This window comes from Hippopotamus amphibius, chromosome 1, assembly GCF_030028045.1.
Source record: "Hippopotamus amphibius kiboko isolate mHipAmp2 chromosome 1, mHipAmp2.hap2, whole genome shotgun sequence".
NCBI classification, from domain to species: Eukaryota; Metazoa; Chordata; class Mammalia; order Artiodactyla; family Hippopotamidae; genus Hippopotamus; species Hippopotamus amphibius.
Genome location: NC_080186.1, coordinates 128,619,716 through 128,763,894, shown reverse-complemented (window position 1 = coordinate 128,763,894; position 144,179 = coordinate 128,619,716). Strand labels below are relative to the sequence as shown.

The 144,179-nt window shown below is 40.2% G+C and overlaps 2 protein-coding genes and 1 pseudogene across 9 annotated transcripts; 2 read left to right on the top strand and 1 right to left on the bottom strand.

Moving 5' to 3' along the window:
* Positions 1-36,052: 36,052 nt before the first annotated feature.
* On the top strand, positions 36,053-126,753 carry SIMC1 (SUMO interacting motifs containing 1). Of its 6 annotated transcripts, none has more exons than XM_057728678.1 (10): positions 36,053-36,280; positions 84,460-86,181; positions 90,854-91,086; positions 91,846-91,915; positions 96,590-96,744; positions 101,522-101,674; positions 103,515-103,643; positions 117,554-117,710; positions 117,853-117,937; positions 125,934-126,753. In XM_057728678.1, exons 1-10 carry the CDS (start codon positions 36,152-36,154, stop codon positions 126,194-126,196), a joined length of 3,096 nt encoding a protein of 1,031 aa, XP_057584661.1. In that variant the 5' UTR covers positions 36,053-36,151; the 3' UTR covers positions 126,197-126,753. The 6 variants fall into 6 exon arrangements, with proteins under 6 accessions (XP_057584661.1, XP_057584668.1, XP_057584678.1 ...); XM_057728685.1 differs by lacking the exon at positions 125,934-126,753 and adding an exon at positions 120,149-120,248; XM_057728695.1 differs by lacking the exons at positions 117,554-117,710; positions 117,853-117,937; positions 125,934-126,753 and adding an exon at positions 116,515-117,526.
* On the top strand, positions 70,069-71,172 carry LOC130849658 (PRELI domain containing protein 3B-like; annotated as a pseudogene).
* A 558-nt stretch (positions 126,754-127,311) lies between the features above and the next one.
* On the bottom strand, positions 127,312-140,657 carry KIAA1191 (KIAA1191 ortholog). 3 transcript variants are annotated; one of them, XM_057728644.1, is made up of 9 exons: positions 140,455-140,657; positions 139,301-139,413; positions 138,986-139,072; positions 136,428-136,606; positions 133,388-133,514; positions 131,153-131,277; positions 129,231-129,337; positions 128,895-129,037; positions 127,312-128,786 (listed from the first exon to the last, which is right to left on the bottom strand). In XM_057728644.1, the coding sequence occupies exons 3-9, from the start codon at positions 139,011-139,013 to the stop codon at positions 128,578-128,580; spliced, it is 918 nt and encodes a 305-aa protein (XP_057584627.1). In that variant the 5' UTR covers positions 139,014-139,072; positions 139,301-139,413; positions 140,455-140,657; the 3' UTR covers positions 127,312-128,577. The 3 variants fall into 3 exon arrangements, with proteins under 3 accessions (XP_057584627.1, XP_057584647.1, XP_057584638.1); XM_057728664.1 differs by lacking the exon at positions 138,986-139,072; XM_057728655.1 differs by lacking the exons at positions 138,986-139,072; positions 139,301-139,413; positions 140,455-140,657 and adding an exon at positions 137,135-138,515.
* Between the last annotated feature and the right edge of the window lie 3,522 nt (positions 140,658-144,179).

Here is a 144,179-nt window from a genome sequence, read left to right as displayed (position 1 = left end):
AGAGAGAGAGAGAGAGAAGAAAGAAATTACGAAATTCAGCCATAAAAAGGATTACAGTACTAATACATGCGAACATGGATGAACATTGAAAACACTACGCTAACCAAAGGAAGCCAGACACAAAAGGTCACATACTGTATGATTCCACCTACATGAAATATCCAGAATAGAAAAAAATCTGTATAGAGAGGAAATATATTAGTGGTTGCCAGGCACTGGGGGAGAGATGGAAATGGGGAATGACCACTAATAGGTTTGGGGTTTCTTTTGGGGGTGATGAAAATGTTCTGAAATTAGATAGTGGTGATGGCTGCACTACTCCATGAATATACCAAAGAATGCGGAATTGTATGCTTCAAAAGGGTGAATTTTATAGTCTTTGAATTATATTTCAACTTTTAAAAAGGATGTTAAAACAATGGGCAAAATTTGAATATGAATTGTATACTAGATGACAATATTGTATCAATGTTAATTTTCCTGAGTTTGATCGTTATAATGTGACTACATAAGAGAATGTTATTTTTAGGGCAAACACACTGAAATGTCTAAAGGTAAAGAGTCAAATGTCTATGACTAATTATCAAATGCTTCAACAAAAATAATAAAAATGAAATGAGGCAATAAGGCAATTAATATTGTGCAAAGGTGAAAGCTCACTGTTCTATTCTTGCAAGTTATTGCACTATTCTTAGAAGTTTAAAAGTTTTTCAAAGTAAAAAAGCATTTTTAATGAAAAAGATATAGGAAATTCAGAAAGGATTAGGCAATATTCTGATCTTATATAGAAGGCACATGGTAATACAATGTCAGGGTAGCATTCCATCCGTATTTGTCAATACTTTTTCTTTTTTTCCCCTAAGTTTTATTTATTTATTTATTTAATTTGTTTAATTTATTGGCTGCGTTGGGTCTTCGTTGCTGCACACAGGCTTTCTATAGTTGCAGAAAGTGGGGGCTACTCTTCTTTGCAGTGTGTGGGCTTCTAACTGAGGTGGCTTCTCTTGCTGCAGAGCACAGGCTCCAGGTGGGCAGGCTTCAGTAGCTGTGGTGCGTGGGCTCAGTAGTTGTGGCTAACAGGCTCTAGAGCTCAGGCTCAGTAGTTGTGGCACACGGACTTAGGTGCTCTGCGGCATGTGTGATCTTCCCGGACCAGAGCTGGAACCGGTGTCCCCTGCATTAGCAGGCAGATTCTTAACCACTGCGCCACCAGGGAAGCCCAATACTTTTTCATTTGCAAGTCACAGAAGCCCATTTCCAACTGGTTTAACGGAAAAGGGCGTTTATTAGCTCACAGAATTGTAAAGTCCAGGAATGCGACCAGTCATGCACGGCTGGATCCACATACTCAAATGATACTCTCAGGGAATCGTCTTGCTCTTTTATCTCTGTTTTCTGCTTTCCTCCATATTCTTCTCATTATCAAGCAGTTTTGCCATTCCTGGTGGAATGGTGGCTGTCGACAAGCCCAGGCTTCTATCCTCTTCTCTCCTCTCAGCAACTCCGATAAAAAAAAAAAATTAAAGCATGCTTGTTTAACAGCTCCAACAAAAGTTTCATTGACTCTGATTGGCCTAACTTATAGATTATCTATAAACCTGTCATTGAAGCAAAGTAGATGCAAATTTTCTTGCCTTTTTTAATAGGCAAAATAAATTAAAGTAAAACAAAAACATGTACCGTAAAAGTAGTCTCCCTTCCTCTACTGTTGCCCAGTTCATCAGTTTTCCCCAGAGAAAGCACTGCCACCAGTTCTTTGGCAACGTTCCAGAGAAATTCTTTGACTATACAGGCACATGTGGAGTGTGCGTGCACTCTCTCTCTCTCACACACACACTCACACGCTGATGGTAGCATAGTGCACATATTATTCTACACCTTACTTTTTTCACATAATAAATCCTGGAAGTTGCTCCATGTCATTACATACAGATCTACTTCATGTTTTTAACGGATGGATAGTATCACAAAACATGATCATACCATAAAAATCTTTCTCCTCTTCTTCAATAAACTCTCATAACAGATACCTAGAAATTCAACTTCTTATAAGTAGACTTTGGATGATTTTTCTCTAACCATGAAATTGCCCTGTTTTTCTGCCCTCCAATAATCTTGTAAGCTATTCCTGCAAAGTATCTTTATATGATTTGAGATAATCCCATCCAGAAAAACCTCTGAAAAATTCTACAAGTGAATGGGTAGCTGTACAGATTTCACTACCCATTCACTTGTACAAATCATTTCTGAATATGTTCAATGTTCACAGACTTGACTGAAGATGCATAGTTGATCCGTTTCTCTATGCTGTTTTCCAATTTACTCCTATTCTCACTTCATAAAGGAGGCAGTTACTTTATGTTTGAATTAGAATGACACACATTTGAAATAGTGCCATAGTGACAATATTAATAAAATCTCATTACATACAGAAAACAGAAGTAATGCAATCCCTGCCCAACCACCAATTTGAAAACTCTGTCAAGAATTTTGTGGACTTCCTAGGTGACACAGTGGTAAAGAATCCGCCTGCCAATGCAGGGGACATGGGTTCAAGTCCTGCCCTGGGAAGATTCCACATGCCACAGAGCAACTAAGCCCATGTGCCACAACTACTGAGCCCATGTGTTGCAACTATGGAAGCCCACGTGCCTAGGGCCCGTGTTCCACAACAAGAGAAGCCATTACAATGAGGAGCCTGCACACCACAGTGAAGAGTAGCCCCCACTTGCAGCAACTAAAGAAAGCCCGTGTGCAGCAACAAAGACCCAACGCAGCCAATAAATAAATAAAATAAATAAATAAAGTAAAAAAAAAAAGAATTTCATAACTTCAAGGACTTCCCTGGTGGCTCAGTGGTTAAGAATCTACCTGCCAATGCAGGGGACACATGTTCGATCCCTGGTGTGGGAAGATCCCACATGCCATGGAACAACTAAGTTGACATGCCACAACTATTGAGTCCACACGCCGCAACTACTGAAGCCCGCCCAAATTGGGTCTGTGTGACACAACTACTGAACCCATGTGCTACAACTACTGAAGCCCATGCACCTAGAGCCTGTGCACCTAGAGTCCATGCTTTGCAACAAGAGAAGCCACTGCACTGGGAAGCCTGCATACCACAGCAGCCCCCACTCACCACAACTAGAGAAAGCCCACGCACAGCAACAAAGATCCAATGCAGCCAAAAATAAATAAATAAATAAATAATAAATCTTTCAAAAACAAGAATTTCACAACTTCAAAATTAGCAGACCAGGTGAATTATGTACTGTGCTTATATATTTGTCAAAAAGCCATTTTTCAGCTGGTAAAAAAAAAAAAAAACTATTGTTTTTATGTGCTTTCAAAAATTCACTAAGGTAAATTTTCACCTGTCTGCTTTATGTTCACTGTCATTATAATCTAATAGCATCTACATGTTCCATAACAGTGTACTTTAAACACTTCTTAAGGTGATGGTTCTGATTCCAGAGCTTTTAGAGATGCCCACCAAATGTGAGAGATGGCAAAACCTTATGAGGAAGGCCAACCATCATGATACACCATGCTTACAGTTTGAAAGAGTACACTCTGCTAAAGAATAGAGATCATGCTGAGAAATTTTTAGAAATTGCCATTAAAACAAATATAAGTAACACCGGTTATTAACCTAGAAATGGATGAGTTTTGAATTACATGAAAGTTATAGATCCATGTTCCCCTCATAAAGATAACTGCCCTTGAAGGTCCTTCAAAGTTCCCATTTCTGCTCTGGAGCTTACTAGCTGTGAGACATCTTGGCAAGCAACTTAATCTCTCAAAGCCTCAGTTTCCTCATTGGAAAATGAGGATGATAATAGGATTTGACTCACAGAGATCTTATGAGGCTTAAATGAGATAATGCATGTGAAGTGCTTCTCCAAGTGACTGGCACAGAACAATCACGAAAGGCTCACAGTGACATAGTGATCGTTTTGGTTGTGGCTTACTTCAGAGCATTAGTTGGTGGATTATTGCTCCCCCAGACTGACATAGCTGCCTTATTTGGGAGATAAGACTGCCAGTTTTGATAAAAATCAGAATAGTGGTTGTGTGTTTGGGGAAGGAGGGTTGAGGGCTGACTGTAATAGGGCATGAGGGAATTTTCTGGGGTGATGGAAATCTTCAATATCTTTATTGGGATGTGGGTTTACAAGAGGGTATACAGAGGGGAAAAAAGATGGCAGCAAAGTAGAAGGATGTGGAATGCATCCCTCTCCACAGATGCATCAGGAATACACCAAAAGATGCAATAATTCCCACAGAGAACCAGCTGAACACCAACAAATGACCTTGGACACCAGAAAGGACTGCAAAGATCCTGACATAACTGGGGAGGACAGAGGGGGAAAAAAGGAGAAAGAGGAGGAGAAGAAAGGAAAGGGACAGGTCCCACACCCTAGGGCAGGGGGATCTGAAACAGAGGGGAGATTGCCAAATTCGGGGAAACCCCTTCTCCAACAGGGAATTTCCCTGGGTCAGAAGGGAGGCATTTAGGACTGTTCAAAGAGGGTGAAGCGGCTAAGCTGTGGCAGACGGGAAAGAGTGAGAAACACACGGAGGGTCTGCGCCACGGCTCAACGTGTCCGGACTGAGACATCAGTTCACAGCTGAACAGGGGGTCTGGGAGCTGGAACATGGGAACCGGAGAACTGGTTCAGGGTGAGAAACATTGTTGGCAATGGGGAGACGGACTGAGAGGACAGGAGGGAAGAAATCCACAGAGGAGAGTGCCTACCATGGAAAGCTGCACAGCCATAGTGGCTGGCTGACTCACAAGCAGGCGGGCAGAGCTGCGGATGTAGCCTCTTTCTCAGCCCCTGCGACAGACAAAGGAAGGACCTTTGTGGGCCTAGCTAACCCGCTGAGGGATAGCAAAGGCCCCTGGGCGGGGCTGGCCTAGAGTGCTTGCAGCCAAGAGCCAAAAGCCCGCAGAGTGGCCCAGCTCTGGAGACATTCTATTTACACCTGAGCTGCTGGTGTCCCTCTGCAACAGGCACCGCCACAGCCAACTGAGCCGCCGTGACCCAGGCTGGGCACCGGGAGCAGTCATATCAGGGGGGAGGAGCTGCAGGTGGAGTCGCTCTCTTGGCCTGAGCTGCCCGAGCCACCAAAGCCGCTATGCCCCAGGCAGGGCGCCACTGCTCATTCACTCCCAGGGGAAGGAGCCACTATTGTACCCTCTTTCTCCCCACACACCAGCACTTACAGACAAACAATAAAGGAAGCTCTGCTGGTCACAGAATAATACAAAAAGCCCAAGGTGGGTAGAAAGACACTTAGAGCTGAGACCCCAAGGAAACAGAAATATTAGTATTAATTCTATTGATCTGCTCCATTCTGGGGTCAGTTCTAGTTTTTTGTTTGTTTGTTTTGTTTTTTGGTTTGTTTGTGTTATTAGGTTTTGTCTCTATCTTAGTTCTAAGTATAATTGTCTGATTTCATTCTAAGAATCTTCAGTCTGTCTGGTGGTACTCTTGTTGTTTATTATATTTGATCCTAGCTTTCAAAATCTCCCTGGATTTGTGTTTGTGTGTTTGGTGTTTTTTTGTTTGCTTGTTTTTGTTTCTGTTTTTGTTTTGTTCTGTTTTGGTTTTGAATTTCTGTTGGTTTTCTCTTTGATTGTCTGATAGCATACTGGGGTTCTTCTGTCAGGTCTTTCTAGAGCCTTATGTTCTATTGGATTCAGTATTTGTGTGTCTTATACATGTATGTGTTTCCTTGACTTAGCATTTGTTTGACTCAACACTCTGCCATTAGTCTGGGGCTTGGACAGTCTTCTTCAAACCCCTTTATTGCCAGGACAAGCAACCTCTGAAATTTGGACTACTATGAGAAAACAAAGAGGGAGAGGAATCAAGATGGCAGAGTAGGAGGATGTGCACTCACTCCCTGTTGCAAGAGCAACGGAATTACAACAAACTGATGAACAATCGTTGACAGAAAGACACTGGAACTAACCAAAAAAAAAAACCCACATCCAGAGACAAAGGAGAAGCAGCAATCAGACAGTAGGAGGGGTGCAATCACATTAAAATCATCTCCCATAAATGCTGAGTGGGTGACTCACAAGCAGGAGAACAGTTATACTGCAGCAGTCCACCCACTAAAGTGAGGGTTCTGAGCCCCACATCAGGCTTCCTAACCTGGGGGTCCAGCAATGGGAGGAGGAATCCCCAGAGAATCAGACTTTGAAAGCCAGTGGGATTTGATTGCAGGACCTCCACAGGACTGGGGGAAATGGAGACTCCACTCTTGGAGGGCACACAAAAAAGTGTGCTCACCAGGACCCAGGGGGAAGGAGCAGTGACCCCATAGGAGACTGAACCAGACCTACCTGCTGGTGTTGGAGGGTTGCCTGCAGAGGTGGGGGGAAGCTGTGGCTCACTGAGGAGACAGGGGAACTGGCAGCAAGGGTTCTGGGAAGTGCTCATTGGTGTGAACCCTCCCAGAGTCCACCATTAGCTCCACCAAAGAGCCTGTAAGCTCCAGTGCTAGGCAGCCTCAGGCCAAACATCAAACAAGGTGGGAACACAGCCCCGCCCATTGGAAGACAAGCAGATTAAAATGTCACTGAGCTCTGCCCACCAAATCAGATTAAAGTCTTACTGAGCTCTGCCCACCCAGCCCAACCCCCCATCAGTGCCTCCCATCAGAAATCACCCACAAGCCTCCTAGATAGCTTCTCCACAAGAGGGCAGACAGCAGAATCAAGCAGTATCAGCAGTATTTCATCTTGTGGAACTGAAAACCACAGCCACAGAAAGAGAAAATGAAAAGGCAAAAGACTTTGTACCAGATGAAGGGAGAAGATAAAATGCCAGAAAAACAACTAAATGAAGAGGAGATAGGCACCCTTCCAGAAAAAGCTCAGAATATTGGTGGTGAAGATGATCCAGGACTTTGAAAAAAGACTGGATGCAAAGATCAAAAAGTTGCAAGAAAAGTTTACCAAAGACCTAGAAGAATTAAAGACAAACAAACAGAGATATGCAACACAGCAAGTGAAATGAAAAATACACTAGGAGGAACCAATAGCAGATTAACTGAGGCAGAAGGGCGAATAAGGGACCTGGAATACAGAATGGTGATTATCACTGATGTGGAAAAAGATAAAGAAAAAAGAATGAAAAGAACTGAAGACAGCTGAAGAGACCTCTGGGACAACGTTAAATGCACCAACATTCACATTATAGGGGTCCCAGAAGGAGAAGAGAGAGAGAAAGGACCTGAGAAAATATTGGAAGAGATTATAGTTGAAAACTTCCTTAACATGGGAAAGGAAATAGCTACCCAAGTCCAGGAAGTGCAGAGAGTCCCAGGCAGTATAAACCCAACGAGAAACATGTCAAGACATATAGCAGTCAAATTGACAAAAATTAAAGACAGAGAAAAGTTATTAAAAGCAGCAAGGGAAAAGCGACAAATAACATACAAGGGAACTCCCATCAGGGTAACAGCTGGTTTCTCAGCAGAAACTCTGCAAGCCAGAAAGGAGTGGCACGATATATTTAAAATGATGAAAGGGAAGAACCTACAACCAAGAATACTCTACCAGCAAGGATCGCATTCATATTTGACGGAGAAATCAAAAGCTTTACAGACAAGCAACAGCTAAGAGAATTCAGCACCACCAAACCAGCCTTACAACAAATGCTAAAGGAACTTCTGTAAGCCAGAAATGTAAGAGAAGAAAAGGACCTACAAAAACAAAAACAAAACAATTAAGAAAATGGTAATAGGAACATACATATCGATAATTACCTTGAATGTAAATGGACTAAAGGCACCAACCAAAAGACACAGACTGGCTGAACGGATACAAAAACAAGACCCATATATATCTACAGATATTCAATGTCTACAAGAGACTCACTTCAGACCTAGGGACACATACAGACTGAAAGTGGGGAGATGGAAAAAGATATTCCATGCAAATGGAAGTCAAAAGAAAGCTGGAGAAGCAATACTCATATCAGATAAAATAGACTTTAAAATAAAAAATGTTAAAAGAGACAAGAAAGGAAACTACATAAAGATTGAGGGATCAATCCAAGAAGAAGAGATAACAATTATAAATATACATGCACCCAATATAGGAGCACCTCAATATGTAAAGCCAATGCTAACAACTGTTAAAGAGGAAATCAACAGGAACACAATCATAGTGGGGGACTTTAACACCCCACTTACACCAATGGACAGATCATCCACACAGAAAATTAATAAGGAAACACAAGCTTTAAATGACACAATAAATCAGCTTGATTTAATAGATGTCTATAGGACATTACATCCAAAAACAGCAGATTACATGATCTTCTCAAGTGCACATGGAACATTCTCCAGGATAGATCACATTTTGGGTCATAAATCAAGCCTTGGTAAATTCAAGAAAATTGAAATCGTATCAAGCATCTTTTCTGACCACAATGCTATGAGATTAGAAATCAATTACTGGGAAAAAAAGACTGTAAAAAACACAAACACATGGAGGCTAAACAATATGCTACTAAATAGCCAAAAGATTACTGAAGAAATCAAAGTGGAAATCAAAAAACACCTAGAGATAAATGACAATGAAAACACAACGATCCAAAACCTATGAGATGCAGCAAAGGCAGTTCTAAGAGGGAAGTTTATAGCGACACAATCCTACCTCAAGAAACAAGAAAAATCCCATATAAACAATCTAAACTTACACCTAAAGAAACTAGAGAAAGAGCAAACAAAACCCAAAGTTAGTAGACGGAGAGAAATCATAAAGATCAGAGCAGAAATAAATGAAATACAAACAAAGAAAACAATAGCAAAAATCAATACAGCTAAAAACTGGTTCTTTGAGAAGATAAATAAAATCGATAAACCTCTAGCAAGACTCATCAAGAAAAAGGGGGAGAGGACTCAAATCAAGAAAATTAGAAATGAAACAGGAGAAGTTACAATGGACACCACAGAAATAAAAAGCACCACAAGAGACTACTACAAGCAACTATATGCCAATAAAATGGACAACCTGGATGAAATGGACAGATTCTTAGAAAGGTATAACCTTCCAAGACTGAATCAGGAAGAAATAGAAAATATGAATGGACCAAACACAAGTAATGAAATTGAAACTGTGATTAAAAATCTCCCAACAGGGGCTTCCTAGATGGTGCAGTGGTTGAGAATCTGCCTGCCAGTGCAATGGGACACAGGTTCAATCCCTGCTCCAGGAAGATCCCACATGCCATGGAGCAACTAAGCCCATGCGCCACAACTATTGAGCCTGCGCTTTAGAGCCTGTGAGCCACAACTATCGAGCCCATGTGCTGCAACTACTGAAGCCCACGCACCTAGAGCCCATGCTCTGCAACAAGAGAAGCCACATCAATGAGGATCCCACGCACCACAACAAAGAGGAGCCCCCACTCACTGCAACTAAAGAAAGCCTGCACACAGCAAAAAAAGACCCAACACAGACAATAAAATAAATAAATAAATAAATAAATAAATAAATAAATAAATAAAAGAGCTAACACCCATCCTTCTCAAACTCTTCCAAAACATTGCAGAGGAAGGAACACTCCCAAATTCATTTTATGAGGCCACCATCACCCTGATACCAAAACCAGACAAAGATACTACAAAAAAAGAAAATTACAGACCAATATCACTGATGAATTTAGATGCAAAAATCCTCAACAAAATACTAGCCAACAGAATCCAACAACACATTAAAAGGATCATACACCATGATCAAGTAGGGTTTATCCCTGGAATGCAAGGATTCTTCAGTATACGCAAATCAATCAATGTGATACACCATATTAACAAATTGAAGGATAAAAACCACATGATCATCTCAATAGATGCAGAAAAAGCTTTTGACAAAATTCAACATCCATTGATGATAAAAACTCTCCAGAAGGTGGGCATAGAGGGAACCTACCTGAACATAATAAAGGCCATATATGACAAACCCACAGCAAACATCATTCTCAATGGTGAAAAACTGAAAGCTTTCCGTCTAAGATCAGGAACAAGACAAGGATGTCCACTCTCGCCACTACTATTCAACATAGTTTTGGAATTCCTTGCCACAGCAATCAGAGAAGAAAAAGAAACAAATGGAATCCAAATTGGAAAAGAAGAAGTAAAACTCTCACTGTTTGCAGATGACATGATACTATACACAGAATATCCTAAAGATGCCACCAGAAAACTACTTGAGCTAATCAATGAATTTGCTAAAGTTACAGGATACAAAATTAACACACAGAAATTTCTTGCATTTCTATACACTAACAATGAAAGATCAGAAAGAGAAATTAAGGAAACAAACCCATTCACCACTGCAACAAAAAGAATAAAATAGCTAGAACAAACGTAAACAAGGAGGTAAAAGACCTGTACTCAGAAAACTATAAGACACTAATGAAAGAAATCAAAGATGACACAAACAGATGGAGAGACATACCATGTTCTTGCATTGGAAGAATCAACATTGTGAAAATGACTATACTACTGAAAGCAATTTACAGATTCAATGCAATCCCGATCAATTACCAGTGGCATTTTTCACAGAACTAGAACAAGAAATTTTACAATTTGTATGGAAACACAAAAGACCCCGAATAGCCAAAGCAATCTTGAGAAGGAAAGACAGAGTTGGGGGAATCAGGCTTCCTGACTTCAGGCTATACTACAAGGCTACAGTGATCAAGACAGTATGGTACTGGCACAAAAACAGAAATATAGATCAATGGAACAGGATAGAAAGCCCAGAGATAAACTACAGTCAACTAATCTATGACAAAGGAGGCAAGGATATACAATGGAGAAAAGGCAGCCTCCTCAATAAGTGGTGCTGGGAAAGTTGGACAGCAACATGTAAAAGAATGAAATTAGAATACTTCCTTACACCATACACAAAAATAAACTCAAAATGGATTCAAGACCTAAATGTAAGGCCAGACACTATAAAACTCCTAGAGGAAAACATAGGAAGAACACTCTATGACATACATCAAAGCAAGATCCTTTTTGACCCACCTCCTAAAATAATGGAAATAAAATCAAGAATAAACAAATAGGACCTAATGAAACTTAAAAGCCTTTGTACAGCAAAAGAAACCATAAACAAGACAAGAAGGCAACCCTCAGAATGGGAGAAGATACTTGCCAACAAAGCAACGAACAAAGGATTAATCTCCAAAATATACAAGCAGCTCATGCAGCTTAATACCAAAAAAGCAAATAACCCAATCCACAAATGGGGGGTAGACCTAAATAGACATTTCTCCAAAGAAGACATACAGATGGCCAACAAACACATGAAAAGATGCTCAACATCACTCATCATCAGAGAAATGCAAGTCAAAGCCACAATGAGGTATCACCTCACACTGGTCAGAATGGCCATCATCAAAAAATCTAGGAACAACAAATGTTGGAGAGGGTGTAGAGAAAAGGGAACTCTCCTGCACTGTTGGTGGGACTGTAAGTTGGTACAGCCACTATGGAAAACAGTTTGGAGGTTCCTTAAAAAGCTAAAAATAGAACTACCATATGATCCAATAATCCCACTACTGGGCATATACCCAGAGAAAACCATAATCCAAAAAGAAATATGTACTCTAATGTTTATTGCAGCACTATTTACAATAGCCAGGACATGGAAGCAACCTAAATGCCCATCAGCAGATGAATGGATAAAGAAGATGTGGCATATATATACAATGGAATATTACTCAGCCATAAAAAAGAATGAAATAGAGCTATACGTAATGAGGTGGATAGACCTAGAGTCTGTCATACAGAGTGAAGTAAGCCAGAAAGAGAAAAACAAATATTGTATGCTAACTCACATATACAGAATCTAAAAAAAAAAAGAAAAAAAATGGTACTAATGGACTCAGTGACAGGACAAGAATAAGGATGCAGATGCAGAGAATGGACTGGAGGACACAGGGTTGGGGGGGCAGGGGGCGAAGGGGAAGCTGGGACGAAGTGAGAGAGTAGCATAGACATATATATACTACCAACTGTAAAATAGATAGCTAGTGGGAAGTTGCTCCGTAACAAAAAGAGACCAGCTCGATGATGGGTGATGCCTTAGAGGGCTGGGACGGGGAAGGTGGGGGAGTCGCAGGAGGGAGGGGATATGGGGATATGTGTATAAATACAGCTGATTCTCATAAGCTGGTACAAGAGTGTAAAGCAATTATATTCCAATAGAGCTTAAAATAAAAAAATATATAAATATGCAATAAACCTAATTGAAGGAAAATTTTTAAAAAAAGGAGGGTATACATTCATCAAAATTCACAAGACCTACACATATCATTGCATGTAAACTTTAAATTCAGTTTTTTCAATTAGTGTCTTAAGCTAATAACTATCCTACTCCAGGAACAAGACACTACTTCTTAGTGTTTGGCGGGTAAGAGACAGAAATTATTTTTGAGGCTATGCAAAGAGGGAAAACTAGTTTTTCTTTCTGCCCTAAGACTACAAAGTCCCACAGATGGGAGAGAGGTAGAAGACAAAGAAAATTAGAAGCAGTGTAGTAGCTTCAAGCTCCACAACAGTTCCCCCATATCTCACATATGGCAGAGGGAGAAGGCAATGAGATGCCAATTGAAATTTGGGGGACTCAAGAACAAGACTTGTGTACCATCTCCTGCCTGCACTTTGAGAGTCGTACCCCCATATATGTTCCTTGTACCACTGAACAAGGGCATGCTAAAGAGGACAGCATGCTACGCTACACTAGGCAAGCCTCTCTGGAGACTCTGCAGCACAGTTTCTGCATGTTCCAGATTAGTCAAGGAAAAAATTACAACAATGGTAACGATATGTTTGAAGGCTTACTATATTCCAAGTACTTTTGTAAAGTGCTTTATATGTATTTTCTGTTAATCCTTTTAGAAATCCTATGTAAATAGATACTATTATCATTCCCTTTTTATCGATCAAGATACCAGGAAGGCTAAGAAATTTGATCAAGGATATATAGCTAATAAGTGGTGGGACTAGGCAGTGTGTAGGAAGAACCCTTTATCCTCCAACTTTTTGTTTTTCAAAATTACTTTTGCCATTCTGAATTATTTATTTTTATTTGCTATTTATTTCATATTTGCTATTTTAAACTATTTCTTTTTGTAAATGATTATTTATTATTTTGCTACTCTAATTAATTTATTAGAATCAGCTTGTCATTCTACAAAGAAAGCCTGCTGGGATTAGGACTGCATTGACTGTATAAATCAATTTGAAGAGAATGACATTGTAACAATATTGAACCTTCAAATTCATGAATATTTCTCCATTTATTTAGGTCTTCTTTAATTTCACTCTCAGAGGCATTTTTCAGTTTTCACTGTACATATCTTGCACATATTTTGTTAAATTTATCTCAGCATCTGTTAATGCTATTGTAAATGATATTTTTAAACATTTTCAATTTTAGTTGCTTATTGCTATTATATATAAATACAACTAATGCTTTTCATTGTGATATAATTCACATAAATTCACCCTTTTAAAGTATATAGTTTAGTGGCTTTTAGTATATTCATAAGGTTGTACAAATATCACCACTGTCTAATTCCATAACATCTTCATCCCCAAAAGAAATCCAATATCCATTAGTAGTCTCACTCCACATTTCCCCCTCCCCCAGCCACTGGCAACCACTAATCTACTTCTATCTCTGTGGATTTGCCTATAGAATTAATTTTTACATATTGGCCTTGTATCATGAGACCTTGCTAAACTCACTAATTATTTCTAGAGCTTTTTTGTACATTCCTCTAGATTTCCTACATATATGTCTGAGAGTCTGAATAGATAAATAGACAATAGCCAGACCATATATGGCAATAGAACTCTGGTCCACAACCTCTGCAGCAACCAGTCTAGGAAGCCAAACCACACTGCTCTGAAGCAATCTACCTAGAATGGTCAGAATTTGGTCAATGACTGCCAGCTTCCTTATTTTTTGATCCTGTTTCTAACTCAAGACCAGCCAGAAAAAGACAAATATGGTCCTCAAAACATCACACAAGATGCTCACTCCTAGTTAACCCATCTCTAGCTTCCCCATGCCAATAGCCTCCAATCAGTGCATACTTGAAGCCTTCTCTCTCTCTGTCTCTCTCTCTTTTTTTATTATAAAGCTTTCCCATCCCCCTCTCTGACTTTGAGTCTCTGCCAAATGCAAGTGCAAGTCTGCTACAGCAAACTCGAATAAACAATCTCTGTTCTCATTTGAGTGGCCTTCAATTATTTCCACATATCTATAAATAAAGTTTTACTTCTTCCTTTCCAATCTGTGTGTCTTTTATTTCTTTTTCTTGCCTTATTATTCTGGGTAGAACCTCAACTATGATTCTTAATAAAAGTGGTGAAAGTAAACACCTTTACCTTGTTCCTCATCTTAGGATACTAAGGTTTTTTTTTTAAATAAAATTAAATTGTTATGGTATTTAGACTTCTTTGGGTACATTTAAAAGTATGGGATAATAGTTTTATTTTAAAATACCAATACATGAGGTATCCTAGGACATTTTTTGCAACTATTTAAATTTACAATGAAAAAATTTAAATATCAACTAAAATTTGAGCAAGGAGGAACATAGATATTCAACATTCTTTTACAGGGCAATGTGCAAAATTTGAAGCAGGCTCCAGTACAGGCCATCACTGAATCTGGGGAAGCGACAGTGCCCAAGTTTGCCAGCAGAGACCAACCAAGAGGATTAACATCCAACTGGAACAGGCAAGGAACTGCTAGCCATTGTGCAGAATGAAGATACAGAGTCAGAAACTGAAGCGGTATTAAAAACCCTCCTGCACTGTTGGTGGGAATGTAAACTGGTGCAGCCACTATGGAGAATGCTATGGAGGTTCCTTTAAAAACTAAAAATAGAACTACCATATGACCCAGCAATCCCACTCTTAGGCATATATCCGCAGAAAACTATAATTTGAAAAGATACATGCACCCCAATGTTCATACCAGCACTATTTATAATAGCCAAAACATGAAAGCAACCTAAGTGTCCATCAACAGATGACTGGATAAAGAAAATGTGGTGTATATATACACAGAATATTACTCATTCATAAAAAAAAGAATGAAATAATGGCATTTGCAGCAACATGGATGGACCTAGAGATTATTATACTGAGTGAAGTAAGTCAGGCAGAAAGACAAATATCATATGATATTGCTTACGTGGAAAATCTAAAAAAAATTATACAAATGAACTTATTTACAAAACAGAAACAGACTCACAGACATAGAAAACAAACTTATGGTTACCAAAGAGGAAAGGGGGTGGAGAGGAATAAATTAGGAGTTTGGGATTAAAATACACACACTACTATATATGGAGTAGATAACCTAAAAAAGGACCTACTATATAGTAAGTACAAAGAACTATATTCAATATCTTGTAATAACCTATAATGGAAAAGAATCTAAAAAAGAATATATATATGTGTATACACATATATGTGTGTACACATATATAAGTGTGTGTACACACACACACACACACACATATATATATTCTACTGCTGTATACCTGAAACTAACACAACACTGTATATCAACTATATTTCAATAAAATTTTTTAAAAGTAAAAATAAATGTCTTGCAATTTATCTCACACACACACAAAAGAGGTATAATAAAGAAAATTACACTTCATGCACACCTGATATTGTGACAAATTTAAATTCACATTACGATTATAATAATAATTACGATGATTAGAGAGCACAGAGCCTTCTAAGAGAGATGCTATATTTTGAAAACCTGCTGGTGTGAAAAATTATAAATTTCTTTCGTTGGCACAATTCCTTCTTCCCCTGGGCATCACCTTACTAACTAGAACCAAAAAGTCATATTTGCAATGCTAATATGCACCCACAGTTACCCATCTGGCCTACCTCAGAGAGCACAATTTCTAAATTCCCAAACAAAAAGCTGCCCAAGTGTCACAGCAGTTCCTAGTGACCAAAAAGCAAGGGTTCCCCAAAGAAAAGAAAAGCAACAACCACAGACTGGAGTCAAATCTATCCACTAGTTGCAGAATAGAACTCTAAAGGAAATCCATCTGAAATAGTCATAGACAAGGCAGGAAAAGTGTCCCACTCTTATGTTCCCCCAGGAAAATATAACTGACCAAAAGAAGGCACATTCTGCAAACTTGGAGCACTAGGCAGAGCCCTCATCCTCCAGGGAATGCAGTAGGGATTTGGAACAAAATCCAGAAATCCGCAGGTCCCAGGGGAACCAGATTTTGGGACTTCTGAAATATGGAACAGGGCCATAGGGGCTGCTGCTCATTTATAACCACTGAATCTTTCAGTATCTTAGCCCTCCTCTTGGTAGGAGGTATCCTCAGCAGTGTATTTTCAACCCTGATGAAAAGCAGGATAAGAGGAAAAACTGTACCTCCTTACTGACTCTGCACTGACTCCAGGCCAGGCTGAGTAGTCTGCAGAGAACTGGGAGTTCATCACTGACAATAAAAATGGCACTGAAATTTGCCAGAACCAGAGCAGATGGGCTTCCAAGTGAACTAGTAAGCACTAAACAACAAAACAACCCAGTTAAACAAACAAATAGTAGAATATAAATAATTTCAGCAAAGTCATAGGATATAAGATCAATATACAAAAATCAACAGCTCTTCTATTATCTATGAGCAATCCAAAAATGAAATTAAGGGACTTCCCTGGTGGTCCAGTGGTTAAGACTCCGCACTCCCAATGCAGGGGGACTGGGTTCGATCCCAGGTTAGGGAGCTAGATCCCGCATGCCACAACTAAAGATCCTGTTTGCCACAACTAAAGAACCCACATGCCACAACTAAAGACCCTGCATGCTACAACTAAGACCCAGCACAGCCAAATAAATAAATACATCATTTTAAAAAATGAAATTAAGAAAACATTTCCATCCACAACAATATCAAGATAAAATGCTTAGGAGTAAATTTAACCAAAAAAAAAAGCATAAGACCCATATAACGTATTTAAGTCAAATCATTATGGTGTACACCTTAAACTTATACAGTGCTGTATGTCACTTATATTCAATGAAACTCAAAGAAAAGACTACAAAATATTGCTAAGAGAAATTAAAGAAGATTTAAATAAATGGAGAGACATTTCATGTTTATGGATTAGAAGACTCAGACTTTTTAAAATGGTATTTCTCCCCCAAACTGTTCTATAGAGTCAATGCAATCCTGCCAAAATCCCAGCTTTCTTTTTTTGCAGAAATTGACAATCTGATCCTAAAATTCATATAAAAACTCAAAGGACCTAGAATAGAATTGTTTCAAAACAATTTTGAAAAAGAAGAAAAATGAAGGACTTAATAGCTATCAATTTCAAAATGAATTCTAAATCTACAGAAATCGAGACAGTGTACTGGCATAGATATAGATGTATAAATCAATGGAAAGAATTGAGAGTCCAAAAATAAACGCTTACATTTATGGTCAGTTGATATTCAACAAAGTTGCCAGAATAATTCAATGGGGAAAGAATATTATTTTCAACAAATGCTGCTGGAGCAATTGGATATTCACATGCAAAAAGATGAATTTAGGTGCTTACTTCACATCATTCATAAAAAAAACTCAAAATGAATCAAAGATCGAAATGTAAGCACTGAAACTATAAAATTTTTAGAAGAAAACAGGAGAAAATCCTTATGACCTTGGCTTAGACAAAGAGTCCTTAGACAGCACACAAAAAGCACAATCCGTAAGAGAAAAATCTGATAAACTTCATCAACATTAAAACTTTTGTGCTTAAGAAGACACCATTTAAAACAGAAAATAACAAATGTTGGCAAGAACATGGAGAAACTGGAATCCTTGCATACTGTTGGTAGGACTGTAAAATGGTATAGCCACTATGGAAAACAGTATGGTGGGTCCTCAAGAAATTAAAAAATAGTATTATCATGTGATATAGCAGTTCCACTTCTGGGTATATACCCAGAAGAACTAAAAGCAGGGTCCCCAAAAGATACTTGTACACTCACGTTCACAGCAGCATTATTTCACAATAGCTAAAATATGGACACAACTCAAGTGTCCATCAGTGAATGAATGGATAAGTAAAATGCAGCATATAGACACAATGAAATATTATTCAGCCTTTAAAAGAAAGGAAATTATGACACATGCTACAAAATGGATGAACTTGGAGGACATCATGCTAAGCAAAATAAGCCAGTCACAGAAAGAGTCATAAATATTGTATGATTCCACTCACATGAGATACTTAGTTAAAATGAAAGAGACACTATGTAGAATGGTGGGTGCCAGGGGCTGGGGCAGGAGGCAATGGGGAGTTATGTTTTAATGGGTATAAAGATTCAGTTTTACAAGATGAAAAGAGTTACAGAGGGACTTCCCTGGCGGTCTGGTGGTTAGGACTCTGCACTTCCACTGCAGGGGGCCAAGGTTTGATCCCTGGTCAGAGTACTAAGATCCCACAAGCCGTGTGGTGAGGACACACACACACACACACACACACACACACAAAAGAGTTATGGAGATGAATGGTAATGATGGTTGAACAACTTTATGAATGTATTTAATACGATTGAACTGCATTCTTAAAAATGGTTGATAGTAAATTTTATGTTATACATATTTTACCACAATTTTTAATTTAAAAGAAAGGCACCAGACCAGAAAGTTTTACATGCAAGTCCTTTCAAAGTTTTAGGAAACAGTCCACACTTCATTAAATGCCCACCAGGCACTGAGCCATAACGGTGTACACAGTTAGGCACTCCCAGTGCTCTCATGACACAATTTAAGTGGGGGAGTGGACACATATTAATCAAAGGGTCTCACCTCTAGGCCCATTTTTTAAAATTAATTAATTTATTTATTGGCTGTGTTGGGTCTTTGCTGCTGCACAAGGGCTTTCTCTAGTTGCGACGAGCCAGGAGCGGGGGCTACTCTTCATTGTGGTGCACAGGCTCTTCATTGTCGTGGCTTCTCTTGTTGCGGAGCACAGGCTCTAGGCACGTGGGCTTCAGTAGTTGCAGCACACAGGCTCAATAGTTGTGGCTCACGGGCTCTAGAGAGCAGGCTCAATAGTTGTGTCGCACGGGCTTAGTTGCTCCATGGTATGTGGAATCTTCCTGAAGCAGGGCTCGAACCCGGGTCCCCTGCATTGGCAGGTGGATTCTTAACCACTGCGCCACCTAGGAAGTCCTCTAGGCCCAATTATGAACTGAGGTAACGCTCTAGAGAAAAGGGCCCCAATTCTCTCCAGGAGACTGTAAAAAAGAACCTCACATAGACTGGAAGTGTGGGGAGTCTCCCCTGACCCAGGGATGGTAACACTGACTTCTACCATCAATAATAAGGTTGCAGAGAGAGTCTCACAAAGGCCCTGGAACAGGAGGGAACATGGCACATTAGAAGGGCTGAAAGAAGGCCAATACAGCTGAATTTCAGCACGTGGGGAGTGGGGCACAAGAGGATGCAGGGACCAGCAGGTCATATTAAGAATCTGAGGCTTCATTCAAAGAGTGATAGGAAACCACTAAAGCCTTTTAACTACAAAGGAAACATGACCAGATTTGTGTTGTGTTTTTTAAAGTATTTGAAAATATCCCTCAGGCAATAGTGTGGAGAACAGACTGGCGACAAGCCTAGGGTAGACATAAGGAAACAGGTTTGGAGGCTCCTGCAATACTCCTGGTGAGAAGGAATGGCAGCTTGGATGGTAGAGATTTACTAGATATTCAGGAGTTAAAATCAACAGGCTTGGTAAAAGATTAGATAAATGTAGTTAGGGAGAGGGAGGTACATGGACGGCCCAAAGCAACTGGATAGATGGTTGTGGTGGTGCTGTTCTCTGAAACAGAATACACAGAAAGAGAACCAAGTTTTTGTTTTCAGTTTTCAATGATTATTTTTTAATTTTTTTTCCAGTTTCACGGAGATATAATTGACATACAGCACTGTACATTTAAGGTGTACAGCATAATGATTTGACTTACATACATTATGAAATGATTACCACAATAAGTTTAGTGAACATCCATTACCTTATATAGATACAAAATTTTTATATATTTTTTTTATGATGATAACTCAGGATTTACTTTCTTAACATCTTTCATATACAACATACAGCAGTGTTAATTATATTCATGATGTTTACATCCCTAGTACTTATTTATCTTAAAACTGGAAATGTGTATCTTTTGACCACCTTCACCCAATTCCTCCTCCTCCCACTCCTCACTTTTGGTAACCACAAATCTGGTCTCTTTTTCTATTGGTTTGTTTGAAGTATAATTGACCTACAACACTATGTTAGTTCCCGGTTCACAACGTAATGACTCAATATTTCTATATGTTACAAAATAATCACCATGGTCAGTCTAGTCACCATCTGTCACCATACAAAGATATTATTATTGACTATATTCTCCATGCTATACGTTTCATCCCTGTGACTCAAAATTTATTTTGTAACTGGAAGTTTGTACCTCTTAGTCTCCCTCACCTATTTCACTCATCTCCCCATCAAGAGAACCAAGTTTTGAGAGGAAAGATCATTTGCTCTTGGAGTACAGGGACTGAAGTGTTTGGGGATGATCAAGGACAATGCTGAGCAAACAGCCTGATACAGAGGCGAGTATTCCTGGGAAGAGGTCTGCGCTCGATGAAGAAATGGGAATGTCGACTGCATATTTACTGCGAGGCTGAGTGAAAACTCTCCAGGAGAGTGATTAGACTGAAAAAAAGGAGAGCGCCTAGGACTGAACTTTAAGGAGCCCAACATTTAATTGCTTATAGAGGAGAAAGAGCCTGCAAAGGATTCTGAGAAGCAAGGGTCATAGAGGTTGGAGACATTGGTGTCGTGATATCAAAGAGTAGAGTGTTTCAGAGAGGAAGAGGCCAACAATGCCGAATGCTGCTGACACTGACATCAAGCATTCTTTAGATGTAACAGCATGGAAGTTATATTAGCTATCTATTGCTGTGTAACAATACCCTAAACTTGAGCAGCTTACAATAACAAATGTTTATTAACTCATGCAATTTCTGAAAGTAAGGAATCCAGGAGATGCCAGGCTGGGTGGTTCTGACTCAGTCTCCCATAAGGCTATAACCAAGATGTCAGGCAGGCTGTGGTCATCTGAAGAGTTTACAGGGTTGGAAGATCCCCTTCCAAGATGACCCGTTCACAGCTGGATTCCCCAGAGTAAACAACCCAAGAGAGAGAGGTTAAAGCCACACTGTGACCCAGCCTTGGAAGTCATATACCATCATTTCTGGCATATTCTATTCATCAGCAGTAAGTCAGATAGTACAACCCACACTTAAGTGGAGGGGAATTACACTCTACCTTTTAAAGGAGGAATATTAAAGAATTTGTGGCCATATTTTAAAACCGCCACAGAAGTCAGATGATCTGAGTGAGCACAATTTCTGTGGAGTATGGAGGGGTGGAAGCTAGATGGGGGAGGGTTGAGAAGTGAATGTGAGTCCAAGAAATGGAACCTGCTAATGTAGACGACTCTTGGGATGTTTTTGAAGGAAAGAAAAGAAACAGGATGGGAACTAGAGAGGAAAGTGGGGTGAAAAGAAGCTTTGGGTTATGGTTGTTTTTAAGATGGGACAGACTTAATAAGGTCTGGGCAGTTGCACAGGAAGGATCCAGTTGGGAAGGAGCAGTTGGATATGTAGGGAAGGGAAAGAGCAGCTGAGAGTGTAGGGTTTGAGGACAGTGGGAGGGAACTGGACCCAGAACATAGTTATAGAGATTAACCTTAAACATGATGAGAAACAGCATTTCTAATGCAACAGGAGGGCAGGAAGGATGAAGGTGGACTTGGGTGCATTTTAGTTTGGTTTGGGGAAGATGAGGGAGTTCTCATGTGACAGCTTCAATTTTCTTTCTGCAGTAAATGGCAAGGTCTTCTGACAGTGTGAAGGGAGCTGGAATAGTCAGAAGTTTAAGGAGGGCAGAACAGATATGAAATAAATAACTGTAGGGAGCAGGAAATCAAACTGATTTAAAAAGTAGAGAATTACCCAAGGGCTTCCCCCTTGGCGCAGTGGTTAAGAATCCACCTGCCAATGCAGGGGACACGGGTTTGATCCCTGCTCCAGGAAGATCCCACGTTCCATGAAGCAACTAAGCCCATGCGCCACAACTACTGAGCCCACACACCGCAACTACTGAAGCCCACACACCCAGAGCCCGTGCTTCCCAACAAGAGAAGCTACCGCAATGAGAAACCTGTGCACCACAACAAAGAGTAGCCCCCACTCACCACAGCTAGAGAAAGCCCGTGCACAGCAATGAAGACCCAATGCAGCCAAAAATAAAATAAATAAATATATAATAAAATAAATCTTAAAAAAAAGAAAGAGAATTACCCAAAAGTGTTGAGGGCTGATATGATGTCGATAATCACATTAATCTGCTGGAATTATAAGGAAATCTCTGGAAAATGGAAAGCAAATGTTATCAGATTGAAAGAGAACATCACAGCCTACAATGTCCAGAGGCAAAAACTGAAGCAAAGGTGGAGAGCAACTTGAAGGTTCTCCAACCTCAGAGGCAGTGGATACACAGAAACAGGAATAAGACCTGGATGGGGCAACTAATAAAATAGCTTTCCTCACTTTTTGCAAAGCACCTGGCAGTGGAGACCTCTGCCTCCTGGTAAGAGCAGTGAATGTTAGTGTAAGGAGCTGAGCCAGAGAGGCGGGTCACTGCAGTGCCCACGGTAATAATGCAGTTGTCCCTGGTCCCAGCAGATCAGACACTACTATAGACCATCCAGCAACAAAGTCAAACTCTCCTGAAATTCCTGGCAACAAGATGAGGTACTCAGATCTAGTGCTCACACATAGACTAACAGGGAACTTCAAAAATCAAGATGAACACTCAACCCAAGAAGGACAAAACATTTGAGGAAAACCCTAACATCGAAACTGAAAAACACTACACTTCACAAAAGAGAGAGGTAACACTTACGGAAACAGAGCTGATAGAGCAAACAGAACAGGACTTGGATCTTCTCTCCTCTGAATGAGGGGGAAGAAACTTACTCAGAACATCTTGTACCTGAGCCTCAGCTAGGAACTTCACTAGCCAAGAATTTGCCTCTTTTGTACTCTGGTTCCATTGTGATAGACTCCCTTACAGCAAAGAATGACTAAGAGTCTAGTCATCTGAATAGAAAAAGAGTTACATACTGGATGAAAACACATGGTTTTAAATATCAAAATATTTTCCCAGCAAACCAAACAGAAGATTGTGTTGTCTATGTAACAATGTTAATGTAACAAACGGTAGAATTCAAGACAAAAACCACTATAGGGACAAATAGTGATATTTCATATCAATAAATGAACAATTAACAAAGAAGTATGAAATTCTTATTTATCTCACATTAGAGTTTGTAAAAATATACAGCAAAATCTAATATAAATGTCAGACTTCTCAGTTGATGAATTCTCTCTTTCAATAGCTAATGAAACTAGCAATAAGTGGTACACACACAAAAAGATTCCATCAACTTTGGCCAAACAAGATTGGTGGCCAAGAAAAGAACCAGAATTGTCTAGAGCAAGTAGAGAAGTCCAAATTGGCTCAGCTGCTACCTTCAATCTCACCTCCCAGCAGCCTTCCTGGTCAATTAATAAAATCCTGAAAATTCTTGCTAATGCTGTCAAACCCAGAATGATCCAACCTGAATGAGAGTCCTTACCTTTTACCGCTTCTGACTAAGAAGCAGTACATAAGGGTCCTAGAGTAATCAATGGGACTGACTCTCAAATGAAAGGGAAAATTTCAGGACTACCCAGTGAACCAGGAAAATGTCCCAAAGAAGAGGAAATGCAAATGCACAATAAACTTCGAAAAGATTGTTTCAAAGCCCACTGACTAAAGGCCTCCAAGAACATATCCGTAGTGGGAAAAAAAAAAAAAAAAAGTTAGGTTTATTTACCTTGCTACTGCAGGGAGAAAGTTCTCCAGAGGAACTACAGGCCTCAGCAAGAAGATCGGAAGGGGCTTCTCACAGGACTTGGATTTGTGCTGGATTATTCCAGAAAAGTTAAAGAAGTAGAGACCAGACACAGATTAAAGGTTGTCAAGAAATTGGGGCAATTTAGAGGCTGGATATCTTCATAACTTTTATCTAGTAAGCAGGATTAAAGCAAGGCTAAAGTTGTCATTGGTAAAAGAGCAACTGTCACTAAGGCTAGTCAAAAGTGGAGGATGTTTTATTGTTTCTGTGGTTGCAAAGTGGTCTTGTCCCTCTCTTGTTCCACATATGTCAGAGTGGCCTTGTGTACATCTTATTTACATTCTTGAAAGTCTTCTGTAAGTTCATTTGGGAACACCATGACCTGGATGCTAGCTGCCAGGGAGGAAGCTTTATGCTTTCTCAAGATAATCAACCTAACTAATAGTAAAGTATTGATAAATGCAAATTACAGCAACAAATACCTTTTTTCACACATCAATTTTTTTTTAAAAAGTGGTAACACCCAGTGCTAAGGGAAATGTATGGAAACACGTTTTCTCATTCACACTAGATACCAGTGTGAATTATTAAAAAAAAATTTTAAGTATTATTACAGAGAATTCCAAACATATATAAAAGAAGAACATGATATAATAGACTCCCATTATACCAGCTTCAGCAACTGTCAAGTCATGGTCACTCTTATTTCAATCATCCTTTAATCCACTTCTTTCTCTCCAGTACTTTTCTGAAGGAAAGTATTTCATCCATAAATATTTCAGTTTGTATCTCTACCATTATCACATCTTAAAAAATAACAAAAAATCCTTAATTTAACGAAATAGCTAGTCAGTGTTCAAATTTCCAATTGTCTTAAATATGTCATACTTATTTTCATAGTTTGTGTTAATCAAGATCCAAATAATTTCCACACACAGCTTTTTAAAGTAAATAATATGGGGACTTCCCTGGTGGCACAGTGGTTAAGAATCTGCCTGCCAATGCAGGGGACACAGGTTTGGTCCCTGGTCTGGGAAGATCCCACATGTTGCGGAGCAACAAACCCGTGCACCACAACTGCTGAGCCTGAGCTCTAGAGCCTATGAGCCACAACTACTGAAGCCCACGTGCCTAGAGCCCGTGCTCTGCAACAAGAGAAGCCACCGCAATGAGAAACCCACGCAACACAACAAAGAGTAGCCCCTGCTCACAGCAACTAGAGAAAGCCCGCGTGCAGCAACGAAGACCCAATGCAGCCAATAAGTAAATAAGTAAATAAAGATAAATTTATAAAAATAAATAAATAAAATAAAGTAAATAATATGGCCCTATATATCAAAAACAAAAAAAATACATATCCTTTGATCTACTAATCCTAGTCTTAACAATCTAAGCATGAAACTATGAGAATATTTATTGTGGCATTGTTTGTAATGACAAAAAACTTGAAAACAACTTGAATTTGCACTAATAAAGGAAGGATATACATTAATTTATGTATACACGTGTAGTGTGTTTAACTATGTTGCTATTAAAAAATCAAGTTGGGGGACTCCCCTGGTGGTCCAGCGGTTAAGACTCCATGTTCCCAGTGCAGTGGGCCTGGATTCAATCCCTGGTCAGGGAACTAGATCCCACATGCTGCAACTAAGAGCCTGCATGCCACAACTAAAACAAACAAAAAAAAAGGTCCCGCATGCCGCAACTGAAAAAAAGATCCCACGTGTCGCAACAAAGATTCCACATGTCATAGCTAAGACCCGGTGCAGCCAAACAAATAAACAAATATTTTTTTTTTAAAATCAGGTTGGATTTATAGCTCCTGCTCTGGTGGGCTGCCCTGATGAATTGAGCAAGAAAGGATATAACTGAGAAATACATATGGTTTATGAGCTCACTTTTGTAAAAGCAAATGACAAATTCGCAATTTTCTATATATTTTTATGTACTTATTTATATGTGTGTGTACATTATATATACTTGTAGATGTTTACATGGTTATGGAGAAAAATGCGTGGGCTCATATACCTGGGCAAATGACACTGGTTACATGATGGTCGTCAAGAAAGAGTATACAAGGCAAAGGGAAATAAGAATAAAGTCAGATGAAAACATAGAAAAATATTTATGGCATATGCTAAGTGAAATGTAGAAATCAAAACTCTAGTCATAATATCATTGCAAATGAGTGTGTAAAACTGAATGAAGTGGTAACAAGGACAAAGGAAAATTTAAGTCGTAGTTTCATCTCAGATTTTTTTCCTGAAGAAAGTAACATTGGAAAAAAGAAAAATAGATTAATGTTTTATACGTGTGTGTCTATATATATATCTATATATAGAGAGAGAGAGATCCTCATAACAATCAAATAAATTCATATTTGGTCAATAAATGAGAACACATCAATTTTTGTCTGATTTTGTCAAGAATACAAATGCAGAAAACACCTGTTCAGATAATCATGTTATACAAAATGGTATTAATAATTTCATTTCTTTACTAATTTAAGGCAGCCCACCCAAGAAACCCTGGAATGCCTAGTTTCATGCAGTTAAAATTAAAAATCCTGATAATTCCTATAAACCTGAGGCTGGCACTGTGGTCATTAACGCAATTTGGCCTGAATTGGTACCCTAAACCAATTATCACTCAAATCAGAAATGTAAAATTTCTTCACTCTATATTTTCTACTATACTTACTGCTAATGAACAAATCATTAGCTACAAAGACAGGATTTAAGTAATTCATTCTCCCCCAAATAGTTTTCTACATTCTTTTAATTTAATGGATTGCTCCGTGCACAGTTTCTTTGGAACTCTGCTTCCCCAGGAGCCCACCTCACTCAATTCTCCCACTATTTTCCTCCATTCAATTTAAATTCATGAACTACCATAATGCCAAATGTTCCTTCAAACAGTATGTACCAACTCAGACAACTGTAAACAGAAATGTAAAGCCAATATTAAAATTGCATGGCCATAAAATGATTCAGAATATGCTTACAATTTTTAAATACTATTATTCACCTGAAAATTACAAAGTTAGTTTAGTTATTTTCTTTTTTTCTCCATAGAATTTACAGACTCCCAGGAGGTCTGGGCACACAAATAGAGAAGGAGATTTAGGATTTTTAAGAAGCTTACTGATGAAAACAACTAGATGATAACCTCATCAGTCAGTCTAATAGTTCAACTCTAATTCAGAGCTTATTAGCCTTGCAATTAGGAGGAACTATTTAGTTTCTCTTTCTTTTTTTTCTCCCCCGGACCATTCCCCCACCAAACAATGCTATTTTGAAAATTCTGACAAAGAATTTGGCTTTAAATAAGGAATTCCATTTCTCTAAATCTAACTTAAAGAGATATTTGGTCCAGATAAGTATATAAATATAAGAATACTTGAAACTGCAGTATGATATTGTAAACATCCTGTGTTCATTATTAGGTAGTTGAATAAATCATAAAATAATGTAATACTTTGCTCAATAAACATTAGGTATTCATACAAATTCTACTGATAACTATTGAAAAAGATGAACAGCCCGGGAGAAAAAAATAGTGAATGCATATGAACAGTTTCAAGAAAAAAAACTACAAATGGCCAATGAACATTTTTAAAGTATCCCAATTTCATTCATAATAAAGTAACTGCAAATCAGAACAAGATACCAATTTTAATGCATTTGATTGGCAACAACTAAATTTTTTGATAACCAATCCTTATGGAATTTTAGGAAACAGGCACTCAAAAGCTTTTGTTGGCATTTTGTTTGGTGCAACCTTTCTGGATAATAATTTGGTGATTTCTGTCACCATGTAAAACACATATATCCTTTAACCCAGGCCTCAATGCTTAGGATTTTCTCTGTAGATATGCTGGCAAGACTTGTTAAGATAAGTACATAGATATTCCTGTAACGTTGGTAGGAGTAAAATCTAAACTACACAACAAACAAACAAGCAAAACCCTAGGAACAACCAAAATTACCATGATATGGAACTGATTAAATAAATTGTGGCTCATTCTAACAAATGACTTTTCATGCAGCTCAGAAATATATGTATTGGACTTTCTAGGTGGCACAGTGGTAAAGAATCTGCTTGCCAATGCAGGAGACAGGGGTTTGAGCCCTGAGCCAGGAAGATCCCACATGCTGCGGAGCAACTAAGCCCGTGCCCCACAACTACTGAGCCTATGCTCTAGAGCCCATGAGCCACAACTATTGAGCTCATGTGCTGCAACTACTGAAGCCCACGCGCCTAGGGCCCGTGCTCCACAACAAGAGAAGCCACGACAATGAGGAGCCTGTGCACCACAATGAAGAGTAGCCCCCGCTCGCAGCAACTAGAGAAAGCCCGTGTGCAGCAACGGAGATCCAATGCAGCCAATAAATAAATAAAGAAATTTATTTTAAAAAAAAGAAATATATGTATTATATTATATTATTATACCTTGCAGTTAGGGAACTATCCCTATAACATATTGAATGACAAAAGCAAAGTAAATAACTGTGTATGCTATGATCTTTTGTGTTAAACACAAAAAGGAGACAGAAAGATAGAAGTAAGTATCTGTAAATAAAGGCTAAAATTTTAGCCTTGGGAAGATGAACTAGGAAAGGGAGGTAGCTCTCAACATTCACTTTTTATTTTGTAACTTTTTATAGTACGAATTTTCTAATCTCATAGATGTGTTTCTTTTAATTTAACAAACTGTTCCCTGTAGGCTATCAGGGATAGCAGAATGTTTGCTTCTTTGTGCTTTTCTATAAAAAATGATCAAATCTCATACTGTTTTTAAAATATTCTCATGAGTCAAAAAATGGATATTGTAGATCTATATTCACTGACACAGAAAACTGTAAGGACTTTTTTTTTTTAATTTAAAAAAGCCAATTGCAATACAACGTGCATAGTATGATCCCATTTATATAAAATTATGTGTTGGCACCTGTGGGTATTGACATTAAGAAATGTCTGGAAAGATACTATCAAAGTGCAATGCTATTACACATTCTGTTTTGTAACTATGCTAAATTGCCTTAATTTTCTCAAAATGATGCATCATCCTTGAACATAGAGAGGACAAAATTTTAATATAAACTCTGACATTGACTTGGTAGCTTAGCAGACTAGGAGTTGGAATGGGAACAGGGAAAGGGTAAGGAAATGATGTAAATAAAGTTATGCATGGTGTGGGGCTGCCTACTAAAGCAGTCCAGCGTAAAACCTAGGAGTGACTCGAAACTGGGAGTTCATACCTGGTCCAGTAAGGGGAACCGAGTGCTCCCTAGGGCAGGAGAGTAACCTGAGCCAGCCAGATTTAGCATAAACAAAAGTGGGTCTGCAGGCACTGACCCTGCCACAATGAAAAGAAGAAAAAGGAGAAAAAAACAAAAACAAAAAAACCTTTTAATGATGTAAATCCACCAAAAATGTCCCCATTAATAAGCCAGGAAGCCCTGCTGCTTAGCATTTTTACTGCAAATCGTGGTTTCAAATCTCTATACTAAAGCAGACATGCTTTTTTGGATAAAGCTGAAAATACTTGTCATTTTGATAAGTACATATGAATACAGGTAAATAAAAAAATTTAAAAAATTTTTTTTAAAATAAAAGCTCTAGAGGAGTAAACAGAAGCACTGAAGAGGGGAAACTGGAATCAGGTTGGAGGAGGTGGTCAAAGAGAGGCCACCTTGTCTATAATGTTTCAATTTTTTAATAAAAGGAAAGTATTCACATATTTTTCTTGTGGTTAAAATATACATAAAATTTACATTTTAGCCATGTGTTTGATTCAGTGGCATAGTACAGTCACAATATTATGTAACCATCACCACTCCTCACTTTTAGAACTTTTTCATCATCCCAAATAGAAACTCTGTACCCATTAAATAACTACCCATTTCCCTCCCGCCCCAACCCCTGATAACCGCTATCCTATTTTTCTGTCTTTATGAATTTACCTATTCTAGGTAACTCACATAAGTAGAATCATACAACATTTGGTCCCTTCGTTACCGGCTTATTATATTTAGCATGGTTTCCTCAACTTTCATCTATGGTGTAGCATATGTCATAATTTCCATTCTTTTAAGGCAGAATAGAATTCCATTGTGTGGATATACCATTTACCTGCTGATGAACCCTTGGGTGATTTCTACCTTTGGCTATTACGAATAATGCTATGAAGACTGGTGGATGAGTATCTGAGTCTCTGCTTTCAAGGCTTTTAGGAAAATACCTAGGAGTAGAACTGCTGGATAGTGTGGTAATTCTAACTTTTTGAGGAGCTGCCAAACTGTTCTCCACAGCAGCTGCACCACTTTACATCCCTACCAGCAATGCATGAGGCTTCCAATTTCTCCACATCCTTGTCAAAAATTTTATTTCCTTTTTTATTATTATTTAAATAATAAGCCACCCTAATGGGTGTGAAATGGTATCTCATTGTAGTTTTGATTTCCATTTTCACATATTTTTTTCACATACTATAAATGTTTAATTAAAAATTATTTTAAAAGAAGAAAGTAAGGGATCAGGATTTGTTTTCTTCATTCACAAACTAGAGACACCTTCTTCACTGCTAAGCTCTATGAGGATAGAGGCCAGGGCTGTCTTGTTCACTGTTGCCTCCCCAGCCCCTAAGAAGGTGCCTGGCACCTAGTAGGCACTCATTAAATAGGGTATATACTTGAGGAATAAATGAGTGCATTATCATCCCAATTTATATATGAGCTGAGGGGAATAAGTCTATGAAGAAGTGCCACCTTGAAAAACATACACACAAATATTATTCAACCATAAAAAAAGAAGGAAATCCTAGCATTTGTGACCATCTGGATAGACCTTGAGGGCATTATGCTAAGTGAAATAATTCAGACAGAGAAAGACAAATACTCTATGATCTCACTCATATGTGGAATCTAAAAACACCAAACTCATAGAAAATGAGATTAGAATGGTGGTTGCCAGGGTCTTGGGGGTTGGGGGTGAAACGAAGACATGTTGGTCAAAGGGTACAAACTTTTAATTATAAGATGAATAAGTTCCAGGGATCTAATGTACAGCATGATGACTATAGATAATAATACTATATTACATACTTAAAAGTTGCTTTACTATTCTCACCATAACAACAACAAAATTATAATTATGTGAGGTAAAGAATGTGCTGACTAACCTTATTGTGGTAAACATGTTCTAATACATACATATATAAAAACACCACATTGTACACCTAAAACTTATTCAATGTTTATGTCAATTATCTCTCAATAAATCTGGAAAAAATAAGACAAGACACCCAGAGGAAAGAGAAAAATACACATAGACTAAATTCTGAAAAAGACATAATCATAAATTTGGAAGTCTTAGGTAAACAGCATATTTCAAGACAGATCCACGATGGCCAAGAAACCTAAGTGACACTATTTACAGTTTTAAGAAAGGTAACTTCAGGGCCAGTATTCATCCATCTGGACTGCCAGATAAGGACAGGGAACTTTTCAAGTGTACTCATATTACACAACCAGGGACTCTATATTTCTTGTTTCAGGCAGGATGGCTGATGAGATATCCTTCTCATATACAATCAGAACACTGTTGTACCCCTAAAGGCTAGTCACTATTTGTATGCTTGAAAGTCAGTTACTAATATTAATCACTTTATCATAAACTCTGAAACAGAAGCAGATATTTCAATTTTTTTCCAATTAGTTCATATATCCATGAATGAACTTTATTTATTGTAGATGGCAACCATCCATTGCTTCTAGCTAAAGAAGATGGAAACCATTCCTCTTGTTCTCTCATTCCCTTCCCACAAGTTTAAAGTGCAGAAAACTACTCCTCTCTCCACTCCCCAAGCTGAGAACTTGTCTGAAAGTCACTGAACTTTTGCCCTGGACAAGCCCCTGATGTCCCTGGGGGTGAAGGAAGGGAGAAGAGAGTTTCTCTCTTCTCTCATTCTCTTCTCTCATTTTCTATGAGTTCAGTGTTTTTAGATTCCACATAAAAGTGAGATCATAGAGTATTTGTCTTTGTCTTTTCTCAGTTGGTGCTAAGAGAAGGGCACCAAGATGGGAGGTGCCTGCCTCCCTTCCTCCTTGAGTTATGCATGTAAATTCTCCATGGGTGAGTCAACTGGAGAGCACAAAGGGTGGCTGAGGCTTGAGGCCCTTGCTGACACTCCCAGAGAAGCCCCTCCAGACAAGGATTTCCCTACAAATGGCTATATGTTAGACTGCCCCTGGCAGGGACTGGTGGGGCTGTCCTGGAGAAAGGGTTGAGACTGACCCCTCCTACATTAGAGAGTGTGCAGGGGGATGCCCCAGAAAGCAACAATGTGCCCAGTCCAAGTAAAAGAGTTGGCATCTGATACACTGGGAGAACTGTTACTGAAGTAGCAACAAGCAGAAGAGAAAGAACAGACAACTCTTCATGGACAATCCTGCAGAGAACATTTCTTCTTCCGCCTTATCACTACTTAGAAGGAGCAGGAACAAAGCAGAGAGAAAGGGAATGACATTACCACTCCCTCCACTAAGAACTGTTGTAGCCACAAGTCCACCTGCACAAGGAGAACGGGAAGAGCTATGAATTAAATAAGAGATTAAAGAATTTAAATGGGCAGGCCTAAGGCATAATACTTGGCATGGGACTGTATTAGTTACTGAAAATAACTGTACAGTTATGGGACCAGAGTAGAATATTCTTAAGGGAATCCATTAAACAGAGTAAGTGAATTTCTAAAGAGAGTGATTATTGGGGGGAAAAATTAAATCACTTCAAACTGGCTATATAGTGAATACTTATCATAATCTATAATTATTTACTAGTTTATTGTTTGTCTTCCCCATAAACTACAAGCACCATGGGTCAGAGACCATGTCCCTGTTGTTCACTATTGTATCCCTTGAGTACAGTATATGTGCTCAACAATAATTTGATGAATGAAGGTTCCTTATCTTTTAAAGATACAAACCGAAATGTCTGCAGAATAAACAATGTGATGTCTGACATTTACCTTAAAATAATTCAGGAAGGTAGGGGTGAGCGAGTAGGTAGGAACAGAAATAGAAAAAGATTGATAATTCTTGAAGCTGGATGATGGGCACACGGAGTTCATTATAATCTCTCTTTTAATTTTTTAAAATAGCGGTAAAATTATAAAGTTTCTTAATTTTTTTCTCAACGTAATATGAAAACATCTAAATATACATAAAAGGTAAAAGTGAACACCTATATAACTACCATGTATTTGACAATGTTAACGTTTTATTATATTTACTTCATCCATATCTATCCACCTATACATTCATCCATCTTATTTTTGATGCATTTCAAAGTAACTTGCAGACTTCATTACACTTCACTCCTTAACGCTATACCATGTATATCATAAACCGCAAAAATTTTACCATTTTTCTTTTTTTAAGGTAAAATTTACTTACAGTGAAATCATATATTTACTATATGTAAACATATCATCTATTTACTATATAAAATAACATTTATTTACATAATCTATGAAAAAGACATTATTTATATTTGCCCTTATATTTAGAAGTTCATAGCATGTTATGTTTGTGTTCCTCCAAAATTCATATGGTGAAGCTCTAACCCCCAATGTGATGGTATCTGGAAATGGGGCCTTTGGGAGGTAATTAAGGTTAGATTAGATTGGGGCATGAGGGTGGAGCCCTCATGATAGAATTAGTGGTCTTTTAAGAAGAAATCTCTCCCTCACCCTTGCCCTCTCCCTGCATGCACCCACTGGGGAAATGCCATTTGAAGATACACTGAGAACTCTGCCACCCAAGGAAAGAGTCTTCACTAGGAACTGAATTGGCCAACACCTCAATCTTGAATCTGAATTCCCAGCCTCCAGGACTGTGAGAAAATACATTTCTGTTGTTTAAGCCACCAGTCTATGGTATTTTGTTATGGCAGCCTGAGCACACTGAGGCATAGTGTTATTAGCAAGCCACTGAAGGGGCTTGATTACATACTTTCTTAAAGAGCATTTTGGCTGAGTGTGGAAGAAGGAATGAAAGAGGACAAGAATAGATTCAGGAAGATTGGATAGGAGGCTACGGCAGTAGACTAGACCAGAGGTGATCTTAGTTTGCCTAAAATCATAAGAGCAGAAACCAAAAGAAGCACGTGAGTGCAAGAAATAGTTAGGGGTTAAAGAGACAGGATTTGTTGAGCGAATAAATTTCAGATTTCTCACTTAAGCAATTCCTGGCTGGTGGTACCACCAGTCACTGAAGTAGGGAACATAGAGAAGAAGCAAGCTTTATTTTTGGCGGGCAGGGTAGGGGGACAGAGGTTGAGTTCAGTTTTGGAGTTGAACTTGAGATGCCTCAACTTGAGATGCCTCAACTTGAGATGCCTCAACTTGAGATGCCTATGAGGTTCCATAGATATATGGATATATACATCCAGAGCTTTGAGGACAGGACTGGGCTGAAGATAAACATATGGGAGTCACTGGAATAAAAATTATCATTAAAGCATGGGAATGGTTGACATTGTGTAGGGAGAGGTACGCGAAGAAACTCCATCATGAGGAACACCATGATGTAAGGAGTGAGTTAGAGGGGTAGGAGTCAGTAAGGAGAATGAAAAGAAGTGGTAACAGAAGTGCCGAGTCACAGAAGCCTAGAAAAAAGTTAAATAAGCTAAATGTTGAATGGCATTTGTTGAAGACAACTTAATGAATACCTTCACAACAAGGATGATTGCAAACACACCACCAGAACATCTGAAATCTGTTAGCCACTGACCTGTGGTTTTCAGTGCGTGGTCCCCACAGTAGCAGCATCAACATCACTTGGGAACTTGTTAGAAATGAAAGTTGGACGGCCACACCTCATACCTACTAAGTCAGAAACTCTGGGGTGGGGCCCAGCAACCTGTGTTTTAACAAGCCTCCTGGGTGATTCTGATGGTCACTAAAGCTTGAGAATCGCTGCCCTAGACAGCGCTTAGATAGCACCTGATGACCATTCCTTCAGGAACCAATCCCCGTTCGGATAAACACATTTTCCTTTGGATATGTTAGTACATTTTGCCAAATTGCTAGAACCTGAGCGGCAAGATGTGGTCAATACCCCACATTTATTGTAACACAGATCCTATCCTGATTTTAACGCTCCTGCTCTGCGGCCAACCACCTGCCACTTCTCCCTCCACTGGTTGTATCTTTTCTCATCTTTATAACTTGGCTCATTCCTGACATCTAATTATTCATGATGTCTGCTCCTTCATCGCTTCTCTGTGCGTTTTTGTCACTTTCTGATCCTGCTACCAACGGAACAAATCTCTAAAGCTCACAGTGGAAATTCCTGAGTGACACAGACTGTTGGTGAAACCCCAAATTGGTACAATTTAGGAGAGTAACTTGGCCATGGAAACAAAAGGAACATCGCCTTTGACCCCATAATTCCACATCTAGGAATTGATCCTACAGAGAGACCTGTACATGGGCACAAAGAAGTGGGGCCTCTCTCCCCCCACTCAGCGAGAGGACAGCTCACCGGCCCCCAGTCAGTCGCGGGCCCCTCTACCCTCCCCACCCCCCCAGGCCGAGGCCAGGCCCCACCCTCGAGGGACCCTCTCCCGTTTAGTCAGTCGAGGCCTGTTCACACCTCACTTCACACTTGAGTCAGTTGGAAACAGCTGGAGACGCCCTCACAGCCTCGGCGTCCCGCACGCCCTCCCCCAACACCGGCCTGAGCCGGCTGCGACTTGATTCTCTCTCTCTCCCCCTCCCCCCACCCCCGGGAAGGTAGAACGAGTGACACCGCCAAGCACTGTGACCGCGGCCCTGACCCGGCTGCTCACCGCGGGCCGCTAGGGGGCGGGGCTCCAGAGGGGCGGGGCGGACGGGGCTCGGGGCGGGAAGGGGCGGGCCCGGCGGGGGGATGGCCCCGGTTGTCGTCGTCGCCGCCACCGCCTCCGTCACCGCCTCCGTCGCCGCCTCCGCCGCCTCCTCAGCAGCAGGAACCGAAGTCGCCGCCGCCGCCGCAGCCGCCCGGGTCGCCGGCCGCCCGCGCGCTGGCTCGGCCGGGACCCGCAGCCATGGAGGACTTCATCGTGATCTCGGACGACAGCGGCTCCGAGAGCTCCGGGGGGACCCGCTCGGGCCGGGCGCGGAGGCTCCGCCGGGCCCTGTCCCGGACCCCCGGCGCGCTGCCCCGCCGGACCGTGGTGAGTGAGCGAGCCGCCTGTCGCCGAGCCCCGCCGCGGCCGCAGCGCCCCTCTCGGCTCGGCCCGCTGCCTCCCGCGGCCCCCCCGCCCGGCCCTGGGCGGCTCACAGCCGCAGCCGCTTCCCGCCTTACAGCCGTCCCGGCGTGTGCGGCCCCGTGGAGCGCGGCGGGCCCCGGCGGGAGGCCAGGCCTCCGGGGCTCGGCGCTGCAGGCAGAGCGGGCTGAGGCTGGAGAGTGGCGGCCGAGCACATGGACGAGGTCCTGGCGCGCCCGGGGCAGGGGGTGCCGGAGCCCACGGCGGGCGGCGGCCTCAGGCCGGGCGGCGGGCTTCCCCGAGCCTTGGCGGGGGCGGGGGGCACACGGGGGCCGGGGGGCGTCCTGGACCTCGCGGCGAGGACGCGGGAGCGTGTAATTGTTTGGCTTGTGGTGGGTACAGATGTGTGCAGGGAGGTAACAGGAGCCCGGGCGGGGAGGGGGGGAGGGAAGCTGGGGCCTGGGCCAGATGGTGGCCGCGCTCCAGGGCCTGGCAGCCGAGCGAGGGGCCCGATTTTGGAGTTGTGCAGGAGGGCCGTCTGTTTCGCCTAGCAAACATTTACCAAGCTCTAAAAGAATAGGGAGGGAAACATCTTGCACGATTCCTTTTTTCCTCAGGCTCTTTGTCCTTCTTCCTAAAATAGTGAATAAAACATCTGTGGTCCCTGCCTTTCTAGAATCCTCCACAGATATTTATTGAACCCCTACTATGGGCCAGATGTTCTAAGAGCTGGGGATACGGTGGAGAACACAGCATTCGTGGCTTCTACCATAGAAGGTGGTATAATCAACAGGTGGCTACTGAGCACTCAAGGGATGGGAGGTGGGCAGGGCTTTCTCTCTATCAGGAGACTGTCAGCATCAGACTTACAACAAGCTTCCCAGCCTCCGAAAGCCACACCCCAGAAATAACAGAATTCTCACGCTGATGTTATTTGTAAACGCCTTTCTTCGTATGCAAATATTCCATCAAGTCAAATCTAGCGTCTGCTCCTCCAGTCCCCTTCCCAGCGTTTGTAGTCCCTAAGCCTCCCCTGTGAGCCACTTCTGTGTCCCAGTATAATGCTAAATCTAGGAGGTCACTATAGAATGAATGGCAAGCAAAACCAGTTAACTTATAGGGCTATGTTAACCTGGTTCAAGCCAGAGGGGTTCTCAGAAAATTTCAGTAAAGCATTTAGATGAGATGGACAGACAAGTGATTTTCAAGGTAAAAGTGACCCAACTTGGGAAAAGAATGGATGTCCCTAGTGCTGTGACAGGGTGGGGGACATACGAGATCCCCAATAAATATTTGTTGGATGAAAGAATGGTTGATGGAATGGGGGAGGGAGCCGTTTACATGGATGTTTGATGATGAGAGCAAATACAATAGGAGCAGGCTTGGGATGGAGGGAATGCTGCATTCATTTTGGACCTCGGAGACGTGAACTCTGGAGAAAAGTCAGGACTGGAGAGATTTGGTAATCATCTACAGAGAAAGGAGCATGGAAGGTCTAATTGTGACTGAGATAATCAAGGGAAAGAATATAGAAAGAAAAAAGGTGGAAGAAAAACATACTGCAGAATAATTCCCAACTGCCTCTTCTCCGCTTTCCTATTCCTCCTTCTCTCAATCCCCCTTTAACTTTGTCCTTCCTACTAACTTTGTCCTTTCCTCCCAAGTGGTGCTCATCTTCCCTCATCCTGGGCCAGCTTCCTTCTTGAAGTGCCCAGATGTCATCCTTATCCCAGTCTGTCGTGTGTGCTGTGACCCTTCACACACATACATAGGGGCACTCACAAACTGCCTCCTCCCCTGTGACCACCCAACCAAGCATTCTGATTCAGAGCCTTTTTTTTTTTTTTTTTTTCCGGAGCCTTTTGAGTAGAAGAGAAATGAAGGGCAAGCTCCAGAGTAGTACCCAGTGTAAGTCTCGCTTCTCCAAACACTTACTCCAGCTTTCTAAAAACCCCAGGCTGGTTCTCCTTTTATCTTTCTTGCAAGTTAGATAAGGGTGGTAGGATAATCACACAAAAGATCAGAGGCATGAAGAGACTTGCAGGTTATAAAGCCAAAAGCGTCTTTGTCCAGCTTTTCCTAAAGGCCCTGAGGTCCGAGAAACCACTGTTTAAGTCAGGAACTCCCCTGCCCCACCCCCCACCATTAGCCGTGTGAGCTTTGGCAAGTTCTGTCATCTCTCTCAGCTTTTACATTTGAGAACATTAATACTCACCTGGTGGGACCATTAGAAGGTATTTAATGAAGCAATGCAAGGAAAATGCCCAGCATAAATGATAGCTTTTGCTACACTTTGTGCTGATTCTCAAGCTTGGCAAGCAGTGAAATAAAAGAAACAAGTTTTGTAATTATTTTTTTCTTTTTTACAAATATTGACTGAGGGGAAACAACTTGCTTGAATTCAGGAAATCAGAAAGCCATCTCCAATGCTGAAGGATGTTTCTGAACTCCTGGCTCTTAACCTGGGTTTTAGTCGTCAGTAAGTTGATGATATGTTTCAGTGTTTTTTTTAAATAATATTTATTGCTTTTTTTTCCTCGTGCTTATAAAAGCAGAACATATTCAGATAATTTTGGTTGGCCTAATTACAAAAAACTGAGAAATGTATATAGAAGAAAATTTAAATTGCCTTTAATCTCACCATCCAAAGATAACCAGTGTTAACATTTTGAAGTATGCCTGCCTAAACTTCTGTTTGTAAATGCCAGTATGCACTCATGCATACCCGTGTCTCCCCCATATGTTTTTGCAAAAATGGAGTTTTGCAATACTTCATTGTTTTCAGTTTGCCTTTTTCTCTTAATATACTTTTTATCTCTTTCTGCATCAGTAAATGCACATCTTCACCAATATTTTTAATGTATTTCATTGTACAGATTTATAATTACACTTTTCCTATAAATGAAATTTATAGGAAAGTGTAATTATATAATTACACTTCTCTTTTCCTATATATGTAATTTCCTATTCTGCCATTTCTAAATTTTCTGTATTATAAACAACTCAGTGAGAAATTTCCTCATAAATAGTCTCTGTACCTTTGTTCACCTGTTTAGAATAAGTTCCTTTTAGAAGTGAGATTGCTGAGTCTAAAAGTATGCCCTCTTTGGAGGGCTTTTGATATATATTGTCAAATTTCCTACAGAAATCGTGCACCAGTTATATTCTCACCATACCCCTTTCTCCACTACCTCGTCATCCCTATATATTGTCAATTTATTCAGTATGTAAATATTTTTTGAACACGTACTATGTGCCAGGCAACTTTTGTAGTTACTAAGAATACAGCTGTGAAACAAAACCATGTCCCTGTTTTTGTGGTGATTTCATTTTAGTCAGAGGGAGACAAAGAGTAGACAATCACATAAATATTATGTCAGAGTGTTAGGAAGAAAAGTAAGGCATTTTTGCTCTTTTAACATTTGCTGATTTGATAGCCAGATTCTGTCAGCTGTCATGGTTTTAATTTTTTTCTTTGTGGGTTGTGATTCATTCTCATTAAATACTTATTGAGCACACGCTCTGACCCTTGGTACCAAAGGTGAACAAGATGACAATGGACCTAAATTCTAGTGGGGAAATTAGAGCAATAAATAAACTAACAAATAAGTGAACAACATAATAGGGAATAACTTGGGCGGCACTGGGAACGTGAGATTGTGTCTTCAAAGAGGTCCTTTCTGAAGAGTTAATAATTGATAAGAGAACAAAATGACAGATTTATTATGAGAAGATCTTGGGGAATAAAGTAGCAGTGAAGGGTGCAGCAAAAACAAAGGCTTGGCAATGGGAAGGGGCATGACTAATTGGAGGAATCAAAAGGCCAGTGGAACTAGAATTTGAGTGAAGGAGAGTGTTGGAAGAGACAAGAAGTAGGTGGGCTAGGTTATATAGGGCCTTGTAGACCACAATAAGGAACTTGGATTTTATTCTTATGTAATTAGAAATCTCTGAAAGGTTTTAAGCAGGAGAATAACATGATCTGATTTACATTTTTAAAAGGTGACTTTATCTACAGTGAGAAGAAAAGACTGTAAGGCAAGGTGAAGGTATAATTTATCATCCAAACGGGGATCTTTTTGCAAATGAAAGGGATTGCTAACTGGACAGGGTGTCAAACAATAGGTAAAAACTGAAGCTGTCCCAAACAAACCAGTTTCACCTTACTGTAAGGGGACAAAAGTGGAGTCCGAGATCCATCTTGGGGGTTGCAGCAGTAGTCCAGACCAGAGATAATTGTAGCTTTGTAGGTGGTGCAACTGGAAGACTGGAGGGATGTGGAAGGTATTTATGAAGTAAAATCAACTGGTCCCGATCCTTGGATGTGGTTAATGAGGGTAATGGAGGAATCAAGAATGGTGCCCTGGTTTTGACCTGAGCAACTGGATGCAAGCTGGTGTCAGTCATTGAAATGAGGAAGGAGGGGAGGAACAGAGTTGGAGGAAAGATTCAAGAGTTCTCTTTTAAAGGTGTTAAATTTAAGATGCCTGTGGGAGAGCTGACTGGAGATGCCAGGCATGATGTTTGTACTGAGTTTGGAGGCCAGGGGAAAGGTTCTGACTAATTTGGTGTCATAAGCACATAGGTTGTAGTAAAGTCATTGACCTAGATGAATTTATCTAGGCTGACAGTCTACAAGAGGAAGGACATCCAGGATCTAGTCCTAGAGCATGCCACAGTGCCTAGCCCAGAGGAAGGCAAGGGGAGGAGGAGCAGCTAGTGAGGTTGGAGGTCAGTGTGTGTGCTCGGCATGTAGTAGAGCTGGACATGTGCACATGTTTATTGGAGGTAGACATATTGGCAGTCTCTTTCTCTGCATATACACACACACACATACACACATAGTGCGTGTGAGTGAATTGCCTATTCTTGTCCTATTGAGGTGTTGTTTGTTTCTTTCTTTGTTTGTTTACTAATTTGTCAGTTTGACTTACATACCAAAGATTTTTTATAGGTTGGATTGAGTCCTCCAAAAGATAGGTTATATTGAAGTCCCCACCACCACTACACAATGTGACCTTATTTGAAAATGAAGTCATTGCAGTTGTAATCAGTGAAAATGCAATCTTAGAGAGTAGGGTGGGCCCTTAGTCTGATGTGACTAGTGTCCTTATAAGAAGATGTGAAGACAGAGGAAGAACACCATGTGACAATGGGAGTTATGCAGCTGCAAATGAAGGAACACCAAGGATTGCTGGTGATACCAGAAGCTAAGAGAAGGGCACAGAACAGATTTTCCTCTAGAGCCTTCAGGAGAGCATGTTCCTGCAGACTCCTTGATTTTGGACTTCTGAGCCTCCAGAACTGAGAGAGGATAAATTTCAGTTGTTTTAAGCCAGCCAGCTTGTGGTGATTTGTACTAGGAAACTAACAAAGCCCCCTGTGTCTTACGTTACATTTTTTCCCCCACTTTTGATTTCTTTGGTTTTCTTTAAAGAGGTTATAAATTTTTACATAGTCAGTTCTGTCACCCTTTTCCTTTATGATTTCTGTCTTTGTTGTCATACTTAGAAAGACTTTCCTCACTCCTAATATTATAAATATATTTTTTTACATTTAATTCATTAATCCATCTGGAATTAGTTTCAAAAAAAGAATGAAATGGTAATGTAATATTTTTCTCTCTAATGGTTAGATGTCCCAACATCATTCATTGAATTATCTATCCTTTTTACCTGGTGGTTTGAAATATTACCTTTTTCAGCTGATAAGCTTCGTGTCTCATTGTGGACTTTGTATTCTGGCCTCGTTACATGCTATTTTAATAATAAGCAGAAGAAACTTTTCATTGCTCTTCTTTTTTAGAATTTTTCTGACTAATTTTGCATATTTATTCTTTCAGATAACTTTGAAATCATTTAATCAAATTCCAAGTAATTTTTACTTTTAAAATTGGGATTACACTAAATTTAAAAATCTATAGTTTGTGATGTTTTATTTGTGATGTTTTATTTAATGAAGTTTTACATTTTACACATGTATTTGTGCATCTTTTTTTCTTTGTTTTGTGTTTAGAAAGATATTTCTTGTCCTGAGATTATTTTCCTATTATTACCTCATTTTCCTATTATTTCCTTATTATTGTTCATTTACTATCTCATTCTTAACATTTAGTTCTTTGATTCATCTGAAACATTTTATATAGCATGAAGTATGCATACCATTTTCAATATACTGTATTGCCTTATTTCTAAGAAAATGTTGAATCTAAGACTTGCTGTTGATTTATAAACAGCTTTTCAAGAAAAAAGAAACTACCACATGAAATATATACACTATTAGATGCATCCTGATTGCAGATGTATGAGGGAAACATTCTGGATATTAGAATTTGTCTGGGAATCATTTCTTAAATAATTATTTTTATCCATTTATCTGAAACACATTTTTTATACCAGATTATTTTATGCACTTGTATCTATTTCTGGGTTTTCTATTATGTTTCATTGGTCTGTCTGTTTTCAATGCCAGAACTTGACTGTCTTATTTTTGTGGTTTGATAAATTTTCTTTTTCTTTTTTTTTCTTTCTTTGTTTTTTTCTTTGGTAGCTACTAGGGCAAATACCTCTTCTTTTCTTTTCCCAAAAATGTCTTGTCTGCTGTGACCATTTAGTCCTCGAAGCACAAATTTTAGTATCATCTTATCAAGAGTTGCATTAGATCAGGGTTTCTTTGGGCCAAATAATTCTTTGTGGTGGGAGGCTGTCCTGCACACTGTGGAATATTTAGTAGCATCTTTGGTCTCTACCCACTAGATGCCAGCCATCAGTAACACCCCTTTCACTTGTGACTACCAAAAACGTCTCCAGATCTTGCTAAATGTCTGCTGGCGGCGGGGGGGGGGGGGACAAAATTGCCACTGGTTCAGAACCGCTACATTAGGTTTGTAAGTTAATTAAAGAAGATTACTATCTTAATAGTATTGTCTTCCTAATTGGAAGCATAGTTTAATTTTACAGGGTTTCCTTCCTGGCAGTCAGTAAAACTTTAAGACTGTCTTTGTTTGGGTCCTGTGCCTTTCTTATCAAGGAGCTGGTGTTTTGATTCTGAGTGATAGTCGGCTACATAGGGTTGACGATGTTAATCATGGTGAGCATCACATAGTAAGAAAAGCTGGCATTTATGCCAGGCACCACATTAAGTGCTTTGCATGGATTGACTCATGTATTCTTCACTGCAATCCCATGAGGTGTAGGTACTATTATTATCCCTATTTGATAGCTGAGGAAACTGAAGTAGGTTCAACCAGGTGCTAACTGAAAGAGCAGATTTACCACCACTAGTGTCAGTCTTGAAAATCTTAGGGTGAACTTGCAAGCCTTTCACCAGGTTCCCAAAGGAACATCCTCTGGGGATGCTGGTAATTGTTAAGTGGGAAAAAGCAAATTGCGAAGTATAGTTCTATTTTTCAAATGTGTGTTTTTAACAGAATAGACTCACCATTGTTTTTTAATGCCCAAATTATTTTTTAAACCCTATCATGTACTTTAAAAATACTTTTTAAATCACTTTCTCTTGGGACTTCCTAGGTGGCGCGGTGGTTGAGAATCCACCTGCCAATGCAGGACATGGGTTTGATCCCTGCTCCAGGAAGATTCCACATGCTGCAGAGCAGCTAAGCCTGTGCACCACAACTATTGAGCCCATGTGCCGCAACTACTGAAGTCCACGCGCCTAGAGCCTGTGCTCCACAACAAGAGAAGCCACGGCAATGAGGAGCCCGCGCACCGCAATGAACAGTAACCGCCGCTCACCGCAACTAGGCAAAGCCCGTGTGCCACAATGAAGACCCAACACAGCCAATAAATAAATAAATTAATTTAAAAAAAAAAATCACTCTGTCAACCCCTTCTCCCAAATACTGCAAGTTCCCTGCTGGACACAGCCACATACTTAATGCCTCAAACATAGTAGGTGCTCATTAATTACTTATTCAAGGAGAAACAGAATTCTTATTATTGGTTTTCTAAGGAATCCTTTCTCCCTGAGATAAGTTATGTTACAGTATGTCAGAATACCCTTTGTGATGGGAGAGCCAAGGTATAAATGATGGCTCACATCCCAAGCTAATTTTTATAAAGATTTTTGGAACTAAAAGCATGGATATGTTATAGAGTAGAAAGCAAAATTCACCTACATTTTTAATTTAAAACATCAGATGTCAGACTAATTTGGATCTTAAATCAAGGTCAGCTCCCATGTAAGCCTGCAGGTCACTTGCCTGGTTCCCCATTAATAGTGTTGTTAAGACATAATTCCATGCCATACATAAAATTCACCCATAAAATTCTCTGAGTTGTTTAACCACCACTATTTTTTTTGGCGGGGGCGGGGGGGGGTGGCTGTGTTGGGTCTTCGTTGCTGCACGTGTGCAGGCTTTCTCTAGTTGTGGCGAGTGGGGGCTACTCTTCATTGCGGTGCATGGGCTTCTCAGTGTGGTGGCTTCTCTTCTTGTGGAGCACGGGCCCTAGAGTGCGTGGGCTTCACTAGTTGTGTTTGGGCACAGTAGTCGTGGCATGCATGCTCTAGAGTGCAGGCTCAGTAGTTGTGCCACATAGGCTTAGTTGCCCCATGGCATGTGGGATCTTCCTGGACCAGGAATCAACCCCGGGTCCCCTGCTTTGGCAGGCAGATTCTTAACCACAGTGCCACCAGGGAAGTCCCAACCTCTGTTTTAGATTTTAGAACATTTTCTTCACTCCAGAAAGAAACCCTGTACTCTCCAATGGGTTCTCAGGGTTTTGTTTTGTTTTTTAAGGTATACAATTTGTATCATTTGAAAAATAAAATTTCCCCATTTTAAATTATAAAAATTATTTTAAAATTTTAAAGAGGCAAAAAACTCAGGACATCAGAAAGAACCCACCCCCTCCATTCCTGCTTTCCAGAGATAACTAATAGTTTTCTGTGTGTGTACACAAACATACCTAAATGTCTAATTTTTTCCCAGTGGAGTCATACTAATTTTTAAACCACTAAGTACATTTTAGGCATTTGAAAAAGTATTGGTACCTCATTCAGACTATTGTCCTCTTTGTTTACAATGATATTCTCAGTGCATAACCTGGTTCCTGGCACACAGTGAGTATTCATTCAATAAATATTTTATCAGCTGCATGTTATTCTTGTATAAAAAAATGCCATAATTTATTTAACCAGTATTGATTTTAATTTTTTTGCTATTACAGACTATGATGGGATGAATTTTCCTGCATGGTCATAAGAATACGTTTGTAGGACAAGTTCTTTACAGTGGAATTTTGGAGTTAAAGAGTAATAAGTATTTATAATTTTCATGTATACCACTGTTGTGGACATAATGTCATTCTTTGTGGGATCCTAGTATTTGAAACTCAGAACTGTGTTTGTAAAACTCCCACCTTTGGATATACAATCTATTTCCTGCTAAAAAAGCTGAAATGCCAGATACTCACATTCCCAGGTTCCCTTGCACCTAGTGCTTGGACATAGAACCTAGATTATACCAGTCAGATGTACTTACTCCAGACTTTGAATTGGAAGCTGGTGATGGGGAAAAGCAGGGTAAGGTGGACTCCATTTTGACGAGACAGCGGCAATAGTGGCAGTTACATGCAGTGGTAGCGCACAGGGCATAGCTGGCCGTGGAAGCTGTGGTGTTTGTGCCCACTGACAGTGATAATGGTGTATTCAGTTGTCCAGTATAGTTTAGAGCATCAGTTTCGGCTGTGTAGACTCCAAACTTGGTTGTTAGGTTCTCTGCTAGATTCTAGGAGCTACCCATTATTCTTTTTTTTTTTTTAACTTTTTTTTTTTTAATTTATTTATTTGCTGCTTTGGGTCTTTGTTGCTGCACACAGGCTTTCTCTGGTTGCCGTGAGCAGAGGTTACTCTTCATTGTGGTGTGTGGGCTCCTCATCGAGGTGGCTTCTCTTGTTGCAGAGCACAGGCTCTAGGCGCATGGGCTTCAGGACTTGTAGCACACAGGCTCAGTAGTTGTGGCTCACGGGCTCTAGAGCACAAGCTCAATAGTTGTGGCCCACAGACTTAGTTGCTCTGTGGCATGTGGGATCTTCCTGTAGCAGGGATTGAACCCATATCCCCTGCATTGGCAGGTGGATTCTTAGCCACTGCGCCACCTAGGAAGTCTCCCCATTATTCTTAATCAGTTCCCATAGTGCTTAAATTAGTCAGAGTTTATTATTATTTCTTTTTGCTTGCAACTAAGATCACTAGTTGATATATAACCACCAAATTACACTTCAGAAAGGATGTAATATATATTCTTATATGGACAGTGTTTAAGAATACCTGTTTTCTTATACTTTGGCCAACCTAGATATTATCAAACTCATTAGATTTGTGCCAAATATAATGGTCTAACTTTTCAATTGTTTAGAATTTTGCTGAAAGGAAAAACTCTCAAATGACAAGTTAACTCGTTAATACTATTGAATGATCTACCCAATTATGTGAAAAACTACCTGTGTCATAAACTAAGTTTCCAGATAATTTGGGACCTATTTTCTACATATTTTAATTACTGTAGCTCTGTAGTTTGTCTTGATATTTAGTAGTGCAAAGCCTCCTTATTTATCTTTTGTTTTCCCTTTGAGTTATTCTTGAGCCTTTCCTCTTTCAAAGGAATGTTTGAATCATCTTATTCATTCCTTTAAAAAATACTAGTGGAGTTTTGTTTGGAGTTTATTAAATTTATAGGGTAATTTGGGGATGATCAAAACTTTTAAACTTTAAAGTTTTTGTTATAAAAGGTATATGAATAGACTATCTGAATAGACCTATATCTGTTAAAGGAATTGAATCAGTAATTGATAACCTTCCAAATCAGAAAACACCAGGCCCAGATGGGTTCACTGGTATATTCTACTAAACATTTAAGGAAGAAATTATACCAGTTCTCTATAGAAGATAGAAGCAGGGGGAATACTTCCTAACTCATTCTCTGAGGCCAGCATTACCCTAATACCCTAAAACCAGATAAAGACATTACAAGAAAACTACAGACTAGTATATCTCATTAAACATAGATGCAAAAATCCTTAACAAAGTATTAGCAATTGAATCCAACAGTGTATAAAAAGAATTTTACAACATGAGCAAGAGAAATTTATCCCAGGTATGCAAGTCTGGTTCAACATTTGAAAACCAGTTAATGTCACTTCAGCAGGCTAAAGAAGAAATTTTTTCATCATATAATCATATTATCATCTTAGTAGATGCAGAAAAAGTGTTTGACAAAATCCAACACTGATTCATGGCCCCCCCAAATTAATTAATTAACTAATTAAATAAAACAAAAGAAAAACCTCAGCAAACTAGGATTAAAGGGGGAACTTCCTCACCTGATAAAGAACATCTACAAAAATACTCTCATATTTAATGTTAAGAAACTTAAAATTTTCCCACTAAGATCAGGAACAAAGGGAGGACATCCTCTCTCACCAGTGCTTTTCAGCATTGTACTGGAAGTCCTAGCTAATGCTATTAGACAAGAAAAAGTATGCAGATTGGGAAAGAAGAAATAAAATTGTCTTTACTCACAGATGTCATAATCGCCTATGTAGGAAAAAATCCAAAAGAATTAACAATAACAACAACAACAAAAACAAACTAATAAGCCATAATAGCAAGATTGTAGAATGCAAGGTCTATTTACAGAAGTCAGTCACTTTCCTGTATATCAGCAAGTGAACAAGTGGAATTTGAAATTGAAAACATATTACCATTTACATTAAAACCTAAAAAAAGAAACACAAGTATAAATCTCATAAAATATGTACAAGATCTATATGAGGAATACTATCAAACTGATAAAATATATCAAAGAAGAAATAAATAAATGGAGATACTGTATATTCCATGTTCGTGGGAAGCTTCGAAGATTCATTGTTATCAAGATGTCAGTTCTTATGAACCTGATCTACAGATTCAATGCAGTCTCAGTCAAGATGTTAGCAAGTTATTTTGTGGATATCAGTAAATGATTAAAGTTTATATGGAGAAGGAACAGCCAACTGAATACTGAAGGAGAAGAACAAAGTCAGAGGACTGCTACTACCTGACTTCAGGACTTACTACAAACTACAGTAATCAAAACAGTGTGGTATTGGTGAAAGGATAAACAAACAGATCAGTGGAACAGAATAGAAAGCCCAGAAATAGACCCACATTACTATAGTCAACTGATCTTTTGACAAGGAGCTAAAGGAATACGGTGGAGCAAAGATAGTCTTTTCAACAAATGGTGCTGGAACAACTGGAGATTCACATGCACAGAAATGAATCTAGACACAGACCTTACAACTTTCATAAAATTAACTCAAGGGATTCCTAGGTGGCGCAGTGGTTGAGAATCCGCCTGCCGATGCAGGGGACACAGGTTCGATCCCTGCTCCGGGAAGATCCCACATGCTGCAGAGCAACTAAGCCCGTGCGCCACAGCTATTGAGCCTGCGCTTTAGGGCCCGTGAGCCACAACTATTGAGCCCATGTGCTGCAACTACTGAAGCCCGCGCACCTAGAGCCCAAGCTGCGCAACAAGAGAAGCCACGGCAACGAGGAGCCCGCACACTGCAACGAAGAGTAGCCCCCACTCACCGCAACTAAAAAAGAAAGCCCGCGCACAGCAAAAAAAAAAAAGACCCAACACAGACAATAAAATAATAAATAAATTTAAAAAAAATTAACTCAAAGTGGATCATAGACCTAAACATAAGATGCAAAACTGTAAGATTTCCAGAAGATAGTATAGGAGAAAACCTAAATGACTTTGTGTTTGGCAATGATGTTTTAGGTACAATACCAAGGACATGATCCATGGAGGAAATAATTGCTAAGCTGGACTTTACTACTAAAAACTTCTCTGTGAAAGACAAGAGAATAAGATAAGCCACAGAATGGAAGAAAATATTTGCAGAAGGCACATCTGATACAGGACTGTTATTGAAAATATGCAAAGAACTCAAAACTCAACAATAAAAAATGAACAACCTGATTAAAAAATGGGCAAAAGACATAGACACATCATCAAAGAAGGTATACAGATAGGAAAGAAGTGTATGAAAAGATGTTCAACATCATATTCCGTTAAGGAATTGCAAATTAAAACAACAATGACGTGTTACTACATTTGGATTTTAGAATAGCCAAAATCCAAAACACTGACAACACCAAATGCTGGTGAGGATGTGGAATAATGAAATTCTCATTCATTACTGGTGGGAATGCAAAATGGTACAGCAAATTTGGAAGACAGTTTGGCAGTTTTTTATAAAAGTAAATGTATTCTTATCATACAAGCCAGCAATTGTGCTCCTTGGTATTTACCCAAATGAATTGAAACTTATGTCCACACACACAAAAAAAACTGAATACAGATGTTTATATCAGCTTCATTCATAATTGCCTAAACTTGGAAGCAACTAAGATATCCTCCAGTAAGTGAATGGATAAGTCAACTGGTACATTCAGACAGTGGAATATTATTCAGCACTAAAAAGAAATAAGCTGTCAAGCCATGAAAATACTTGAAGGAAACTTAAATGGCTTTTTTTACTTAGTAATATATAATCTGAAAAGACTACATACTGTATGATTCCAACAATATGACCTGAAAAAGTAAAAGCTATGGAGACAGTGAAAAGATTACTGGTTGCCAGCGGTTAGTGGAAAGGGAGAACAGAATAAGCAAAACACAGGATTTTTCAGGCAGTGAAACTATTCTGTGTGATACTGCAATGGTAGATACATGTCATTATACAACATTGGTCAAAACCCACAAAATGTAGAGCAACAAGAGTAAACCCTGATGTAAACTATGGGCTTTGGGTGTTGATAATGTGTCAGTGTAAGTTCATCAATTGTAACTAATATACCACTGTGATGCTGAATGCTGATATATTGGGGGAGGTTGTGCATATGTGAGGAGAAGGGTTATATGGGAACACTCTGTACTTTCTGGTCAATTTTGCTGTGAACCTAAAATTGCTTTTAAAACGTGATTTATTCATTAAAAAAAAAAAGGTCCAAAGAATTCAAATACTAGAGAATGGTATACAATGAAAATTAGGGTAGTGTTAGTCCCCAGCTCATTATTGTCCAGGGTTTTTCTGAGTTTTGTCACATTTCTCTTTTTTTTAAGTTATTTATTTTAAATCTTAGCATTACTGTTGTATAACTGACAAAACTGTAAGATATTTAAAGTGTACATCATAGTGGTTTCATATGCATATGCATTGTGAAAGGATTCTTCCCATCTAGTTAATTAACAAAGTTTTAAATTTTTAATCAAAGTTTCACACATTATAAATGAACTTTAGTGTCATGTCACATTTTCTAAAAATCCTCATCATTTTTTTATTGAGGTATGATTGACATATACCATTATGTTAGTTTCAGGTGTACAACTTAATGAAGTATTTGTATACATGGCAAAATGACCTCCATAATAAGTCTAGTTACCATCATTCACCATACAAAGTTACCAAAAAAAATTTTTTTCTTGTGATGAGAATTTTTTTAAGATTTACTGTCTTAGCAACTTTCAAATATGCACTACAATATTATTGATATATTATTATATATTATAATTATTAATATTGTTATATAATATAAAATATATAACACATTATAAAATATTGATATAATCACTATGCTAAACATTACATCCCCATAACTTATTTATTTTATAAGTGGAAGTTTATACATCTTGACCCCCTTCACCCATTTTGCCCACCCTCCCAACCCTCCTGGCAACCACCATTCAGTTCTCTGTACCTGTGAATTTTGTATTGTGTGTTTGTTTTTGTTTTTAGATTCCACATATAAGTGAAATCATATGGTATTTGTCTTTTTCTGTCTGTCTTTTTCTATTTCATGTAGCATAATACCCTCAAGGTCCATCCATGTTGTCACAAATGGCAAAATTTCATACTTTCTTATGGCTGAGTAGTATTCTATTGTGTGTGTGTGTGTCTGTGTGTGTGTGTGTATACACACTACATATTTATCTATTCACCCATCAGTGGACACTTAGGTTGTTTCCATTTCTTGGCTATTGTAACTAATGCTGCAGTGAACACAGAGGTGCATATATCTTTTCAAATTAGTGTTTTCATTTTCTTCAGATAAATACCCAGAAGCAGAATTGCTGGATGGATTATATGTTAGTTCTATTTTTAATTTTCAGGGGAACTTCTGTACTGTTTTCCATAGCAGCTGTACCAATTTACATTCCCACTAACAGTGCATGAGGGTGCCCTTTTCTCCACATCCCTACCAACGCTTGTTATCTCCTGTCTTTTTGATAAGAGCCACTGTAACAGGCATGAGGAGATATTTCATTGTCATTTTGATTTGCATTTCCCTGATGATTAGTGATACTGAGCATCTTTTCATGTCATGAATAGGCCATCTGTATGTCTTCTTTGGGAAAATGTCTGTTTAGGTCCTCTGTCCATTTCTTAATCAGATTTTTGGTTTTTTATTATTGAGTTGTGTGAGTTCTTTATTTATTTTGGATATTAATCATTTATCAGATACATGATTTGCAAATATTTCCTCTCAGTAGCTTGCCTTTTCGTTTTGTTGATGGTTTCCTTTGCTCTGCAGAAGCTTTTTAGTTTAATATAATCCCACTTGTTTTTGCTTTTGTTCCTTTGCTTTTGGAATCAGATACAAAAATAATCACCAAGATCAATGTCAAGGAGCTTACCGCCTATTTTCTTCTAGGAGTTCTGTGGTTTTGAGTCTTACATTCAAGTCTCTAATCCATTTTGAGTTAATTTTTGTGTATGGTGTAAGATAGTAGTCTAGTTTCATTCTTTTCCATGTGGCTGCCCAGTTTTCCTAGCAGCATTTCTTAAACAGACTGTTCCTTCCCCATTGTATAGTCTTAACTCCTTTGTCATAAATTAATTGACCATATATGCATGGGTTCGTTTCTGGGCTATTTTTTTAATTGAGCCATGTGTCTGACTTTATGCCAAAATCATACTGAGTTTGAAATCAGAGAGTGCAATGCCTTCAGCTTTGTTGTTTTTTCTCAAGACTGCTTTGGCTGTTTGGGGTCTTTTATGGTTCCATACAAATTTTAGGATTATTTGTTCTATTTCTGTGAACTATGCCATTGGGATTTTTTTAATAAAGCTATTTCTTTATTGATGGACATTCAATTTTTCTGCTTTTCAGCCCCTGTGAACCTTGCAGTGAACCTTCATATGCATATGGCCTTGTGTACTAGTTCTTTATTACTGTAAGGTACATTCTGAAGCATGGGGTTGCTGATTACATTATGTGTAACTTTACTTTGTTTGTTAGTTTATTGGCCACACCACGCAGCATGCAGGATCTTAGTTCCCCAACCAGGGATCAAACACATGTGCAGTGGAAGCAAGGATTCTTAACCCTTGGACTGCCAGGGAAGTCCCACCATTGGGATTTTGATGGGGATTGCATTGAGTCTGTAGATTGGGTAATATGGGCATTATAACAATATTCTTCCAAACCATGAGCACAAAACATCTTTCCGTGAGTGTGTTTCTTCAATTTTTTTCATCAATGTCTTCATAGTTTTCAGTGTATAGGTCTTTCACCTCCTTGGTTAAATTTATTCATAGGTATTTTATTCTTTTTGAAACAATTGTAAATGTGATTGTTTTCTAAATTTCTTTTTTGATAGTTCACTGTTAATGTGGAGAAATGCAACAGATTTTTGTATATTTATTTTGTACTCTGCAACTTTACTGAATTTGTTTATTTTTTACAGTTTTTTGATGGAGTCATTAGCACTTTATATATCATCCACAAATAGTGACAGTTTTACTTCTTCCTTTCCAGTTTGGATGCCATTTATTTCTGCTTCTTGCCTAATTGCTCTGGCTAGGACTTCCAATACTATCTTGAATAAAAGTGACAAGAGTGGACATCCTTGTCTTATTCCTGATCTTAGAGGAAAAACTTTTAGCTTTTCACCATTGAGTATGATGTTAGCTGTGGCCTTTATTTATCATACATGGCCTTTATTATGTTGAGGTATGTTTCCATCTCTACCCACTTTGTTGAGTTTTTGTTGTAAATGGATGCTGAATTTTGTCAGATGCTTTTTCTGCAACTATCGATATAATCATATAATCTTTATCCTCCATTTTGTTAATGTTAGTATATCATGCTAATTGATTTGTGGGTGATGAACCATCCTTGCATTCCTGGAATAAATCCCCATATGATCCTTTTAATGTATTGTTGGATTCAGTTTACTAGTATTTTGTTGAGGATTTCTGCATCTATGTTCATCAGTGATATTGGCCTGTAATTTTCTTTTTGTGTGGTACTCTTGTCTGGTTTTGGTATCAAGGCCAAGGTGGCCTTGTAAAGTGAGTTTGGAAGCATTCCTTCCTCTTCAGTTATTTGGAAGAGTTTGAGAAGGATAGGTATTAAATCTTACTTAAAGATTTGGTAGAATTCACAAAGCCATGGTTTTGGACTTTTGTTGCAGGGTCGGGGGGGGGGGCAGTTTTTTATTACTAATTCAATCTCATTATTAGTAATCTGTCTATTCAGATTTTCTGTTTTTTCATGTTTCAGTCTTAGAAGATTGTGTGTTTCTTGGAATTTATCCATTTCTTCTAGGCTGTCCAGTTTGCGGGCATGTAATTAATTGCTCTTAGTAGTTTTTTATGATCATATCAAGCATCTTTTCCAATGACAATAATATGACATGAAAAATTAATGAGAAGAAAACTGGAAAAGTTGCATGTATGTGGAGATTAAACAACATGCTACTGAACAGTCAGTGTATTTCTGTGGTATCAGTTGTAACTTCTCTTTCATTTCTGATTTTATTTATTTGAGTTCTTTCTATTTTTTTCTTGGTGAGTCTAGCTAAAGGTTTGTCAATTTTGTTTATCTTTTCAAAGAATCAGCTCAGTTTCATTGATCTTCTCTGTTGTCTTTTTAGTCTTGATTTCGTTTCTTTCCACTCTGATCTTTGTTATTTCCTTCCTTCTACTGACTTTAGGCTTCCTTTCTTTTCTAGTTCCTTTAAGTATAAAGTTAAATTGTTTCTTTGAGATTTTTCTGGTTTCTTGCTGTAGGCCTGTATCACTGTCAACTTCCCTCTTAAAACTTCTTTTGCTGCATCCCATAGATTTTGGTGAGTTGTATTTCCATTTTCATTTGTCTCAAGGTATTTTTTTATTTCTCTTTTGATTTCTTTGTTTACCCATTGACTGTTCAATAGCATGTTGTTTAATCTCCACATATATGCGATTTTTCCAGTTTTCTACTTGTAGTTAATTTTTCATTTCATATTATTGTCATTGGAAAAGATGCTTGATGTGATTTCAGCCTTCTTAAATTTATTGAGACTTGTTTTTTTCAATATGATCTATCCTGGAGAATGTTCCATGTGCACATGGGAAGAATGCATATTCTGCTGCGTTTGGCTGGAATGTTCTGTATATATCTATTAAGTTAATCTGCTCCAGTGTGTCTTTGAAGGCCAATTTTCCATATTGATTTTCAGTCTGAATGATGTATCCATTGATGTAAGTGTGGTATTAAAGTATATCACAATTTTTTTTATTGCTCTCAGTTTCTCCCATTACATCTGTTATATTTGCTTTATATTTTTAGGTGCTTCTATGCTGGGTACATAAATATCTACAAGTGTTATATCCTCTGGTTGGATTGACCCCTTTATCATTATGTAATGCCCTTCTTTGTCTTTTATTACAGTCTTTGTTTTAAAATTTATTTTGTCTGATACAAGTACAGTTACCCCCAGCTTTCTTTTTGTTTCCATTTGCATGAAACATCTTTTTCCATCCCTTCACTCTTACTCTTGTGTGTGTCCTTACATCTGAAGTAAGTCTTACAGGCAACATATAGGTGGGTCTTGTTTTTTTTAATCCACTTAGCCAGTCTTTGTCTTTTGGTTGGAGAATTTAGCCCATTTACACTTAAAGTAATTATTGATAGGTATGTGCTTATTAGCATTTTGTTAATTGTTTCCTGGCAGTTTTGTAGGTCTTCTCTGTTCTTTCTTCTCTTGCTCTCTCCCATTGTGGTCTGATGACTTTCTTCAGTGTTATGCTGAGATTCCCTTCAGATTGCCTTTTGTGTACATACTATAGGTTTTTACTTTGTAGTTACTGTGAGACTCACATGTAACAGCCTATATATATGACAATCTAAGTTTTCTTAATATAGGTCTTGAAATTTCCCATTAAGTTTATTCCAGAGACTTTTAAATTTTTATTCAAATATGTTTATTGAGAGATAGTTCTCCAACTCTCTGGATACCTACTGGATGTCCTACAATTTAATTCAGTTCTGACACTACCTGGAGTTATCACAGAACTCACAGTTTAAGGGCTCAATCCCACCAGACTGCCCCCCTCTTCAGATGCCAATTGCATGTAGTGCAAGTTACCCACACTTCTTTCCAACTTGTCTACAAATCAAGGATTCTCCCCACCCCCTTCTAAGCTTTGATAATTTGCTATAATGGCTCACAGAACTCAGGGAAACACTTTACTTACTGATACCAGTTTATTATAAAGGATGCAAATGAACAGCCAGATGAGGAAGTAAAGAGGGCAAAATTCAGAAGGGTCTCAAGTGCATGAGCTTCTGTCCCCATGTAATTTAGGGTACACTACCCTCTTGGCACATGGATGTGTTCACCAATCCAGAAGCTCTCCAAACCATGTGGTTTATGATTTTTATGGGGGCTCCATGACAGTAGGTGTGACTGATTAAATCACTAGTCATTGGTGATTACCTAAATCTTGAGCTCTTCTCCTCTCCCTAGAGACTAAGAAAGTGGGGCTGAAAATTCTAAGCCTCTAATCACATGGTTGGGTCCTCTAGCAACTAGCCCCAATCCTGAAACTATCTAGGGGCTTTCAGCCATTAGTCATGTCATTAACAAACTCAGATATGGTTGAAAGGGGCTTATTATGAATAACGAAGATGCTCCTCTTACCTCTATCACTAAGGAAACTACAAGGATTTTAGAATCTCTGTATAAGGAACCAGAGACAAAAACCAAATATGTATTTCTTATTCGATCCCAATGTCACAGAACCATATTGTATGTTATTTTCTTTTGCCTTTCTTTTTTCCTCATTCTTATGCTTATACAATTAAGCAGTGTTATTGCATGTGGCTTTAATTAGCTTTTGTATGGTATTCCCAAACCAGTTACTGCCAACAACCTTCTAATCTGTAGCTTGTTTTACAACTTTCTGGTACTTTGATAAACAGAAGTAATATTCTCAGTGCATCTCATCAGGAGGAACATTAGGTAGTTTGTTTCCTTATTTATGATGCTAACATTGGTCACTCCATTGAGGTAGAATCAGTTAGATTTCTCTACTTTAAAGATACTAACTTTCTCTTGATTAGTAAGAAATTTGTAGGGAGACACTTTGAGACTATTAAGTGTTCTAATCCTCATGAAGTGCTATACTTTAGTTTTAGCATACGTTGATGTTTCATGCATAAATCAATTATTACTATAATGGTTGTAAATAGTGATAATATTTCTTGATTGCCTTGTATTTCCAATTGTATTAGTTGGCATTCTACTATAAAGAAGAATATTTCCTCTCTTTCCCATCAGCTTATCTGTCATTAGTATGAACTAGTAGATTTCTGTTTTATTCAGTCAGTTAAATAATTTCTACTACTATTTATTTTTATTGAGATAATTGTAGATTCATAAGCAGTTATAAGAAATAATACAGAAAGATCCACTGCATACTTTGTGTAGTTTCCTTCAGTGGAGACACTTTGCAAAATTATAGTGTAATGTCACATCCTGGATATTGATATTGATACAATTTGCTTATATTATTCAGATTTCTCCAGATTCACTTATATTGATTTGCATGTTTGTGTGTATTAAGTTCTATATATTTATGACCTTTGTAGATTTTTGTTTTTACTACCACAATCAACATATTAAACAAATCCAATACCACAGAGATCCCTCATATTGCCCTTTATAACCCCATTAACCTTCCCCACCACCACCACCATCACCCCACTGACATCCCTAACCCCTGGCAACCACTAATCTGGCCTTCAAAATTTATCCTTTCTTACAAAATTAACACAGAAATCTCTTGCATTCCTATACACTAACAACAAAAGATCAGAAAGAGAAATTAAGGAAACAATCTCATTCACCATCACAACAAAAAGAATAAAATATCTAGGAATAAACCTAACTAAACAGGTAAAAGACCTGTACTCAGAAAACTATAATACATGTATGAAAGAAATCAAAGATGACACAAACAGATGGAGAGATATACCATGTTCTTGGATTGGAAGAATCAACATTGTGAAAATGACTATGCTACCCAAAGCAATCTACAGATTCAATACAAGACCTATCAAACTACCAATCACATTTTTTACAGAACTAGAACAAAAAATCCTAAAATTTGTGTGGTGACACAAAAGACCCCGAATAGCCAAAACAATCTTGAGGGAAAAAAATGGAGCTGGAGGAATCAGACTCTCTGACTTCAGACTATACTACAAAGCTACAGTAATCAAGACAATATGGTACTGGCACAAAAACAGAAATATAGGTCAATGGAACAGAATAGAAAGCCCAGAGATAAAGTATGGTCAACTAATCTATGACAAAGGAGGCAAGAATATACAATGGAGAAAAGGCAGCCTCTTCAGTAAGTGGTACTGGGAAAACTGGACAGCTGTGTGTAAAAGATTGAAATTAGAACACTCCCTAACACCATGCACAAAAATAAACTCAAAATGGATTAAAGATCTAAATGTAAGGCCAGACACTATAAAATTCTTGGAGGAAAACATAGGAAGAACACTCTTTGACATAAATCATAGCAAGATCTTTTTTGACCTACCTCCTAGAGTAATGGAAATAAAAACAAAAATAAGCAAGTGGGGAGGGAGAAGAGATCAAGATGGCAGAGTAGGAGGACGTGCGCTCACTCCCTCTGTAAGAGCACCAGAATTACAACTAACTGATGAACAATCATTGACAGAAAGACACTGGAACTCACCAAAAAAGACACCCCACATCCAGAGACAAAGGAGAAGCCGCAATGAGATGGTAGGAGGGTTGCAGTCGCGTTAAAAATCAAATCCCATAAGTGCTGGGTGGGTGACTCACAAACTGGAGAACAATTATACTGCAGAAGTCCACCCACTAAAGTGAGGGTTCTGAGCCCCACGTCAGGTTTCCCAACCTGAGAGTCCAGCAACGGGAGGAGGAATCCCCAGAGAATCAGACTTTGAAAGCCAGCAGGATTTGATTGCAGGACCTCCACAGGACTGGGGGAAACAGAGATGCCACTCTTGGAGGGCACACAAAAAAGTGTGCTCACCAGGACCCAGGGGGAAGGAGCAGTGACCCCATAGGAGACTGAACCAGACCTACCTGCTGGTGTTGGAGGGTTGCCTGCAGAGGTGGGGGGAAGCTGTGGCTCACTGAGGAGACAGGGGAACTGGCGGCAGGAGTTCTGAGAAGTGCTCATTGGCGTGAGCCCTCCCAGAGTCTGCCATTAGCCCCATCAAAGAGTCTGTAAGCTCCAGTGCTAGGTAGCCTCAGGCCAAACAACCAACAAGGTGGGAACACAGCCCTGCCCATTGGAAGACAAGCAGATTAAAGTTTTACTGAGCTCCGCCCACCAAATCGGATTAAAGTCTTATGGAGCTCCACACACCCAGCCCTACCACCATCAGTCCCTACCATCAAGAAGCACGCATGAGCCTCCTAGATAGCTTCCTCCACAAGAGGGCAGACAGTAGTATCAAGCAGCATCAGCAGTATTTCATCTTGTGGAACTGAAAACCACAGCCACAGAAAGATAGAGAAAATGAAAAAGCAGAGGACTTTGTACCAGATGAAGGGACAGGATAAAACCCCAGAAGAACAACTAAATGAAGAGGAGATAGGCACCCTTCCAGAAAAAGAATTCAGAATAATGATGGTGAAGATGATCCAGGACTTTGAAAAAAGACTGGATACAAAGATCAAAAAGTTGCAAGAAAAGTTTACCGAAGACCTAGAAGAATTAAAGAACAAACAGAGATATGCAACACAATAACTGAAATGAAAAATACACTAGAAGGAACCAATAGCAGATTAACTGAGGCAGAAGGGCAAATAAGTGACCGGGAATACAGAATGGTGATAATCACTGATGTGGAAAAGAATGAAAAGAACTGAAGACAGCCTAAGAGACCTCTGGGACAATGTTAAATGCACCAACATTCACATTATAGGGGTACCAGAAGGAGAAGAGAGAGAGAAAGGACCTGAGAAAATATTGGAAGAGATTATAGTTGAAAACTTCCTTAACATGGGAAAGGAAATAGCCACCCAAGTCCAGGAAGTGCAGAGAGTCCCAGGCAGGATAAACCCAAGGAGAAACATGCCAAGACATATAGCAGTCAAATTAAAAAAATTAAAGACAGAGAAAAGTTATTAAAAGCAGCAAGGGAAAAGCGACAAATAACATACAAGGGAACTCCCATCAGGGTAACAGCTGATTTCTCAGCAGAAACTCTGCATGCCAGAAGGGAGTGGCACGATATATTTCAAGTGATGAAAGGGAAGAACCTACAACCAAGAATACTCTACCCAGCAAGGATCGCATTCAGATTCGACGGAGAAATCAAAAGCTTTACAGACAAGCAACAGCTAAGAGAATTCAGCACCACCAAACCAGCCCTACAACAACTGCTAAAGGAACTTCTCTAAGTGGGAAACATAAGAGAAGAGAAGGACCTACAAAAACAAAAACAAAAAATTAAGAAAATGGTAATAGGAACATACATATCGATAATTACCTTGAATGTAAATGGACTAAATGCCCCAACCAAAAGACACAGACTGGCTGAATGGATACAAAAACAAGACCCATATATATGCTGTCTACAAGAGACTCACTTCAGACCTAGGGACACATACAGACTGAAAGTGAGGAGATGGAAAAAGATATTCCATGCAAATGAAAATCAAAAGAAAGCTGGAGTAGCAATACTCATATCAGATAAAATAGACTTTAAAATCAAAAATGTTACAAGAGACAAGAAAGGACACTACATAAAGATCAAGGGATCCATCCAAGAAGAGGAGATAACAATTATAAATATATATGCACCCAATATAGGAGCACCTCCATACGTAAGGCAAATGCTAACAACTATTAAAGGGGAAATGGAAGGCAGAAATAGAGACACAGATGTAGAGAACAAACATATGGACACCAAGTGGGGAAAGCGAGGAGGGTTGGGGGGGGATGAATTGGGAGATTGGGATACCAAATTGTACGCTCTAAATATATGCAGTTTAATGTAAAAAATGGGGGAAAAAAAGGAAAAAGAAAAATAAATCAAAGAGAAAAAGAACTACAATGAGATATCACCTCACACGGGTTAGAATGGGAGTCATCAGAAAATCTACAAACAATAAATGCTGGAGAGGCTGTGGAGAAAAGGCATCTCTCTTGCACTGTTGGTGGGAATGTAAATTGATACAGCCACTGTGGAGAAAAGTATGATGGGGGTTCCTTGAAAAACTAAAAATAGAATTACCATGTGACCGAGCAATCCCACTACTTGGACATATACCCAGAGAAAACCATAATTCAAAAAGATACATGCACCCCAATGTTCATTGCAGCACTGTTTACAATAGTCAGGTCATGGAAGCAACCCAAATGTCCATCAACAGATAAATTGGTAAAGAAGATGTTGTATATATATACAATGGAATATTACTCGGCCGTGAAAAGGAATGAAATTGGGACATTTGTAGAGACATGGATGGACCTAGAGAATATCATACAGAGTGAAGTAAGTCAGAAAGAGAAAAACAAATATCGTATATTAACGCATATATGCAGAATCTAGAAAAATGGTGCAAATCAACGTGTTTGCAAGGCAAAATGGAGACACAGATGTAGAGAACAAACCTATGGACACCAAGGGGAGAAGCGGGGTTGTTGGGGTGAGACAAATTGGGAGATTGGGATTGCCAAACATACATTACTAATAAAAAAAATACCAAGTTGTACACTTTTTAAAAAATAAAATAAAATTTATCCTTTCAAAATGTCATTTAAATAGAATAATGTAGTGTGTAACTTTTGGGGATTAGCTTTTTCACTCATCATAATTCTTGGAAGATTCATCCAAATTATTATGTATATCAACAGTTCATTCCTTTTTGTTGAATAACATTCCATTGTATGTATATGCCACAGTGTGTGTAACCAGTCACCTGTTGAAGGATGGCTGGGATAATTGCAGTTTTTAGCTGTTACAAATAAAGCTGCTATGAACATACATGTATGTGTTTTTGTATGAATAATTTTTCATTTTTCTAGTATGAATGTCTAGGAGTGTGATTGCTGGTACAATGGCAGTTTTTTGTTTCATCTTTAAGAAACCAGTCACACAGTTCCATTGGCAATGTTTGAGTGATCCAGTTTCTCTACATCCTCACCAGCATTTGGTGTTTTCACTGTTTTTATTTTAGTCGTTCTGTTATATAGTGATATCTCATTGAGATTTTAATTTGAATTTCCCTAATGTGTAATGATGTTAAACATCTTTCCATGTGCTTATTTGCCATCTGTATGTCTACTTCAGTGAAATGTCTAACCCATTTGATTTTTTTTTTTTTTACTGTTCAGTTGTCAGAGTTCTTTATAGATTCTAATTACTATTTCTTTTGTTGGACAATGATTTGCAAATATCTCCTCCCAGTCTATAGCATGTCTTTTCATCCTCTTCACACAGGCTTTCACAGAGGAAAAGTTTTAAATATTGATTAGGTCTTATTCATTTTTTTCTCTTATAGGTGATGCTTTTGATGCTGTCTAAAAATTTTTTGTCTGCCCTAGAGCCCAAAGTTTTTCTCTTACTTTTTTTCTAAAAATTTTATAGTTTTACATTTTATATTTATGTCTATAATCTGTTTTGAGTTACTTTGGTATAAGGTGTGAGATTTAGGTTGAGGTTCATATTTTTACTTATGGATGTCTAATTGCCCCAGCATCATTTGTTGATGTACTATTTATTTTATGCTCACATTGACCCAGTGTTGGCCAGTGGGAGCCCCTTTATGCTGGTTCCTCTTCAAGGGTAATTTTGAAAAGGCACTATTCTTGTCTTATTGGCCTATTTTGGAATCAAATCCCCAAGAAAGATGCACCTATACTGTACTATCTTAATATTGGGGATGAAGTTGATCATGAGTTGTGTGAGATTTCTCTAACTCTGGTATGTAAAGGGAGGGTCTTCTGCTCTATAATCCTTTGGGCTCTCATGTTCTAATGCAACTTTTAAATTTCCCAGGGTTGAAAACTTTGATCCTACTTATTTAAAAACTAAAAAGTAACTTTCTTAACATGAGAGAAGGGAGTCACTCTTCTCCTTATTCTTAGTGTATTATTATAAAGCCAAGAACTGGATTAAAACTTTCAAAAGATGGTTGGCACTCCACCCAGTAACAGAAGAATATATATTCTTTTCTGTCACACATGGGACATTCACTGAGATGGACCACATCTTAAGACATTAAGCAAACCTTATAGATGTTTTAAAAATTGAAATCATAAAAATTGTGTTCTCTGACCATAATGGAATTAAACTAGAAATCAGTAACACAAAGATAACAGGAAAATATCCAAACACTTGGAAATTAACACATGTCTAACTAATGTATAGGTCAAAGAAGAAATCCTAAGGAAAATTTTTTAATGTATTATACTGATTTAAAATGAAAATACAACATATATGGAAATCTTTGGGACACAGCTAAAGCACTGCTTAGAGGGAAATACGTTGCACTTGGTGCTTATATTGAAAACAAAGGCCTCAAATCAGTCATGTAAGCTCATACCTCAAGAAACTAAACAAAGAAATAAATACAAAATGAATCTAAACAAAGAGAAGGAAGGAAATAATAAATATTAGAGTGGAAATCAATGACATCAATAACAGACAGACAACAGAGAAAATCAAACTAAAAGATTCCTTTTGAAAAGATCAATAAAATTGACAAACCTCTAGCAAGACTGATAAATTAAAAAAGAGAGACGAACCAGACTACCAGTATCAGGAATGAAAGGGGGATATCCCTACAGATCCCACAGATATTAAGAGGATAATAAGGCAAACAACTCTGCTCATAGAATTTAAAACTTTAGTTAACATGGACGTATTCCCCTCCAAAAGAGCAAACTTACAAAACTCACCCAAGGCTAATAGATAATTGAATAGTCCTATAACTGTTACGGAAATTGAATTAGTAATTTAAAACTTTCTGAAAAGAAATCTCCTGACCCAAAAGTGTCACTAGCAAATTCTACCAAATATTTACAGAGGAAATGGCACCAATTCTACACAACTTCCAGAAAACAGAAGAAAAACCAACACTACCCACCTCATTTTATAAGGTGAGCATTACCTTGATATCAGAACCAGACAAAGACAGTAAAGGGAGGGAGGGAAAACTATAGACCAATATTCCTCATGAACATAGATATAAAAATCCTTAGCAAAATATTAGCAAATCAAACCCAGCAATGTATAAAAAGAATAATACACCACAACTAAATGGGATTTATTCTGGGAATTCCAGGCTGGATCAATATTTTAAAGCCAATTAATGTAATCTATCTTATTAACAGTCAAGAGGAAAAGCCACGTGATTATATCAATTGATGCAGAAAACACATTTGACAAAATTCAATGCTTATTCATGATACAAACTCTCAGCACACTAGGAATAGAGGAGAATTTCCCCAGCCTGATAAAGAGCATCTACAAAACCCAAAATAAAACACTAGAACTAACATCATACTTGATGGTGAAAGACTGAATGCTTTCTGGAATAAGGCAAGGATGTTTGCTGTTTACACCCCTATTCAATATGGTACTGGAAGTCTTTAATTGGTACAATAAGGCAAGAAAAGAAAAGAAAAGGCATACAGATTGTAAAGGAAGAAATAGAAGTGCAAGTTTTTCCAGATAATATGACTCTGTACATGGAAAATCATAAGGAATCCACAAGAAAAAATATGTGAGGAGGGGAGGAAGGAAGAAAGATAAACCCTGCTAGGACAAATAAGTGAGATTATAAGTTATCAAGTTCACTGTATACAGGGTCAACACAAATCAATCATATTTCTATATTCTAACAGTAAACATTTGGAAACCTAAATAGAAAATGCAATATTATTTACAATCACATCCACAAAAATGAAATACTTAGGTGTAAATTTAATAAAATATATATAGGATCAGTATGCTGAAAACTACAAAATGCATCTGAAAGAAAGAAGACCTAAATGAATGGAAAGGTATACTGCATTTATGGACTGGAAGACAACATACTAAAGATATCATTTCTCCCAAATTGATGTATAGATTTAACTTAATTCCTATGAAAATCTCAACATAGTTCTTTATAAACATAAAAAAGGGGCTCCTAAAATTTATGTGCAAAGGCAAAGGAAGTAAATTAGCCAGAACAGTTTTGAAAAAGAAGACTATAGTTGGAGGAATCACAACTATCTGATTTTAATATTTACAATGTAGCTATATTTATCATGAGAGTGTGGTATTAGTTAAGGGATTGACACATCAATCAATGGAATAGAATAGAATTTTGAGAAAGACCCACACAAGTATAGCAAACTGATTTTCTTAAGAAGATGCAGAAGCAATTCAATGGAGGAAAGGTATTAATTTCAACAAATGATGCCGGAACTATTGGACATTCAAAGGAAAAAAAAAAAAAAGGAAGAAGAACCTTGACCTTAATGTCATACCTTATATCAAAATTAACCCAAAATGGATCATAGGTCTAAAATGTAAAACTGTAAAGCTTATAGAAGAAAACAGAAGTGAAAATTGTCATGATCTGAGGTTAGATAGCCTTCTTAGAAATGACACCAAAGGCATAATCCAAAAAAGAAAAATAAAATGATAAATTGGGCTTCATCAAAATGAAAAAAATTGGAGGAACTCTGGTCTGAAGGTCTGGGTTCAAGGCCTCTGCATGCAGCACCCTATGAGCAAGTGAAACTAGACTAAGGACAAAGGAAAAGAAAAAGGGCCAAATATTTGCTTTCTGATGACCTTACCACCAGAAAAATGTAACTTCTTTGTTGTAATGGATTGTACCTCTTCTCAACTATAAATGAAGCATTTAGAATAATGATTAGTGCATAATTGTCCACAAAGAGTGATCAAATGAATCAATGACTTTGATATCCATTTTGTCCATCTGGATTACTATTTCTACTTTACCTTTTTTTTTTTTTTTTTTAACTGTATTTCTAATCTAGTTTGCTTGGAGTAGATCTGAAGATCTCAAAACTTGTTAATATAAAAACTCCCTGGAACAGAGACAGGATGGCAGAGTAGAAGGACTTGAACTCACCTCCTCTCATGAAAACACCAAAATCACAATGAACTGCTGAACAACCATCAACAAAAAAGACTGGAACCTGCCAAAAGAGATAGTCTACATCACAATATAATCAAATCCTATACCCACCATTTGTGGGTGACCCACAAACTGGAAAATAATTATATCTCAGAGGGTTCTTCCACCGGAGTGAGAGTTCTGAGCCTCATGTCAGACTCCCCAGCCTGGGGGTTTGGCATCAAAAGAAGGGGCCCCCAGAGCATTTGGCTTTGAAGGCCAGAAGATGTTGTGTGCAAGTGCTCCACAGGACTGGGGGAAACAGAGACTCCACTCTTGGAGGGTGCACCCAAGGTTTCACTTGCACTGGGACCCAAGACAAAGCAGTGACTCCATAGGAGCCTAGGCCAGACCTACCTGCAGGCCTTGTAGGGTCTCCTGAGAAAGCAATGGTCAGCTGTGGCTCACTGCAGGGGCAAGGATACTGGTGGCAGAGACCCCAGGAATATTCATTGGTATGAGCTCTGCCAGAGGTCACCAGTTTGGCACCAAGACCTGGCCTGACCCATCAGCCTGCAGTCTCCAGTGCTGGGAGACCTCAGGCCAAACAACCAACAGGGTGGAAACAGCCCCACCCATCAGCAGAAGGGCTGCCTAAAGTCTTCCTGAGCCCACAACCACCTATAAACACACCCCTTGATATAGCCCTGCCCACCAGCAGGATAAGGCCCAGCTCCACCCACCAGGGGGCAGGCACCAGTACCCCCCCACGAGGAAGCCTGCACAAGCTCCTGGACCAAACTCATCCACCAGAGGGCAGACACCAGGAGCAAGAATTACAGTCCTGCAGCCTCACAACGGAGACCACAGACACAGAAAGTTAGCCAAATGAGACCCCAGAGAAATATGTTCCAGATGAAGGAAGAAGATAAAACCCCAGAAGAACAACTAAGTGAAGTGGAGATAGGCCACCTACCTGAAAAAGAATTCAGAATAATGATACTAAAGATGATACAATATCTCAAAAAAAATAATGGAGGCACAGACCAGGAGGATACAAGAAATGTTTAATAAAGAACTAGAAGCTTTAAAGAGCAAACAAGCAGAGGTGAACAATACAATAACTGGAATGAAAAATACATTAGAAAGAATCAATAGCAGAATAACAAGCAGAGGGATGAATAAGCAATCTGGAAGATAGATTGGTGGAAAAATGCTACAGAACTAAGAAAGAAGAATTAAGAGAAATGAGGACAATCTAAGAGATCTCTAGGACAACATTGAATGCACCAACATTTGCATTATAGGGATCTCAGAAGGAGAAGAGAGAAAGGGCCTGAGAAAATATTTGAAGAGATAATAGCCAAAAAACTTCCTTAACATGGGAAAGGAAATGCTCACTCAAATCCAGGAAGCGCAGAGAGTCCCATACAGGATAAACTCAAGGAAGAACACACCAAGACACACATTAAATTGACAAAATTAAAGAATAAAAGGAAAATATTAAAAGCAACAAGGGAAAAGCAGCAAATAATATACAAGGAAATCCCCATAAGGTTCTCAGCTGATTTTTCAGCAAAAACTCTGCAGGCCAGATATATTTACAGTGATGAAGGGGAAAAACCTACAACCAAGAATACTGTACCCAGCAAGGCTCTCATTCAGATTCGACAGAAAAATCAAAAGCTTTACAGACAAGCAAAAGCTAAGAGAATTCAGCAGCACTAAACCAGCTTTACAGCAAATGCTAAAGGAAATTTTCTAGGTGGAAAAGAAAACCCCACAACTAGAAACAAGAAAATTATGAATAGAAAATCTCACTGGTAAAGGCATACATAGAGTAAAGGTAGGAAGTCATCCATACACAAATGTGATACCAAAACCAGCAACCATGAAAAGGGAAGAGTACAAATGCAGAATATTGGAAATGCATTAGAAATTAAGAGACCAGCAACTTAAAACAGTCTTATATATGTATATATATATAGACTGCTATATCAAAACTTCATGGTAACCACAAACCAAAAATCTACAATACATACACACACAAAAAAGAAAAAGCAATCCAAACACAATACTAAAGATAGCCATCAAATCACAAGAGAAGAGAACAAAAGAGGAAGGGAAGAAAAAAGACCTACAAAAACAAATCCAAAACAATTAACAAAATGGCAGTAAGAACATACATAACGATAATTACTTTAAATGTAAGTGAATTAAATGCTCCAACCAAAAGACATAGACTGGCTAAATGGATACAAAAATGAGACCCATATATATGCTATCTACAAGAGACCCAATTCAGATCTAGGGACACATACAGATTGAAAGTGAGGGGAAGGAAAATGTATTCCTTGCAAATGGAAATCAAAAGAAAGCTGAAGTAGCAGTTCTCATATCAGACAAAATATACTTTAAAATAAAGACATAAGAGACAAAGAAGGACACTACATAATGATCGAGGGATCAATCCAAGAAGAAGATATAACAATTGTAAACATATATGCACCCAACATAGGAGCATTTCAATATATAAGGCAAATAGTAAGAGCCATAAAGGGAGAAATTGACAGTAACACAATAATAGTCAGGACTTTTTAACACCTCACTTTCATCAGTGGACAGATCATCCAGACAGGAAATCAATAAGGAAACACAGGCCTTAAATGACACATTAGACCAGAGGACTTATTTGATATTTATAGAACATTCTATCTGAAAGCAGCAGAATGCACATTCTTCTCAAGTGCACATAAAACATTCTCCAAGATCACATGTTGGGCCACAAAGCAAGCCTTGGTAAATCTAAGAAAATTGAAATCATATCAAGCATCTTCTCCAACTACAATGCTATGATATTAGAAAACAACTACAAGAAAAAAGAAAAAACTAAAAAACACAAATGCAAAACTGTAAAAAACTAAACAATATGTTACTATACAACCAATGGATCACTGAAGAAATCAAAGAGGAAATCAAAAAATACCTAGAGACAAAGGAAAACAAAAACACAATGATCCAAAATCTATGGGATGCAGCAAAAGCATTTCTAAGAGGGAAGTTTCTAACAGTACGATCTTACCTCAGGAAACAAGAAAAATCTTAAATAGACAACCTAACCTTACACATAAAGCAACTAGAGAAAGAAGAACAAATAAAACCCAAAGTTAGTAGAAGGAGAGAAATCATAAAGATCAGAACAGAAATAAATGAAAAAGAGATGAAGAAAACAATAGAAAAGATCAATGAAACTAAAAGCTGGTTCTTTGAAAAGGTAAACAAAATTGATAAACCTTTAGCCAGACTCATCAAGAAAAAAAGGGAGAGGGCCCAAATCAATGAAAATAGAAATGAAAAAGGAAAAGTTACAACTGACACCACAGACATATGAAGGATTATAGAGACTACTACAGGCATCTATATGCCAATAAAATGAACAACCTAAAAGAAATGGACAAATTCTTAGAAAGGTACAATCTTCCCAGACTGAACTAGAAAGAAATGAAGATATGAAGAGACCAATCAGAAGTACGGAAATTGAAACTGTGATTTTAAAACTTTCAGCAAACAAAAGTCCACAATGAGATGACTTCACAGGCAAATTCTATCAGACGTTTAGAGAAGAGTTAACACCTATTCTTCTGAAAGTATTCCAAGAAATTGCAGAGGAAGGAACACTCCCAAACTTATTCTATGAGGCGACCATCACCTTGATACCAAAACCAAAGATACCACAAAAAAGAAAATTACAGGCAAATATCACTGATGAACATAGATGCAGAAATCCTCAACAAAATACTAGCAAACCAAATCCAACAATACATTAAAAGTGTTATACACCATGATCAAGTGGGATTTATCCCAGGAATGCAAGAATTTTTCAATATCTGCAAATCGATCAGTGTGATACACCACATTAAAAAACTGAAAAATAAAACTCTTAGAGGGGGGCTTCCCTGGTGGTGCAGTGGTTAAGAATCTGCCTGCCAATGCAGGGAATGCATGTTCAAGTCCTGGTCAGGGAAGATCCCACATGCCATGGAGCAACTACGCCTCTGCGTCACAACTACTGAGCCTGTGCTCTAGAGCCCATGAGCCACAACTGCTAAGCCCACATGCCACAAATACTGAAACCCGTGTGCTTAGAGCCTGTGCTCTGGAAGAGAAGCCACCGCAATGAGAAGCCCGTGCACCACAACAAAGAGTAGCCCCCACTCGCTGCAACTAGAGAAAGCCCACACGCAGCCACAAAGACCCAACAGAGCCAAAAATAAAATAAATAAATAAATTTATTTTTTAAAAAACTCTTAGAGGAAAACATAGGCAGAACACTCTTTGACATAAATTGCAGCAATATCTTTTTGGATCCACCTCCTAGACTAGTGAAAATAAAAACAAAAATAAACAAATTGGACCTAATTAAAACTTAAAAGCTTTTGCACAGCAAAGGAAACCATGAAATGAAAAGACAACCTACAGAATGGTGGAAAATATTTGCAAACGAAGCAATCAACAAGGGATTAATCTCTAAAATATACAAACCACTTATGTAGCCTAATATGAAAAAAATAACCCAATCAAAAAAATGAGCAGAAGCTCTGAATAGACATTTCTTCAAAGAAGACATACAGATAACCAAAAAGCACATGAAAAGGTGCTCAACATCACTAATTACTAGAGAAGTGCAAATGAAAACTACAATGAGGTATCATCTCACACCAATCAGAATGGCCATCATCGAAAAGCCTATGGTTCTTTCCTTCATTGTGCCCTAGCACTGCCTGGACACCACATGGGCCGCCGACACCATGAAGATCCAGACTTTGGAGCACATCTTTGACCACCCATGGGAAACTGTTACAGCAGCTGCAATGCAGAAATACCCAAACCCTATGAACCCGAGACTGATTGGAGTTGACGTATTAGACAGACACATAGATCCCTCTGGAAAGTTGCAGAGCCATAGACTTCTCAGCACAGAATGGGGACTGCCTTCCATTGTGACATCTCTTATTGGTGCAGTAAGAACCAAAACTTACGTGCAAGAACATTCTGTAGTGGATCCCGTAGAGAACACAGTGGAACTTAAATATTGTAAAATATTTCATTACAAATATGGTTTCAGTAGGTGAGAGACTTACATACAAACCACACCCTCAAGACCCAGAAAAGACTGTTTTGACTCAAGAAGCCATAATTACTGTAAAAGGAGCCAGTCTCAGCAGTTACCTTGAAGGACTGATGATAAGTATGATATCGTCAAATGCTTAATAAAGGCCAAGAAGCAATGGAGTGGGTGATACATAAGTTAAATGCTGAAATTGAGGAACTGACGGCTTTAGCAAGAGGGAGCATAAGGACACCAGTGGTGGCTGCGGCATTTGTGGAGAAATGATAATGAAAGTGGATAAACAACACCCAGTTCCCCAGGTCTCTACAAGCTGGCAGTATATTTATTTGTTACTTAAAAAATACAACCATATTTCAGGTAGATTTTTTTTTTTAATAAGCTGAAGAAAGACTATGTGACTTGATCAAAACAAAGAGGTGCAGGGTTTCTAAATAAAAGGGATTGGCTAAAATTAGTGTTGTCTGAAATGACTGATTTGAGGATTCCAGTATTTATGTGAAAATTTAACAATTTTTGTAAAGTACTTGGAAATTGTTGTTGGCCGATTAAACTTCTTTAAGGTAGAATTTTAAAGCTTTCCAAGCATTGGAACTCTACCTGGCTTTGGACCAACCCCAGAACAAAGCAGAGTCACCTCTTTCACAGGCACAACTGCCTTGCTACAGTAAACTTGGAGAACTTGCATAAGGGAATTCACTTTTAAAGGAGAAATTGTATAGTTTTAAAAAGACATTAGCTGTATAAAATGATTTGCTCTGCTATAAACCGCCATTAAAAATCACAATGTTTTAATTTGATGCTCAACATTTTTGGAGTAAAAATTATCACGAAAGTAATAAATGACTCCAACAAAAATATATTTTATTGTGTTAAAGAGTACTGTATTGATTTGCCAAAGTTTTGTAACTTAGTAGAGGTATTACCTTACTTAGATTCGTACTTTATGACTTAGTATGCTGTATCGTGGGCTGGCTATGTTAACTGAAAAAAATAGTCATTACCAGAATTTTGCAGCACTCAACTTAAACAGAACAACAGTTGTTCACATCTTTTAGCATTTCACATTTGCCTAACTTATAAATTGCCATGTGTCAAAATCATGGTTCTGTAATTGCTAAAGCATATGTCAGGTTATTTGAATATAATTACTTTTCGAAGTAACTGTGGCCACAAAACATCTTTTTTAAGTGAAGAGCTGTACATCATTTGAAATTACTCAAATGGTGTCTTGATCTGAAGCATAAATCCCAGGGACTTAATGTTTTTAATAATACCATGTCACTGTGGGGGATGGGGTCAGTGGAGAATAAAAAAGAATAATAGGGTGGGGAAAAAAGCATTGACCTAAACTAACCAGTGAATTGCTTTGTAGCTTTTATTTATGGGAAATCCTTGCTTTGGATGCCAGAGGGCAGCTGCAACCTGGAAAGCAATCCAGTAAATGTATTTTGTTTTGTATTTTGTAGCAGGCAATTAATTATCAACCACTAAATACGAATATCTTTGATACTTGGAATTGTCACATACAGAGTATTTTTGTTAAAAGGTGATGAGCTCTTGCCTTTATTTCACAGTACTTAATGTGATAAACTTCTAGTCAGGTTTCCTGTAAAAGAAACCAGTTGATATATGTACATAAACCACAAAAATAGTATACCAAACTATTTAAAAATTAGTGTTTCTCTACTTAAAATATTGTTTAGCTTGAGACTTCTTAGGACATTTGTAAAAGCAAATTAAAGCCAATAAGGTTTTTGATTATTTTTTGTAACCGGAGATGGTTTTTACAATTAAAATAGCATTTCAACTACATAAAACATTGCTAAATATTGATATTTAATAAGTTGCCTTGTATAATTTCTGAAAATCATACTTGTCCTGAAAAGTGTAAGAATACCCTAATGATAAAAAGATTTCTAAACAAAATTTTATCCTGATTGATTTCTTTTTTCTCTGATCTAATGAGAAAATTCTGTAAATTTTCATTTCCCAGTGTAGTTACTTTTAGTTAAGTAGCTGGTAGTTAATGGCTTTTACCTGTTAAACTATAAATAACATAGCAAGCATTTGAGAGGACTAAACTGGAGTAAAGTGTTCATGGGTTAGAATTAGAGTCTTGGACTATGGAGCATGTTATCCTATTTAATATTGAGGATGAGTCTTATATGAATTAAGAAAAACCTTCCTGTTAATAAAAACTACCTTTAAACTAAAAAAAAAAATAAAAGTCTAGAAACAATAAATGCTGGAAAGGGTATGGAGAAAAGGGAACATTCCTACACTATTGGTGGGAATGTAAATTGGTATAACCATTATGCAGAAAAATATGGAGGTTCCTTTAAAATACTAAAAATAGAGTTACCATATGATCCAGCAATTCCACTCCTGGGCACATATCTGGAGAAGACTATACTTCAAAAAGATACATGCACCCCAATGTTCACTGCAGCACTATTTACTGGCCAAAACATGGAAGCAGTTAAAATGTCTGTTGACAGAGGAGTGGATAAAGAAGATGTGGTACGTATATGCAGTGGAATATTACTCAGCCATAAAAAAGAATGAAATAATGCCATTTGCAGCAACATGGATGGACCTAGAGATTATCATACGAAGTGAAGTAAGTCAGACAGAGAAAGACAAATATATGGTATCACTTAGATGTGGAATCTTAAAAATGTTACAAATGAAGTTATTTACAAAACAAAAACAGACTCATAGACTTCAAAAACAAACTTATGGTTATCAGAGGGGAAAGGTGGTGGGGAGAGATAACTTAGGAGTTTGGAATTAACATATACACACTACTGTGTATAAAATAGATAATCAACAAGGATCTACTGTATGCTACAGGGAACTCTACTCAATATTCTGTAATAAGCGATATGGGAAAAGAATCTGATAAAGAATGGATATATGTATATGTATAACTGAATCACTTTGCTGTACACTTGAAACTAACACATTATAAGTCAATTATACTCTAATATAAAATAAAAACTAAATTTAAAAAATTAATAAATTAAAAATTTTGCTCTGTGAAAGACCCTGTTAAAAAGAAAAGGCAAACTATACACAAGGAGAAAAGATTTACAATAGCATATATCACAAAAAGACTTGTATCTAGATACATAAAATACACTTTAACCATAATACTAAGAAAACACAGTCCAGTTAGAATATGGACAAAAAATTTGAGCACACACTTTGCCACAGGATATATGGGCAGCAAATAAGTTCATGCAAAGATGTACAACATCATTAGCCATTAAGAAAATGCAGTTAAAACCATAATGAGCTATCACTACACTCCTATCAGAATGGCCAAAATAAGAATGGTGTCAATGCCAAATGCTAGCAAGGATGCAGAGAAACTGAAACACTCATGCAGTAACGTAAAATCATATGGCCACTCTAGAAAACACTTGGCAGTTTCTTATAAAGTCAAACGTGAACTTACCTGATGACCCAGCATATACGCAAGAAAGCTGAGAATAAAACACAAAACACACAAAAACTTGTCTACAAATGTTCATAGTATTATTTATAATGGCCAATAAGTGGAAACAGCCCAAATGTCTATCAACTGATGAATGAGTAAGAAACAGTGCTGTCATACAGAGCCACAGAAAGGAATGAAGCACTAATAACAACATGGATGAATCTTGAAAACATTATGCTAAGTTAAAGAAGCCAGACATAAAAGGCCACATATTTATTATTCCATTTATGTGAAATGTAAATAAATGGGCAAATCCATAGAGACAGAAAAAGGATATACAAGTCAGAAAGATGGAGATTGATATAATATCTATGTTGCTAATAGTGCCCAGTAGGTTCATGGATCTGTAGCCCCATTTGAGCTCCCTAAAACTATAAATTAAACTTAAGGGACGTCCCTGGTGGCCCAGTAGTAAAGAATCCATCTTCCAATGCAGGGTTTGATCCCTGGTCAGGGAACTAAGATCCCACGTGCACGGGGCAACTGAGCCCGTATGCCACAACTACTGAGCTCGCACGCCTCAACTAGAGAGCCTGCGTGTCACAAACTACAGAGTCCACATGCTCTGGAACCTGCATGCCACAACTACAGAGCCCACGTGCCCTGGAGCCTGCGTGCTACAACTAAAGAGAGAAAATCTGCGCACTGCAACTAGAGAGCCCTCAATGAAGAGCCCGCACACGCTGCAATTTAAGATTCTGCATGCCTCAGCGAAGATCCCACATGCTACAACTAACACCCGATGCAGCCAAAAATAAATAAATAATAAATTTCTAAATAAATAAACAAAACTTAATACTCCCTTGCCCTATTCCTACCTAACGAGCATCAAGGTAAGAGTCTGCATGGTAATCTTACCCAAGGAAAAAGCAGATAGTGTCTTTAGGGTAGAGGGCCAAAAACAAAGAAAGAGGGCTTCCTGGTTCAGCCCTTGGTTCTAATTTCACCGAATAATGAAGCCATTCCTTTTTCCTTGTGGAAAAGAGTGATAGGTAGAGAGAAACCTGAAGTACCTCTATTATTTTCAGTCTTATTGAATGGAGGTTCCATATGTCAGGTAAGGAAGATCAGCTTTCCCCCTCAAAATTATTTTTTTTAATTCAGTTGATGTTCCTTGAGCACTTTGCCGTTTTTCAGATGCTGTGCCAGTCACTATGGCACTATACTCAGTCCTAGTGGGAAAGATAAGCAACTAATATTGGGATATTGTAACGAGGCCTAGACCCAGGAATTTCCGCCTTCAGCAGCGTGACTGACGTTAAAGGGCTCTCTGCTAAAACTACAACAATAACAACTAGGTCCTGAATGAAACTAATTTTTCCTGCTTACTGGGCTGGCAGGAATTGACAGAAATCTCCAAGGAGAAAAATGAAACCAGAACCACGAGCTGAACCTGGAGTGGTGAAGAGCAAATCCATTATCAGCACCATAATCAGGAAATAAGCCTTGGACCAGCACCTTACATGTATAGATGAATCTGAGACTTCTGATTGAAGCAAGTCCAGAAACCCAAAAGAAAAGTATTCTGCGTTCTGAGTTTTAGTTTTTAGCTATAAAACGTGAATAATATTCACAGGGTTGTTGTGAGGCATCTAGTTCTGAAAATAGGGTTAATGGGGTGGACAAGGGCTTTATGGGCCTATTGCTGAGTTTTATTCTGCAGATGCAAACTATTGGAGAGCCTTAGTCATCTGCATTTCTGTCTAGTGACATTAAAATTAGAAAGATACGTATGTCAACTGTATCTCAATAGAAGTTCATAAAATGAAATAAAATTCCATGTTAGAGTGATTATTTCTAGCATATGATGAAGCATCTATAGTAAAACCTGAAACCAGCATAAACTTACTTGGATAAAATTAAGAAACAACTTGGGTCCATTTGCATAAACACCGTATAAATATGTGAATAATCTCATATTTATGAACTCACCATTAAGGGACTTTGCTTGTGCAGTGTTGTGACTAGTGCCACACAAGGACTGTGGCACTGTGTTTAGCCTGTGGACTCTGTTGGCTTCAGAGATATCCTTTCAGTTTCCTGCACCTGTAGTTTCTATTTATATGTAACGTAATATCACATGCTCAGGTTTACCAAAGAGGGGAAAAATGGTTTTTCTGTGTAGCTACCTTGTCCATCTTAAATAAAAATACAAGAATCCTGCAAAAAAAAAAATTAGAAAGATAATTTGTTATCAGTGAAAACTTAGAGTACTATGTGATAAAAATGCAAGTTAATTAGGAGTTAGGAGGACTATCAGAGGACAATGAGATGAGAGGATAATTGTTATTAGATTAAATTTATTTGTTTATCATTTGTTGAGTCTAAAATACTATGCATGTACCAAGGATAAAAGGATAAAAAAATAAGTTATTGGGACTTCCCTGGTGGTGCAGTGGTTGAGAATCCTCCTTCCAATGCAGGGGACACAGGTTTGATTCCTGGTCTGGGAAGATCCCACATGCTGTGGAGCAACTAAGCCTGTGTGCCACAACTACTGAGCCCACGTGCTGCAACTACTGAGCCCACGTGCTGCAACTACTGAAGCCTGTGAACCTAGAGCCCGTGCTCCACAACAAGAGGAGCCACTGTGATGAAGAGCAGCCCCCGCTCTCCGCAACTAGAGAAAGCCAATGCGCAGCAACGCAGCCAAAATGTAAATAAATAAATAAATATTTTTAAAAAGTAAGTTGTTGTCTAATGGGGGAGATGATAAGCATGAGCTCTGTGATACGCACGAAAGTGGTATTGTATGTACAGGGTGCTGTGGAGTGAACAAAGAGGAAAGCAGTAAACTCTCTCCAAGGCTGAGCAGTGCAGTTGAGTTGTACTTCCAGTCTGTGAAACTCCTTTACCTGCCAAAATACTCCCTGAGGGCCCAGTGAAAAATCAGGCAGACACTAGAGAGAAATCTACTCCTGAGAGATAGCTGCATGGGGCAATATCTGTGAGTTTGCTGCTCTTTTAACGGACTGCATTCCCCAATCATCTGCCAATTAGGTGACAGAAAGCTGAAATTTTATGGTTTTGAAATATCAGAGGCTAGAGGTCAGGGATGGCAGAGTAGCAAATAATTAGGGAAGCAATCCCTAATCCCCAGAAGCAAAAAAATCACAGGAAGAGTAAACCCGATAATTAGAGTAAAATCTCTGTCCAAATCCTTGGCTTGATAGCCAAATTTAGGCAGGCACAGGAGAGAACCATCCTGCCCCCACCACCAAAAGGCAGCAGCTGGAAACCATAAGAACAAAGATATCGGCACCTACATTGTGCAAGGGAGACAAAGCTTGTAGTTTGAGTTCAGGCAAATTAGCTCTCTACTAGAACAACAACAAGGAAAAGATAGTTTTTGGGAAAAACCAAATCATTATGTGTATTACCTACAATACTCAATTTTCAACCAAAAATTACTAGACATGCAAAGGAACAGAAGTGTGACCCATACTCGGGGGGAAAAGGAGGCAGTCAATAGAAACTGACTCTGAGTGAGCCTAAGTGTTGGATTTAACAAAAAGCTTCAAAATAATTACTATAAATATGTTCATCCAATTAAAGAAAAAATATAGCATCAATGATGGAATAATTAAAAATCTCAACAGAGAAATGGAAACTGTAAAAAGCAGAAATTCAGTTTATAAAAGGGGGAAATTTGGATACAGAGATAAGACACATCCAGAGGGAAGACAATGAAGACACACGTAGGGAGAAGATGGCCATGTGACAGGAGTGATGCATCTACAAGCCAAGGAATGCCAAAGATTGCTAATGACCACCAGAAGCTAGAGAAGCCAAGGAAGGAATCTCCCCTACAGCCATCAAAGAGAGCATGGCCCTGCGGACACCTTGATTTTGGACTTCTAGACTTCAGAACTGTCAGACAATAAGATTATGTTATTTTAAGAAAAAAAAATCAGGAGTTTAAAAATACATAACTAAATTTTTGAAATAACTAGATGGGCTCAACAGCAAATTAGAAAAGAAAGCAGGAGGTGGGGGGAGGGACAGTGATGTTTGAGATAGAATGATGGAAATCACTCAATTTTAAGAATAGATTGGGGGAAAAGTTGGAAAAAAATGAACAGAACCTCAGAGATCTGTAAGGAAAAATCAATTCAAAATATGTGTAATTAGAGTCTTAAAGGAGGGCTGGGTGTAATTGTAAAAAACAATTTTTGGAAGAAATAATGGCTGAAATTTTCTCAAATTTGGTGGGAAATAAAAAATTAGTTACAGATCCTAGAAGCACAGCAGAGTCAAGACAAGATGAAAACAAAGAAAACCACTCCTTGACTGTCCAGAAAAAAAATATGTTATATATAGGAAACACAGTGCAATTAACAGCTGACTTCTTGGGAATTCCCTGATGGTCCAGTGGTTAGGACTCTGCAATTTCACTTCCAAGGGCGCAAGTTAAATCCCTAGTTGGGGAACTAAGATCCCGCAAGCTGCAAGGTGCGGCCAAAAATAAAACCACAACTGACTTCTTATCAGAAACTGTGGAGGCTAAAAGAAATTGGACTGACATGTTCAAATAAGGGAAGAAAGAAACCTTTATCCAAGAATTCTATATATGGCAAAGTTGTCCTTCAAAAATAAGGACAAAATAAAGACATTTTCAGATAAACAGAAAATGAGAGAATTTGTCACTAGCAGACCGGCACTACAAGAAATTTTAGCTGAAGGGAAATGACACCAAATGGACACTTGGATCTACACGAATGAAGAGAACTAGAAATTGTAAATATATGTGTAAAAAGAAAATGTTTTCTTCTGTTAATTTCCTTAAAAGACAAATAACTGAAAGTAAAAAGATACTGTATTCATGAGTTCATAATATATGTAGGTATAATATATGTGACAACAAAAATTAAAAATGGGGGACAAGGCAAGATGAATATTTTGTAAGGTTCCTACATTTTTATCTTAAGTATTTTAATATTTTTTATAAATACACTGGATTAGTTAAATTTGCACACTGTAATCATGAATCACCACTAAAAATATAATTTAAAAATATAGCTAGAAAACCAACAGAGGAATTAAAATGGAATTCCAAAAAATATGTGATTAAGTCAAAGTGGGGTGGGAAAGGAGGCACAGAGGAACAATGAACAGAGAGAACAAATAGGAAATAAATGGCATGATTATAGATATAAAAGCAAATATACCAACAATTAAGTGTACATGAACCAGAAACAAATCAAAAGGCAGAGGCTGACCAGACAAAAAATCAGTAACAACTGTGAGCTATTTATATGAGATGCACTTAATTTTTTTAGTTATCTATCCATTCTTTTTTTCCAGATCTTTATTGAAGTATAATTGCTTTACACTGTTGTGCTAGTTTCTGCTGCTGTACAACAAAGTGAATCAGCTGTGTTTATACATATGTCCCCTTATCGCCTCCCTCTTGAGCCTCCCTCCCACCCCTCTAGGTCATCACCAGTCATCGAGTTGATCTCCCTGTGTTATGCAGTTGCTTTCCACTGGCCATCTGTTTTACATTTGGTAGTGTATATATGTTGATGCTACTCTCTCACTTTGTCCCAGCTTCTCCTTCCCCCCATCCCATGTCCTCAGGTGTGTTCTCTACATCTGTATCTTTATACTTCTCCTGCCACTGAGTTCATCAGTACCTTTTTTTTTTTTTTTTTTTTAGATTCCATATATATGCATTAGCATACAGTATTTGTTTTTCTCTTTCTGGCTTACTCCACTCTGTATAACAGACTCTAGGTCCATCCACCTCACTACAAATAACTCAATTTCATTCATTTTTATGGCTGAGTAATATTCCATTGTATATATGTGCCACCTCTTCTTTATCCATGCATCTGTTGATAGACATTTAAGTTGCTTCCATGTCCTGGCTATTGTAAATAGTGCCGCAATGAACATAAGGGTGCATTTATCTTTTTGAATTATGGCTTTCTCAGGGTATATGCCCAGTAGTAGGATTGCTGGGTCATATGGTAGTTCTATTTTTAGTTTTTTAAGGAACCTCCATACTGTTCTCCATAGTGGCTGTATCAATTTACATTCCCACCAACAGTGCAGGGGGGTTCCCTTTTCTCCACAGCCTCTCCAGCATTTATTGTTGCTAGATTTTTTGATGGTGGCCTTTCTGACTGGTGTGAGATGATACCTCATTGTGCTTTTGATTTGCGTTTCTCTAATGATTAGTGATGCTGAGCATCTTTTCATGTGTTTATTGACCATCTGTATGTCTTCTTTGGAGAAATGTCTATTTAGGTCGTCTGCCCATTTTTGGATGGTTTTTGTTTTTTTTTTTTTTTATTGAGCTGCTTGTATATTTTGGAGATTAATCCTCTGTCACTTGCTTCGTTGGCAAATATTTTCTCCCATTCTGAGGGTTGTCTTTTTGTCTTGTTTATGGTTTCTTTTGCTCTGCAAAAACTTTTAAGTTTCATTAGGTCTCATTTGTTTATTTTTGTTTTTATTTCCGTTACTCTAGGAGGTGGGTCAAAAAGGATCTTGCTGTGGTTTATGTCAAAAAGTGTTCTGCCTGTGTTTTCCTCTAAGAGTTTTGTAGTGTCTGGCCTTACATCTAGGTCTTTGATCCATTTTGAGGTTTTTTTTTGTGTATGGTGTTAGGGAGTGTTCTAATTTCATTCTTTTACATGTAACTGTTCAGTTTTCCCAGCACCACTTATTGAAGAGGTTGTCTTTTCTCCATTGTATATTCTTGCCTCCTTTGTCAAAAATAAGATGACAATATGTATGTGGGTTTATCTCTGGGCTTTCTATCCTGTTCCATTGATCTATATTTGAGATGCACTTTAAATACATAGAGAACAGAAGGATAGAAATATACCATGCAAACAGTATGCATAAGAAAGTTGAAGTGGCTCTGTTTATACCAGAAAAAAATAGACATCAGTACAAGGAGGATTGCTGGAGACTAAGAAGAAAAATGATGATGCTATTAATGATAAATGGGTTAATACATTAAGAAGGTATAGTAATTATAAGTGTATAAACACCTAATAAACAATTTCAAAATACATGAAGCAAAAACTGAACAAAAGGGAGAAATGGTCAAAGCCACAGTCATAGTTGGACACTAATACACTTCTATCAGTAATTGATACCACAACTGCATCCCCTCAAAGGTGAAGAAAATCAGAGATCCAAAAGCTGCTATCAATAACATGACCTAATTGGCATTTATATTCAACAACTGCAGAATGCACATTTTTTTCAAGTATACAAGGAATATTCAGCAAGTAGGCCACGTGTTACGACATAAAATAAGTCTCAACGTATTTCAGAAGATTGAAATCTTACACAGTTTGTTTTCTGGCCATAGCGAAGGTGAGCTTGAACTACGTGATAATAAAATGACCGTGTTTTAAAAATTGTGGAATGAAGCTAAAGTAGTACTTACAGGGAAATTTTTAGCTTTAAATGTTAATGTTAGAAAAGAAAGATTTTGAAAATTAAGTTATCAAAGTTTCCACATTAAGAAGCTAGAGAAAGGACAAATTAAATCCACAGTGAATAGAAGGAAGGAAATAATAATGATAACAATAGAAATAAAGGAAATAGATGAAAAACCTGGTCCTTATACAGAGTATAGAATTAAAATAATAAATGACTGTTGTGAACAACTTTATGCTAGTAAATTTGACAGTTTAGATGAAATAGACAAATTCCACAAGTCACAAAACTAACATAAGAGGTAGAAAATGTAAATAGCCTTGTGTCTACTAAATTCTAACTACAAAGCAAATTTCAGACCCTAATAGCGTCACATTGAAGAAAAATATGGTATCAATCCAATACAACCTAAATAGAGGGGGTGGGAATAGCTCCCAAGTCATTTTATGACTCCAGTTTTATTCTGATAGCAAAACCAATAGAAGAATTACAAGAATAGAAAACTAAAAACTAATATCCCTCATAAATATGCAAAAATTCTTAACAAAATATTGACACATTAAACCAAAAAATATAGAAAAAGAATAATACATCATAACCAAATGGAGTTTTCCCCAGGATTAATTTAACATTAGAAAATCAATGAATATAATTTTTATATTAATAGTACAGTGGAAAAACAAAATATCTCAACATGTGTCAAAAAGTCATTTGACTAAATTTAACAACCATTCCAATTAAAACTCTCAGAAAACAAGAAGAAGGGAACTTTCTCAACGTGATGAGGAGCATCTATGAAAATAACACAGCTAACATTATACTTAATGATGAAAGTCTCATATGTCTACTTTCAGCACTTCTGTTGAGAATTATACTGTATGCCTTAGTCACTGCAGTAGTTAAGAAAAAGAAATAAAAGGCATGCAGGTTGAAAAGGAAGAAGTAAAATTCCTTTATTTGTAGACATGATTTCTTATATGGATAACCCTAAGGAATCTACAAAAAAAATTACTTGAACTAGCAAGTGAATTTAGCAAGGTCAGAGGATACAGAGATAATATATTACATTCACAAATCAATAGTATTTCTATATACTAGCAATGAATAATTAGAAAATGACAAAAATTATTTCCACTTTCAATTTAAAAACATCAGATTATTTGGGATAAAGAAAAAGGTTTGTACAGATGCAATGGGGACATAAGGGAGGAAACAAATAATTTAACTTGGGACAAGTGATCTGGAAGAATTTTCACACACAGTGATATCTGTGCTGAACCTTGAAAGAAAAGAAACTTCCAAACAAAGGAATAATAGTCATTCCAGGCAAAGAAGGAACATAAGCAAACATAAAGATAGAAACACTTAAGAAAGCATGGCACTTTTGGGGATCTGAAGTAGTTCTGTGTGATTTGCTCACATGAGTAGGAAGAGTAATCAGGAAGAGCCTAAATTATGAAGGTCTTTATGAGCCTTACTAAGGCATTTGTCCTTTATTCTGTAGCTCATATGGTGGGGTTTAAGTGAGAGAGACATGGTAATGTTGCATTTGGGGAGTTGGCGATGGAAGAGGAGTTGAATTCAGACCTTTGCAGCTATTTATGTTGAGTTCATCTAGCAGTAGAGATGCAGTGATACTACATGGCTGCTTCTTAGGAATGAGGCATTAGGTTTCACCAAGCAATCCCTGTTCCAAGATGAGATGCATGCCAGCTTCTTACTTGACCCACCTAGAATCCTGTGTCCTGCCTTGGTGCTGTTGACAGTGGTGACCATCACATCTATTAAAAGAAATAGCATGGTAGCTGTGGTAGCAGCAATAGCATTGCTAAGCCCAGCAATTAGTACCTAACATACCAGTGGCAGTGGTACCCAGCCAAGTGAGGAGACACCTGGAAGGTAGAGGAATATTGTTCCTGACTCAGGACACAAAGATTGTTTATGGTACCTCTGGCTGGCATCATCAGGCTTTGTGAACTGCCTAATCATTTTGCCAAGGAATGGGGGGTGAAGATAGGAGGGTTTTTTGTAATTAATGTGAAGCTCAGACTTACACTGGTTAGTTTTATAAAGCCCTGACAGGGAAAGGAGGAAACAGGCCTGGGTTTGAATGTCTGTCTCTGCTACTTGTTATATAATCCATAGGTAAATAACCTAACCCCCCTGAACTCTAGTTTCCCCATCTGTATAATGGGGACGATAGTGCCTTCCTGATAGGGTCATTGTGAAAATTAAAGATGTGTGAGAGCACTCAACATGTTCTTAGCACAAAGTAGATTCTCTTATATTAGCTTTGCTTCTTTAGCTTCTGTTGTAGGTTATCTTGTGTATTTGCTTTTCCAAACAAAGGTTGCTTTTTACTTTGACTCAAGGTTGAAATCTTCCCTACTACTCCCCTGTCCACCTTGGATCATAAAACATTTCCCCCTGTGCCCTCTGTTATGTGCTTGTGGCATTTGGATAATTTAAGAAGGTATGGAAATTGGAGGCTTTGACAGCAAAATTTCGGCCAAGGGAAATAAAGTAATGCTCATGTTATATAAGATATATAAATTGTCAGTGAAGTGAAATGGTAAAATAGGTTTATCCTTAAAAGCTAAGCTTTAAGTATTCTTAGATAAAGCCAAGACCCCTACTTGACCTCTTATCTTTTCACAATCCTTCAACAGGACTTCATTGACTTAACCAGAGAAACCAGACCAAGGGCGAAGGATCGCAGTGGACTCTGTGTGATTGACCTGACAAGATCTGAGGAAGAAAATAGACCTATTGCCACTCTTGACTTGACTCTAGAACCTGTTGCTCCTTCCCGGAAAGAGCCAGCCAGTCTTCAAGCACGTGCCAGCCTCTCCAGCAAAGAGGTGATGGAAGGGCGGGTGGACAGACGCTCTCGGCCTGCAGCACGGAGAATCCTTAACAGTGACCCTGTGGATTTGGACCTTTTGGAAGAAAGTGCATTTGAAGGTCCCCAACCCCCTACATCTATCAGTGGGGACTCTGTTTATCCAGCAGAGCCGAATTGTAGCTCAACCATATTCAAAGGTGAGCTCGGTTTCTTGGCAAGCCTACAGCTATCTTCAGATATTCACTCCCTTCTCCCAGCAAACAATAATGGTAGCAGTAACACTCAGAGGGCACCCTTGCCATGCCCACAGCAAGATGTGCCTTGCCCACCACAAGCCTTGCCATGCCCACTGCGATCCTCACCATGTCCACCACGAGCCTCCTCATGCCCACCGCGAGCCTTGTCATGCCCGTCACAAACCATGCAGTGCCAGCTGCAAACTCTGCCTCACCTGCCTCAAGAAGGGCCATGCCCTCAGCAGAATATGCCAAGTCCTCCTCAAGACTCATCATGGCATCCTCAACACTCACCAAGCCCACCTCAAGACTCACTTTGCCCACCTCAAGATTCGCTGGGCCTACCTCAAGGTGTACCAGGCCCACCTCAAAACATATCATGTCCACAAGATGTGGCACACCTGCAAGACATGCCACAGTCACCAGGAGACATGCCACAGTCACTAAGAGATGTGCTGCAGTCACCAAGGGATGTGCCGCAGTCACCAAGAGACGTGCCACGGTCACGAAGAGATGTGCCACAGTCACCAAGAGATGTGCCACAGTCACCAAGAGACGTGCTGCAGTCACCAAGGGATGTGCCGCCGTCACTAAGAGACATGCCGCAGTCGCTGGATGTGCCGCAGTCACCAAGGGATGCGCCTCAATCACCAAGAGACGTGCTGCAGTCACCAAAGGATGTGCCGCCGTTACTAAGAGACGTGCTGCAGTCACTGGATGTGCCGCAGTCACCAGGGGACGTGCCTCAGTCATCAAGAGACGTGCCGCACTCACCATCCAACCTACCACAGTCACCAAGAGACATGCCGCCATCACCAGGAGATGCACCACAGTCACCAGGAAGTGTACCACATTCACCTGGAAAAGTCCCACACTTATCAGGGGATGTGCTACATTCACCTGGAGACATGTCGTGCTTGCCAGAAGACATGCCACACACACTTGGAGACTTGCCTCATTTACCAAAAATCAGGCCTGACTCTCCCCAAAATGATGTACAGAACCATGATACCCCTATGGATGTCTCAGCTCCATCCTCTCCAAGCTGCTCTCCCAGCCCACAGTCTCCACAGTCTGAAACTTCCTTAGAGAAAGTTCCTTGGGTCTCTGTCACAGAAACTCCAGCCAGAAAAGAGATATCACTGTCAGAGCCTGCCAACCCTGGGCCTGGATCTACCCAGGTACAAGCACGAACACCACAAGGTGGGCTGTACAATAGACCATGCCTGCATAGACTGAAGTACTTCTTACGACCTCCGGTGCATCACCTCTTCTTCCAGACACTAATACCAGATAAAGACACAAGAGAGGTGAGCTAACATGTATTCCCTTGGGGATCAGGTGTCCTTTGTATCGGCCTAACGTGAGGTTAGTGTGCTACAAGGAGTCCGTGCAGGAGAGGACAGACCCAGCTGAGTTTGACATTTTTATCTTTCTCCCACTGTGGAACCATTCAGTGTAGAATCAGGTCTGGGTTCAAATTCAGCCGCACACTTAAAAACTGGCGCTGAAGAAGTCACTTTACCATCTGTAAAATGGAGATAAGAACATACCTCACAGTATCATTAAAGGAGATAATACGTAAAATGCCTGTGTGAGTGTCTGGCTAATCATAGGCCTTCATCAAATACTTCTCTCTGGGGATATATGTATAAATACAGCTGATTCACTTTGGTGTACCACAAAAACTGACACAACAGTGTAAAGCAATTATATTCCAATAAAGAGCTTTAAAAAAGAAAAAAAGAAAAAGAAAAAAAATACTTCTCAATTTCTCTGCCTTTCCTTTCCTGATGCCCACATTACAGCTTCCATATCACAGCGATAATAATATTCATGATACTCTGGTGCCTTGAAAATTGTTACTCTCTAACTTTGGATGAGGAAATTCAATTTAAAGATTTTTTTATTGAAGTATAGTTTATCTACAATATTGTGTTAGTTTCAGGTATACAGCAAAGCGATTCAGTTATATATTTCTTCAGGTTATTTTTCATTATACATCATTACAAGATATTGAATATTGTTCCCTGTGCTAGACAGTAGATCCTTGTTCCTGATCTATTTTATGTATAGTAGTTTGTGCCTGGTGATCCCGTACTTCTAACTTATCCTTCCCCATCTCCCTTTCCCCTTTGGTAATCATAAATTTGTTTTCTATGTCTGTGAGTCTGTTTCTGTTTTGTAGATGGATTTATTTGTATTACTTTTTTAAATTCCACATATAAGTGATGTTATATAATACTTGTCTTTCTTTGTCTGACTTCACTTAGTGTGATATTCTCTAGGTCCATCCATGTTGCTGCTATGGCATTATTTCACTCTTTTTTATGGCTAATATTCCAGTGTGTGTGTGTGTGTACACACCACATCTTCTTAAACCAATCATCTGTTGATGGGCATTTGGGTTGTTTCCAAGTCTTGGCTATTGTTAATAGTGCTACCATGAACACTGGGGTGCCCGTATCTTTTCAAATTAGAGTTTTCGTCTTTTCCAGATATATGCCCAGGAGTGGGATTGCTGGATCATACAGTAGCCCTATTTTTAGTTTTTTGAAAAACCTCCATACTGTTTTCCATAGCAGCTGCACCAGTTTACATTCCTATCAACAGTGTAGGAGAGTTCCCTTTTCTGCATAGCCTCTCCAGTTCAATTTTAAGATTTTAGCAGGAATGCTACTTCCCATTAGCCTTCATTGATCTGTAAGAACTAAACCAGATGTGTAAGAAAAAAACAACTATGGCTTAGTCCCATAACATGTAGCTTTTTCTCATTGTATGTAACCACATTCCCAACATTAAGAAGACTGGCTAGAAGTAGTTCAGGAATTCAGAAGGTGTGTTCTCCTGTTGGAGCAATCAGTGATCCAGCTTAGTGGGTGTCAGGCATTCACACTGATTTGCCCTTGAAGAGTGAATTTTTTCCTCTCATTTTAATTGTTCTATTTTCTGATAGGTTTTGTGTCTCATCCTTCTGAATGACTCTCCCCAACACTAGCTCATTCTCTTTTTTTCCTGCGGGTTTGCCTCCAATTGGTGATACATCATTCTGTTATCAGGAGCACTTGGAGAACTCGAGAAAGTGTGTTTACTGTAGTGCTTTGTAGGTGCTAACAACCAGAGAAGCCGTCCGTAGATGCAGGTCCTCCTTATATGTACACATAGCTCAGATCACAAGGTGGTAATTAGGCTACACAGAGTGGATTCTTCATCTTTATTTCTTACCTTCTCAAAGAACCTCAGCCATCTAGAATATATCTGTAAATCTTTTCTGTCTCTCTTGATTACTTTGGGGCTTTTTATAAGTGCTTCTTCACTAAGTCATTTCCCCCCAGAATTTGTTTTTTAGTGTGATACACTTTATTTTCTTTTCTATTCTAATTCACTGGGGGTTTTGGTCAGTACATTACTTTTTTATTAAAGTATAGTTGATTTAAAGGATTATATCAGTAATGGGCAAAGGATTCAAATAGACATTTCTCCAAAGATTTCAGTATCACTAGTCATTAGGAAAATCAAAATCACAATGGGATACCACTTTGTATCCATAATAATATTTTTCTTGAAATATAGTTGATTTACAATATTATGTTAGTTTCAGGTGTACAGCAAAGTGATTCCTTATTTTTTTTCCAGATTATATTCCATTATAGGTTTTTACAAGATATTGAATATAATTCCCTGCGCTATACAGTAAATTCCCCAAAGGACTTCTTAGCCAGTCTCCATGCTGCCACTTACCAACCATTGGCCTTAACTCCCCTGAGTCTCTTTTTGTTCAGCTCTAAAAAAGTCGTAATGCCCAAATCATGGCATTGTTTGGCTTAAAGGTAAACACATAAAAGCACAAAGCCACCTTTCAGGGTCTGTAGAAATGCTCTATAAATGTTAGTTCCCCTTAAGGATATTTGGCATCAAGACAATTTAGAAACTTCCTCTGTTTGTAGAGGTCCCTGTTTGTAGGCAAGTGATGAATAATACAGGTTCGAGATCATAAAGTGCATCACATATAAAACAGTCACCAAAGCAAGATTTGTTCTTTTCTTCTCCTGCTCTTAATTCTCGTTACATGCTATTTATAGTATTGGTCTCTCATGAGCAAGACCGGGGTTACCCTTAGGTGTTTTGGACATAAGAAAGCCAACTGCCCTCTCCCCAGAAGGGTAATTCCAGCCATCACTGTTTTTCTGTGATACACAAACTGTCAAAACTTTGTTTGGTTTGTGTTTTAAAATTGATACTTACTTTCAGATTTTAAAAATAATGCTTGCTTAAGAAATAACTACCCATGATGCTGTCAGTCAGCATTTATTAATGTTAATAATTGAATGTATTTCCTTCCTGGTGGCCTTTTTATGTATAGGCACTTTAAATTTTTTAATAATTGGGGATTTGGGGACTTCCCTGGTAGCACAATGGTTGGGAATCTGCCTGCCAATGCAGGGGACAGGGGTTCGATCCCTGGTCCAGGAGGACCCCACATGCTGCGGAGCAACTAAGCCCCTGCGCCACAACTACTGAGCCAGTACTCTAGAGCCCATGTGCCACGACTACTGAAGCCCACACGCCTGAAGCCTGTCCTCCTCAACAAGAGAAGCCACTGCAATGAGAAGCCTGTGCACTGCAACGAAAAGTAGCCCCCGCTCGCCACAATTAGAGAAAGCCCTTGCACAGCAATGAAGACCCCAACGCAGCCAATAAATAAATAAATAAATAAATAAATAAATTTTAAAAACAAGTAATTGGGGATTTTAACAAAAATGTATTATTGTTGTTTATAGAGAGTATGAGTTTAGAGGGTAGCTCTGGGGTTATACCTCTGTATGAAACCAGCTTCCACCATCTATTGTGTGACAAATGCTCACTCTCTAAATCTCAGTTTCCTTATCTATAAATAGGTATAAATATCTATAAATAGGAATAATAATAACATGTATTTCTTAGAGTCGTAAGAATTAAGTGATGATAAGTTAAATGATAAAAATTATTATTATAATTATTGTTGCTATTCTATTCCCATATCAGACTTTTTAACATTTGTTTTTCTTCTGATTATGTGTTTATTACAGAAAAATTGAAAAATACAAAAGAACATACGAGGAAAAATCATCCACTTTTCACACATTCTCTCATTCTTTGTATACATACTGCTTGGTGGTAGGGGCAGGCGGTGAAGCAACTTAATATTTACTGTTGATTCAAAAAAATCCACAAAATGTAATTCTTCTTATAACGATAAAACATATTTAAAACATCTTTATTCATCTCTTTGTTTCAGTATCTGATATAGTATCATAACTACCCCTAAATATCTTATCACCCTCACTCCAAAATCAACTTAGGCTAGCTCTTGACTCTTTTGTACTTTCCTTTCTATGCTATATATTTTTTTAATAAATTTATTTGTTTATTTATTGGCTGCATTGGGTCTTCATTCCTGCTCACGGGCTTTCTCATTGCGGCGAGCAGGGGCTACTCTTCGTTGCAGTGCTCGAGCTTCTCATTGCGGTGGCTTCTCTTGTTGCCAAGCACAGGCTCTAGGCTCACAGGCTTCAGTAGTTGTGGCACATGGGCTCAGTAGTTGTGGCTTGTGGGCTCTAGAGTGCAGGCTCAGTGGTTGTGGCGCACGGGCTTTGTTGCTCCGCGGCGTATGGGATCTTCCCGGGTCAGGGATTGAACCTGTGTCCCTTGCATTAGCAGGCGAATTCTTAACCATTATGCCACCAGGGAAGTCCCTAAGCTATATTTCAACACAGATGAAATCATGTTACATGTAGAACTTTGAATTCTTATTTGTTAACTTAATATAAGCATTTTCGCATGTCATTAGAAGTTTTCTAGATAAGGCGTTCCAGTCTCAATTTTTTAAATTATAAATATTTCAAATGCATGGAAAACTTTGCTGTCTTCAACTTGTTCCAGAACCTCTTGCTTTTATGTCTCTAGAAACCCATCCTAATTTATTTCTTCTTATCTCTGCAGAACAAGGGTCAAAAATTAGAACCTATCCCTCATCGAAGACTAAGGATGGTAACAAACACCATTGAAGAAAATTTTCCCCTGGGGACTGTGCAGTTTTTGATGGACTTTGTGTCACCCCAGCATTACCCACCCAGAGAAATTGTGGCTCACATCATCCAGAAAATCCTTCTCAGTGGCTCTGAGACTGTGGATGTTCTAAAGGAGGCCTACATGCTTCTCATGAAAATTCAACAGTATGAACCTTAGCTGTTGGTGAATCTTCCAGGGAACCTGGACTCAGGGCACAACTTTCTGTTGCTTAAGATTTATTCAGCTAACCATTAGAGACGGTGACTTATATTAGTATTATTTGGATTGCAAGTGACAGAAAACTTAATCTAAACTGGCTTTAACAGCTGGTAAAAGAGAATTTAATGACTTGTTACTAGAAACCTAGGAATAAGATGTGACTTAATTCAGTTCGAAAGTGGTTACCAGGATCCATTTTTCAGCTCTACTTTGCTTCTGTTTTTAGGCTTCACGTGGTAGCCTTCTCGGCCTCTAGCTTTTATGACGCTCTTAGTACAAGAGAGAGTCCACTTCCTTTGTAATCACAAGATTTCTGAAATTGAGTCTTGTAGGTTTTAATTGGCATAACATAAGACGTGAGTCCATCTTTGAGCCAGTCATTGTGAACTGAGATATAGAATATCAAGATTAACATGCTTCGCAGGCTTCATCCCAGGGTCCTAGTGGGTAAAGCCAGTGAGTTAAGACTAATAAAGAGTTGATTTCTTCAAGGCAAAAATTAGGCTACTAATGCCTCCCGAAAGAGAAGTGGATACTGGGTAGCCAAAAAAAAAAGAAAAAATGGAGTTCCACTACCCTCAGATGACGTGGTGGGCAATAGCACTGAGGATAAAAGGAGGCTTCTTGCTTCTATCATCTTCCAGATCCTGTCCATTCTTCTGCTCAACTCTCCAGAATTCTAATTGATATCACTGTACTTTCAGGCTACACCCAGCTAATGCCAAGACGGTGGAGTGGGACTGGAAGCTGCTCACTTACGTCATGGAGGAAGAGGTAACATAATTGCAAGCGTATATCTTTTGCCGAGAAAGTTTTAACTAGAGACAAAAGTGACAGTAAATCTGGTAGTAAAGTCTTTGCCATTATTCCTTTCTTTTACTCCCCCCCACCCCATCCTAACCAAAACATTCCTATTGAAATGGTATGTGCTGTCTTCCAGTTCAAGATTGAATACACTCACTTATCCCTCTCCTTCTTCAGATTCCACTTAAAATAACAGTAAATGAATAGAGAAAGTTATAAACCTATGGCACTGAAAATAAGGGAAAAGACAATAAGTTTGAATGAGGATTGGAAGGAAATGTAAGAGTGTTGACTGATGAGACAGCTACAGGCTAGGATACATGAGGAAGCCAAAGAGGGAGGAAATCTGCCCTTTAGAGCAGAGAAGGGGCCAGGGGCGGGGATGGCGTTTAAGTTTTTTTTTTGTGTGGACCATTATTTTTTAAGTCTTTATTGAATTTGTTACAATATTGCTTCTGTTTTTTTATGTTTTGGTTTTTTGGCCACGAGGTATGTGGGATCTTAGCTCCCTGAACAGGGATTGAATGCCCACCCCCTGCAATGGAGGGCAAAATCTTATCCACTGAACTGCCAGGAAAGTCCTGAGAGCAGAGAATTTTTGGACTTAGAAACACAATATATAAAGAGGCTGGAGTAGCATACAAGCTGTAAATTTGTTGAAAGCTTGTAGATAGAACTGATAATCTCTCCATTTTGAGTACAGAAAGTTCAGTTGCCCGGTTACCTACCCTTCAGGCAGAAAATTCAGAGGATTCATTGTCTAAAAGAAATTGAATGAACCATCTGTCATAAATGAAGGCAGCTAGTATAGAGTGGGTACTCCACAAAAAAAGTCTGCATTCTGACCTTTAGGGATCCCTAAACTTAATTGCCAGCTTTCTGTCTGCTCACCCAAAAGCACTTGGATGAAACAAATTGTCAACTTAGAATTCTATAGTCAGCCAAACTATTAGTCAATTGTGAGGGAAGAATAAAGACATTTCCAGACATGTACAAACTTGAAAAAATATCCACACATCCCATTTCATAGGTTACTTGAAGATATGCATACAAAGAATAGGGGAAATGAGAAAAAGGAGAGGCATAGGAGGGAACACTAGCTCTAATCCAGAAGAGTTAGAAAGAGAAGTCCTGAGATTACCGCAAACAGTAGACCTAGAAAGCAGTCACTCCAGACTGGAGTGAAAAAACACAGGGCTTTAAAAAAGGATGGTCTAGGAAACACCACCAAGATTGTAGACAGGGAAGCTCCAGGCCCTTGTTCCCCATTGGAGACACCAAGTTAACAACAATATATAGACCAGGACACCTTTGTGAAAGCTCTAGAGGCCAGTTGAGAAGTTGTAGTACCCAGGCCAATACATAACCAAGAAAGGACTCCATCGAAAGCAGCAGGGAAGTTTGTGGTATTTTGTGTGTCTGTGCCCCTCCCTCTACCCAGCACAGCACAGTGTAACTGGGAGGAAATCTCCCATACCTGGCTCCTCCCTTGGGATGGAAACAAGAGTGGATGTCAAGCCCAGTGTTCTGGCTTGTTAGGGGGATAAGTTTCTGTCTCACCTGACTCAGAGCACTGTTGAGTACAATGTGCTAGTTTTCTGGCTGAAAAGCAAGGTGAGCACGGCAGCATTTTAGAGCTGCAGAGAGTATGCAGTTCCACAAACAGGTACTGGGGGAGCAAGAGATTGTGGCTCTCGAGGAGAAACAGGGGCAAGCCACTTGGGAAATTAAGACAGATAATACCACTCACACAAGCTCAGAGGAGACACATCCCCAGAAAAGGTCTGAGAGGTCTCAGAACTTTTAGCCAGGCTGACTGGTGAAGGTCTTGCCCTGCATGAACTCAGTGGATAAAGACTGGAAAAGCTGTTTTTTCTAATGTTTTTTCAAATCTCAAAAGAAGATCACAAGGCATGCAAAGAAACAGGGAAATGTGGCCCAATCAAAAAGATGAAATAAAGCTCCAGAAACTGACCCCAAAGAAACACAGATCTCTCAACTTCCTGACCAAAAAAAAAAACTTTTTAAACTATCTTTAAATGTTCACCAAGCTAAAAGAAAGAGAAAAAAAAATGCTCACTGAGCTAAAAGGGAACACAGACAACAAAATGAAACAGGAAAATGGTGCATGAACAAAATGAGAATATTAAATTTCTAAAAACTGTAGAAAATAAACATATTCTGGAGCTGAAAAATACAATAACTGAATTGAAAAATTCACTAGAGGAGTTCAACAACAGTCTTGGTCAGGCAGGAGAAGAAAAACCAGTGAACATGAAGAAAGGTCATTTGAAATCATTGAGACAGAAGAGAAAAAGAAAACAGAATGAAGAATATTGGTGAGCACCTAAGGGACTGTGGGACACTGTTAAATGGACCATATTCCTATTGTGGGAGTCCCAGAAAGGGAAGAGAGAAAGGGGCAGAGAGCTTATTTGAAGAAATAATCACCAAAAACTTCCCAAATCTGAGGGAAGAAATGGACATACAAATTGAAGAAGGCCAACTCCAATGAGGATAAACCAGAGACCCCACGCCAAGGCACAGTATAATCAAACTGTCAAAAGCCAAAGACCTTTTCTTGAAAGCAGCAAGAAAAAGGTGAATTATCATATACAAGTAAGTTTGTGTATGATTTTCAGCAAAACCTTGCAGGTCAGAAGGCAATGGGATGATGTATTCAAAGTTCTATAAGAAAAAACTGTCAACCAAGAACACTATATCTGGCAAAACTTCCCTTCAAAAATGAGGGTGAGCAGCAGGAGAGAGGCGACACATCAATCCAGGATCCTCCCTCAATAAGATTATCAGTAGATTTCCCATCAGGAACTGGAGGCCAAAAGGGAATGGGGCGATATATTCAAAGTGCTAAAGAATAAAACTCAACCAAGGTTCCTGTATCTAGCAAAATTGTCCTTCAAAAATGAGACGTTCCCAAAAAAAAAAAAAAAAAAAAGAGACGTTCCTGGATAAACAAAAACTGAGGGAGTTCATTACCACTAGCCCCACTCAGCAAGAGGTGCTAAAGGGAATCCTGCAGGGTAAAATGAAACACTAAACAGTAACTTGAAGCCATATGAAGAAAGAAAGAAAGATGTCAATAAAGATAAAATATATGAGCAATTACAAAAGCTATTGTAACAACGGTTTGTAACTCCACATTGGTTTTCTATAGTGTATTAAGTGCCTAATGCATTTTTAAATTATTAATCTAAAAGCTAGTATTATTGTAACTTTGTAACTCCACATTTTGTTTTCTACATGATTCAAAAGATTAATGCATTTAAAAGAATTATTAGTTTATTTTGGGGCATACAATGTATGAAGATGTAGTTTTGTGACTTCAACAACCAAAAGGGGTGGGAACAGAGCTGTAAAGGAGCAGTTTTTGTGTGTTATTGAAGTTAAGCTGGTATGAATTCAAAATATTATAAATTTAGAATGTTAAATGTAATCCTCATGGTAATCACAAAGACAATAGCTATAGAATGTACACAAAAGGAAATGAGAAAGGAATGTAAACGTTTCACTACCAAAAAATCAACTAAAGACAGAAGACAGGGACTTCCTAGGTGGCGCAGTGGGTAAGAATCCTCCTGCCAATGCAGGGGACATGGGTTCAAGCCCTGCCCCAGGAAGATACCACATGCCGCGGAGCAACTAAGCCCGTGCACCACAACTATTGAGCCTGCGCTCTAGAGCCTGTGAGCCACAACTATTGAGCCCATGTGCCGCAACTAGTGAAGCCCACGCACCTAGAGCCTGTGCTCAGCAACAAAAGAGGCCACTGCAATGAGAAGCCCACGCACCACAAGTGAAGAGTAGCCCCCACTCACCGCAACTAGAGAAAGCCCGTGTGCAGCAATGAAGACCCAACACAGCCAATAAAATAAATTAATTAATTAATTAATTTAAAAAAAAAAAAGACAGAAGACAATAATGCAGGAAATAAGGGACAAGAAAACTGTAAGGCATTTAGAAAACAGATAGCACAAGCCCAGAAGCAAGTCATTCCTTATCAGTAAAGGGAAAACAACAAATTGTGCATGCCTGCCTGCTGTGTGACAGGCACTCACACTGGCTTTGGTAAGGTTAGAGTTATCCCTGCGAGGACACTGGAGACTCAGAGGGGTAAGCTAAATAAGGCATAGAGCTGAGTTTCAAACAAACAAATAAATAAGGCCTGTGCACCACCAAAGCCTTTACCTGCATCAGTTGGGCTCCAACAGAATCATTTCACCTGTAATAGAAAACCCAGCTCAGACTTGCTTTCACAATAAGGATATATATCAACTTATCTTACTAGTTAAGCAGTGGGGTAGACATCGTGGTTGCTTGACCTAGCAGCTTGGCAGAGTCATTTTTTTATCTCTCTGTTCAGATACCCACAGTTTGGGGTTTATCCTGAAACTGACAGGTTCAATGAGGGAAAGAGACTGACTTTTCAAGCTCTAGGACTGCCATATTTGCCCTCTTTTGTAATGACCTAGACTGCTTGCTGTCTCCCAGAAGCCTCTCTTTTAGATACAGACACACTCCTTGACTCATGGGCCTTCCCTTGACTTAGTATTTATGAGAGCCTAGTGCTCAGTATCATCCAGGAGATGGAGAGGAAATACTTACTTCTCATATTTTCTCCCGCAGGGACAAAATCTGCCCGGCCGAGTCCTTTTTCTGCGTTATGTAGTACAGACCCTGGAAGATGATTTCCAGCAGATCCTGAGGAAGCAGCGACAGCACCTGCAGCAGTCTATTGCAAGCACTGTGCTGTCCTGTGACAAGCAACCCCACAATGTCAGGTAACCAGCTATCTGAGCCCTGGGATGACAAGAGAGAGGGGCTGTAGGTGGGCAGCTACTCAAGTTAGGAGAACATCAGGTGGATGAGATTTTCTAGTAACTAGTTAGTGTAACAGGGATAGTTATTACAACTGTAAACAGTCCTAGAAGAAAACTTGCCTGTACCAGCTGTGTGTCATATGCCATAACTTGTATGGTTTTTCTCCCAAGACCATCAGACTTCCTTTAGTCCATTTCAGTATTGTTCAGACAGCCTGGTGAGATCCAGGGGGAAAACTTAACTTGTGTACAACTTTTCACAGTTTTTATAAATCTTAATTTATTTTCACCCCCCTGAGTAACTCAAGATAAATCTCATTTTGTCACTACTACTTTCTGGAAAGTCTGTTATGATAATAGGTCACATGGCTGGCAGTCAGGTACAATGAGGTAGCGAGCATGTGTTCTTTCTTTGTAGAATCAGGGCCAGAAAAGCTTCTGGAAGCTTCAGAGTGGGGAACTACCATATCCCTATACCAAGGGACAGGGGCAGAATGTGCTTTCTAGGGTAGGGATCTCAGGCTAGAATTTTCATCCTGGAATTACAACCCTTGCTTCTTTTGGAAACGGTTCTCACCAGCATTCCTTTTTTCAGAGCATCATTGAGATTTTTTCACTCATATTTACATTCTCATATGTTCTTGAATATTTGTTAAGAAGTTTTCACAGGCCAATATGGGATATTGACTATTATAACTCCTTTAATTAAAAAAAGGAGACGTTTCATTATGTTCTGAGTAACAGCTTTTTCTCCCTTAGTTTACATGCTTATATCCATTTCCCTAGATGTGGCATTTTATGTAAAGTTTAAATGGTAATGATTATAAAGACGTAGAAAATCAGTAAGTAGAGAAACTACAGAGAGTACAGGACAGCATAGTTAGGTTTAAAATTGAAAAATAACAATTTAAATAGTGGGAGCAACTCTCCCGACCATTCTGCTGTGTGAGCTTAGGCATTGGATTGGCAGATGGGAGACATGAACCCAACTCAGTCCAGTGACAAGTCGCTCACTTTCATTTCCACCTTTCATGGTGTGAGCCTCTCACTATAACCAACACTACACTCTTGGATTTAAAGATAGGCATTTGTGACCTCTACATGCAAACAACATACTCTATTTTGTGCTTTATCAATGAAAAAAATCAGTTCCAGCTGGAGCAAAAACCATCTGTGCTTGATTCAATGAGAGATGGCTGTTAGATTGCGTTTGTGGCTCCACGGGCGTGTGCGTGTATCTATCAAGACTCATCAAACAGTACATAACTGTGCTTTCACCTCAAACGGGGGGACAGTTGTCAGAGCTTTCTGAGAGGCTGTTCCCTGGTTATAATCCTCAGCTTGGCTCAAATTAAGTTTTCCGTTTCTTTCTTAAAATAAAATAAAAAAATTCATCAAAAACCAGTGTGCATTAAATATATGCAGTTTATTGTATGAAAATTGTATCTCAATAAAAGTTCTTAAAGAAAAGAAAAAAAAAACCAGTGTGCAATTTATTTTATATAAGTTACCTCAAAGATAAGTTTTTAAAAAGAGAGTGATGGTAAGTCAGTTTCCATATGACCCCTTAAGAGGTTTTCTTTTCTATTTTTAACTGTACTTACAAAGAATAATCTAGTTCTACACGATTTAGGAAATATACTAGTCCCCAGATCCCCTTACCCACATTTTCCTTTCCTATAGGGGTAACTACTTTCAATTCTTTTACTTAAGTGATTCTTTGGATTTTTACCTCTTTATGGCTAAATAACCTGCTTGTGTTGCTAATTCTTGATTTTCATTGTTAGCTATTATCTACTGAGCCCCACACGAAGATGAAGAGTTAGCTCTTTTTCCTCTCTACCTCCTCCTACCCACACACACACACACACACACACACACACACACTTCCCAGCCCCCCATGCCATTAATATAGTTCTATCATAATTTTGTTTAGATCGGTATTCAATGTTTCTATCACTGTAACTGTGTGTGCTGGTCAAAGTGGAGCCACGTACTAAACTATGGCTACTTTTCCTTTCACTCATACCTTTTTGTTTTCCTTAGAGTTAGTAATTGCCTCTTGTTTAGTTTCCTTGTATTCTTTGTGCCTATCAGAAGTCAACCCCAAATTCTCTGCCGTTTGGTTGAAATATCCCATCAAGGTATTTATTCACACTGGGTAGTCACACTGGGTAGTATTACGAAATTCTTCTTCTTGAAGATCTGTGGTGGAATGTTTTGACTTCCTTCAGTCTGGATTGGCTGTCCTCCTTCCCAGTCTTTATCATAAATGTGAAAATTCCCTTCACCTGTTTCCAGTGTTGGACCCCTGTTTCACATATTATCCTTGGTTTGCTCCCACGTTTTGATGGCTGACTGATAAGTGAGTATGGATATTTAGATTAGAAATAATTTTTCTACAGAACATGGAAGGAAATCTTCCATTGTCTTCTAGCTTCCAGAATTGCTGTTAAGAAGCCATAAGCTGCTTTGATTACTGATTCTTCGTACGTGCCTTGATTTTTTTCTCTGGATGTTTACAGAATCCTCTTTTGGCCCAGTCTACTTGTTTTAGGTCTATACTCATCTATTACTCTGGCCATTCAGTGGGCCATTTCATATCCTTCATTCTTGGAAAATAGAGTTTTCATTCCTGTTATGTTTTTAATTTCCAAGAGCTCTTTTACTTTTTCTTTTCTTTTTTTTTTAAATTTAATTTATTTATTTATTATTTTTGGGGGGGTACACCAAGTTCAATCATCTGTTTTTATACACATATCCCCATATTCCCTCCCTCTCTTGACTCCCCCCCCCCACCATCCCTCGAGTCCCCCCCACCCTTCCCGTCCCTCTAAGGCATCTTCCATCCTCGAGTTGAACTTTTTCTTTAAATCTTCCTTTTTAAAATCAATAAGTAGTATTCTGTTCTTGCCTTTTTCTTTCATGGATCCCTATCTTTTCATATCTTTGATGATACTACTGATAGCAAATTCTCTGTGTAATGTATGTTTTCTCCAAGTTGCTTTCTGTTTAAGGGTGATTCAAAAGCTGATGGAAGTTCTGGGTACAGGTGAGGACTTGTCATTTCTGAGTTTCCCTGTAGGTGGAACTGGCTGCCCATTTCTTAGAAAATACCTTGTCAACGTCTTTAGGTCTTTCCTCTTGGGCTGGATGGGTTTCCCAGAGAAGACTTCAACTCTCCTGCATGAAGGATAAAGAGCAAGATGCCAGGTTTTGGGAAGACAGGTGTGGGAAAATGGCAAGTATCTCTGCACTGAGCATGTGTAGGTTCACTTAGTGCCGCTGTTTTTGCTTTGACGCCTTTGCCTCCCGCCTGTGTCTGGTATCCCAGTCTGGAGACCTCTCCACAAAGTTACCTCTCCACAAAGTTAACCCTGAAGTCTTCGGGTTGGTGAAAGAGATCTAGGGGTCTAAAAGTTTCTTAAACAGACTACAACCCATCATAATTATTTTAATTTACCCCCTTTTACCCTAACTTCATGGAAACCTTGTACTGCCATTTGCAGCACTTACTGAAGATTGTTCTTTCCCATTTTTCTGGTAAGTAGAATTAAATAGGATTGCTCTTCTCTACTGCTGGCTTAGGATTCAGCTTTCTCAATTCTGCAAAGTCAGTTAAAATTTATCCCTCTGGTAAAGTCATAGACTTAGATTAAACATCATCTAAACATGACATTTGCTTTATTTACTTAGTTAATTGGTTACTTTGAATATTGTAATCAACATTTCTTTCTTCACCCTGAAATCAAAGACTAGGACCTTGACAATTACCTACATCTAGCCACACATCCATCCCCCCATCACTCACTTTTGCACCTTCTTGCACCCAAAGTAATTGGCATCCTGAATGTTCATCATTTTCCTATCCTTTTTATGCAGTTTTATTGCATCTATATGTGTTCCTGTAAAGTATGTATTTTTGTTTTAGTTCCTTTTAGCTGTATGTAAAGGAGTATCATGCTGCATGTAATCAATTGGTACTTTTATATTTCACTTAATATCATAGAGTACTAAGATTTGTCCGTATCGTTACCTACCCACTGTAGCTTATTCATTTCCACTACTATATAATATTCTATTTTGTAAATATACTTCATTTTCCTTCCAGCTTCCAGATTTTTACTATTATTTTCTGCCCACTTTTTCTTCCCTTCTTTGTGGATTTTTTTAAAGAACTGTATACTATAGTATTAGTAGGATCTTAGGAGGGAACAAAATTAGATATGTGTATTCAATCCATCGTTTTTCCTGGGTTACCTAAGTGATCATCAAAAGTAATTTGACTATATGAGATGTTTTTACCTCACTGACTTTGAAAGCCTACACCCTGTATAAGGTTCGACTCCACTGCACATACTCTAAACCTTGGTTACTAGCATTAATAGCTGAGGCCTAATAATAGAAAGCCAACGAGGTCATCCAGTCCAACTTTCCACATTGTCAAGGAATGGTCTTGGTCAGGAAGCCACAGAGAGTGCTTTTTTACCTTGGAAATACCTTACAATAATTCTAGAAAGAAAAATGTTGATATTTTACTTATTTTTTGTAACCTGATTGCCATTAAATGTAGAGTTTCCACTATACTTTTTATATATTGAAAGTAGCCTAAGGGCATTCTCAGTTTTCTTTGGGGAAATCTAGGGGTCTAGGAACCTGCGTTAAAGTTGCAGTTCTGAGCACCACACAGTAAGACAGAAGTTTAAACTTTTTCTTTCTTATCTTTTTTCCATTGCAGGGATGTCATCAAGTGGTTGGTCAAAGCAGTAACTGAAAACAGATTAACTCAGCCACCAAATGAGAATCAGACCTCTCCAGGAGCAGAAATCTTGAAGGCCAGCAGTAGCCACCCTTCTCCCCAACCCAACCTGACAAAGAACACTAATCAGCTGTAAGGGGCAGGCAGAAGCTATCTCTCCTGGGGCTATTGGGATTTACTCTTTTAGAGAACAGCACCACTCCCTAAGAGCAGTTTCCCCCAAATTAATAAGCTCTTATAACATAGGATGATTCTTACTAAAAACTATCTTAGTTTGACTAAAGGCTAAATTCATAATTTCAAAGATAAAACCAAAGATTTCCCCCTAGATGAATAGGACTTCACTCAGTGAATACAGATTCACAAAGCCAAAGTGGAACAAAAGCCAGGGAACAGTGCCCTCCTTTTCCTCGATTCCAACAGACAATACAGGGCTACTCACCACTTCATCTGTCCACTGACAGGAGTCGTGGGTAGTGGGTGTTACAGCAGCCTCTAGTCCTCAAGGACCTGGGTCTCTCTCCTCCAGTCCTGGAAGAAGAATAGCAGCTCAACCTGCATGTTCCAACAGGTTATAACAGCAATGGCTCACATCAGGGCAGGTCCCATTACCTCAGACTGCACTGAAAAGACATTCCTGGCATTTCTTTTATGGGATTGAAAGTGGTCTTGGCATTTTTCGAGATATGCCAGGATTTTATGGGCTGGAGCTACCCTTGCACAAGTAACCTGCTATTCCATGTCAATTATGTTAAGCCAGTCACACTTGATATTTCAAATACAGCATGTGTGCCTAAATTCACAATGCTATATTATAATCTAGTTGTACTGACCTGATATTCATATAAGTACTATGGGTTTAACTAATTTAGGAGACAATCTTGTATCTACAGGCAGAATGTTTTGGAACAATGAAGCATTTGCTTCAACAGATTGGGGAAGGTCTTAAAGTAGGGAAGTAGGGTTACCCCAGAACCCCAGTATATAGACCCAACAGAGAGGCAGACGCTGTTCCTTAAATGAAAGCTAATATAATAATAATGATAATAATAAATGTACTATAAGTAGATATTAGTAGAAGTAAAAATAGGACCCTCTCAAAGTCGATTTGTCATGATCTTAACAACAGTAGGCACTGCTGTTTACCATTGAGTGCCTATCTGCCAGATATCTTATACAGCACAACTTCATGAAATAGGTAGTGTTACTTCCCCCTTTTAAGATGAAAGAACTTGGGCTGAGAGCAGTTTTGTAATTTGTCAAAAATTGATCAGCTTGTCACTGCAGAGTCAGAACCTGATGCCAGAGTCCCTGGTCCACCTATTGTATCACTGGCTGCAGATTTTCTGAAAACAGAACCCCTCCTTCCCTCACAAATAATAGTGCATGTGAGAAAATGCTAGCTTCAGGCCAGGCCCACCTTCTGAGAGGTTGCTCAGATTCCTTCTGCCACATCAGCCTGGCTCTCTCCCACAGTTAGGTCTGCTGGGAGAGAGGGTCACGTTTCACCCGTTGAAATTCTGAGACTGAACTTAGTAAAAGATTTTTGTAAAGGAACCAGTAACAGGAGAAAACTATATGATAAATACATATTTTCTCCTATCAAAGAAATCAAATAGCTGTTGGTTATTCTGGACCTGTTTCTTCATCTGTAAAATAGAGAAGTTATAGGTTAGATGATCCTTAAAGTTCTTAGACCCTTAAGATTGTATATTTCTGTTTTTGAATTTAAAAGCAGCTTGCTTTTGCAGCTCAACCCCAGGTTCTGAGAGGTTCAGATAATATGATCTGGCAAAAGGGATTCAGGTAGGTGAAATTGCAATAAAAGCATGCTGATGCTTGAGTAGTTCTCCCTGACTTAGTGTGTGCTTTACAAGAGCCTTTAGTACACAGGTGGGGACCTCATCCCAGCCATCAGGGTAGCTCTTTGCCAGACCCTCCTGCTCATTTGTGCTCTATGTTCTGGACTCAGGATTGTATGCCAGCTGCAGAGGATGCTGTCCATAGCTGTGGAAGTAGACAGGACCCCCACATGCAGCTCCAATAAAATTGCTGAAATGATGTTTGGGTTTGTGCTGGACATTCCTGAGAGGAGTCAGAGGTGAGTCTTAGTTTTGTTTTTGTTTTTTGGTTTGGGAACATAATTTCAAAAGAAAATTCCAAAGCAGTAGTTAAATTAGGAAAAAAGAGGTAGAGGGATAGTTCCTGTCTCTTTAACATTTTGAAAGAACAAGGTTCTCAACCAGTTGTTATTATTTGCAACTAAGGTATAATTTCCCAGGAAGAGACAGGGTACCTTAAATGGAGCCTAAATTTTCCCACTTTATCCATTTTTCTAATAACTTTACTCATCCCTCAAGGTTCAGCTGTTAAGCATGACCATCTTCTATGACCCTCGGCCATAGAGCCTGATATAAATGTTCACTAGAGTCTTGATGGATGAGTGAAATAGGCATGTCCAATATTAGGGGAAGAAGAGATGACCCAAGAATGAATAGGGTTGCATGTGTAGAATGAACTCAGATACTAAGAATAAGGAATTCAGTTTCTCTAAGCATTAAGTAGTAAAGCATTCCATTAGAAAGAGATAAGGAAATAGAGTTCTTGACTAGGGCCAATGATTCCTCCTTTGAACCAGTAATTTTAGAATCCAAAGGAAGAAAAATAAACCGGAATGAATATGTATTCATGAGCAGTTGCTGGTACAGAAAATAACTGTGAGAGAGCCATTGTATGGTGGTGACCCTTGGGGACCCTCTCTCAGCTCCACGTCTGCTTCCCATCCCCATCCCCTAAGCTCCCAGTTGGCAGCCAAGACTATTCTTGTACAGTTCTGGTTTCTCTATTAGAAGGAAATGTCATACCAAATAGAATTGTAATAAAGATTTAATTAAAATGTCCTGCTAAGATTAAAACAACGTTTATTGGGTCCCTACAATGTGCCAGTCATTGTCACATTAATTATCTCATGTTTTCATAAAACCTTATGTTATTCCTATTTAACAAATGAGAAAAAATACCCTAAGTAGTTAAATAACTAGCCCGAAGTTACATAACTAGCCGAGGTTACAGATTCAGAATCGATATTTAAACCCAGGACTTCTTAATTGCACGATCAGTTCAAAGAAGGCAATGTGTTACGGTAGTCAGCCAGAAGGAAGCATTCATAAATGCCGTGCTTGCTCTATCACCTTGTTAGGAGTATTTCATTTGGATCCAACTCCCATACCATTCATTCATTTATGCCCAGATTCTGGTGAGAGATGGGAAATCTAAGGAGTGGGTAACTGTAAACAAATTTAGTCTTAACGTAGACAAAAATAATTTAAATAAAACCTGGCCCTACTTTAAAATTTTCTCAGAGAGGGCAAATTAGCAACCACCCCAAATTATACTAGAAGATACTTTATATGACCTTTACCTTGGTTGTTTTCTTTTTTAAAAGTTTATGTAATTTACATGCATTAAATGATACAAACTAATTTACATAAGTATCATTCTATGAGTTTTGACAAAGGTATAACCCATGTGACCTATCATTTTCCAATGCCTCATTAATAGTGTATAGAAATCCTGCAACCTTGCTGAATTCACTTATTCCAGTGGGAATTTTTCTGTGGTTTCCTTAGAATTTTCTACATATCCAGTATGTCATCTGCAAATAAAAACAGTTTAACCTCTTCCTTTTGCTTCTTTATCTTACTCTATTGCATGGGCTAATACCTCCAATAGAATGTTGGAGAAGTGATAAGAACAGACATGCTTGCCTTATTCCTGATCTTAGGTTGGAAAACATTCAGCCTTTGACCATAAAGTATAATATTAGCAGTAGATGTTTCATAAGTGCCATTTTTCAGTTGAGGAGGCCTCCTTCTATTTGTAATATGTTGAGTATTTTTGTGAAGAATATGTATAGAAATTTGTGAAATTTTTTTTCCTCATCTATTGAGATAGTCATAATTTTTCTCCTTTGTTCCATTGATGTGATAAATTACATTGATTAATTTCCTAATATTAAACCAACCTTGCATTCCTAGGATTAAAAAAACCCTACTTGACTGTGATATGTTATCCTTTTTTTATTGACAGATTCAATTTGCTAATATTTTAAGGGCTTTTGCATATGTTTACTAGAGAGAGTGATCTATAATTTTATTTTCTTATAATGTTCAGCCTCACTCATATTTAAAGAAATATAAACTACACTGAGATACCATTTCTAACCTATCTAAATAGTAAAAGTTTTAAAGTATCATGAGGGTGAGTCAAAAATTATCTGCATACCAGTTATATTAAAACTTCTGTTGGCCACAGTGTCTTACCAGCGCTTTCTGTTCAGGGCTACTGTCTCCCCAGTCACCATTGTGTGGGTGTGAACATGTTACATCAGCTCATTTGTAACCGTGGTGCAAGCAAAACTGGGTGCCCCACTTGTGGTTTGCACAAAAGAAGAGCAGTGTGCAGTGATTCATTTTTTGTGGTCTGAGGGTGTACCTGGTGCCGTTATTTATCGAAGACTTTGTGTGCAGTATGGAGAAACTATTTTGTCACAAAGAAGTGTGTATGAATGGATAGAGAAGTTCAAGGAAGGTCGCACAAGTGTTAGCCATCAAGAAGGAGCCGGATTCACTTCTGATGAAGAAGTGAAGACGGTGCATTCATGGCTCACAGCTCAGCCTAAAACATTTTTTGAGGGAATACGAAAGCTTGTTGACAGATGGACAAAGTATATTGAAAAGCAAGGAGATTATGTTGAAAAATGATGTATTTGTCTTTTCTAAAAACTAATTAAAATAAATTCTACAGCCAGAGTGCAGATAATTTTCACTCACCCCCGTATAAAACACTTAGTGAGGGCTTCCTAGGTGGCGCAGCGGTTAAGAATCCGCCTGCCAATGCAGGGGACACGGGTTCAATCCCTGCTCCAGGAAGATCCCACATGCCACAGAGCAGCTGGGCCCATGCGCCACAACTGTTGAGCCTGCACTTTAGAGCCCGTGAGCCACAACTATTGAGCCCATGTGCTGCAACTACTGAAGCCCACACGCCTAGAGCCCATGCTCTGCAACAAGAGAAGCCACAGCAATGAGGAGCCCGTGCACCACAACAAAGAGTAGCCCCCACTCACCGCAACTAAAAGAAAGCCCGCGCACAGCAAAAAAAAAAAAAAGACCCAACACAGCCAATAAAAGAAAGAAAGAAAAAGGAAGGAAGGAAGGAAGGAAGAAAGAAAGAAAAGAAAGACTTTAGTGAGGCTTTGAGAAAGCAGGAAGGTACTCATACATTGCTGGTGGGAATGCAAAATGATACAAGTCTTATGGATGGGAGTTTTATAATATCTAACAAAACTAAATGTACATTTACTTCTTGACCCAGCAATCTCATGTCTAGGAATTTACCCTGAAGATACATTTCTAACAGTATAAAAATACATATGCAAAAGGATATTCACACCAGGTTATATTTATAATTGCAAAATACTAGAAACAATCCAAATGCCCATACACAGAACAGTGGTCGAATATCTGTGATACATCTACACAGGGGAGATGTAGCTGTAAAAAAGTAAAATTTAAAAATAAAAGCAAAATTTTTATGAACTGTTTTCCAAAATATATTATTAAGTAAACAAAGCAAAATACAAAAGAACATGTGTAATAAATATACATATCTTTTTCTAAGAAGGAGAAATTTTTAAATATACATGATTATAATAATTTGTGAAAAAAGAAACAAAAGTTAAGATAAACTGCAGACTAATCAAATTGCTTATACACGGGGTAGAGGGCAATGGACTGGAAAGAAGATAAGGTGTGGGCTTGCGTCATAATGACCTTAACGGTGGTATCGGGAGTGTAATACTTCCCTGAGTATACTTCTTTGTATAGTTATAACTTTTAGACTTTTAGAACCATATTAATGTTTTATATACTCAAAAAAAGAAAAATAAATTAGCAAGGAAGTTGGAGAGCCTAACATGCAATACAAACAGACACAAATTAACCTGTGTTTTAAATGAATGATAACTGGGACTGTTTGGTACAGGTGGGAGGGAGGACAAGTCCAAGTTTTTTTACTTCTTATTTTTAAATAATTATAGATTCACAGGAAATTGCAAAAACTAGTACAGAGGGGTCCTGTCTACCCTTCATCCTCTTTCCCCTAGTGATTACATCTTGCACAACTGTAGTAATATCACAAACAGGAAATTGACGTTGGTACAATCCACGGAACATATTCAGATTTCACCCAGATTGCACTATTCTGTGTGTAGCTCTGTATGATTTTATCACATGTGTAGCTTCATATAACCACCAGCAGAATCAAGATACACAGAACTGTTCCATCGCCACAGAGATTCCTTGCACTACCCTTTTACGGGTAACTATTCATCTTCCCCAACCCCTGGCAACCACTAGTCTGTCCGAGTAAGTTAAAACACAGTGTTTGGACTAAATGCCCTCAGGCTAAAGACAAAATGAAGTGTAAATAAATATTAAACTCTAGTTAGTAAATTTCTTTTTCACAGAAAGTATGAGTTAACAATTCAAAAATGTGTATTATGTGTATTCTAGGATTAAACAAATAAATGTATTGTGGATAATGAGAGCCAAGTTTCTCACTGTCAGAGAAGAGAGTTACATATATGAAAAGGGGAAAGGATAGAAGGAGCCCTGTGGTGCTGGATTGAAGTTGGAGGTATCAATATGACCTTGTGATTTCTAATAACTGTAGATAGATTAATAAATGTGGGTGTGCAAGTGTGTTTTATATTATATTGTGTGTGTGTATGTGGGTGAATTCATATGTCTGTTTTCTGCCTCTACCCACTGAGAGAGCAAAGAAATAATTACACCCTAGTAGCAACGAGCACACCTAGAACTCAGATCTTTCTTTCTAAATCCTAGTTTATGCTAAAAGGAACCAGAGTTCTTTAAAGAAATGGCTGATTCAGAGCTAAGGTAAAGAAAAGTATAAAATGAGCCTAGAATATCTTATTCCAGAAAGTGAGGAAATGTTCAAAGAATGTTCAGAACATGTCAAAAGAAACTTAAAGGGCTTCCACTGACTAAATCTGGGATAATTTGAGTAGCAAAATAAACTTTGACAGTAAAAGACTATAAACGGTTGTGTAAAATAAGAATACATGATTCTAATACTGATAGGAAGGAAGAGAAGGGACTCTCTTCCTTACATTAGAAAGCCAGATAATAAATATAAGAAAAAATGATGAATTAGGGAGAAAAAAAAGCCATTTGGCAACCTTCATAATAAGAGTTAATTCAGGTATAAGTGTGATGGTGAAAGTTTGTGGAGTAACAAGATATTTGCATAATATCAAAGTATATTCTCATAAGACATTAATTGTAAAGAGAAAAATAACAACTTTACTGTGGAGATGCTACCATAGTCAAGTGTTCAAACTTAACACCAGCAATTGGGCAAATTGACATCATATACCCCTTGATACAATGCACAAAACATTTTTGCAGTCCTCTTGCTAAAAAATGCATAACCTCAATCACATCATGGGAAAATATCAGAGAAATCCCAAATGAGAAGCATTCTATGAAAAAAACTGACCTGTACTTTTCCAAACTGTTAATGTCATGAGAGACAAAGCAAGACTGAGGAGCTATTCCAGATTAAGGGACATAAAAAAAAGAGTCAACTGAATGCAATGCATAATCTGGGGTTTTCTTTTGCTATTAATAACATCATTGGGACAATGAAAAAAACTGATTAGATGGTTAATATAATAGTATTGCATTTAAGGTTAATTTTATGATTTATTTGATCATCACACCTGATTATCTTAGAGAATGTCCTTGTTTTTAGGAATTAAACACTGCATGTATTTAGGGATAAATGGGCTTCAGGTCTGCAACTTACTATCAAATAGTTCAGAGAAAAAAATTGTAAGACGGAGATAGTAAGAAGGGTAAAGAAGATATGGTAAAAGTTTAACATTTGGGGAACTTGGATGAAAAGTGTCAAGGGTATTTGGGAATTATTTATACTATTCTTGCAACTGTTCTCTGAGTCTAACAAAAAGTTAAAAAAAAATTGTATGTTTATTGGAAACAGCATATAGTTTGATTTGCTTTTTTAGGCATCTGACACTCCCTGCCTTTTAACTAGTTATTTATTCCATTTACATTTAATTTAATTATTGGTTTTCATTCTGTCATTTTACTATTTGTTTCCTACTTGTCCCTTTTGTTCTTTGTTCATTTTTACCTTCTCTTCTGTCTTCTTTTAGATTAATCAAGTATTTTCTATTATTCCGTTTTATCTTTTCTAAGGCTTTGTCACTTTTTTAAATTACAGTTTTATTTTGACATAGTTGTAGATTCTTATGCTGTTGTAAAGAATAATACAGAAAGAGTACATGTACTCTTTACACAGTTTTGCCCAGTGGTAACATATTGCAGAACTTTAGTGCATGTATCACAGCCAGGATATCAAGGATGATACAAACCAAGATATAGAACATTTCCATCCCCATAAGGATTATTCATTTTGCCCTTTATAATCATACGCACTCCCACCCATTCTTAACCCCTGACAACTACTAATCTGTTTTCCATGTTTATAATTTGTCATTCCAATATATTGTATAAGTGGATCACACAGTATGTAACCTTTGGGGACTGGCTTTTTCACTTAGTTCAAAGCTCTGTACATCCACTCAGGTTGCTGTATTTATCAACAGTTGATTCATTTTTTATTGCTGAATAGTATTCCATAGTGTGAGTGTACCTTTGATTTTTTTTTTTTAAACCATTTACCCACTGAAGGATATCTGTGTTGTTTCCAACTTGGGGCTATTATGAATAAAGCCTCTATAAACATTCATGTACAAGTTTTTGAATAAACATAAGTCTTCATTTCTATGGAATAAATGCCAGGGAGTACAATTTTTGCATTATATAGTAGCTACTTGTTTAGTTTCTTTAAGGAACTGCAAAATTGTTTCCTTGAGTGGCTGTACCATTTTACATTCCCCTCAGCAGTATATGAGGGATCCAGTTTCACCAAATGCTGGCCAGCACGTGCTGTTGTTACTATTTTTTATTTTAGCCATTCTGATAGGTGTGTGGTAGTATCTCATTGTGATTTTCATTTTCATTTCTCTCATGCCTATTGAAGTTGAACATCTTTTCATGTGCTTAATTGCCATCTGTATAACATCTTTACGAAAATATTTTTTCTCATGTTCTAAATAGATTGTTTACTTTTTTACTGTTGAGTTTTGAGTCTTTATACATTCTAGATATAACCCTTTTTCAGATCTGTAGTTTGCAAATATTTTCTCCCATTCTGTAGTTTGTCTTTTATTCCTCTTTAACAAGATCTTTCACAAAGCAAGTTTTAAATTCTGATGAAGTCTAGCTTGTCAGTTTTTTTCTTTGATGGAAAATGCTTCTGTGCCAAAGATGTTACTGAAAGGTTGGCCTCTCTGTACACCAGTGCCACATCAAATCCTGGAGACAGAGTTTTGGATGAAGTAGAAAAGGATAGCTTTGTTGCTTTGCCAGGCAAAGTGAGACACACTGGGCTTCTGCCCCATAAAAACTATGTGTCTCATCCCCAGAGGATTTGGTGAAGGGTTTTATAACAGTGGTTCAAAGGTGGGGTCTCTGACAAGATTAGAGTGTAAGCAGGGCTTGCACTCCCTTAATCTTGTCTCAGGTGGTTTCTTAGCTGCTCCTTCCTTGATGGGCAACTGTTCAAATCTGCCCTTTGGAGCTCAGGGAAGGGCATGGAGGCTGGAGTCTTGCCTCTTAGAAATGGTGGACAAAAGGAGGCCTCCATGCCCAGGCCCCACTCAGTTTCAGTGCCTCGGAGCCCCACAGGGCCCCACTTTGTTTCAAAGATTCCTTGGGATTGTCTGTGTAGACCATCATGTCATCTGCAAATAGGGAAAGTTTTATTTCTTTCTTTCCACTCAGTATGCCTTTTACTGCCTTACTACATTGACTAGAACCTCCAGTACTATGTTGAATAGCAGTGATGAAAGCAGACATCTTTGCTTTGTTCATGATCTAGAGGAAAGCATTCAGTTCATTAATTATTGATTAATGAAAATATCAATTCACCATTAATTATGCTAGCTATAGGTTTTTTTGTAGATGCTCATTAATAAATTGAGGACGTTCCCTTCCATTCCTAGTTTTCTCAGTTTTTATCACTAGTGGGCATTGAATTTTATCAAATGCTTTCAGCAAATTTTTTTTTAATGGTTGCTCTTGGAATTACAATATGCATTCTTAACTTACTAGAGTCTGCCTTGAATTACTATTATATCACAACATGTAATGTAAGAGTCTTATAACTGATTTCTGTTACCAAGGCAAAGCTCGCCCTGCTAGCCACACGACAGGCCCATGAATCAGAGACGAGGTGTTGAGGCAAGGAATACGACTTTATTCAGAAAGCCGGCAGACCAAGAAGATGGCAGACTAGTGTCTCCAAAAAAACCATCTTATGGGGTCTGGATGCCAGTTTGTTTTACAGAATCAGAGAGGGAGAGGCTGTGAGGAAGTGAAGTAGAAAGGGCCATCAGTCTCGCAAAACATCTCCGTGAATGACCAGCCTCGGGGAGGGGATATGTTAATTTCTTCTTTTCTGCAGCCATTCACACAGGTGGGCAGGGCAGATTGTCTGCCTGTGAGCTGAACAGAGGCACTTTAGTTTAACGTTCAGGCAGAGTGACAGTGTTCCCTGAGGCAGGCCATCATGTATGATTATAATAGCAAAAGCAGCAAAAAGTAAAGGTCAAAGTCAAAGAAACAGATCTAACACGGAGTCCGACTTAGCTCTTCCCTATTACGTTTCCATTTACCCCAGTCCCATCCTTTGTGCTATTGTTCTCATACGTTTTACTCCAGGATGGAATCATATTTTTGCTTTAAACATTTAGTTGTTTTTAAAAGAAATTCAAAGATGAGGGGGGAGAAGGTCTTTATACTACCTAACTGTGATATTGTGACCTATAAAAAGAAATACATAGATGTAGAGAATGGACTTGAGGACACGAGGTGGGGGGCGAAGGGGAAGCTGGGACGAAGTGAGAGCGTAGCATAGACATATATACACCACCAAATGTAAAACAGGTAGCTAGTGGGAAGCGGCTGCATAACAGGGAGATGACTTAGTGGGCTGGGATAGGGAGAGTGAGAGGGAGTCACAGGAGGGAGGGGATATGGGGATATATGTATAAATACAGCTGATTCACTTTGGTGTACAGCAGAAACTGGCACAACAGTGTAAAGCAATTATATTCCAATAAATTGCTTAAAAAAAAGAAATACATATATTTTATCTTCATCCTATTCCTGACACAGAGCTCTTTTGGAGTTTTTAAAGCGACAAGAATGACCAAGTTGTCTTTTGTTATGTTAATGAGTGTCTTTCAGAAACCACTAGGTGACCTAAGGGTGGGAGCTGGTTGCCAGGGGAACCATGTAACTTTCAGTCCCAACCCTCCACTCCCACCCCTCCCCCCACTCCAGCCCCACCTCCTGGGAGGGGACAGGAGCTGGAGATAGAGTTCAATAATCAATGGCCAGTGATTTAATCAGTCATGCCTATGTAACGTGGTTTCCTTGAAAACCCAAAAGGACTGGGTTCAGAGAGCTGCCAGGTTGGTAAATAGGTGAAGATGCCTATAGAGTGATGTACCCAGAGGGCATGGAAACGCCTCACCCTGTTCCCATACATTATGCATCTCTTCCATTTGGCTGTTTTTGGGTTATATCCTTTTATAATAAACTGGTAATCTAGTAGGTAAATTATTTCTCTGAGTTCTGTGAGCCACTGTAGAAAATTAATCAAACCTAAGGTGAGTCCTGGGAACCGTCCATCTATAGTTAGGTGATCCAGAAGCACAACCTGGACTTTCAGTTGGCATCTGAAGAGAGAGTGGAAGGGCGGTCTTGTAGGACTGACTAACCTGTGGGATCTGACACTATAGTAAATAGTGTCAGAACTGAGCTAATTGCTTAGTGGTGCTAGAATAAAACACATATCAGATCCACATAGCAGCCATTTTTGGTGTTCTTCTTTCGTGAAGATTCAAGTTCAATTTGGATCAATATTTTTTGTAGTGCAGGCCTACCTGTAATGAATTCTCTCTTTTGTTTAGATTGATAGGTATTTTTTATTTATTTAAAGATGCTCCATTTTCTTCTGTCTTGCTGATGAGAAGTCATTACAATTTCTTACTCTTTTTCCCTTATATGCCATGTGTCTTTTTTCTCTGACTGCTTTTTTTTGTTTTCAGCAATTTGATTATGACAACTAGGTGTGGTCTCCTTTATGTTTATCCTGCTTGGGGTTTGTTGAGATTCTTAAATCTGTGAGTTGATATTTTTGATCAAATTTTGAAATATCTTGGCCATTATTTTTTATGTATTTTGCTCCAGACTTTCATCATCCGGGAATTCAAGTACACATATGTTAGACTATGTGACACTGTTCCACAGAACACTGGGGCTCTGGTGTTTTCTACTCTTGTTATTTTATTTTATTTTGACTTGTCTCTTTTTTTCTCTATTTCACTTTGGATAGTCTTCATGCTCCCTGATCTTTTCTTTTGTGGGGCCCAATTTGTTCTTAAGCCTATACAGTGATTTTTTTTTATTATTTCATATTGTATTTTTCAGCTCTAGAGTTTCCATTTGGTTCCTTTTTTTTTTTAAATCAGTTTATTTATTGGCTGCATTGGGTCTTCATTGCTGCACATGGGCTTTCTCCAGTTGTGGCAAGTGAGGGCTACTCTTCATTGCGGTGCATGGTTTCCTCACTGCGGTGGCTTCTCTTGTTGCAGAGCACAGGCTCTAGGTGTGCGGGCTTCAGTAGTTGTGGCATGCAGGCTCAATAGTTGTGGCTCTAGGCTCTAGAGCACAGGCTGAGTAGTTGTGACACATGGGCTTAGTTGCTCTATGGCATGTGGGATCTTCCTGGACCAGGGATTGAACCCATGTCCCCTGCATTGGCAGGCAGATTCTTAACCACTGCTCCACCAGCGAAGTCTCTGGTTCATTCTTTTTTTTTTTTTTTTTTTTTAATAAATTTATTTATTTATTGGCTGTGTTGGGTCTTCGTTGCTGCACACGGGCTTTCTCTAGTTGCGGCGAGTGGGGGCTACTCTTCATTGTGGTGTGCAGGCTTCTCATTGCAGTGGCCTCTCTTGTCGCAGAGCACAGGCTCTAGGCACGTGGGCTTCAGTAGTTGCAGCACATGGGCTCAATAGTTGTGGCTCACGGGCTTAGTTGCTCCGCGGCATGTGATATCTTCCAGGGGCAGGGATCGAACCCGTGTCCCCTGCATTGGCAGGTGGATTCTTAGCCACTGCTCCACCTGGGAAGTCCTCTGGTTCATTCTTATAGTATCTGTTGCTAAGAGTCCCCATCTAGTCACTCATTATATATATCTTGATAGATTGGTTGGTTGGTTGGTTGGTTGGTTAATCTTGAACATATTTCTAATAGCAGTTCTAAAGTCCTTGTCTACTAATTCCAACATCTGTACCATCTCTTAGTCTGTTTCTATGGACATTTTGCTCCTGGTTATAGATCACATTTTCCTGCTTTTTCTCTTGTCTAATAATTTTTTATTGTGTGCTGACCATTATGAATGCTGCGTTGTTGAGAGTCTGAAATTTGCTGACTTCCTTTAAAGAGTATTGAGTTTCATTCTGGCAGATAGTGGTTTCTGGCAGATTAGTTTTCTGCTTTTAAGGCTTGTTTCTAGGATTTGTAAGGGTGTTCTAAAGAAGCCCTTCTTAAAAGAGTAGTCTTGTAGCTTAGCCCTTCTGGGCTTGCACCTGAATGGCCAACATGTTCAATGAGATCTCTCCTCTAGCCCATTGATACCCCGTGTCTCGCAGCCCTGGGTGCTCTCCCGAATCCCCACTCAGCTCACAGCCCCTCACTAGCTGTTCTCCCCGCCGGCTTGTGGATCTTCTCCCTGTCCGTGTGCCAGGGGGCCCTTCCGCATATTCCTTGAGCTCCCTCTCCTCTGACACAAGTTCGGCCACCTCCGCTCTCCTGAACTCCAGTCTCTGTTTGCTCTGCCCAACATGCCCACTGCTTTCTGTTTGGGACCCACGCTTTCCTCTGCCTTAGTTCAAAAGTGCCCCCAGCAAGAAATCTGGAGTAAATGTGGGGTTCACCACCTTTGTTCCCTTTCTCTCAAGAATAATAGTCATTAGTAGTAGCTTGTCCAATGCCTGAAAATAGTTATTTCATTCATTTTGTCCAGGTTTATCATTGTTGATAGCTGGAGGGTAGATCTAGTACCAGCTATACTTGTTAAGGCTGAATCTGGATGTTAGCCTTCCTGTGTGTCTTGTTTTTAAAATTTGAATTTGAATTGCTATACTGTACCTCCACTTCCTACTGTGTCCATAACACATTAAAATGACTTTCTCGTCCTTTGTGTACTTCTGGGTTTGCCATCTTGGATTATAAACCCAGGACAAAGGCAGGCCCTGGAATAAAGATTGGAAGAGAAAATATAGTTTGAAATAAAGTTATTGAATAGGAGAACTGTCTTGTGAAAGTAATATGCCAAATGCAGAGTAGAAATTAGACTTTAAAAGAATTTGGGGAATAGCTTATAAATGTAATAATTTGGAGTCCTTTGCACTAAAGAGGAAAATTTCTCAGAGAAGGTATAGAATGGTACTAAACAAACAAAAAGACACATTAAAGAGATAAAATGGATTTTCACAAATATTGTAGACTTTTTTAAACTTTTGAATGGGAAAAAGCAAACGTTTTAAAGTATTTATTCTGCTGTTTTAACTTTGCTTTTACACAAATAATACACATGCCTGGTGGAACAGCAAAGGCAAAGGGAAAAATAGAAAATAAAAATGAAGAGATACTTTCTTATTTATCATTTTATAAGTGGCAGTAGCACAAAGAGCCCCCTATTTTTCCAATGTTGCAAAACTGCAGAGGGGCAACTGTAGAAGAAAGAACCGAGATCTGGAGCTCGCTCTGCTGCTGCTGATTCCTGATCTGCTGAGGAGCCTCCGAAGCTGTCTGCTCTGCAGAACTGCCACCACGAACAGACCTTCAGGCAAAAGGCTTCAAGCAGTCTGGGATTCACCCTGTGCATCTGAGATTCATAACTTTTTTTTTTTTTGGAAGCTGACATCGCTTTTAGAACAATGAGTTTGATCCACTGTCCTGAAGTACAGCCCCCACTTTACAGCTCCCCTGCTCAGAAGCCTCTGAATGTGCTCCAGCCCACTCTCGCTGGCCAGGTCCTGCACTGCAGTGACAAAGTCAAGGGCCAGAGTCCCTCTGGGACTCCTAAGTCCTAGGCCTGACATGTAAGAAGGTTGCTGTGTATTTTTCACGTCTTTGTTTTTGCCCACGTTTATCCCCGCATCGAAGTGCCTCCTGCCTTGGGCCTCTTTAGTCCTCCTAGGCTGCTGTCCCCAGTGCCACCTCCCCCATAAGAAGGCTGTTTCCAGCCCCCTGACCACATGTGCTCTCTTCTCTGTGTGTGTCTAGAGCACCACGCACCTCGCATACGTGTACACTTGCCCGGTGCTTTATGTAGGTTCCTGTTATATACTTCTTGGCCCTGTTCAACTATCAGCCTTTCAAGAGCAATACCCTCCTTTACTTCTCTTAATAATATTCCTCTTTTCTGCCCAACAGTACCTGGCACATTATGGCCATTCAGAAATATTTAATCTCATGACTAATTCTCTTGGTTACAGTATGATGTAATTCTTCTTAATGTGTCCTAATCTAGTCTTTTTCAAATATCAAAGACTTTCCCTCCTTCTGACAGTTGTTATTCATAAGCAAATCCATTTCTGCCATGTCCTAATCACAAGCTTTGTGATTTTGTAGGCCTTCGTTGTATTCCTTCTTAGCCTTCTCTGGTTTAGGGCAAAGGTTAGAGCGTTCAGGGAGAATTGTAGTATATGTTCCTTGAAATAATAGTTGTGTTGGTGAACTCTATCTCTTTTCCACGCAGAGAAATGTTCTTTACTACCATGGAAAGCCACCTTCTGCGCTGCAAAGTACTGGAAATCATATTCCTCCACAGCTGTGAGACGCCCACCCGCCTGCCCTTGTCTCTGGCCCAGGCCCTCTATTTTCTGAACAATTCCACATCACTGCTCAAGTGTCAGGTACGTTTTTCCCTACTTCAGTTCCAGGCCTAGAGCACCTTTTCCTTAACCCTTGAGCATTATGTAAAAGTCACTTGAAAACTATACAAAACCTTTAACTGAGGAAGGCATTTATTACCAACTGCTTTTTCTCTCTCTGCAGTCGGACAAAACCCAGTGGCAGACATGGGATGAGCTGGTTGAGCATCTGCAGTTTCTGTTATCCAGTTACCAACATGTTTTAAGAGGTAAGGAGCATTTGGTCACAAACCAGATGGTGTGGGAGTCTCAGAGCGCACATTATTATGCATTCAAGTTACATAAGGGACTCTGATTTGTTAGCTTTAGTAAATCAGTGTTCTTTAATGTAACTGTAAGGAACAAGGAAGGATATAGCTGGAATCACTGCTGTGAAACAGAAGAATTCACATAGTATTTCTGTCATGACAGATACTACAGTGGTCCTCACAGTTACTAGGTTGTGTAGGTACACGGACGTCATCTTAACATGAGAAGGATTCAGTAATGACCTGATTCAGCCCTGGCATCTTTCCCTGGCCCATCACCACAGCGCCTCTGTTGAGCTGATTGCCCACTGACTCGGATGTTGTAAACATCCGTCAATATGATGCAAATACAGAGCAAATCAGTGGCAAGGTAAAAATGTACATCTTGCAAAAGATGTAGGACACTCTTAGGTCTGTGAAAGTGTCTCTGCTCCAATTACTGATCCAAAAGGATCTGGGAGAGTTAGACTAACTAATACTCAGGGGGCAAATATTGACAAGAATGATGATGGAATATCCGCTTTAAATAAGAATGATTTGATTAGCCAAGGATTAATGAGGCCTCTGGGAAAACTAATGTAATTAGTAATTACATAAGGAAAGATAGTAAGTTTTCAGGGGAGAAAACTGACATTCCTCTTCATGTGATACCCTGAGAAGGGCACCTCATCACTCATGCAGGGTTCTTGCCAAAAATTCATGACCCGAATCTAATCAGAAGGAAGCATCAGACAAACCCAGACTGAGGGGCCTTTTACAAAGTAACTGGCCTGTACTTTCAAAAGTCCCAGTGTCTTAAAAACAGAAAGACTGAAGAACTGTTCCAGGTTAAAAACTAACTAAAGCACATTTTGTTAAATGCAAAACATCATCCCGAATGGGGTCCTGAACCAGGCAAAAAAGAAGCTATAAAGTACATTATTGGGACAATTGATAAATTTTAAGTAGATTATGTAATAGTATTGTATTAATGTTAAATTTCCTATTTTTTTATAATTATCCTGGCTTATGAAAGTAAATATCCTTGGTCTTAGGAAATCCATTCCAAAGTATTTATTTATTTATTTATTGGCTGCATTGGGTCTTCGTTGCTGTGCACGGGCTTTCTCTAGTTGCGGTGAGTGGGGGCTACTCCTCGTTGTGGTGCGCGGGCTCCTCATTGTCGTGGCTTCTCTTGTTGCGGAGCACGGGCTCTAGGCACATGGGCTTCATTAGTTGTGGCACAAGGCCTCAATAGTTGTGGCTCGTGGGCTCTAGAGCTCAGGCTCAATAGTTGTGACACAGGAGCTTAGTTGCTCCGCGGCACGTGGGATCTTCCTGGAGCAGGGATTGAACCTGTGTCCCCTGTATTGGCAGGCAGATTCTTAACCACTGCACCATCTTAACCACTGCACCACCTAAGAAGTCCCCATTCTGAAGTACTGAGGGACACAATGTCCAACTTATTCTGTATCAGTAAAGGGGGAAAGTGCATACACACACACACAGACACACACACACACACACACACACACACACACACACACACTTTACATGCCATGATCATATTGAGGTTGATTTTAGCTCAGTAATGGCACTTGGGAAGATAAGACAGTCCTTACACCCTCTTGGGCCTGGAATTGAAGAAGCTGTTACAGAAACGTTAAAAAAAAAAGCACTGGATTTAAGACAGAAGGTCTGGGTTTAAATGCCAGCACCACCACCTAGTCTGCGTTGGGCAGCTAACTTTATGTCTCTAGAGCTCAGTTTCTTCCTTCTATAGAAAGGGGATGGTAACACATAACTTGCCAAGACCCACTGCTGATGGGCGTGAGATAAAAGCAGAGAGTGCTCAGTGTTAACTGGCTCTCAGGCTGCCTGTTGCCGGGCCAGGCGTAGGCTACAGGGCGTCTTCTCTGTTTCCGGCGCTTGTAACTAAAACATAAGAGAGAGCATTGTCAAGGCCACGACATGTAGTTGTGTGCTTTACGCATTTTTTAGCACGCTCAGAGAAAGGTACGTGTCCTTCTCAGAACAAAGCCCCGAAGGCAAATTCCATGCATCCTCAGCCTCATTGATGTTTATGTAATTGTTCCTTTTGGAGATCTAGCAGAAAGTTTAATATTAAAACAGCTTGGTTTTGCTTAAAAGTCACCTTTAACACTTCTTGTTTGTTTCTATTTTGCTTCCTAGGAAATACACCTGGGTAATTGGCAATAGTGACTTAAGATGGATATGGGATCTACTTTTATTTCAGAATATTCTTCCGCCTTGAATAAAGGAGAGGAAGGCCTCAGACCGGTGTCTATTGACCAAGAATAAATGGGATGTGTTCCAGTGCTCTTTTGTCCTTAGCATCCTTTCCAGCTTCTTTGGAGACCAGGAGTTAAGAAGGATAAAAAAATATTTAGAACCAGTAGCTTGAAAGCAGTTTGCTATAAAGAACACTGCTGAATAGTTCCCTGAAACGGTCAGTGTCCTTGTCAGTAGGCATTTTACTGTGAGGGCTCCTTAGTCATCTCTGCCCTCTTCAAGTGGACTGAGGACATTGTTGAGTGCATTTTGAGGTCGGCTGGAGTTGTCCAGCTCCACAGGCGGGGAGGAAGGGAGGAGGATGGGGGGCCCAAGCTTGCCCTTTGTTTATGGGAACCTCTTAGCATGGACTAAGAGAGGAAGGCAGCATAGGTAAAGTCACATGCACTGGCTTATCTAACCCAGTAACCTTGCGAAGGTGAGTACCATCCCCCTTTCACAGATGGGAAAACAAAGGCTGAGAGGAGAGTAAATGAAGAGCCAGGATTCAAACTTGGGTCTGTTGCCAAAGTCTGTGTACAGTAACAGCACACTGGAAGGAATTAATTGTCTATGAAATCACCGGGTGAGATTAGAAGGTGAGATTCTAAGGAATTTCTAAAACTAATTTAACCATGTAATCGCTATATATGGTTAAGTTACTTTTATATAGACCCTTGACCTTGGGGAGAAGTATATCTGAACCCCCACATTTTGTAAACCTTTCCATAGAGGGCAGAGCAGCCCCACTGAGAGGTGGATGCTAGGCTGTTGCTTGAGCTCACGTTCTCTGGCTGAGAGAACCAGTCTCCCACATCCCAGTTTCACAGCCATGCAACTCAGGTCTGAGCCTCAGCAAAATTATGAATTGCCACATGCCATGAGTTTTCCTGATGCTTGCGAATAATTAGAACTTCATATTTTAAAACTGTGAATTCTAGGAATTTGAACGTATAGTATTTAAATGAACAAAATGCATGCTTTTCCTGAATTCTGCTCTGCTGGACCACTTAGGGCAGCTCAGAAGTCAGACACCTATTCGTTCCTAGGAGAGCCTCACACACAGCCGCCCTGCAGGCAGCCCTGTGCACAGAGGGGAGGAGAGCAGGCTCAGGCAGGATCAGTTCAGGTCACAGATTCATCCAGGCAGCAAGTGCTTACTGAACGCTTCCTCTGTGCCCAGCTCGTTGGGGAAACTTCAGTGAGTAAGACCAACGTGGCCCCTGCCCTCCTAGAGCTGAACTGTCTAGTGAAGAGATTGACCCTGAATAAACCATCACACAAGTAACATGTAACCGCAATGAAAATACTTGCTGTGAAGCAAAGTACGAGTGCACAAAATAGGACTTAAACTGTTTATGGAAGAACTCGGGAATGCCTCCCTGAAGAAGTGATCCTTGGGCTGAGATACGAAGTACTGGTGTTAGCCAGGCGAATAGGGAGGGCAAAGTTTCCCAGAAAGAAGAAACAGCATATCCAAGGGCCTTGACGCAAGAAGCTGCTTAATGAGTCCAAGGAACATAGAACAAGCTAGTAGGACTAAGATGGAGTAAGCAAGAGGAGAATAGCACGAAACGAGACCATGGTGCTAGACATGAGTGGGCGGGAAGGGTCCTCCTGTTAGGGAGTTCGTGCTAAGGAATTTCACCTGGAATCCCGAGTGAAGGGAACCCGTCAAAGTGGTTTTAAGTAAGGTCACCCTGCCTGACGTGGGACAAATGGTTTGGCCGAGGACTGGAGAGGTGGGGGAGGGATAATGGTGACGAGGGTGTAGCTGGTGCCGTGGGGAAGGCAGTGATGGGCCGGAAGCACTTTGAAGATGCGTGTGACAGGGAATGGGTGACCGAGGCTGAAGGATGACACCCAGGGTTCTGCCGGGACTGACATGGAGGTACATGGAGGGTCTGCAGAGGAGATGCAGAGCTCAGCGTGACTGTCAAAGTGGGGACCTCTGCGGTGACGACAGAGATGATGAAGCAGTAATAGCCGACCCTAGTGTTGACCCAGGACCCTAATAATAATACTTCCAGCCGAAATATCTTGAGTCAGGCCTTGTGCCAAATAAATCCTGTACATAAATCACCTCATACAATCATCACAGGAACCAGCGATGTAAGAACTCTCATCCCTACTGAAGCGTAAAATCCAAGGCCTTGGACCAGAATGGTTCAAGTCCACTGGCCAAGTCTCCTTCCCCTTGGACGGTGGTTAGGTGGGCACTGCCAACCTTTGCTTCTTTGAATTGCCTGTATTAATAAATTCCAAATTCTTCCTGCTCCCAACCCGAGTCTTCCCTATCCCACTCTGTTCAGCCAATTCTTTCTATCTTTTCAAAGTCATTTTTATATTTTTTCAGAGTAGCACATGCTTTATTTAAGAAAATCAAATTCTAAAAGGCTTTTGTCCCCTGTGCCCGTACTCCCCCAATAGCAGAGTGAAATAGAGCAATTTCTCTTGGCTTCCAGAAGCCAAACTCCACATTGTTCTGTGGCCCCGCCCACCTGCCAGCCTCCTCTAGTCCTGCTCTTACCTCCAGTTGTGGAAACAAGCTTTTCCTGCATCACGCGTTTGCACTTGCGCACTCTACCTGGACTGCTTCTCCCCTAGACCTTGGCGTGCTTACCTCCTTCTCACCCTTTGGGACTCAGCTAAGAGGCCCTCACTAGAGTGAGCTGCTTCCCTCGTTTCCCCGATGTTCCTGTTTCATCACAGCACCTCATTTATTTGGTCGCATTCACCAAAACTAGAATTGTTTTTGTTGGGCTGCTCAGTGTCAGGCTTCCTGCAGCTGGAATGTCAGTCCATGAGGGCTGGGCCCAAGTCTCTGATCCCACTGTATCTCCAGAGTCCAGCCCAGGTCCAGAGACAGAGTAGGCGCTCACTGTAAATGTTTGTCGATTGGATGTGAAAGGGCTCTGTAATGACAACTCAAGGCAGCTTTGCCTCATGTTTCCAGACTTTTTGGACACTCTGCAGTGTATTTATTGTACTTTTTTTTCAGCTTATTCTGTGTTTCCCAAATTTCTGGACACTGTAGTTCAGTCCTTCTAATAACCCTGTTAATGAAGGTGCCGTTACTGCCATTTTATAAACGAGATGGAGAAAATGATGCTGCCACAGCCTCTGGCGCAGCCAGGAGTCAGAAGGTCTGCAGGGCTCTTCTTACTTCATTTGCCTTGTATGTGACCTTGTGCTCCTTTGCCTCACTTCCACCCACTTCCAGAACGCTGTTGGGACTGAGCTATGGATTGGGGATGGGATACCTTTAGACTTTGTACTTTTCCCCAGTATTTTATTTTCGGACCTACAGAAAAGTTTAAAGAGTAGTACGACATACACGCATGTACCCTTCACCTTGATTCGTAAGCTGTTAACATTTTGCCACATTTGGTTTGGTTTGTCTGATGATCCATCTATATACTTTTTTACTTTTTCTTTTTTTTTTTTTTTTTTTTTGCTGAACCAGTTAAGAGTAAGTTGCACCGTCATAATCCTTCATGCTTGACTACTTCAATTAAGAATACGAATCTTCTTCTACATATCACTGTTCATTACCCATTCATTTTATCCTTGATAGAATATTATCTAATATGTGCCAGTAACATCCTGCATAGGTGTTCGGTTTTGCTTTGGGCCAGGATTCAGTCAGACATCACACATCATACTCAGTTGTTATGCTCTTTGGTCTCTCGTCATCAAACACAGCTCCCAGCCTTACTTGTCTCTCGTAATATGGACATTTTTGAAGAGTCCAGGCCAGTTATTTTGTAGAATGCACCACAACTGGGGTCATCTAATTATTCTCTCGTGTTCAGCAAGAACACGGAGGAGACAAAGATGTACACCTCTTCCCAGTGCATGATGTCAAGAGGCAGTACCGTCAGTCTGGTCGTGTTGACGTGAGGCTGGACCACTTGGTTAAGGGAGTGTCTGTGAGATTTCTCCATTGTTCTCTTTGTTGTTAGTAAGTAATCCAGAGGGTGAAGCTTTGAGGCTCAATATCCTCTTCAGCCTTTCACTCAACGGTTTTAACATTCACTGATGGCTGTTACCTGAATCGATTTAGTATATTGAAAACTGGTCACTTTCCAGTTACATATTCCTTCTACGCTTCTTAACTGGCTTTCTGGTAAAAGGACTTTGCCCTTCAACCAGCGTTTATTTTTATTTACTGTGGATTTGGGACTTTTTAAAATTCAATGTGTTATAATCCCATTTTTGTCATTATTTATGATCACATTGTTCAAAATGTGGCCAACAGGAACCCTCTTCAAGCTGGTTTCCGTGACCTTTTGACATGTCCCTGTCAGTTTTTTTGGTTCAGGGTTTTTTGTTTTTGTCTTGTATTTTTTGGCCGCTCTACGCAGCATGTGGGATCTTCCCCGACCAGGGATAGAACCCATGCCCCCTGCATTGGGAGCACAGAGTCTTACCCACTGGACCACCTGGGCAGCCCCCCTGTCAGTTTTTAAGCACCCTTTCTTATAAAAAATGTTCCAGGTTCACCTTGTAATTTTCCTGCCACGATCCTAAAATCACCCATTTCTCCAAAAAATTTCTGGTTTCTTTTAGTGGGGAGTAGGGAATAGTATTTAGAAACCAAGATCTGGTGCTAAGGAAGCTGACTGCTACTGGGACAGCCATCAGTTGTTATTGCTTCTAGGCCCTTTCTGACAAGAGCTAGTAAATTATATAATTTTTTAAAAGACAAGTTCCTACTGATAACCTCAGTGTCCACTCCCACGGAATCCTTGCTCACCTCCTGTTCTGTAGCGGAATCTCTTTTCTCCCACAGGAGGAACCTTGCCTGGTTCTAAACAGTGTGAACATGTTTATTCATTTGGTCTGTCCTGCAGTGCATGCAAAGTGGTTTCCTTTACATAGAATTACTACGATAAACCAACATCACAACAAACTTACCAAGTAACGTTTAATATTTCTATGCAATTCTTTTCAGACTTAGAATAATTCTCGCTGACGATGTTCAGTATCCACATGAATAGTCTTCCAAGTGATTATATCAATTTGAAATATAGTTTCATTATTTAATTTAGGTTCATTGTCTAAATCAACAAAGGGAAAAAACTAAAACGAAATATATTTTTTCATAAATTTATGTATTCTTATTTTTGGCTGCATTGGGTCTTTGTTGCTTGTGCGCAGGCTTTTTCTAGTTGCAGCAAGCAGGGGCTACTCTTCATTGCGGTGCGCGGGCTTCTCAGGGCGGTGGCTTCTCTTATTGTGGAGCACAGGCTCTAGGCACATGGGCTTCAGTAATTGTGGCACACTGGCTCAGTAGTCGTGGCTCATGGGCTCTAGAGCTCAGGCTCCATAGTTGTGGTGCATGGGCTTAGTTGCTCCGTGGCATGTGGGATCTTCCCAGACCAAGGATCGAACCCTTGTCCCCTGCATTGGCAGGCGGATTCTTTACTGTGCTACCAGGGAAATCCTGAAATATATATTTTTTTAATACGTAAAACTTGAGGTCCAGAGAGAACCAAGAACAAAGGACCTTTGGGGAGTGGAGTTACCACAGGTACTCACATGGCCTTTGACTTGCATCCTAGTAATTCGTCAACAAGTCTTTACCTAGACCCTACCTGCCAAAATTGGACTTCATCTTCCCAAGTCATAAAGGAATAAAGCGCAGTTCAGAAGAGTTGCCCTGACTTTTTCTCTTTTGCAGAGCACTTACGGAGTTCAGTGATCGATCGAAAAGACTTAATAATCAAAAGGATCAAGCCCAAGCCCCAGCAAGGAGACGACATCACAGTGGTGGACGTGGAGAAGCAGATTGAGGCCTTCCGCAGCCGCCTGGTCCAGATGCTGGGGGAGCCGCTCGTCCCACAGCTCCAAGACAAGGTGCACTTGTTGAAGCTCCTGCTTTTCTATGCTGCGGACTTGAACCCCGACGCAGAGGCCTCTGCACAGGCCTGGAGCAGCCCCTGAGGCCCTTCTAAGCACTGCACACCAAGAATACCTCCTGAACTCCATCTCAGACTACTTGGGAAGTTCTAAAAGTATAAAAAGTAGTTGAAAATCTTATAGGACCAAACCAATCTTATTTATCTGTAGGCTATAACTTTCTAACTCTTTAGTAAATATCTTTTTTTTTATAATCCTAGCCTGTTCTCAGATCTGGCTTAAACATATAAGGTGTATATATTTTTTAATAAATTATTTATCTATACTTTTTTTTGAAACAGGTAATACTATATGCACTATATGTTTAACATTTCCATTCAAGATGTGAAAAAAGAATCCGTGTGCTGAACAAATTCTAGACATCAATGTTATGTCACTCAAGGTACCAACAACCTGTTTCGAAAGAGAAAGACATATTCGTTTCTCCCTAATGGAAAACAAACATCCTATATTGGACCTGTGATGTTGCCTATGAATTTGACTTTGTGGCCAGTCTATCAAGATCTAATGTAATGAAGAGGGCTAAAAACAAAAGGATTGAGTATGTTACAAAAAATTTGATGTTAAAAGGATACAATAAAATGGCAATGGTTTTTCAAAATACCAAGTTTATCTTGCTTAGGTTTCATGACTGCAGGTAGACAGAATGGAATAACTACTCTTTTTTTATTTTTTATTTTTATAAATTTATTTTTTTGCTTATTTTTGGCTGCATTGGGTCTTCATTGCTCTACGCGGGCTTTTCTCTAGTTGTGGCGAGTGGGGGCTACTCTTTGTTGAGGTGCAGGCTTCTCATTGCAGTGGCTTCTCTTGTTGCCAAGCACAGGCTGTGGGCACTCGGGCTCAGTAGTTGTGGTGCACGGGCTTAGTAGCTCCACGGCATGTGGCTTCTTCCTGGACCAGGGCTTGAACCCATGTCCTCTGCACTAGCAGGTGGATTCTTTTTTTTTTTTTTTTTTGGCACACGGGCTTAGTTGCTCCGCGGCATGTGGGATCTTCCTGGAGCTGGGATCGAACCCGTGACCTCTGCATTGGCAGGCGGATTCTTAACCACTGCACCACCTAGGAAGCCCTGGCAGGTGGATTCTTAACCACTGCGCCACCAGGGAAGTCCTGGAATAACTACTCTTAACAAAAAAAAAAAAACTGCCATCCACATTTGAGAAAGTAGTAAGGATTTTTATTGTCAAAACAAGTAAGAGATACAAGCACAACAGAAGACACAAATAAATTAATTGTCCTGATCCTTTTAGACTCCAGGACGTCTCTGTGGGAAGGTCAGCTCAGCTCCTTGTGTAGACACCATACTGTCCAAAGCAAGAGACAGCAGGAATTTGAGACAGTGTTCAAGACAATGATTGAACAAGTACACAGTGAGGAGAAATGAGAAGGTTGTTTCCCTAGTTCCTTTCCTCAGTGAGGTACATGTTTATAAAGGTATGAGGCTCATTTGGGGGGGAAATGATTGCATACAGAAAATTTTTTAATTCTTCCACCTCCCAGGAAAAAATTTTTCAGGCCCTGTCCTGAACAAGAAAATCAAAATAGGGTGACACTAGTTTCATGTGAACCTCAAGACTATACTCGAACTGCTGCCGCCACCTTCATTAAAAAAGTTTAACACCTGTTTTATCTATACCAGACCAGTACACTAAATTTTCTCCCTTAGGAAGTTTTCAACCAAATGGGAGTTAAATTAATCTCACTTTAAAGTGCAACAAAGGATATGTAAGACTAGTGTTTCTTCTGTGTCACACCAAAGAGAAGCATCCCTCCAGCAGCACTGGCCCAAGAGGTACTACAGTAAGAACTGGCTGCAGGACAAAGTGGTCCATGAGGCCTACCGGAAAGCAAGGAGACTCCAGTTTCAGCACAAAACCAAGGGGGATCCCTGCCATGGCTGGCTCTTAACTGTACCCAGATCTCAGACAGACCTTGGGTCCCCCTAACCGACAAGGCTGGAGCACAGAGTGCCAGCACAGCCAAGAGGGCCAAAGTCGTCTAACCTAGTCCGTGAACGCCTCCACGCGTGATCTGCCCGTGTGCACACGGACAGTGGTAAAGGAATCAAGGAGCCTTGGGTCTGGAACAACACAAACATTAGTTACCTAGTGAGCAATGATCAGAGTTCCTGGCTGGGGTGAATGATACAAGAGTAGGTAATGAGGTCCCCATACGCCACTGCCGAGGTTCAGTCTAGCTTTAAATGAAAACACAAAAGGGCTTCTTCCACACAAGCACAAGCTTTGCACGAATGTTTCTCAAAAACCAATTATGTCTCCAGCTCTAGCCTCAGTGTGAGAGATTTTTAAAAAAAGACAAAACTTTTCCTATGTCAGAGCCAAGGTAAAGGGGGGCTGGGCTCAAGACACCCTGTACCCAGAGTCCCTGGAATAGCCAGAGCTCTAGAAGCCGGTGGGTGTGAGGACATTCAGGTCCCGGGGTTTGAGGCTGTGGGCCCGCGGCGGCTGTTTCTTCCCTTCCATCACTGGGATGTCCATCTTGGGCGGCTTGAATGTTGCCGGATCCTCGGCCATTCGGGTGGCCTGCGCGCGAATCAGTTCCATTGGAGAAGGCTTCTGCGCTCCTTTGTAGGCCTGGACGGCAAAACCTCCTACAGAGTAAACCACAGAGCAAACGATTTCAAAATTAATAGGCAGCTACCAACATACGTGGTCAAATGCCCACCACACTGCTTTGTTCTGTGAAGGGGCTGCCTTACCTGAATCAGACTTCTGGAGAGATCTTGGTCCAAAGAGGCTCCATTTATCTGCCGAGCTTCTGTCTTTATCCCCGCTTCCAGAATCCATGGTGCTAAGATTGGGGCCAGGTAAAGCTGTGGAAGAACCAGAAGTGAACCAGCCTCTGGAAGAGAAAGAATAAAACACACGGGAACACATCCTCTTCCTCCACCTCTAGAAGTGTCTCACGCCAAGACTAGGAACTGTCAGCTCCCCCTGCTGGCTCGGAAGCCACAGGCGGACCTCCCAGTGCTGCAAGCGGCACGAGCTTTCCTTTAGCCCATGGCTGCTGGGGGTGGGTCACAGGAAGGGCTCACCTGGGCTTCTGCTTAGGGGAAGAGTGGGGGCTGCTGCTTGGGGTGGACTGGGTGGAGGCCGGCTGCTTCTCCTCTCTTGTTATCTCTCCACTCTGGAGCTTTAGTTTCTGCTCAGATAGGTAAGAAGAGAGACTTCTTAAAAATCAGAGCAAATACAAAACAGCTAAGTTTGGGTATAAACAACCTGGTTCGCACTAACTTCAGGCAAAAGGAAACATTAATAGGAGGAATAATTTTGGATTATAAGACAGATACTCCTTTGATTCTGCCATACTAGATAGAATTCCATCTCTTAAAAAAAAAATGTATTCATTCTACAGTGTATCTCAAACATCTCTGTACTAATTCCACACCAGAGCTTTTGATTTTCACCAGCCAGTAAGTGGAGGAGCCAGAACCCCAGCAGCGGGCCTTCCTGAACTCCCCTCTCTGCCTCTCCTATCACACGCACCTCTGCCATCCCCAGCCTCAGCGCCAACCCCTCCAGCTGCACGCTCCCTCTGCGCAGCCTTTCCCTCCCACGCCCAGTCCCTCTGGGTGCCCTCAGCATTGTAAACACACATCTAATACACGGACCAGCAGTCTAGCAGGGGAGACAAGCCGACCTCTCACTGCTCCTAGATCAAGGCTTCCATGCAATCTCTGTGCTCCATGTCTAGTACGCCAACGCTCAGCCCAGGCTACACTTCAAACAAATGACTGTGTCTGAATGTTCTCAACGCTCAACATATCAAGTTATGTGCGCTGGCATTTCAGCCATCCTCATGTTCTACTCCTATGACCAAGATGCAGAAGATGGGCCAGATTCAGTTCCACCATTACATGAGGTGAGCTGTACAAGTGGAATTCAGACTGACACCCACCCTGGAAAGTTCTCAGTGTCAAAGGCTGACAGTGCCCCTCTCCGGAAGCATCTGTCTTGTCTGAGGGCTTAAGCTGGACACCAAGCCAACCCTGACCCCCTACGGCAGTGGTTTTAAGTTTAGTGTGCAAAAGTCATCTGGACTGCTCATTACAAAATGCAGCTGTCCACGGTGTCTCATGTCCCTGCCCGCGGGGCGCGGGCTCCACACTGCTTCTCCTTCCGTGTATCGTATGTGGTCATCCTCCTTGTGAGCCCCTTCAGGGGCCAACTGCTCAGACAACTCTGGGATATGGGGGGAAACCAACAGGAAATAGGGTATCAGGAGACGTGAGTTCAGGTTCTGTGACCGGTTAAATACATAACCCTGGACCGCAGTTTCTTCATTTCTAAAACATGGATAATACATCAGAGGATTTATAAGAAGTTGAAGTGAGTGTGAGTGCTTGATAAATGTTAAAAGCACTGTGAAGTATAAAGTGATATTCCCTGAAAGAAAATCATTTGAAACTATTTTATTCATACAATTATTTCATCATTATTAACCTTACTGAAAATTCTTCACTCATTCCAATTTTAAAAATGAAAGAGCAAAAACATCCTAGTTCTACACTTATTTTCATTTTCTAAAAATTAAATATAGAGCATAACATTGCTTTCCAGCCAGCGTTACCTCTGTGGCTGCCTGACTCTCCTTTCTCACCCTCAGTCCATCACTGGTACACAGGGACCCACGCTGGCTTTGCTGTTCACAACGTGCTCACACACATCACCTGTGTAAGCTCAGAATCTCGCCTGACCCTCCGAACCAGCAGTAAGCGGGACAGTAAGCTTTACAGACGGGTGAGCAGAAACTATGAGGCTAAGAGCCCTGGAGCTTCCCGCTAGAAAGTGCCACCACGAGGGCACGAAACCAGCTCTACACCCCTCGCTCGGGTCTCTTTCCACCACTCACCACAACCCCAACTAGCTGAGCTGGTAACTTCAAAACCACAGCCACACCTCCAGCCATGAATGATGAGGGTTTTGTTTTTTTAAAGTTCCTAAGAAACAAGCTTACGTGGAGTGCTTCTGCCACTCGAAGGTACTTGGTCTCCTCGGTGGTGAGGCCCTTGTGGGGTGTGTAGCCAGCATCTCTCAGCCCTGCCTGTTGCTCAAAACGCTGAATGCTCTCCTGGGTCTGTTCTGGGAACAGAGGAGATGACAGTCATGCCCATCCCCCTCTCCCATTACAAACTGGGGGCGATCAACACAGACATCCACTGTTCTCCCTGGGAGCAAGAGCACACACTAGCCATCCAAGGAGGAGGGTTCTCCCAGACGGGCATCGTAGCAGCAATTCTGAACCTCACACAAAGCCTCTCTAAGCAGAAGGAAGCCTTCCCTCACACCAAGCTAAAGAGCAGGTTACTAGTAAAGGGACAACTGGATAACCTCCAGGGAAACACTTCTAATCCTCCTCTCGTTGGTACCCTGGAACATTTTCTTTGTATTTAGAAATGCAACATGGAGAAGGCAGCTGACATTCAGAAACAGTACAAGTTTTCCAAATATAAAGCTTCCTCAGAGAGACTACTCACCAGCCTCTTTAAGAGCTTCGCCAAAGAGAAACGGGCCACATTTGGGACTGATGGCACCAAGGTAGCCATCAGATCCAAACCAGAGAGAACGTGCCTCGAACGAGCCAAGGTCTACTGACCCACTGTTTCCTGTGTGTGAAACTGCCCACCACAGTGCCTGGCACAGCAGGCAGACTCCGCTCACTGTCAGGGCAGCCTGACCAGATTATCTTGTCATCAATGTCAGTTACACCTTGGGATGAATGACAGTGGAATTTTTGCTTCATCTGTACACACACTATGTAATACACCCCCCATGTACAAGAATGTAGCAGCTGTGGACCAAAAGTCCAGACACCAGATGTCCTTTATGACCTAGTATTCCCCTTCCAAGGGACTAGTTTATTTCCATCAGAAATAGAAGCAAAGGAAAAAAAAACCACACACACACTAAATGTATAAAGATGTTTTCCAGTCTTGCCAGGTAATCACCTGAAAATTTTAAAAGCAGGAAAGGATTTAATGCATACAGTACACTAATAACCACGGTTTTAAATACATCTTTTTTTTTAACTTAAGACTATAGCAACATCAAAAGGTCATTACAGTATTAATTGGAAAAAAATTGATAGAATGGTTTGTCCATTATATCTGCAATTATATACAAATACACATTATGTGGAAATGACTAAGTCAAATAAGTATCTGAGTGCTAGTAATATACACCATAATGTCCTATACTGTTGGTAAACTATATTTGCAGTGAAGAAGTTATACTGCGCTAAAAGAACAATGACTAAGCTTCCTAACACTGCCAGGACACGTTCTCAAGCTTGCAAAATACAAGCAGTAGTTGCTGAGTCAAACGGTGCATTTATGTGTGAATAAAGAAAAAGTCCAAGTAAGAGTTCGAACTTTTGGTTCCTGGGTGAGTTCTTCAGTAATGGCCCAGGACTAACTGATGCTCTCCCAGAGCAGATCAACCAGCGCTTCCGACTTCAAAACTGAGCCAACTAAGGAGAACCTCTATGTGCCTTGCCCCTGGCAGAGGCTGCTGTTGACAAGCAGAGCTGTGAATCCAGTAATTAACTCCCCACAGCAACCAGAAGGGCCCTCCAGAACCAACAATTAGTTAACTTGTTATAAGATTTTTTTTTTAAGTTCAAGCTTTCCTGTTTCCAGTCTTATCAGGACCACAAATCAAACATACTTAAGACTAAGGACAACTGAGGCAGCAAACTTGCCTCAGGGCCCAGGAAGAGGAGGAACTCTGAGCCATTTAATCTAAAAAAGCAAGTGCAGGGCAGGCGGGAGATGCTGCAGGGAGTCTCCTTCTCCTGCAGAGCCTGAGGTCACAGGGGCAGCTCCCGGCCACGGAGCACGGGTGCCCTCTAATCCTCCCGTCCACCTGCCGGCCAGATTCCGCACCTCGTGGAGGGGGAAACAGCCTCCAATAGTTAAATAACTTGCTCAAGGCCATGCTGATGGACAAGGGAAAATAAGGCTGTAGCAACAAAGCAGCGCGAGCGCACCTAAATCAATGGAGATGCTTAACACTGGGCAAACCTTCCACCTAAACGCAGCTTCAGCCCTGGTGACGACTCGGCACCAGACTGACCTCTGCCGGCTCCCAGCCCGAGGCAGACGTGCCTGCAGAAGCCCCGCAGCTCGTCGTAGGAAGCCTAAACTCTCCCCGGTCCCCACTTCACTCTATCCCGAGGGCGCAGGGTGCTTACTTGTGATCAGAGAACTCATGATGACGTGGGTAGCTTTCGCCTTCACCACGGGGACCTTGTCCGCACTGTCAGTGGCCGATGGTGGGGGTGGGGCACGGGAGGAGACACTGGCCTCTCCTTCCTCCACCTGTTCAAGAGGGGTGAGGAGGCACTTGAGCTGGACAAGGGAGTCACACGCCTCAACCCTCTCCTTTGGGAGTAATCAGATACATGAGGAAACATGTGAAGGGGGGGCGGTCGTCCCCACCTGATCATGTATTATCCATAGTGACAACAGATGTGACATTATACGAATAGCCTGTATTTATGAAAGTGGGAGAGCCAGAACTTGAAGCTCTGAGCTCTGTTATCTTCCCAGACTATGTCTGTCCAATACACTATATTACTATGCCTCTAAGGATACAGAAGAAACACCTAGCACTAAGCACTGACCGTGTACCAAGCACCACACTTGCTCTTTTGCTTAATTAATCACTGCATTCGCTAAGGGGTTCTCAGACTTTGCCAAGCCTGCAGGGTTTGTTAAACAGACTGCTGGACCCCCGCCCAGCGCTGATTCAGGAGGTCTGGGGTAGGGCTCAAGAATTTTGTTTCTAACAAATTACCACGTGATGCTGCTGCTGCTGCATGGTCGACGTGAGGACACGGTGAGGGGAGGGGGTGGGCACTGGGACAGTGAGAGAGGAACTGACATATATACACACATGTCAAACAGCTGGTGGGAAGCTGCTGCATAGCACAGGGAGATCAGCTCGATGCCTGGTGATGACCTAGAGGGCTGGGATAGGGAGGGTGGGGGGGAGGCTCAAGAGGGAGGGGATATGGGGCTACATGTATAAATACAGCAGGTTCACTTTGTTGTACAGCAGAAACTGGCACAACAGTAGAAAGCAATTATACTCCAATAAAGATCTGAAGAAAAAAAAAAATGGTGTTCTGAAACAAACCGAGACGTCTATGTAGCGCCTCATCTTTAATGTGAGAAAGCTGGAGCGCGCTGCCTTCCTGAATCTAAACACCTGACACCGCGCTCAGGGCTAACCGGAAGCAGAGAGCTGGGTTTACTCTCTGTTCTCTGCTTCTCCAAAGGAACTGAGAAGAAAGATGGTCAGAAAGGAGGGCAGCAGAAGGAAGTACTGAAATGTTGTATCCCTGTTTTAAAACAGGATTTAAACGTCTCGGCTGTGACCTTCCTCGACTAAAACTTGACCGTCTGCTTCCTCACTTGGAAGACGGCTGACTGACGGGTGGGGTACGGATGACTAGGGCGTGGCTGGTGAGGACAAACGGAGAATGCATGTAATGCGTCAGGCTGAGCTCTCCTTAGAGAGACCCGTTGTTCCAAACTGTCAGCTGTTCCAGCTGGCGGGCAGCCGAAAACTGGAAGCAAGTGGCAGCCTTCATAAAGGAAAAGGGTGGCGGGCTGCCCTTCCAAGCGCTATCAGGAGCCTTGCTTATTTTCTGCTCCAGTCCCTTGAGTCTGCTGCTTTGGCACCACAGGCTGGCTGCCGGGGTCCTTTTCTGGTACTGCCAGTACCTTTTACACAACACGTTTCCACCTCGACAACTGACTGGGTCTGATTCCAGCAGATAACTGATACAGGGAATTTTCCCCAGAGCTGCAGGGGACTGTTTCACAGCACGGAGCACCCTGTTCTAAGAGCTTGGTGGGGGGAAGGTGCCGCGCGGCAGCAAGGGACACAACACTCATTAGAAAGGAAGGATCAAATACAGCCCTACCTAGTGAAGGTACGCTGGGAGGAGCCAGGTGAAACAACATCAGCTCCACACCTAATATGGGCCAAGCCTTCCAGTCCTCTTTTATTTAATCCCCACAGCACCTCCATGACATAACGTGTTTTCATCTCTCACAATGAGACACTGTGGCTCAGGGGTGAACCCCAAGCTCACTGAGGGTGCACAGACCGTTAGGGGGCACACACTGAGGTCGGACCTGAACTGGCACATGGCTCCACGTGTAGCGAAACTGTAGCTGCAGGTTAAAAGCATTCATCTGTATTGGGCGAGCTGAGCTTATTCAGGCAACAGGACCACCTTTCTGGCATTCTTGGTGGTTGGAAAATCAGAGAGACAGGGGCTTCAGTAACACACCTGCAACAAGCATGTAAGACCCCATGACTCCCAACTGCACAAAAGCGCTGCGGGAGCAGATCAACGTGTAACAAGACGTGTGTGTGCATATGCACGTGTGTCAGGAGGGCCTTACAAAGGAGGCAGCTCTCACAGAGGACGGCAGTGGGGAAGGGCATCTGAGGCAGGAGGAACAGCATGAGGAAAAGCACAGCAATGCTCAGGAAAGGGCCAATTTTAAATCACTCGATGAGCATCTTTTTGCAATCTACTTTACGCCAAGTCCTCTGCGAGATACTGCAGATGGAGTGCAAATCACCCATGGCCCTGCCCCCAGGAAGCTAACGGAGGGTGACAAAGTAACACAGGGATTGTGATACTGGAGACCTCAAAAGCAGGGGTGATGATCTTATTGGGAGGACGGAGGAAAATCACAGAAGAGACGGTTGCACTGAGACTTAAAGGATGCCGTTTGTCAGGCAGATGAAGTAGGAGGACAGGATGGGGACTGTGAGAATTCCAGGCAATCGGAGCAGCAAGAAGCAAGGACTTAGAGGCAACAAACACTCTGTGAAGTCCAAGAAATCACAGGTAACTTGCACGGCTGGACCACGGCAGGGATTTGGAGGGGAGGGAGCGCAGACAGACTGGATCATGCAGGGCCAGACTAAGACTAAGGAGCTGGAATTTAATCCTGTGGAAATGGGGGGGTCAGGTTCTGGGGATGGGGAGGAGAGGGGATGGGGGGTGTTTCAGGTAGAAGACACCGCCATTCTAGTTTTGCATGAAAAAGGAAAAAAGGCCCACCAACTCCACAGAAGACATAACATATATAGGGATTGGTGGCTGCCCAATTCTACGGGCACCAGGAGCCGCTGATGGCTTCTGGAGCAGAGGAAGGAGAACGAAGGGGTTGGGCCTGCCAGCGGCAGTCAGCAGGGTCAGATACCTTGGCGAGGTCCTGATACTTGCGCTCTGGAATCACTGGCTTCCAAGGGATGCTGCCCATGTCCGATGGAGGAGGAGTCATGGGTGTAGGGTCCTCAAGGGCATCATCATAGCTGAATGCCCGGCGGTACATCCCGATGGGCAGGGACATCTTGCCTAGAGGCCCACTAGGCTCAAGAGCTAAGAACAGAGACACCTGTCAGGATGGGTTCAGCAGCTGAACAAACTTTAAATCAATCTGTAGGCCGGAAAGCTCTCAAACACTTATTCTGGGACAGAGCAAGAACTTATTCTGGAAGAGCTGATCCAGTCAAGGTAAGGGAACAGTACAAACTCCTTCCTGTCTGCCCAACACTCTGGATTCTCCACTTAACCCACACAGCAGCCCTCCTCCATTTCTATGGATTAGGAAACCAGAGTTCAATTTACCTGCGCAAGGTCACATAACTTCAAAGTGCAGTAAGGAATCAAAACCCAAACCAATCTGATTTCAAAGCTTGCATTCTTTAGGCCACAGAAGCCGCCCCTGTGGCAATCCCAAGACTCTCAACTCAGGCAAAACTGAGGCTATGAAGTCTTGGGAATGCCCTGGCGATATAGTGGGTGGGACCGCGCGCCTTCCCTACGGAGGGCGGGGATTCAATCCCTGGTCAGGGAACTAAGATCCTGCGAGCCTCATGGCCAGAAAAAGAATAAATAAATACAAACCATGAAGTCCTGTTCCCATTTTATAGATGAGGAAGTGAAGGCCCAGAGGTGGCAAATCCTGTCTTTCCTCCCTCCCCTAAGAAAACAAGACACCATGACGAGAAATACGTAAAACAATATGCCGTCCAGCGGCATCTAGAACAGTTTCAAATGTTCTATATGACATGAACGGCAGAGCCAATTGCCAACACAAAAACTACCGACAACCGTTCTCACAAAGCACTGCTGGCTGCTCCTGCCATTCCTGCCCACCGGAGCGGAGCGGCAGCACGCCCCACCGGGACGCAGGCGCCCCGCCTCCAGGGCACAGTCAGCGCTGCCAGGCCAGGGGGCAAAGTTCACTTTGTTTGCTCCCTTAGAGCAGAACTAATGTCCAGATCCTGCCTTCAGTGTGACATTTTCCTGTTGCTATAATTACACACACACTCTCCAAGACATCGACCTGTGCGGCAATAAAACCAGCAAAGGCATTCCATGCGAACAACAAGGGGGCCAAGCAGTTACCATCATGAGTATGATTAACAACAATTACCAACAAATCCAGAGAAAGAGGATTAGTAGTTGCCAGGAGCTGGGGGGAGGGCTGGTTGGCACAACCTCATGAATATATTAAAAATCACTACACTGTTCACTTTAAATGGCTGAATTGTATGGTATGTGAATTATTTCCATTAAAACAGACACACACGCAAATAATAATTGCCAAGAACCCTTCCTTACCAGGCACTTACATACCTCATGTTTCCTAATCCTCATTTAGCAGATATTCTTCCCCTTTTCCAGCTCAGGAAACTGAGGCATTAATCTTAAGCAACACCCCGCTAGCAAGTGTGAGGTGGGGCTGGAACACAGACCTCCGCAGGCTCTCGCCCCACCCCCGGCAGCGCTCCACGCTCACCACTACAAGCAGTAACTTCATGCGTGCAGCCCTGCGGCCAAGATGCTTACAGTCATCACAAGGACAATGAAAGACAAACTAAAACACAAGGTGATGAGGTCAGAGACTAGAGACGGATCCACACTGGGAGACACCAGGGAGACGCCTATGACTCCACTTAATTTGGGAGCAATTTCAGAAACATCTTAAAGACTCATCCCAAGAGTCATCCCAACAACCTTCCTAAAAATAATAATAAAGTCAGCTAATATTTACTAGGAGATAAATTCCTACAGAGACCAAAAAATTATCTGGGCGGTAAATGCACATTTTCATCGTTAACTTTTAACTCACATTTTCATGTATTTTCTGTTTGATCTTCACGGCAATCCTGAGAGACAGGCACTGTCATCTACACTTTACTGAGAATCAAAAACTGAGTGATTCGGATTTTAAAAATCACTAGCCCTTCCCACTAAAACAGTCCAAGGAAGGATCAATGACTTCACTAACCCAGAAATTCTCACCCTACAGACCAGGACTCACTAAATGTTGCAGTGAGCATTGCTCAGGACTGAGTTCAATTTGCCTTGAAATCAGGCTGGTGCCTTTTTGCCCAAACTTTCATTCCTTCCGCCCTCCTATCTCCTCCTCACAGAGAAAGGGGGTGAGTTTAATCATTCTGGTACAAGAGCTACGCAACTTATTCTGAATTTTTATTTGATACATAAGAAAGTAACAAATTTGTCAAACTCTTAAGTGAAACGACTGTTCTCTTTCAAGTTAAATTTTTGGGTTCACACCCTGGCTGGGTTGGTAATAAGATAACATTTAAATGATGCCAATCTATCAAGTCTAAATACTATCCTGGTAGCAGAGAGTAACTATTAATATATGGTTCAGAAAAAGTGGTTTCTGTCTAGCTTAAACTGTTAAGGGCAAAACATAACTTTACCAAAAAGAATTAAGTTTACCAGGCACTTCTGGTTGTCTCGAAGCCATTGAAAGACTGGGATCCAGGTGCTTTTTCTATACAGAATTCGGAGCTGAGTCCCTGCCACCTAATAAAAATAACAAAGGGCATTTTCTTACAGTGAACACTGAAGAATAGCTCCCATGCTGTTCTTCTGACAGGCACACAGAGTTTTACAACACTGAAACACACACAGAAGAGCCAATGGGTAACAAACAGCCAAGGGGGAAGAAAATAAAGTCAAAGGTCTCACTGCACCTGTCACGGATCTTAACACCCGTGATATGACAAAGACACAGTGAACAGGTCACCTTACCAGAGTGAAATGATGTGACGATTATGCTGACAGACAGATATTAATGAGGAACATTGTCCAGCTGCTGGAAATTAGCAAAGCTGCTCGGGAAGAGTCCATCCATTCCAGAGGTTCTGCGAAAGACAAACAACCAGCATTGGCACAGCCTTCAGAGTCTGCCCGACTCCCTCCTGTACTTTCATGTATTTCCCGTAACAACTTTCCAAGAGATACTACACTCATTTCGATTTTAATTAAGTTAGGAATCAGGGTCCAAATTAACCTGACCCACAGCAAGGAGCTAGGGACCACAGTGGGTAAATTCATTCCTTGCTGCTAGTACTGACTGATATTCATAAGGGTTTTATACGACACTTGTGGTTTAACCGTTGCAGTAACCCTTGCAAAGCAGGCATTGTTTATCCCCAATTTAAAGAGAAGGAAACTAAAAAGCAGAAGTGATTTGTCGAAGGTCACAGATTAAGTGGCTCATTTGTAAGGCAGGTAGTTTCACCCCCATTTTACAGAGGAGTTCAAACTCAAGCTCTGTCCCCTCTATCCTGATAGAGCTCAGAAGGCAAACTCGTTAGTTTCTCATTAAAGAGCATCGCAGAAACCAAAGTCGGCCACCCCCGAGGTCCAGGGAGCATTCCGACCCAGACACCTCCCCTTCCACTTCCCGTGCCCGTCCCCTCCGGTCTCCCCCGCATAGCTCTGACTTCTCCCTTACAAGATACAAAACAAAGCCACCAGGATGTGAAAGGCCTGGGCTGACACCCGCCTCTTCCACCCAGCGAGGCTAAGAATGATGAAGGCGATTAGGGCGGAAGCCCGGCACATGCCGAAAGTTCCCCGGGGCAAGGCAAGGAGGGGGCTTGGGAGGTGAAGGCGAGAAGTAGACGGTCCAGGACTAGGTCAGCCTGGTAAAGGAGAGGCGAGGCCCGGTGCCGGGGCTGCGGGGGCATCATCACCGACAAACCCCCCGGGGCGACCCCAGGAGGCTGGGCGAGAGAGGCACGGAGCGGTCCGGCCGAGATCTGGGCCTGAGTAAGGGGAGATGAGACAAGCACCACGAGGGCCCGGCCCAGGCCTCGGAGGAGGGGCCGGGGGCACGCCCCTCCTTAGCCCCGGAGGATCGAGCCCCAGGGAGGGTTCGGCCCGGCTCTTCTGGTTACCTGTTATTCCCCCGCCGCGGAGCTGCCTGCGGCCCGAGCTCCGGCACTAGAGAGGCTCCGAGGACCCACGTCTCTCGAGAGGCTGTGGCGCATTTGGGACCCAAGCCATGGTGTGAGCGGCGCTGTGCCCGTGGCGACACAGAAGACCCCAGGCACCAAAAAGGCAGGGACCGCAGGCTGCGGGGTAGCGGCCTTCCTGATAAAGCCCCCAGAGGCCGCGTCATTTCACGCGAGATTTGGTGGGGGCGACGGGGAGGGTCTCCGGGCATGCTGGGAGTTGTAGTCCAAGACCGGGAAAGCCCCTGGGCCTTAACTGCACTGCGGGTTGGCGGGGCCACAGCTCGGTGTGTGGAACCGGCCAGCTCTCAGAGGAAAAGCCACCCTTGACTAGCATTCTGTGCGTGGGTCTGTGACGGGCTGAGGGCAGATGGAGATGGCATAGTAAAGTGACACCCTCAAACGCGTTTCATGGAGGGAAAGTTGAGGCTCAGGGAGATGCGAAGTCACGTGGACTAAGAAGAGGTGAAGGAAGCAGGGACCCTCTTCCAGGAACAGCCGGGTTAGGCAGGGTTCATCCCAGCAGCAGAACCAAAAGGGGGAGCAAACAGCACCCGCCTCAGCTAGGTAAGGTGGTCCTAATATCGTTTCCCTTTTACAGTAAGGAAAGTGACGCCCGGAGAGGCGCCAGCTCCACTGTCATACCCTGAAGACTTCTTTTTTCCTTAAATGGTTTACAGGTATGACAAAGCAACAAAGTTGAGGAAGTAAACAAAGTTGAAAAACAGGTCCAAATCTATCCACAGGTCCAAATCTTGCCATCAAGGCTCAGCTCAGGGGCCAGGGACTGGGCTTGACTTTTTTTTTTTTTTTTTAATCTTTATTGGAGCCTAATTGCTTTACAGTATTGTGTCAGTTTCTGCTGTACAACAAACTGAAAGAGCCACATGTATGCATATATCCCCATATCCCCTCCCTCTTGAGCCTCCCACCCATCCTCCCTCTCCCACCCCTTTAGGTCTTCAACAAGCATCAAGCTGACCTCCCTGTGCTCTGTAGTAGCCTCCCACTACCATCTATGTTACATCTGGTAGTGTGTATATATCCATGCGACTCCCTCACTACGTCCCAGCTTCCCCTCCCCCCAGTGTCCTCAGGTCTGTTCTCTACGTCTGCATCTCTCTTCCTACCCTGCCACTAGGTTCATCAGTACCATTTTTTTAGGTTCCATATATATGAGTTAACATACAGTATTTATTTTTCTCTTTCTGGCTTACTTCACTCTGTATGACAGACTCTGGGGCCATCCACCTCCCTACGAAGAGCTCAATTTCATTCCTTTTTATGGCTAAGTTTGACTTTTAGATTTCAGCATTTGATCACTGGCCAGGCCTACTGGCAGGACTGAGGCTTTCCTCACGCACCTTTAAACTTCAATTAGAGTCCTTTCTAAATTCTATGGTTAGCTTATAAATAGCACAATTACATTGCAGTGTGATTTTTTGTGTGTGTTAAAGGTGTTCCTTTGTAAATTTGGAACTTTTAAAATATGCCATAATTTTTGCCTTCTGTGGGAGCAAAGCTGACACCTTGCCCTCCTCCATCACAAGGAAGGTGTACACATCACATCTCAGTCAGAGGGGAAGAAAAAGCACTTTGCACCTTTATGTAAATTGTAAGATAGGATCACCTTGTTTCGATCTTATCCGCAAATTAATGAAAACTGAAGCCTTTCCTGGAAGTTACTGACTCTAAGACAACTATATCCCTGACTTTTGTGATACAGATGTCTGAAGCTGTGGCACAGTGTTGGCAGATAGTTGCCATTTGAGAAAATTGCTTTTTTCCCGGAAGAGCAGACTAGCTATAAACTTGTAGCCTTTGCAAGCTTACAGGGTTTTCCCCTTTAAACAGATGTTGTATTTTTTATTTGGGGAACTTATTCTTCTAAATCCAGAATTTCCTTAGAAACCTTCTTTGTAAGTAAACTACTTTTCTAAATGGTCTGGTTGCATAGCTAAAGACTATTCAGTCACAGCTGAATCCATGAGGCCCTTTAGAGCTGTTTGATCTCAGGCCATTTTTCTCAGCTACTAGGGTGGATCTCTTGTGGCAATAGAGGCTCCCCTCCACTGCCTTTTCTGTGCTTTTTTTCTGACTCTGGTTTTGGTTTTGTTTTATTTTAAGTCTTTATTAAATTTGTTACATGTTTTATGTCTGTTTTATGATTTGGTTCTTTGGCCACAAGGCATGTGGGATCTTAGCTCCCCTACCAGGGATGGAACCAGCACCCCCTGCATTGGAAGTCAAAGCCTTAACCACTGGACCGCCAGAGAAATCCTTCTGGTTTTGGTTCTTAGCCAAGGCTACTTTTAATTGTCACACCTTTATTTCCCCAAGGGTGGCAGCATCGTTGGGAGGTTGGTCTTTGAGGTCTGACTGTTGGTTCTTTTCTGGGAGCAGACAACAGTCAAGGGTCTCTGTGTGTGGCTGATCAGGGAATCTGGTTGCCTTTTTGTGTACGTTTACAACATACACTTACCAAGAAACTAATTTTCTAAATAGTTTTGACTCAGAACTTTCTTTTTGCACCACCTTGGGCATTTCATACTTAATAAACTTAGAGCCTCTGAAATTGACTAGACTCTCTCTTACATCCACCCAGCAGGCCCAAATCATCCTGCATTTCTACTTCATGGGGGATGGGCAGAGGGTGGGACCAGAGCCTGCCACCTGCCTTCTTGTAGACATCTGCCCTCCCTGGCCAGTCCAAGCCCTCAGAAAGGTCCACTCCCTGGATAGACCTGCCAACCTTCTCAGGACCCATCGGCAGACTGAAACATGGTCCCTGGGATGGTAGCAAGTGGGGTCCCTAGCCTGGGAACTCTGGAAAGCTGCCCCTCACGACACCATAGATAAGGCATTCCATGTAGCCGTGCTCAGAAAGTGTCCATTCCCACCGCCCGTTCAGCAGCAGAGGTAGCTAACACTCTCAAGGGGACTTTGGAAAAGATACCTCAGCCAGGAAGTGGCAGAGTTGAAGTTCAAGACCAGAGTTGAGTGCCCAGCTGATACTTTCGCTGCTGGCTGCCCTTGGCCTCAGCTCCTCCAGTTTAACATCCCTGGGGTGAGAGGGTTGAACGCACATTCCCAGGGAAGAACCAATGAGAGGTAACATTGCCCTCTAGTGGTGAGGGGGAAAGATTTCACTGACGAAATTAAGGATGCTTGGTCAGCTGTTTGACTGTCCTTAGAGACCAACTTCTCCCACCTGATAGCACAGATGATGCAACTAAGGTGCAGAGAACAGAAGGAACCTGGCCATTGTCACACAGCTAGTCCAGGCCAGTTGGTTAGCTAGAAAATGTGTTCCTGGGTTTTACTATGCTTGGTATTCAGGATACCCTAGGGAGAAAGACACAGTGCCTGGCTGTTAGAGGCTGATTTGTGTCCTCCCAAAATTCATGTGATGAAGTCCCAAATCCCAGTGCCTCGGAACTTAACAGTATTTATAGATAAAGTCTGTAAAGGGGTGATTAGGTTAAATTAAGGCTGATGTCCTTAGAAGAAGAGGAAGAGGCCCCGAGGGTTACACAAGCACAGGGGAAAGGCCATGCGAGGATACAGTGAGAGGCGATTTGCAAGCAAAGAAGAGAGGCTGCAAAAGAAACCAAACCTGCCGGCACCTTAATCTTGGACTTCTAGCCTCCAGAACTGTGAGAAAATTA

Excerpts from the sequence above, each read along its gene's own strand:
- SIMC1 (XM_057728678.1), top strand. The coding sequence starts at position 36,152 with ATGGAGGACTTCATCGTGATCTCGGACGACAGCGGCTCCGAGAGCTCC. Across the intron at positions 103,644-117,553 it reads ATTCCTGAGAGGAGTCAGAG|AGAAATGTTCTTTACTACCA; the intron begins GTGAGTCTTAGT and ends TTTTCCACGCAG. Across the intron at positions 117,711-117,852 it reads CATCACTGCTCAAGTGTCAG|TCGGACAAAACCCAGTGGCA; the intron begins GTACGTTTTTCC and ends CTCTCTCTGCAG.
- KIAA1191 (XM_057728644.1), bottom strand. The coding sequence starts at position 139,013 with ATGGCTTCGAGACAACCAGAAGTGCCTG. Across the intron at positions 131,278-133,387 it reads CATGAGTTCTCTGATCACAA|AACAGACCCAGGAGAGCATT; the intron begins GTAAGCACCCTG and ends CTCTGTTCCCAG. Across the intron at positions 129,038-129,230 it reads TCCCCTAAGCAGAAGCCCAG|AGGCTGGTTCACTTCTGGTT; the intron begins GTGAGCCCTTCC and ends TTTCTCTTCCAG.